Raw genomic sequence first — 144,179 nt, 5'->3', positions numbered from 1 at the left:
GCATAGCATACATAAGGCTTCCTACGGCAAAGGCGTAAGGAATTTTCCTCATGTCTTCAATCTCTTGTGCAGTCTTGGGAGATTGGTCCTTAGAGAGTGAAACTCCATGCCTAAAGGGTGTTTGACCCCTCTTGCAGTCTTGCATCGAGAAGCGATCCATCACCTTATCAATATAAGATGCTTGAGAGAGCGACAGGGTCCGGTTTTTCCTATCTCGAAAGATTTGGATCCCCAGAATGTACGCGGCTTCTCCTAGATCCTTCATATCGAATTGCTTTGCTAGCCAGACCTTAACCTCAGATAACTTACCCACGTCATTACCAATGAGTAGTATATCATCGACATATAGTACCAGAAACACAACTTTGCCTTCGTGTATTAACTTGTAAACACAAGGATCATCTATTGACTGTTCAAAGCCGAAGCTCTTTACAGTTTCATCGAATCTAATATTCCATTACCTAGATGCTTGCTTTAGTCCATAAATGGATTTAAGCAACTCACAAACCTTGGTCTCTTGACCTTTATCCACGAAACCGTCTGGTTGAGCCATGTAAATGCGCTCGTCAAGATTGCCATTCAGAAAGGCTGTCTTGACATCCATTTGCCAGATCTCATAGTCGAGAGCTGCAGCTATGGATAGGAGTATGCGGATGGATTTAAGCATTGCGACTGGCGAGAAGGTTTCTTCATAGTCAATCCCTTCTTGTTGGGTATAACCCTTTGCCACAAGTCGTGCTTTGAACGTCTCGACGTTCCCATCAGGACCCATTTTCTTCTTGTATATCCACTTACACCCTACGGGTTTAATCCCTTCAGGAAGGTCTACAAGTTTCCAGACTTTGTTGACATACATCGAGTGCATTTCAACTTTCATGGCGTCAAGCCAAAGGTTTGATTCAGAACAAGCCATCGCTTGGCTATAGGAAACAGGGTCATCCATGTCGGAGACGGCTACAAGAGAGTCTCCATAAGACATGTACCTGTCAGGCTTTTGAGTAGCCCTCCCACTACGTCGAAGTACTACTTGACGAGATTCTGATCAGTTAAGTTGTGTTTCAGTTGGGATAAGAACAGTTCTTACAGATGAGGTAGAAGCTTCCTCACCCAACTTTTCTTCAAGCACAATTTTGCTTCTAGGTTTCGCATCCTTCATAAAGTCCTCCTCAAGGAAACGAGCATTCGTGCTAACGAAAGTCTTATCGTCCTCGGGACTATAAAAAGTAAAACCTTTGGTTTCCTTCGGATATCCTACAAACAGGCACAATTTTGACCTACTAGCCAACTTGCTAGTCTTTTGCCTCAGCACGTGTGCAGGGCAACCCCAAATTCGGATGCGGCCAAGATTCACTTTACGGCCAGTCCATCGTTCATAAGGAGTACCAGGAACCGTCTTGGACGGAACTTGGTTCAGAATGTAGGCGGCTGTTTCGAGGGCATATCCCCAAAAGGAAAGCGGGAGTGATGAGTAACTCATCATTGATCTAACCATCTCCATAAGAGTTCGGTTTCTTCTCTCTGACACTCCGTTTTGTTGAGGTGTGCCAGGTGCGGTAAGCTGAGAAGCGATACCTTCTTCTTTAAGAAAGTCCTCGAACTCTCCAGACATATACTCACCACCTCGATCGGATCGAAGGGTTTTGATCACTTTGCCAGTTTGCTTTTCCACTAAAGCCCTAAAGACCTTAAATACGTTAAAGGTCTCGGATTTGTGTTTGAGCAAATAGACAAACCCATATCTTGAGTAATCATCAGTGAAGGTAACGAAGTATTCGTATCCTCAACGTGCCTGTTGGTTGAGCGGACCACATACATCAGAATGTATTAGTTCCAGCAACTCAGTGGCTCTTCGACCCTTATCGGAGAAAGGTCGCTTAGTCATTTTTCCTTCTATGCAGGATTCACAAGTAGGTAGTGAACCTATTGCAGAGGCTTGGAGTGGACCATCCCTCACAAGTCTCTTAATCCTATCTAGACTGATATGACCAAGTCTTAAGTGCCAGAGGTATGTTGATTTTGTTAGATCAGAGGATTCAGAAAGTTTGATCCTCTTTGGCTCCCTAATTAGATCGTTATCTATTTCGGTGTCTAAAAGAGAAGGTTGAGTGGGATAGATGTAGAAAAGAGAATTCTTCATACATGCATTAGTGCCAAAAGAATTATCAGGAAACGAAATACGAATTCCATTCTTTATGAACTTTAAACAATAATCTTGCTCACGAAGACGAGCAACAGATATTAAGTTCTTCCCAAAGGTAGGAACAAAATAAACATTATTCAAGTTTAAAGTGCGGTCTTCAAAAGACAGCGTCACAGATCCCACAGCCTTCGCGGACACCAGGCTCCCATCACCCCATTTGAAACAGAACTCGCCTTCCTCTAAGCTTTTGGTTTTCTTGAAACCATTCAAGGAACAGCAAATATGGTTAGTAGCAGCGGAGTCAAGAATCCACGTTGATACATTATCAGCTACTAAGCATGCTTCAGTAACTAGTACAATACTATGTTCCTTTGCTTTGAGATAGGCGGGACAGTTCTTTTTATCGGCCTTGTGAGGTCTCTTCACAGTTCCAGAGGCGGAGGCTTTTTGCTCAGTAGCATGTGCCTCTCCTTGATTCCTCTTTCTTTTATTGAGACCTACAGCAGTGTGAAGCTCCTTCATAAGCTCGGTAACAGTGTACTTTAGCTTTGTAATGGAGTAGTTCAGCATGAAGGTATCAAGAGACTCGGGGAGAGTTTCTAAGATCATATCTATGATATTCTTCCCATCAATCTCAGATCCTAGGATTTCCATTTCATTTAGGTAACTAATGATCAGCATCATATGGTCCCTAACAGGAGTCCTAGCCTTCATGCGACAGTTCATAAACTGTCGGACTGCTTGTAGCCTTGTTTGACGCCTTTGCCCTTCAAACATCTCAAGGAGATTGTAGAGCATGTCAGCGGCAGTCTCGATATCACGATGTTGCTCTTTCAGCATATTGTTCATAGATGCCATCATATAGCACCTCACAATCTCATCGGATCGAAGCCAGGCCGCTAAGGCGTCATTGTCCTCTTGAATTGAATCATCATTTGTCAGAGGAGGACACGGGGTGGTGAGTACCCATTTGTGCTTGTTAACGGTAGGTACAATGTCGAGGTTACGTTTCGAATCTACGTAGTTTTCGTTTTCGAGTTGGATCGAGGAAAGAAAGATTGAGAGATGGTTGAGAGACATATTGCCTATGTAAGTTGAAACAAGTTTATGATTAGTCTTTGGTTTAGGATTTAAGTTTTATTAAGACTTTTTATAAAATCCAAAGGTGTTATAAACTAAACGATAATTTACTCCCTCAAGAGAAGGCCGCAAAAAATCTCCATTTATAAGTAAATGACACATCATTAATGCTAAGCCAAGATGTCAGTACATCATTTTGACTAGCCACCTTGTAAATTGGTTTGATCACTCACATCCTTTCGCAGAGCCTTAAGGAAGGATACTAGGGATTGAGCCTAAGTGTGCAACTAACCACTTAGTCCAAAAGATCAGCTTTGAAAAACAATCCCCCAAGGGGAGGCCTTGCCATCATTGCATCACTCTCGGACGTAGCTCATTGAGCAATGATCGAAGCAATAACGCCTTGGAATACTCACATTTAAGTGAGGGTCGCAAGAGCGGCTCTTAGTCCCACGTTATTGCATCTTTCACTAGTGTTGGGGATCGCGGGTTACAAACAACGAATATAACCCTCCCACTTAGTTTTTGGAGTTGGTTCATCAACTCTTTTAAGTTCGGAAACAGATTTCCTAGTTAGAGAGCGACAGAGCGGACAACTAGAAGAGAATCCTAGATCGACATGTTCAGAGCAGTATTAGTGCATAAAGGCACAAGGGACATACTCGATCTTTTCCTATTTTCTATTTCGGGAAAGTGCGTGAGGGAAGCGTGAACTTCAACTCACTCGAACACTTGAAAGTTTGAGATTACACATCCTTTTATTTTTCGGCTTGTCTACAAGGAGACCTCCCACTCAAAATTTCAAGAGCATATAGATTTTGAACATATGTGATATAGATATAGTTTTGAAAACATTTTGAAAACTTTATTTGATTTGGATGACAAATATTTTCAAGTTTGAAAGTGAAAACGGTTTTTCAAAATTCAAACTAGTTTTGTAAAAATTCAATTTCAATTAATCTTTCAAAAATCAAAACTTTTAATCTTTACACATCATGTTTATAATCATATGAAAAACATTTTTGCTCAAGAAAATTTTCTCATTAGAGTTCTATAACTCATGGTAGTGGGGTTTGAAAATCCGGATTTCTAAAAAACTGGAGTTTCAGACAGCCGCGCACCTCGGAGTAAAATCGCCATATCTGGCGGCTCCGATGTCCTTTTTAGTCGAAACCGGTGGCATTGGACAGAGGACAGACAGAGCTTTAATTTGATTCAAGAATCATTAAATTTCGATTTCTGAGCAGAGAGTTATGCCGCTTTTAATGCGGGTTTGCATTCCAGCTCGAAGAAAAAGAAATAAATTAAAGCTTCGTCCTTTTAGGTGCGAAAAAGAATCGAGTGTAACGGAACGTTTTAAGATATTGTTTAAAGCTTTTATTTGTGTTTTATTAGCAGGGTAATAACATAGAATAAAAGAAATAACAACATGCATAAAACGATTCAAGTAAATAAACGAAACTAGCAAGAAAATAAAACTAGTCACAAAATTTACTCGAAAATTCTCAAACCTTTAAAACACGTTTTTCAATATAAAAAACTAAAAACTTTTAGAACTGATTCTAATGTGTTTTAACATCATCCCAAACTCATAGAAAATCAACATGGTTTTTAATTTAAAGGCATGAGCAATAAATTAAAAAAAAAATCTAAGATTACAATTCTAACTTGTCACAAAATTAGTAAACTTTCGAAAACGATTTTCAAGCTCATAATTTAAAAACATGCACATGCATTCCTTTGACCATAGCTCTGATACCATTTGTTGGAATCGATCTAGGGTTTAAGAAAAAGTTTAACGCTTCGTTAAGCGGCGGAATTTTAAAAATTTTCTTTTTAAGTAAAACTAGTTTTTACTAACCTAGACAAGAGCATGTGCATGTAAATAAAAACTAATATGAGCTATTAAAGTTACTAACCTTTCTTGAAGCTTGAACCTTGTAGAAGCTTTTGGAAAGTTGCAACGCTCGTCTCCCCTCGCAGCACGTCTCTCTTTCTTTCCTCGGCACCTCGAGCAACCACGAAAGTTTCTATCACTAAATCACTCGAAAAGAAGGAATCAGTGAGTGGGCACTTTTAAACACTACGACTTGAGAACGAGTCTCGAAGTCGCAGAGCTAAACACTAGGTCGAGTGAGGACCTAGGTGCCAAGACAAGAAATAATCGAAAATATAAACTAGAGAGAGAGAGAGGAAGGGGCGGCCAAGTCTAGAGAGAGAAGCTCTCAATCTCTAAAACTTTGCATGAATGAAAAGTGTGGAATGAGGCTCATATTTATAGGAGAGGTCTCACCTTCAATAAGGTAGTTTCCTCTTCTATAGAATATCACATATTCATGAGCCAATTTCCCTTTTCCTTTAAAGAGGTGCACGTCCAAGACAAAACAAGTAAGTCCTTGGATTTGTTTCCTCTTTTGTTTGCTTCTCTCTTGACCACATTTGGGCGCCCACCATGTTTCCTCTTAGGGGAAATTTGTTTCCTCTTTTTCTTTTGGCAAGTATCTTGATACATTTATGCACAAAATATTCTCTCTTCCTATTGGTATTATGGGCGCCTATCACCTTCTAGAAGGGGCTTCTAGAAGCTTTTCCATTTTGTTCATGACAACATGAAAAAGGCCCATTAAGAATTTTCAATAAAATTCTTATGAAATGAAATTAATCCACAAGGCCCAATTAATCATATTATGGCCGAGTGACATTAAGTCATCAAATGAACTTAACAAAAAATTTATTGACATTCATTTCATCCTTTGTCTCAAAAGACAAAAATACCCTTTTGACTATTTTCGTTCTTGTTTTGACTTAGCTTCCAGTTTAACTATTCCTATCGATGTGATTCGTGACAGTGACCTCATGGACCCAAATGAACAAAGCTTTAGCTAAACACTTGGACTCAAAAGTTCACAAACTTTTTCCAAGTTTAGTTTAATGCCAGCTGACTCCACTAAAGAGCTGACACTGAAAATCTCTCGGTTCAAATGAATTTGTTTTCTACTCAAGAATTCGACCTAATTAGAATGAGCGGATCCACTGAATATTATCTATGCTACCCTTCATGAATGTCATCAGCTAGTCGGGATTTACTAAATTACCATTTTACCCTTCTAGCTGTTATTTCCTCAACTCCTTTGTCGCTTGTGAATAAGTTAGAAACAATGTATTGACGAGGAGCTAACAAGTCACATTGTTTCATCCAAAAGAGTCAGGACTCAATTTGGACACTGGCCAGTTCATTTATTCACACTCCAAGGAACAAAGCATGAGGTGACATACATTGCATTTCAGCAATCTTGTACATGAATTCCATATCTATGAGAACTTCACAAAGTTACTCATGACATACTCACAACTTAGTATTTCACCAATAGGCCCTGTTCGGAATGACATAGTGAGTCCGAACTCTGACTTTCTCAAATGAGAATACTAAGGTGTGAAATGGCATGTCTCATTTCAGGATTAAGGTAAGCATGATGCAATTCATACATAGTGACTTCGAGACATAAGAGGTTAAATGGTTTGTTCTTATATTGTCTCTAGAAGTGCACTGGTCAATTCAGTACCTTCGGAAGATACCTAGAAGAACTATAGAGTCTCCAACTCTCAATGCCTCATAACCAGACATCATAGATTCTTCTAACAATCATACTGAGGTCAATAGTCCTTTGACCCTAAGATTGCGAATATATCGTTTTAAGCAAACTACGAAGAGTTTGTTCATGCAAATCTACATTTGTCTCTTCGTAAGTTGTTTAGTTTGTTTATGGACTAAAAGACTATGGTTTTATCATAAAGCTTCAGACAAGGAAGATTGAATGAACGTTTCAACTTTTTATTAATGAATAAGCAATTACAAGCAAGAGTCTTCGTAAGACTATATGACATCAAATGTACATAAATAGACACTACTACTCTTCTTGTGGGCACCATTGACAACACCCAAGGCCTCTCTTCACAACTATAAATACCCTTCCCCCTTGGGGAAGGAAATGGGATCCCCGGGTTTGGACACAACCTATATTCTGGTTAACGCCAACAATACATCTATTCTCTCGAGAATTCTCTCTCGCTCTCTTGTGATATTTCCAAGAGCGCGCACTCCTCCTCTCTCGGCTCAGAAACACAAGGACCCCCCTCCACGAGAGGGAGCGCGCTCCTCTTCTGTGACCCGAGCTTCTGTGGTACACACCGTTCTCCCGCTTCTTGGCCCTTGAGCTAGAACTCCGAGCTACGAGGCAAGCGACCCCTCTAAAGTCTTCACTAGAAGCTACGAATCCGGTCCCCCTCTAAAGCCTTGGATTCACAAAGCCTCCGAGCCCAAGATAGCCTCCCCAGATAAATTGAACTACGTTCTGACCTGATCCCGACTAAAGGGTACGTAGGCAGCCAACCTTTGGCACGGTCACACCCCCCAAAACACACCTCAGGGTTTGGAGGGTGCAGCTCGGTCTACGAGCTCCCATTTTTGGCCCGGGCGCGATCACTTGGTCCAGCCTTGGATCGAACCGCCCGAGGTATCTAATCGTTGTTCATTTTCGTGCGACAACATGGAACAACTTCCAAATACTTAAGGAATTTTCTTAGCCATACAGCCTCTTTGGATGCTTCACCAGCAGCCACATATTCTGTTTCCATTGTGGAGTCAGCAATGCAAGATTGCTTAATACTCCTCGACACAACAGCTCCACCATTAAGGATGAACACAGATCCCGAAGTGGATTTCTTGGAATCCTTATCCGCTTGAAAATCGGAGTCGGTATATCCCGTCGTAGTCAGGTCAGTTCCTGGATATGTATGCATCAAGTTCCTAGTTCTTCGAAGATACTTGAGAACATGCTTAACAGCAATCCAGTGCTCGGGTCCAGGGTTGGATTGGAAACAGCTAACTATGCCAACTGCGAAGCATATATCAGGTCTAGTGCAAAGCATAGCATACATGAGACTTCTTACGGCAGAGGCGTAAGGAATTTTTCTCATGTCCTCAATCTCTTGTGCATTCTTGGGAGACTGGTCCTTAGAGAGTGAAACTTCATGCCTAAAGGGAGTTTGGCCCTTCTTGGAGTCTTGCATCGAGAAGCGATCCATCACCTTATCAATATAGGATGCTTAAGAGAGCGACAGAGTCCGGTTCTTCCTATCTCGAAAGATTTGGATCCCCAGAATGTACACGGCTTCTCCTAGATCCTTCATATCGAATTGCTTTGCCAGCCAGACCTTAACCTCAGATAACTTACCCACATCATTACCTATGAGTCGCATATCATCGACATATAGTACCAAAAACACAACTTTGTCTTCGTGTATTAACTTGTAAACACAAGGCTCATCTACTGACTGTTCAAAGCCGAAGCTTTTCACAGTTTCATCGAATCTAATATTCCATGACCTAGATGATTGCTTTAGTTCATAAATGGACTTAAGTAACTCACAAAACTTGGTCTCTTGACCTTTATCCACGAAACCGTCTTGTTGAGCCATATAAATGCGCTCGTCAAGATTGCCATTCAGGAAGGCAGTCTTGACATCCATTTTCCAGATCTCATAGTCGAGAGCTGCAGCTATGGATAGAAGTATGCGGATGGATTTAAGCATCGCGATTTGTTAGAAGGTTTCTTCATAGTCAATCCATTCTTGTTGGGTATAACCCTTAGCCACAAGTCGTGCTTTGAACGTCTCATCGTTCCCATCCGGACCCCTTTTCTTCTTGTATATCCACTTACACCCTATGGGTTTAACCCCTTTAGGAAGGTCTATAAGTTTCTAGACTTTGTTGACATACATCGAGTGCATTTCAACTTTCATGGCGTCAAGCCAAAGGTTTGATTCAGAACAAGCCATTGCTTGGCTATAGGAAACAGGGTCATCCATGTCAGAGACGGCTACGAGAGAGTCTCCATAGGACATGTACCTGTCAGGCTTTTGAGTAGCCCTCCCAATACGTCGATGTATTACTTGATGAGTTAGGTTGTGTTTCAGTTGGGGTAAGAACAGTTCTTACAGATGAGGTAGAAGCTTCCTCACCCAACTTTTCTTCAAGCACAATTTTGCTTCTAGGTTTTGCATCCTTCATAAAGTCCTCCTCAAGGAAACGAGCATTCGTGCTAATGAAAGTCTTATCGTCCTCAGGACTATAGAATGTGAAACATTTGGTTTCCTTTGGATATCCAATGAACAGACATAATTCTGACCTACTAGCCAACTTGTTAGTCTTTTGCCTCAGCACGTGTGCAGGGCAACCCCAAATTTTGATGCGGCCAAGATTTACTTTACGGCCAGTCCATCTTTCATAAGGAGTACCAGGAACCGTTTTAGACGGAACTTGGTTCAGAATGTAAGCGACTGTTTCGAGGGCATATCCCCAAAAGGAAAGAGGGAGTGATGAGTACTCATCATTGATCTAACCATCTCCATGAGAGTTCAGTTTCTTCTCTTTGACACTCCGTTTTGTTGAGGTGTGCCAGGTGCGGCAAGCTGAGAAGCGATACCTTCTACTTTAAGAAAGTCATCGAACTCTCCAGACATATACTCACTACCTCGATCGGATCAAAAGGTTTTGATCACTTTGCCAGTTTGCTTTTCCACTAAAGCCCTAAAGACCATAAATACGTTAAAGGTCTCAAATTTATGTTTGAGCAAATAGACAAAACCGTATCTTGAGTAATCGTCAGTGAATGTAACGAAGTATTCATATCCACCATATGCCTGTTGACTGAGCGGACCACATACATCAGAATGTACTAGTTCCAGCAACTCAGTGGCTCTTCGACCCTTATCGGAGAAATGTCGCTTAGTAATTTTTCCTTCTATGCAAGATTCACATAGAGGTAGTGAACCTATTGCATGCAGAGGCTTGGAGTAGACCGTCCCTCACAAGTCTCTTAATCCTGTCTAGACTGATATGGCCAAGTCTTAAGTTCCAGAGATATGTTGATTTTATTAGATCGGAGGATTCAGATAGTTTGATCCTCTTTGGCTCCCTAACTAGATCATTATCTATTTCAGTGTCTAAAAGAGAAGGTTGAGTGGGATAAATGTAAAAAAGACCATTCTTCATACATGCATCAGTGACAAAAGAATTTGAAAAAGAAATACGAATTCCATTCTTTATAAACTTTAAATAATAATTTTGCTCGAAAAGTTGAGCAACAGATATTAGGTTTTTCCCAAAGGAAGGAACATAATAAACATTATTCAAATTTAAAGTGCGATCTTCAAAAGACAGCGTCACGGATCCCACAGCCTTCGCAGACACGACACTCCCATCACCCCACTTGAAGCAGAAATCACCATCCTCTAAGCTTTTGCTTTTCGTAAAACCAGTTAAGAAGCAGCAAATATGGTTAGTAGCAGCGGAGTCAATAATCCACGATGATACATTATCAGCTACTAAACAAGCTTCGGTTATAAGTACAATACCTTTGTCCTTAGTCTTGAGGTAGGCAGGACAATTCCTATGCCAGTAACCAGGCTCATTGCAGTGGTCGCACTTGTCTTTAGACTTGTCCACCTTCGGAGCCTTTGGCGTCTTTTTCTTCTTTTAAACCCTAGGTTGGTTCTTCTTCTCGGCCTTGCGAGGTTTCTTCTTAGATCCAGAGGTGGAGGCAGTAGCATGTACCTCTCCTTGAGCCCTCTTTTTCATAGTGAGTCCCTCAGTGGTTTGAAGCTCCTTCATATGCTCGGTAACAGTGTACTCTAGCTTGTTCATGGAGTAGTTCAGCTTGAAGGTATCAAAAGATTAGCTGAGAGTTTCCAAGATCATGTCTGTTTAGTCTCCCCATCAATCTCAGATCCAAGGATCTCCATTTTGTTTAGATTGCCAATGATTTGCATCATATGATCTCTAACGAAAGTTCCAGCCTTCATGCGACAGTTCATAAACTGTCGGACCGGTTGTTGCCTAGCTTGACGTCCTTGCCCTCCAAACATCTCATGGAGATTGTAGAGCATATCGGTGGCAGTCTCGATGTCACGATGTTGTTGTTGCAACACATTGTTCATAGATGCCAAAATATAGCACCTCGCAATCTCATCGGATTAAAGCCAGGCCGCCAAGGCGTCTTTCCCCTCTTGTGTTGAATCTTCATTCGTTTGAGGAGGACAGGGGGTGATGAGAACCCATTTGTGCTTGTCGACAGTAAGGACTATGTCGAGGTTACGTTTCCAGTCGACGTAATTGTAGCCTTCGAGTTTATTCGGGGAAAGAATGGTTGAGAGATGGTTGAGAGACATATTGCCTATAAGAGTTGAAACAAGTTTATGATTAGTCTTTGGTTTAGGATTTACGTTTGTTTAAGACTTGATAAAATCCAAAGGTGTTATAAACCAAACGATAATTTACTCCCTCAAGAGAAGGCCGCAAAAAATCTCCATTTATAAGTAAATGACACAACATTAATGCTTAGCCAAGATGTCAATACACCAATTTTGACTAGCCACCTTATAATTTGGTTTATTCACTCATATCCTTTCGCAGAGACTCAAGGGAGGATTACTAGGGATTGAGTCTAAGTGTGCAACCAACCGCATAGTCTAAAAGATCAACTTTGAAAAAAAAAACAATCCCCCAAGAGGAGGCCTTGTCTTCATCGTCTCACTCTCGGACGTTGCTCATTGAGCAATGATCGAAGCAAAAACGCCATAGAGTACTCCCATTGAAGAGAGGGTCACAAGAGTGACTCTTAGTCTCACGTTAATTACTTCTTTCATTAGTGTTGGGGATCGTGGGTTACAAACAACAAGTATAACCCTCCCACTTAGTTTTTGGAGTTGGTACATCGACTCTTATAAGTTCGGACAACTAGAAAAGAATCCTAGAGATTCATGTTCAGAGCAGTGTTAGTGCATAAAGGCACAAGGTACATACACGGATCTTTTCCTATTTTCTATTCGGGGAAAGTGCATGAGGGAAGTGTGAACTTCAACTCACTCGAACACTTGAAAGTTTGAGATTACACATCTTTTTATTTTCGGCTTGTCTACGAAGAGACCTCCCACTTAAATTTTCAAGATCATATAGATTTTGAACATATGTGATATAGATATAGTTTTTAAAACATTTTGAAAACTTATTTGATTTGGATGACAAAATATTTTCAAGTTTGAAAACGAAAACGGTTTTTCAAAATTCAAACTAGTTTTGTAAAAATTCAATTTCAATTAAACTTTCAAAAATAAAAAATTTTTAATCTTTCACATTATGTTTATAATCTTATAAAAAACATTTTTTCTCAAGAAAATTTTCTCATTTGAGTTCTATAACTCATGGTAGTGGGGCTGAAAATCCGGATTTCTAAAAAAACTGGACTTTCGGAACAGCCGCGCACCTAGGAGTAAAATCGCCATAACTGGCGGCTCCGATGTCCTTTTGACCCATAACCGGTGGGATTGGAAAGAGGACAGAAGGACCTTTAATTTGATTCAAGAATCATTAAATTTCGATTCCTGAGAAGAGAGTTATGCCACTTTTACTGCGGGTTTTACTCCAGCTCGAAGAAAACAGAAATAATTAAAGTTCGGTCTTTTAGTGTGTAAAAAGAATCGAGTGTAACGGAACGTTTTAGGAAGTTGTTAAGGCTTTTATTTGTGTTTCATTAACATGGTAATAATATGATATAAAAGAAATAACAACAAGCATAAAAAATTCAAGTAAATAAAAGAAACTAGCAAGACAATATAACTAGTCACAAAATTTACTCGAAATTTTCTCAAACTTAAAAACACGTTTTTTAATATAAAAAAATTAAAAACTTTTAGAATTGATTCTAATGTGTTTTAATAACATCCCAAATTCATATAAAAATAACATGATTTTTAATTTAAAGGCAAGAGCAATAAATTAAAAAAAATCTAAGATAACAATTCAAACTTGTCACAAAAATAGTAAACTTTCGAAAATGATTTTCAAGCTCATAATTTTAAATATATGTACATGCATATCTTTGACCATAGCTCTGATACCATTTGTTGGAATTGATCTAGGGTTTAAGAAAAAGTTTAACGTTTTGGGTAAGCGGCGGAATTTTAAAAATTTTCTTTTGACAAGTAAAACAATTTTACTAACCTAGACAAAGAGCAAGTACACGTACATAAAAACTATTATGAGCATTAAAGATTACTAACCTTTTTAGAAGCTTGAACATTGAGAAGCTTTTGGAAAGTTGCAACGTTCGTCTCCCCTCACAGCACGTCTCTCTTCTTTCCTCGGCAACACAAGCAACCACGACAGTTTCTATCACAAGAATCACTCGAGAGAAAAGGAATTAGTGAGTGGGCACTTTTAAACACTACGACTCAAGAACAAGTCTTAAAGTTGAAGAGCTAAAAACACTAGGTCAAATGAGGACCTAGGTGCCAAAACAAAAATGAAAAGAACTTAGAGAAAGAGAGAGGATGGGCGGCCAAGCTAGAGAGAGAAGCTCTCAATCTCTAAAACTTGGGATGAATGAAATGAGAAGAATAGGTCCCCTATTTATAGGGGAGGCTTTACCTTCAATAAGGTAGTTTCCTCTTCTATAGAATATCACATATTCATGAGCAAATATTGCCTTATTTTCTCTTTCATTTGGGGGGCCAAGGGGGCTTCTAGAAGGCTTGGATTTGTTTCCTCTTTTGCTCACTTGCCTTGCTTGGCCGAATTCCCTTATGACATGCATAGGAAATTTGTTTCCTCTTTTTCTTTTGGCAAGTATCTTGATACATTTATGCACAAAATATTCTCTCTTTCTTTTGGGTGATGGGCGCCCAAGGCTTTTCTAGAAGGAGCTTCTAGAAGCTTCTTCATTTGTTCATGAGAACATGAGAAAGGCCCATTAAGAATTTTCAATAAAATTCTTATGAAATGAAATTAATCCACAAGGCCCAATGAACTCTTCATGGCCGAGTGATATAGGTCATCATATGACCATGTTAAAAAATTTATTGACATTCATTACATCCTATGTCCAAAAAGACAAAAATACCCTTTTGACTATTTTCGTAAAACTTGTCTCGTTTTTGTTTTGACTTAGCTTCTAGTTTAACTATTCCTACTCGATGTGATTTGTGACAGTGACATTATGGATCCAAATGAACAAAGCTTGAGCTAAACACTTGGACTCAAAAGTTCACGAACCTTTTCCAAGTTTAGCTTAATGTCAACTGACTCCACTAAAGAGTTGACACTGAAAATCTCTCGGTTCAAATGAATTTATTTTCTACTCAAGAATTCAACCTAATTGTAATGAGCGGATCCACAGAATATTTTCAATGTTTACCCTTCATGAATATCATCAGCTAGTCGGGATTTACAAAATTACCATTTTACCCTTCTAGCTGTTAATTCCTCAACTCCTTTGTCGCTTGTGAATAAGTTAGAAACAATGTATTGACGAGTAGCTAACAAGTCACATAGTTTCATCCAAAAGAGTCAGGACTCAATTTGGACACTGGCCAGTTCATTTATTCATATTCCAAGGAACAAAGCATGAGGTGATATACATTGCATTTCAGCAATCTTGTACATGAATTCCATATCTATGAGAACTTCACAAAGTTACTCATGACATTCTCACAACTTAGTACTTCACCAATAGGCCCTGTTCAGAATCACATAGTGAGTCCGAACTCTGACTTTCTCAAATGAGAATACGTAAGTTGTGAAATGGCATGTCTCATTTCAGGATTAAGGTAAGCACGATGCAATTTATACGTAGTGACTTCGAGAGATAAGAGGTTAAATGGGTTGTTCTTATTTTGTCTCTAGAAGTGCACTGGTCAATTCAGTTCCTTCGGAAGATACCTAGAAGAACTATAGAGTCTCCAACTCTCAATGCCTCATAACCAGACATCATAGATTCGTCTAACAATCATACTGGGGTCAATAGTCCTTTGACCCTTAGATTGCGAATATATCGTTTTACGAAAACTACGAAGAGTTTGTTCATGCAAATCTACATTTGTCTCTTCGTAAGTTGTTTAGTTTGTTTATGGACTAAAGACTAATGTTTTATCATAAAGCTTCAAACAGACAAGGAAGAATGAATGAACGTTTCAAATTTTTATTAATGAATAAGCAATTACAAGCAAGAGTCTTCGTGAGACTTTATTACATCAAATGTACAAAATAAATACTACAACTCTTCTTGTGGGCACCATTGACAACAGAAAGAACTTTTCGAGCAAGCAGAGAGTTTTCACCAATTCTGACTGCATTAAATCTAGACGAGTGGGATCGACGACCTTCGAGCAAATTGAGTTAGAGAATACACATATCTTTGATATTGCGAATCTCACATCTTTTGGCACAATTCCTCGCAAAGCAAGAGGCAACATTTGTTGTAGCAGTACATGACAGTCGTGAGTCTTCATTCCAATAAGTCTCAAATCTTTCAAAGACACGAACCTCTTATAGTTTGATGAATGACCATCGGGGACTTTAATAGAAGCAAACCAGCTACACAACTTCTTCTTCTCCTTTCGATCTAGAGTGTACTTTGCCGGTGGTAATTTTGTTTTTTTTTTCCACCCCCTTCTTGGGGATGCAAAATGCTTCTTATATTCATCTCTTTGAGATCCATTCGAGATTTTAATTCGTCTTTCGATTTATTTGGATCATCAAGAAGCGTACCGATAAACGATTCACACACATTTTTCTCGATGTGCATAACATCCAGACAATGCCGAACGTAGTGTGTCTTCCAATAAGGAAGGTCGTAGAAAATCGATTTCTTCTTCCAAGGATTCTCTTTGAACGATTCTATAGTACTAGCACTCCGCTTTCTTTTCCCAAGAACTTCATTGACGTTTTTGGCCATGTGTGTGCCTTTGGCCGTGAGCATTCTTTTGTTTGGCCGTGAGACTTGTTTGGCTAGGTAATTTGCTTTGGTTGTTTTGTGATGTTGAGATATTCTAGTTTGTTAGGGATTTTGAGACGTGAGAATTGAATTTGAAATGTGGATTTAACGACAAGTCTAAGAATTTTGTGACTAATTAGTTGGATTCGTGTTTGGTCGTGTGACTTGTTTGGGTTCGGGTTTTTGAGTCGAGATGTCGGATTTGGAATTTTGGAAATTGATAAGAGTTTAGATTTAAGGAAGTAACTCGTTATCGAATTCCGAACCGACTCAAATCTAATCCCGACACTGGACCCTATATTTTTCAAGTAATTTTGAATCCAATAACTAACGGACTTTCAACCTCGGATGCTAGTTCTTTAGACGTTTCGACAAGCGTCAAGTATCTCAGAGAACGTGAAAAGCAAGACATCGCCAGAGGTCGTCGGGCTTCTATCACAGTATCCCAGGTAAGTGTGGAGACATAAGTCAACTACTTACCAAGGGAATAATCCTGTTTACGTGCATTTACGTGTTAATAATAAAAGAGTAGGAAAAGCCTTAAAACACACAAACACCAAAGATTAAGGCTTCGGCCACTCTTTTTGGAAAATTTAGCTGGGTTTATACCCATAGGTTCAAATGCTAACTTGAACCAGCCACGTTTCTACTTTGTTGTAGTTAGATCCCTCTGCTAACCATAGAGTTTAGCTAGATCTGAGGTGACAGGAGAGCATGTTGGACTCTCGGATTCGAGCCGAGGGTAGAAGTACCGGGAGTCATATTCCGAGTCTTCAACTTAAAACACTAACGAGCATAAAAGTGAAATGATAATTCTTTCGGGATTTAACCCCAGTCGCTCTCCTGTAAGTAGCATAGGTGTGTACTCTGAGTGCTACAGAGTACCCGAATCCTAAAGAATTGATGTGTCGATGGTACCAAAAGGAAATGAACCCTGACGGGCTATGAGGGCCTGGGGGATGGTGCTGAGTACTCATATCTCGGGGAGTCGACCAAGAGTCGTACCCGACTTTGTTGCCAGGCTATGAAGGCCTGAAGACCTTGACGGGCTATGAGGGCCTGGGGGTGGCGCCGACGTCGAATGAAGTGGTACCACTAGTGGATCCCAGACAGATGTTAAAAATCTTAGGCCGCCGGACGACTGCTGCTCGAAGTCTAAGGCTGGTCTCTTGTCGCTTTGAAGGTTATAGCGGGAATGTGTGTAACCCTAAAGACGACAAGTATTAGTTAGAGTATGCGCGCATCAGTCATGCTCTAGAACTTGTTAGATTTGCATCCTTGCATTCTTATGTGCCTGTTTGCACGTCACATGTTATCACATGTCATTAGTCACTTTTATTTTTCTAGGTTAGACTCCCACTTACTGAGTCAATCGACTCATAGTTTTATGACCCTTGGTAATGTAGAGAAGGGCAAGGTGCCGATGTGAATAAGGAAGTCGTAGATGAAGACCAGACGTGTATCTCTTGACCTTTGGGCTAATGGGAACTCACCCGGGTTCAAATCTTTCTATAATAATATCTATATTTTGTTGAACCCCTTTCGTAAACTATGATCCCCAAACTATCCCTTGTATATATACTTAAAATTAGGGAGCTTGTGTATAAATAAGAGTCGCTATAAGGCTCTAATTCCTAAAGTTAAACAGCGAAAAATTTACCCAGGTTTTCGTATAACCACTTATAGTACTTATATATGATCGTGTTATGTTTAATATAAGTATTATGGTTATTATGTTGATTTGATTCTGTTTCCGCTGATATGAGATATATTGTTATATATTGATGTTGAAATCTGAGGCGTAACCCCACCGTCTCGGCCCGTGAGCCGCCGACGAGAGGTCGCGGGTCGTGACAATTCAACCTAATTGTCACTGAATATTATCAATGTTTACCCTTCATGAATATCATCAGCTAGTCGGGATTTACAAAATTACCATTTTACCCTTCTAGCTGTTATTTCCTCAACTCTTTTGTTGCTTGTGAATAAGTTAGAAACAATGTATTGACGAGGAGCTAACAAGTCACATTGTTTCATCCAAAAGAGTCAAGACTCAATTTGGACACTAGCCAGTTCATTTATTCACATTCCAAGGAACAAAGCATGAGGTGATGTACATTGCATTTCAGCAATCTTGTACATGAATTCCATATCTATGTGAACTTCACAAAATTACTCATGACATCTTCACAACCTAGTACTTCACCAATAGGTCCTATTCATAATCACGTAGTGAGTCCGAACTCTGACTTTCTCAAATGAGAATACATAAGCTATGAAACGGCATGTCTCATTTCAGGATTAAGGTAAGCACGATGCAATTCATACGTAGTGACTTCAAGACATAAGATGTTAAATGGTATGTTCTTATTTTGTCTCTAGAAGTGCACTAGTAAATTTAGTACCTTCGGAAGATACCTAGAAGAACTATAGAGTCTCCAACTCTCAATGCCCCATAACCAGACATCATAGATTCTCCTAACAATTGTATTGAGGTCAATAGTCCTTTGACCCTTAGATTGCGAATATATCGTTTTAAGCAAACTACGAAGAGTTTGTTCATGCAAATCTACATTTGTCTCTTCGTAAGTTGTTTAGTTTGTTTATGGACTAAAGACTAATGTTTTATCATAAAGCTTCAAACAGACAAGGAAGAATGAATGAACGTTTCAACTTTTATTAATGAATAAGCAATTACAAGCAAGAGTCTTCGTGAGACTTTATTACATCAAATGTACAAAATAAATACTACAACTCTTCTTGTGGGCACCATTGACAACAGAAAGAACTTTTCGAGCAAGCAGAGAGTTTTCACCAATTCTGACTACATTAAATCTAGACGAGTGAGATCGATGACCTTCGAGCAAATTGAGTTAAAGAATACACATATCTTTGATATTGCGAATCTCACATCTTTTGGCACAATTCCTCGCAAAGCAAGAGGCAACATTTGTTGTAGCAATACATGACAGTCGTGAGTCTTCATTCCAATAAGTCTCAAATCTTTCAAAGACACGAACCTCTTATAGTTTGATGAATGACCATCGGGGACTTTAATAGAAGCAAACCAGCTACACAACTTCTTCTTCTCCTTTCGATCTAGAGTGTACTTTGCCGGTGGTAATTTTGTTTTTTTTCCACCCCCCTCTTGGGGATGCAAAATGTTTCTTATATTCATCTCTTTGAGATCCATTCGAGATTTTAATTCGTCTTTAGATTTATTTGGATCATCAAGAAGCGTACCGATAAACGATTCACACACATTTTTCTCGATGTGCATAACATCCAGACAATGCCGAACGTAGTGTGTCTTCCAATAAGGAAGGTCGTAGAAAATCGATTTCTTCTTCCAAGGATTCTCTTTGAACGATTCTTTAGTACTAGCACTCCGCTTTCTTTTCCCAAGAACTTCATTGACGTTTTTTACCATCTCATAGACATCTTCACCAGACAAAATTCTAGGAGGCGGTCGTTCTTCTGTATTTCCATCAAATGCCTGTTTCAACCTTCTATACGAGTGATCTCTTGGTAAAAATCTTCTATGACCAAGAAAAACGGTCTTCTTACCATGCTTCAACCTGATGGAAGATGTGTCTTTCATGCAAATCGGACAACCAATCGAGCATTTCACAGAGTATCCTGACAAGTTTCCATAGGCTGGAAAGTTGTTAATAGTCCACATTAACATTGCCTTTAAGTTGAACGAATCTCCACGGTAAGCGTCTTTGACTTCTATCCTTTCTCCCATAACATCTTCAAATCATCGACCAACGGTACCAAATAAACATCGATATCATTTCCTAGTTGATTCAGTCCTGAAATCAAAAGCGTTAACATCAAGAACTTTCTCTTCATACACAGCTTTGGAGGGAGATTGTAGTTCACGAGTATAACCGGCAAAACACTGTATTTACTGCTCATCATGCTGAACGGGTTCATACCACGAGACACTAGACCAAGGCGCAAATTTTGAGTATTAACACTAAAATCCTTATACTCTAAATGGAAGGATTTCCACTGTGAAGCATCAGCAGGATGTCTCAACATACCATCATCGATACGTTTTTCGGAGTGCCAAACCATGTTCTTCGCGTGTTTGACACTATTAAACATTCGACGGAAGCGCGGCATTGGAGGAATGTACCATAATGACTGAGATACATGTATTTCTTAATCAAGTAATCAAAATGTACGTACCTTGACTGGAACTCCTTTAACCCCATTACGAATATATCGTTTTAAGCAAACTACAAAGAGTTTGATCATGCAAATTTACATCTGTCTCTTCGAAAGTTGTTAAGTGTGTTTATGGACTAAAGACTAATATTTTATCATAAACCTTCAAACAGACAAGGAAGAATGAATGAACGTTTCAACTTTTTATTAATGAATAAGAAATTACAAGCAAGAGTCTTCGTGAGACTTTATTACATCAAATGTACAAAATAAAGACTACAACTCTTCTTGTGGGCACCATTGACAACACCTGCCACCATCGACTACATTGCTCATTGCTCTAGCTATCTTGTCGGCGGGTTTCAGCACACGCAACAGTACATGCACCAACAAGCGGAGTATGGCGCTTCTCACATCAATCAATTGAACGAACTCTACTCTCGGTGGCACATCAACCAAGAGAACCCGGTGTTATTTCCTCCATATCCTCAATACTCCGTACCTACCACCACAGTGGCCACCGCATATGGCACCTCCTCAATATCCGGCGCACCCACCACCACCAAATGACGAGTAAATTTCAAGAAACCGACAACACCAACTCTTCTATATCAATTTCAGACTCTTTTTAAATTTAAGTTAAGTTTAAGACTCGCTTGGTTTGTGTATGTTTATGACTAGATTATTGCGTTTTATTTAATGTGTGTTTGAGACTTGATTCTATGTTTGAGACTCATCTTAATTTCAAGATGTTAATGTTTACCGCTTGTGAAATCTGAATGTGTGTAGGTTTTTTATTTGAATGGTAATTTTTTTTGTTGAAAAACAGGTTTAATATGGGAAAAAAGTGAAATATGAATGATGTGGTCATTATACTCTGATCTCGCCGCGGCGATATACAGTTCTCGCCGCGGCATGGAATTGGTGCTGCGGCGCGATTTATACTTCGCCGCGGCGAGGGATTCTACAACGCTTACTCAAGCGTTGTAGAAAGGACTCGCCGCGGCGCAAAACCAACGTCGCCGCTGCGAGAAACTTACCGAGAGAATGCATTTTTTAAAAATGACCTCGCCGCGGCGAAACTATGTTCTCGCCACGGCATGTTGATCTCGCCGCGGCGGAATGACATAGTCGCCGCGGCGAGAAACTTACCGAGAGCTTGCATTTTTTTAACATGATCTTGCCGCGGAAAAAGTATTTTATCGCCGCGGCGGAATAACATAGTCGTCGCGGCGAAAAACTTACCGGCAGCTTGCATTTTTTTTAAAAATGATCTCGCCGCGGCGATATTATTATCTCGCCGCGGCGATATTATTATCTCGCCGCGGTAAGTTGATCTCGCCGCGGCGGAATAACATAGTCTCCGTGGCGAGAAACATATAAGCCGCGGCGAAGAATTATTTTCGCCGCGGCAAGATCCTAGAAAGGATATTTTAAATTTAAAGACATTGTAGAAAGAAATTTTAAACGAAGAATAATGTTGTCCACAAGAGAATAACATAAAATCCATAATGAAAATACATTGTCTAACTGTTCTAAATCAAACAAAAATAGAATCTATATCCTTACGAAGTAGATGAGAAATATCGTCATCATCAAAATCATCCATATCTTGATCAATAGGAGGTAATCCCAATGTGAACGGTGGAATGCTAGACATGTCTTCGTCTTCTTTCTCGTTACCATTTCTCGCTTTCATATGAACTACTAACGATAACTCTGGATTGGCTGGGTCCGAAACATAAAACACTTGACTTGCTTGCGAAGCCAAAATAAATGAATCATTCTCGTAGCCAATCCGTCTAAAGTTGACAACTGTAACTCCTTCATTATCAACTTTAACATGATTATTGTCTGCCCATTTACACTTGAATAATGCGACTCACAACCCGCAGTAATCAAGTTTCCAAATGTCTTCAATGTATCCATAATAGTTCATAAAAGCATGTTTTGGATTCTTATATTTGGCCGACGAAACATGTAATGCTTCGGCAAACAATGTAACACCACTATTTTGAACGGGATGCTTGTTGTCTCTCTCTCTTGTGTAAAATGTAAAACCATTAATAGACCAAGCAGTGTACCTTGTAACCATTAAGGAAGGCCCGCCAGATAGTTTACTCAATGTAGATGAATGTCCTGCCTCTTTAAATAAGCGTTTTCCAAGCCAGTTCTGAAACAAACGATTGTGCTCTTCTTGTAACCATTTTTCATTTCTGCCTTTCTTTGGATTATTCACTCTCAACTCATTCAAATGAATATCCACAAATGGCGTGACCTCAGAAACGTTGTGTAGCACATGGAGACCGGCTTGCTCCCATTCTTTTCGGTTGACACTCGAATAGGTACCTATAAATAAACACATACTTAAACAAGAACGCTCATAATTTAAATTAACAAATAAAGTGTCAAAAACATACCTGTAGATAGAGCTTTTGAATCAAAATTGGTGTTCTTGGGTACCCTAATTTCGTCTGCTTTAGCTAAATACTCAGAACAAAACTCAACCGACTCTTCTGCTATGTAATTTTCAACTATGCTTCCTTCGGGCCTATTGTAGTTCTTCACGTAGCTTTTCAACACTTTCATGTAACGTTCGATTGGATACATCCACCGTAAAAACACGGGCCCACATAATTTCACTTCACGTACCAAGTGGACGGTTAAATGAACCATGATGTCGAAAAACGAAGGTGGAAAGTGTTGGAATTGATCTAGTGTTTAAGAAAAAGTTTAACGCTTCGGGTAAGCGGCGGAATTTTAAAATTTTTCTTTTGACAAGTAAAACAATTTTACTAACCTAGACAAAGAGTAAGTACACGTAAATAAAAAACTATTATGAGCATAATAAATTTACTAACCTTTTTAGAAACTTGAACGTTGAGAAGCTTTTGGAAAGTTGCAACGTTCGTCTCCCCTCGCAGCACGTCTCTCTTCTTTCCTCGGCAACACGAGCAACCACGACAGTTTCTATCACAAGAATCACTCGAGAGAAAAGGAATTAGTGAGTGGGCACTTTTAAACACGTCGGCTCGAGAACAAGTCTCAAAGTCGAAGAGCTAAAAACGCTAGGTCAAATGAGGACCTACGTGCCAAAACAAAAACGAAAGAAAACTAGAGAGAGAGAGAGAGAGGAGTTCGGCCACCACAAGGTCTAGAGAGAGAAGCTATCAATCTCTAATTTATGTGGAATGAATGAAATGAGAGGAATGAGGTGGGGTATTTATAGGTAAAGCTGGCCATATGGAACCCGGGAAATGGGATCCCCTGGTCCCGTCCCATATTTTGCGGGAAATGGGACTCCCGGTACCGTAAAAAATGGTACCGGGAAATCCCGGAACCATTTTCCACGGTACCGGGAATTCCCGGTATCATATTTCGCGGTTCCGGGATTCCTATATTTCCCATATTTATTTTTTTCATTTTATTTTAATCATGAATACATTTAAAAATAAAGAAAAATTCATATATTTTCAATTAAAAAAATACAATTTTAAAAATATGGTACTAAATGGTGCTAAACGAGGATCCCGGTTCTGTCCCATTTCCCAGATGGTTCTGGGACAAAAGTCCCGGTATTATATTTCCTAATACGGTTTTTTCCCATTTCCCATATGGTACCAAAAATACGGGAAACGGGGTCCCGCGGGATCCCATATGGCCACCTTTATTTATAGGACGAGGTTTACCTTCAAAAGGTAGTTTCCTTTTCTCTATAGAATATCACATATTCATGAGAAAATCTTATTTCCTCTTTTCCTATTGCCTTGCACGTCCAACATGCCTCATGAAGGCTTAGGATTTGTTTTCTCATTTGATTTCCTCTTAGTTGGCAGAAATGGTCTATGCTTCTAAAAGCAATTGGTTTCCTCTTTTTCTTTTGGCAAGTATCTTCATACATTAATGCACAAAATAAATCTCTCTTTCACACTATGGGTTGGGCGAAAACTAGAACATGTTTCTAGATGTCTTATTTGTTCATGACAACATACGAAAAGCCCATTAAGAATTTTCACATAAAATTCCATGAAATGAAATTTAATCCTCAAGGCCCAATTCACTTATTATGGCCGAGTGTTTTTATATTTCATTTGTCATCATATGACAATGTCAAAAAATTATTGACATTCATTTCGTCCTATGTCCAAAAGGACAAAAATACCCTTTTGACAATTTTCGTAAAACTTGTCTCGTTCTTGTTTTGACTTAGCTTCTAGTTTAACTATTCCTACTCGATATGATTTGCGACAGTGACCTCATGGATCCAAATGAACAAAGCTTGAGCTAAATACTTGGACTCAAAAGTTCACAAACCTTTTCCAAGTTTAGCTTAATGTCAACTGACTCCACTAAGGAGTTGACACTGAAAATCTCTCGGTTCAAATAAATTTATTTTCTACTCAATAATTCATTACAAACTTTTGTAATGCTCGACTTGTGAATTTGAATAAAATAAACAAGTTTAATTTTGAATCAAATTCTTGTTGCACATGAGACGTCCTTAAATTTTAAATATCTTGGAGAAAAAAAAAATAATAATCATAAATATATTTAAGGTCGATGAAATTTCGGAATAAGGATATTCGAGTAAACTCGATATTTATTTCCGAATAAATTTATTCGGAACGTACTCGGAGACTTAAAATCTCAAGAGTGAAAATAAATTCCGAAATCCCTTAAATATATTTAAAATAACGGGAATTAATAAGAAATTCTCGGTTATTTTACATAATTATTTATTTTTTTTTATATAACTTAAGGACGAGTTTGAGAGGATTTATTTGGAAAGGATTAAAGTGCAACAAAGTGAGCGACGAGAGTGAAAGAAAAAGTTTCTTTTAGGGGTTGTTTTTGGAGACGTGTGGCAAGATGTGGGAGTGCCACGTGGCATTCTTATCCTCTTTTTCTCTCCACTCCCACGCGGCCACCTCACCCCCACTCTTTCTCTTCCTTATCTTCTTCACGTGCACTATATATATCTTCTCTTCTCCATCTTCTTCACTCGCGCAAGCCACCTGCAAAGAATAACAAAGAAAAAAAAAAGAAAAAAAAATTGACAACAACAACCACCGAGTCTCTCTCTCTCCGGCCGACCAACCACATCACCACCCCTTCATCCTCGTTCTTCTTCTTTCCCGCTCACCATCCTCGTGCGCCATCAACCCGATCCTCGAGCTCCGTGCGCGCGCGCCTCGCTGAGGAAAGAAGAAGCGCCGTGAGTCCCGGGAGCTCCGGTGAGTGTCTCCGACGAGGAAAAGAGAAAGTTGACGGGTTGGGTAGCTCATTTCTTCCAGCGAGGTAAGGATTCTTCCATGGCTGATTTGAAGATTTTGGAGATTAGGGTTTGAGGAATTGATTTGGGAGTTTTTGATCCGAGCTAAAATCAGTGGAATTGATGGGTTTTATTTGGTTTTTGGACTTGGTTAATGATGTTCCTAGCTCGGATTTGTGTAATTGAGTCGATTTTGAATGATTTGAGGATTTTGAGCTCGCTGTGAACAGCCTCTGTAAAGTGACGTGGGAAGTTCGGTACCGATTTAACTTGGATTTGTTGATATTTTTCTTGGATAATAGACGTCATGACGTTTCTAAAATGACCAAGAACGTGTAAATCTGTTGAGAATTGAGTGAGTTATGAATTTTTGAAAACAGGGTATTGAAGCTGAAATTATGAACGTGAGTTTGAAATATTTTTGGCCATGTGTGTGCCTTTGGCCGTGAGCATTCTTTTGTTTGGCCGTGAGACTTGTTTGGCTAGGTAATTTGCTTTGGTTGTTTTGTGATGTTGAGATATTCTAGTTTGTTAGGGATTTTGAGACGTGAGAATTGAATTTGAAATGTGGATTTAATGACAAGTCTAAGAATTTTGTGACTAGTTAGTTGGATTCGTGTTTGGTCGTGTGACTTGTTTGGGTTCGGGTTTTTGAGTCGAGATGTCGGATTTGGAATTTTGGAAATTGATAAGAGTTTAGATTTAAGGAAGTAACTCGTTATCGAATTCCGAACCGACTCAAATCTAATCCCGACACTGGACCCTATATTTTTCAAGTAATTTTGAATCCAATAACTAACGGATTTTCAACCTCGGATGCTAGTTCTTTAGACGTTTCGACAAGCGTCAAGTATCTCAGAGAACGTGAAAAGCAAGACATCGCCAGAGGTCGTCGGGCTTCTATCACAGTATCCCAGGTAAGTGTGGAGACATAAGTCAACTACTTACCAAGGGAATAATCATGTTTACGTGCATTTACGTGTTAATAATAAAAGAGTAGGAAAAGCCTTAAAACACACAAACACCAAAGATTAAGGCTTCGGCCACTCTTTTTGGAAAATTTAGTTGGGTTTATACCCATAGGTTCAAATGCTAACTTGAACCAGCCACGTTGCTACTTTGATGTAGTTAGATCCCTCTGCTAACCATAGAGTTTAGCTAGATCTGAGGTGACAGGAGAGCATGTTGGACTCTCGGATTCGAGCCGAGGGTAGAAGTACCGGGAGTCATATTCCGAGTCTTCAACTTAAAACACTAACGAGCATAAAAGTGAAATGATAATTCTTTCGGGATTTAACCCCAGTCGCTCTCCTGTAAGTAGCATAGGTGTGTACTCTGAGTGCTACAGAGTACCCGAACCCTAAAGAATTGATGTGTCGATGGTACCAAAAGGAAATGAACCCAGACGGGCTATGAGGGTCTGGGGGATGGTGCTGAGTACTCATATCTCGGGGAGTCGACCAAGAGTCGTACCCGACTTTGTTGCCAGGCTATGAAGGCCTGAAGACCTTGACGGGCTATGAGGGCCTGGGGGTGGCGCCGACGTCGAATGAAGTGGTACCATTAGTGGATCCCAGACAAATGTTAAAACTCTTAGGCCGCCGGACGACTGCTGCTCGAAGTCTAAGGCTGGTCTCTTGTCGCTCTGAAGGTTATAGCGGGGATGTGTGTAACCCTAAAGACGACAAGTATTAGTTAGAGTATGCGCGCATCAGTCATGCTCTAGAACTTGTTATATTTGCATTCTTGCATTCTTATGTGCCTGTTTGCACGTCCCATGTTATCACATGGCATTAGTCGCTTTTATTTTTCTAGGTTAGACTCCCACTTACTGAGTCAATCGACTCATAGTTTTATGACCCTTGGTAATGTAGAGAAGGGCAAGGCGCCGATGTGAATAAGGAAGTCGTAGATGAAGACCAGACGTGTATCTCTTGACCTTTGGGCTAATGGGAACTCACCCGGGTTCAAATCCTTCTATAATAATATCTATATTTTGTTGAACCCCTTTCGTAAACTATGATCCCCAAACTATCCCTTGTATATATACTTAAAATTAGGGAGCTTGTGTATAAATAAGAGTCGCTATAAGGCTCTAATTCCTAAAGTTAAACAGCGAAAAATTTACCCAGGTTTTCGTATAACCACTTATAGTACTTATATATGATCGTGTTATGTTTAATATAAGTATTATGGTTATTATGTTGATTTGATTCTGTTTCCGCTGATATGAGATATATTGTTATATATTGATGTTGAAATCTGAGACGTAACCCCACCGTCTCGGCCCGTGAGCCGCCGACGAGAGGTCGCGGGTCGTGACAGGTTTTGTGGTATCAGAGCCCAGGTTTAGCCTTTTCTGTAGACTTGAGATACACGTTTCGGTACGGATTGTGGGATAATACTGAGCTTAATGTTGCCTTGTTGTTGATAGGACGCAGATGGTTAGTAAGCAGTGTCAGGATTACCCTTTTTGAAACTCGTGTGGCTAAGCCTCGGAGAAGGCTAGTCTCTTTTTGGGAGTCTAGATTTGTATAGATAGCGTTAGTTGCCATGTGACGTGTAAAGAGTAAATGCATGAATGCATGTTGCATATATCTTTTGACTTGATGTAGATATGAGAAATGTTTGTGAAATGTCGTTTTGAGTTAGGATCGTGTGTTGATATGGTTTCTTTTCTCGCATTGTCGATGTTGTGACTTGGATTTAAACCGTGCCATCTTCCATGTATAGAATTGAGCAGGCATGGGCCCTAGACGAAACCCGTCTAATGCCGAGAATGTTACAGCGGCGGATCTCACGGAGATTAGACGCGCGCTGGAGAGACAAGCTGCCGACGCGACCCAGAGAGATGAGATGAATCAGAGGTTCGCGCAGCAGCTATAGGAACAGAACCGCACGATCGCAGAACTCTTAACGAGGCTGAATGCGCCGCCTCAACAGCACCCAATGCCTCCAGTTCCAGGAGAACGACTAGATAATCCACCGCCAGTGCCTGTGGATCCTCTTGAGGAGCTCAACTTCCATATTCCTAACGTCGTTCCTCCTGTGAGCGAGCCGGTATACGAGAGGTTTCGTAAGCAGAAGCCTCCGACGTTTGATGGCCATGTTGGTCCAGCTGCAGCTGAGAACTGGGTAAAGAAGATGCAGCAGATCTTCAATTACATGCAGCTGTCTGATAGCGAGAGAGTAGCTTGCGCTGTGAATCAACTGGAGGATGAGGCTAGGGGCTGGTGGGAAGTGGTGGCGTCGTCTAAGGATGTCCACTCAATGACGTGGGTCCATTTCCTCAATCTGTTCCATGGGAAGTACCTGAGTGAAGCTAACCTGTCGAACAAGGTGCGCGAGTTTATGAGCCTACAACAAGGTTCAATGTCAGTATCAGAATATACGACAAAGTTCGACACGTTAGCAAGGTTCGCTCCTTCCCTAGTAGCTACTGATCAGGCTAGGAAGATGAAGTACATGCATGGGCTCAACGTGGATATCGTGAGCCAAGTGGATAGCGGCGATGATGGACCTCGCTCTTATGCCAACGCCGTGCAAAGAGCTTTGCGGATTGCTGGTTGGCGCGAGCGTGATCGAACTCCTGCACCGAAACCAATTGTTGCAACACCTTATGAAGCTGTTGGCCCAAAGCAGAGTGAATCAAGGAAGAGATTCAGATCCCAGTCAGGATGGGAGAGTCGGCCGCAGCGAGGAGACAGAATGAGGTCCCAGCAAGGCTCGAGTTATCGACCTCAGGGAAGTGCTGGAAACCGATCACAGTCGGTGAACCGGTACAGAGGCCGTGAAGATAGCGGACGGTCAGGGCCGCCTAGTAAAAAGCCTAGGACCTCTGGAAGCAATCAGTCGCCCGTGTGCCGAAGGTGTGGCAGATCGCACGAGGGAGAGTGTTATGCTCGTGCGCTGGTATGTTTCAAATGCGGGAAAGAGGGTCATCTGTCTCGGGTATGTGAGAATCCAGAAGTAAAGACCCCTGCACCCAAAGAGCAGCCGAGAGCCAATGCCAGGGTCTTCTCCATCCGTGAAAATGATGTGCGAGCAGGGTCGTCCACCGCTGTCACAGGTCAGATTTTCGTGGATTCCTTCTCTGCATATACATTGATAGATTCAGGAGCCACGCATTCATTCATCGCATCTAGGAAGTCTGGTCAGTTAGCTGAGTATCAGAAGGAATTCTCGTACCCGTTCGTCACGGCTACGTCTTCTGGGGAAAAGTACCAGTCATTATACTGGTATAGAGATGTGTCAATCCGAGTTCATGATCGGATAATGAAAGCAGACTTGATAGAATTGGAAATGGTGGACTATGACGTAATCCTTGGAATGGATTGGTTAAGTACCCACCATGCAATCATAGATTGCGAAAAGAAGTCGGTTCTATTCCAGAACCCAGGACTTGGACCGCTGCAGTTCCAAGGTTCCTCTCAGAAACCGAGTTTTCCGATCGTATCGACGCTGAAGGCCATGAAGATGATGCATCAGGGATGCGCTGGTTACCTTGCAAGCGTGGTAGACGTCACGAAGACGGTCAAGCCGCAGCTACATGAGATTCCAGTTGCTAGAGATTTCCTTGATATTTTTCTAGAAGATCTTCCAGGGCCACCTCCTGATCGAGAAGTTGAGTTCAACATAGAACTCATTCCAGGCACAGCTGCGATATCGAAAGCTCCATATCGTATGGCTCCAGCGGAATTGAAAGAACTGAAGACGCAGCTACAAGAGTTGCTTGACAAAGGGTTCATACGACCAAGCCATTCGCCTTGGGGAACACCAGTCTTGTTCGTTAAGAAAGCAGATGGTTCTCTACGGCTCTGTATTGACTACCGTGGATTGAACCAAGTAACGATCAAGAACAAGTATCCGTTGCCGCGGATCGACGATCTTTTTGATCAACTGTCAGGGGCGACAGTGTTCTCGAAGATTGACTTGCGTTCGGGATACCATCAGCTGAAGGTTCGAGATGAAGACATCCCGAAAACTGCTTTTCGTACTCGATATGGTCATTACGAGTTCTTAGTTATGTCGTTTGGATTGACTAACGCGCCGGCAGCGTTCATGAACCTGATGAACCGAGTATTTGAGGACTTTCTGGATAAGTTCGTGATCGTGTTCATCGACGACATTCTAATCTACTCGAAAACTAACGAAGAGCATGAGCAGCATCTGGAGCTAGCGCTAAGAAGGCTGAGGGAAAAGCAACTATACGCCAAGTTCTCGAAGTGTGAATTTTGGCAGGAGCGTGTAGTATTCCTTGGTCATGTTGTCAGTAGCGCTGGTATAATGGTAGATCCTGCTAAAGTGGAAGCCGTGAGGCAGTGGAGTCAGCCAAAGACAGTCACTGAAATAAGGAGTTTCTTGGGTCTTGCTGGCTACTATAGGAAGTTTGTGGAAGGATTCTCTAAGTTGGCCATGCCCCTAACCCAACTAACCCGTAAAGGACAGAAGTTCCTTTGGACCGAGACCTGTGAGAAGAGCTTCCAAGAGCTCAAGAACAGGCTGACAACTGTTCCAGTGCTCACCATTCCACAAGGAGTCGATGGATTCGCTATTTACTGCGACGCGTCTAAGCAAGGTTTGGGCGCTGTTTTGATGCAACATGGAAAGGTCATCGCTTATGCCTCGCGACAACTGAAGGATTACGAGACCAGGTATCCTACCCATGATCTAGAGCTTGCTGCTGTAGTGTTTGCACTCAAGATATGGCGACACTACCTGTACGGAGTCCATTGTGACATCTATACAGACCACAAAACGTTAAAGTATCTCTTCACTCAGAAGGAGTTGAATATGCGCCAAGGACGTTGGATGGAACTCCTGAATGATTATGACTTTGATTTACATTATCATCCTGGTAAGGCAAATAAAGTCGCAGATGCGCTTAGCCGGAAATCTGTAGCGTCCTTAGCAAGTTTAGTTGAAACATCTCTTCAACTAAAGGACGATGTTCAGCAGCTAGAACTTCAGTTGATCACTGGGAGATTAGCTGCTCTCAGGGTACGTCCGATGTTGCTGGAACAGATCAAAGATGGTCAGTACGCAGACGAATATCTTCTTGGGAAGATGTTTGAGGCTCAAAATGGTAAAGAAGGTGACTTCAAGTTGGATGAGAACGAGGTTCTAAGGTGCAATGGAAGAGTTTGTGTACCATCCAACGAGGAAGTCAGAAAGCAATTGATGGTAGAAGCTCACGGGACACCCTATTCGGTACATCCAGGTGTGACAAAGATGTATCAAGACTTGAAAAAGGTATATTGGTGGCCAGGAATGAAGAGAGATGTAGCTGAGTTTGTTCAGAAGTGCCTAACTTGTCAACAAGTTAAGGCAGAGCATCAAAAACCAGCTGGACTACTGCAACCACTTGAGATTTCACAGTGGAAGTGGGAGCAGATAACGATGGATTTTGTGTCAGGTTTGCCAAAAACCACAGCTGGTCATGACTCAGTCTGGGTCATTGTCGACAGGTTGACCAAATCAGCTCATTTTCTGTCCATCAAGACTACTCACACCATGGATAAACTAGCTGAACTCTACATCAAAGAGATTGTCTGTCTACATGGAGTTCCTAGCTCAATCGTCTCTAACCGTGATGCTCGTTTTACGTCTAAATTTTGGAAGAGTGTACAACAACATTTGGGGACGCGATTGAAATTCAGCACTGCATTTCATCCCCAAACCGACGGCCAAAGTGAACGTACGATCCAAGTGTTAGAAGATATGCTCCGAGCGTGTGTTTTGGAATTCCACGGCTCGTGGAGTCGTTATCTTCCCTTGGTAGAGTTCTCGTACAATAATAGTTACCAAGAGACAATTGGGATGGCACCCTATGAAGCTCTTTATGGGCGAAAGTGTCGCTCTCCAGTTCATTGGGATGAAGCTGGTGAGAGCGAGTTTATCGGACCTGAATTGCTCGAGCAGACCACCGAAGCGATCAAGAAAATACAAGCCCGGATGAAGACAGCACAAAGTCGTCAGAAGAGCTACGCAGATAAGTGTAGAAGACCTCTAGAGTTTGAGGCAGGAGATAAAGTCTTTTTGAAAGTTTCCCCGATGCGTGGTGTCATGAGATTCGGGAAGAAAGGAAAGCTCAGCCCGAGATATGTTGGACCTTTTGAGATTCTAGAACGAGTAGGCAAGGCAGCGTATCGCCTAGCCCTACTGCCGTCTATGTCCAACCTTCATGATGTGTTTCACGTATCGATGTTGCGGAAATACATGTCTGATCCTTCACATGTACTGCAAGATCAAGAGGTGGAAATTTCTCCTGACATCAGATATGAAGAACCACCTGTTGCAATCCTAGATCGCAAGGAGAAAGTCTTAAGGAATAAGACAATACCTCTAGTCAAAGTACTAAGGAAGAAACACTCCGCAGAAGAAGCTACTTGGGAGCTTGAGAGCGAAATGCAAAAGAAATACCCTGTCTTGTTCTAAGTTTCGAGGACGAAACTCTTCTAAGGGGGTAGAGATTGTAATATACAAACTTTTGTAATGCTCGACTTGTGAATTTGAATAAAATAAACAAGTTTTATTTTGAATCAAATTCTTGTTGCACATGAGACGTCCTTAAATTTTAAATATCTTGGAGAAAAAAAAATAATAATCATAAATATATTTAAGGTCGATGAAATTTCGGAATAAGGATATTCGAGTAAACTCGATATTTATTTCCGAATAAATTTATTCGGAACGTACTCGGAGACTTAAAATCTCAAGAGTGAAAATAAATTCCGAAATCCCTTAAATATATTTAAAATAACGGGAATTAATAAGAAATTCTCGGTTATTTTACATGATTATTTTTTTTTTTTATAAATTAAGGACGAGTTTGAGAGGATTTATTTGGAAAGGATTAAAGTGCAACAAAGTGAGGGACGAGAGTGAAAGAAAAAGTTTCTTTTAGGGGTTGTTTTTGGAGACGTGTGGCAAGATGTGGGAGTGCCATGTGGCATTCTTATCCTCTTTTTCTCTCCACTCCCACGCGGCCACCTCACCCCCACTCTTTCTCTTCCTTATCTTCTTCACGTGCACTATATATATCTTCTCTTCTCCATCTTCTTCACTCGCGCAAGCCACCTGCAAAGAATAACAAAGAAAAAAAAAGAAAAAAAAATTGACAACAACAACCACCGAGTCTCTCTCTCTCCGGCCGACCAACCACATCACCACCCTTTCATCCTCGTTCTTCTTCTTCCCCGCTCACCATCCTCGTGCGCCATCAACCCGAGCCTCGAGCTCCGTGCGCGCGCCTCGCTGAGGAAAGAAGAAGCGCCGTGAGTCCCGGGAGCTCCGGTGCGTGTCTCCGACGAGGAAAAGAGAAAGTTGACGGGTTGGGTAGCTCATTTCTTCCAGCGAGGTAAGGATTCTTCCATGGCTGATTTGAAGATTTTGGAGATTAGGGTTTGAGGAATTGATTTGGGGGTTTTTGATCCGAGCTAAAATCAGTGGAATTGATGGGTTTTATTTGGTTGTTGGACTTGGTTAATGATGTTCCTAGCTCGGATTTGTGTAATTGAGTCGATTTTGAATGATTTGAGGATTTTGAGCTCGCTGTGAACAGCCTCTGTAAAGTGACGTGGGCAGTTCGGTACCGATTTAACTTGGATTTGTTGATATTTTTCTTGGATAATAGACGTCATGAGGTTTCTAAAATTACCAAGAACGTGTAAATCCGTTGAGAATTGAGTGAGTTATGAATTTTTGAAAACAGGGTATTGAAGCTGGAATTATGAACGTGAGTTTGAAATATTTTTGGCCATGTGTGTGCCTTTGGCCGTGAGCATTCTTTTGTTTGGCCGTGAGACTTGTTTGGCTAGGTAATTTGCTTTGGTTGTTTTGTGATGTTGAGATATTCTAGTTTGTTAGGGATTTTGAGACGTGAGAATTGAATTTGAAATGTGGATTTAACGACAAGTCTAAGAATTTTGTGACTAATTAGTTGGATTCGTGTTTGGTCGTGTGACTTGTTTGGGTTCGGGTTTTTGAGTCGAGATGTCGGATTTGGAATTTTGGAAATTGATAAGAGTTTAGATTTAAGGAAGTAACTCGTTATCGAATTCCGAACCGACTCAAATCTAATCCCGACACTGGACCCTATATTTTTCAAGTAATTTTGAATCCAATAACTAACGGACTTTCAACCTCGGATGCTAGTTCTTTAGACGTTTCGACAAGCGTCAAGTATCTCAGAGAACGTGAAAAGCAAGAATCGCCAGAGGTCGTCGGGCTTCTATCACAGTATCCCAGGTAAGTGTGGAGACATAAGTCAACTACTTACCAAGGGAATAATCCTGTTTACGTGCATTTACGTGTTAATAATAAAAGAGTAGGAAAAGCCTTAAAAGACACAAACACCAAAGATTAAGGCTTCGGCCACTCTTTTTGGAAAATTTAGCTGGGTTTATACCCATAGGTTCAAATGCTAACTTGAACCAGCCACGTTGCTACTTTGTTGTAGTTAGATCCCTCTGCTAACCATAGAGTTTAGCTAGATCTGAGGTGACATGAGAGCATGTTGGACTCTCGGATTCGAGCCGAGGGTAGAAGTACCGGGAGTCATATTCCGAGTCTTCAACTTAAAACACTAACGAGCATAAAAGTGAAATGATAATTCTTTCGGGATTTAACCCCAGTCGCTCTCCTGTAAGTAGCATAGGTGTGTACTCTGAGTGCTACAGAGTACCCGAACCCTAAAGAATTGATGTGTCGATCGTACCAAAAGGAAATGAACCCTGACGGGCAATGAGGGTCTGGGGGATGGTGCTGAGTACTCATATCTCGGGGAGTCGACCAAGAGTCGTACCCGACTTTGTTGCCAGGCTATGAAGGCCTGAAGACCTTGACGGGCTATGAGGGCCTGGGGGTGGCGCCGACGTCGAATGAAGTGGTACCATTAGTGGATCCCAGACAGATGTTAAAACTCTTAGGCCGCCGGACGACTGCTGCTCGAAGTCTAAGGCTGGTCTCTTGTCGCTTTGAAGGTTATAGCGGGGATGTGTGTAACCCTAAAGACGATAAGTATTAGTTAGAGTATGCGCGCATCAGTCATGCTCTAGAACTTGTTAGATTTGCATCCTTGCATTCTTATGTGCCTGTTTGCACGTCACATGTTATCACATGGCATTAGTCGCTTTTATTTTTCTAGGTTAGACTCCCACTTACTGAGTCAATCGACTCATTGTTTTATGACCCTTGGTAATGTAGAGAAGGGCAAGGCGCCGATGTGAATAAGGAAGTCGTAGATGAAGACCAGACGTGTATCTCTTGACCTTTGGGCTAATGGAAACTCACCCGGGTTCAAATCCTTCTATAATAATATCTATATTTTGTTGAACCCCTTTCGTAAACTATGATCCCCAAACTATCCCTTGTATATATACTTAAAATTAGGGAGCTTGTGTATAAATAAGAGTCGCTATAAGGCTCTAATTCCTAAAGTTAAACAGCGAAAAATTTACCCAGGTTTTTGTTGGAATCGATCTAGGGTTTGAGAAAAAGTTTAACGCTTCGTTAAGCGGCGGAATTTTAAAAATTTTCTTTTCAAGTAAAACTAGTTTTTACTAACCTAGACAAGAGCATGTACATGTAAATAAAAACTAATATGAGCTATTAAAGTTACTAACCTTTCTTGAAGCTTGAACCTTGTAGAAGCTTTTGGAAAGTTGCAATGCTCGTCTCCCCTCGCAGCACGTCTCTCTTTTCTTTTCTCGGGAACTCGAGCAACCACGATAGTTTCTATCACTAAATCACTCGAAAAGAAGGAATCAGTGAGTGGGCACTTTTAAACACTACGACTTAAGAACAAGTCTTGAAGTCGCAGAGCTAAACGCTAGGTCGAGTGAGGACCTAGGTGCCAAGACAAAAAAATCGAAAATAAACTAGAGAGAGAGAGAAGAGGACTTCGGCCAAGTTCTAGAGAGAGAGTCTCTCAAATCTCTTAAACTTGGATGAATGAATTGTGAGGAAATGAGGCTCCTATTTATAGGAGAGGTCTCACCTTCAATAAGGTAGTTTCCTCTTCTATAGAATATCACATATTCATGAGCAATTTCCTCTTTTTTCCCTTTGAGATACTCGGCCAAGCTAGGGCTTCTAGAAGCCTTGATTTGTTTCCTATTTTGTTCAAGGCTTGCCTTGTCTCTCTCTTGGCCGAATTCCATATAGCATCCTCATGCAAATTTGTTTCCTCTTTTTCTTTTGGCAAGTATCTTGATACATTTATGCACAAAATATTCTCTCTTGGTTGGGTATGTTGGGCGCCCAAAGCCTTCTAGAAAAGGCTTCTAGAAGCTTTTCCATTTGTTCATGACAACATGAAAAAGGCCCAATAAGAATTTTCAATAAAATTCTTATGAAATGAAATTAATTCACAAGGCCCAATGATCAAGTCATGGCCGAGTGAAACATGTCACAAAATGACCTTGTCAAAAAATTTATTGACATTCATTTCATCCTTTGTCTCAAAAGACAAAAATACCCTTTTAACTATTTTCGTTCTTGTTTTGGCTTAGCTTCCAGTTTAACTATTCCTATCGATGTGATTCGTGACAGTGACCTCATGGACCCAAATGAACAAAGCTTTAGCTAAACACTTGGACTCAAAAGTTCACAAACCTTTTCCAAGTTTAGCTTAATGCCAACTGACTCCACTAAAGAGCTGACACTGAAAATCTCTCGGTTCAAATGAATTTATTTTCTACTCAAGAATTCGACCTAATTATGATGAGCGGATCCACTGAATATTATCTATGTTTACCCTTCATGAATGTCATCAGCTAGTCGGGATTTACTAAATTACCATTTTACCCTTCTAGCTGTTATTTCCTCAACTCCTTTGTCGCTTGTGAATAAGTTAGAAACAATGTATTGACGAGGAGCTAACAAGTCACATTGTTTCATCCAAAAGAGTCAGGACTCAATTTGGACACTGGCCAGTTCATTTATTCACACTCCAAGGAACAAAGCATGAGGTGACATACATTGCATTTCAGCAATCTTGTACATGAATTCCATATCTATGAGAACTTCACAAAGTTACTCATGACAGACTCACAACTTAGTACTTCACCAATAGGCCTTGTTCGGAATCACATAGTGAGTCCGAACTTTGACTTTCTCAAATGAGAATACTAAGGTGTGAAATGGCATGTCTCATTTCAGGATTAAGGTAAGCATGATGCAATTCATACATAGTGACTTCGAGACATAAGAGGTTAAATGGTTTGTTCTTATCTTGTCTCTAGAAGTGCACTGGTCAATTCAGTACCTTCGGAAGATACCTAGAAGAACTATAGAGTTCCTAACTCTCAATGCCTCATAACCAGACATCATAGATTCTTCTAACAATCATACTGAGGTCAATAGTCCTTTGACCCTAAGATTGCGAATATATCGTTTTAAGCAAACTACGAAGAGTTTGTTCATGCAAATCTACATTTGTCTCTTCGTAAGTTGTTAAGTTTGTTTATGGACTAAAAGACTATGGTTTTATCATAAAGCTTCAGACAAGGAAGATTGAATGAACGTTTCAACTTTATTAATGAATAGATAGGCAATTACAAGCAAGAGTCTTCGTAAGACTATATCACATCAAATGTACATAAATAGACACTACTACTCTTCTTGTGGGCACCATTGACAACAAACTCCCACTTGACTCAAAGAAGATGTGAGTAGTCCTACATGCCTAATCCCTCTCGAAGTTGGTCGAAGACCAGGTTCGCTAGGGCCTTGGTGAATAGATCTTCCAGAGATCTACTTCACCTCCACGTCTCCGCGTTGCGCGATCTCTCGAATCAAATGGTATTTCCCCTCAATATGCTTAGAGCGCTTATGGCTTCTAGGTTCCTTTGAGTTAGCGACAGCCCCACTATTATCACAATAAAGGGTCATGGGCTCGTCGACGTTTGGAACAACTTCCAAATACTTAAGGAATTTTCTAAGCCATACAGCCTCTTTGGATGCTTCACAAGCAGCCACATATTCTGCTTCCATTGTGGAGTCAGCAATGCAAGATTGCTTAATACTTCTCCACACAACAGCTCCACCATTAAGGATGAACACAGATCCCGAAGTGGATTTCCTGGAATCCTTATCCGCTTGAAAATCGGAGTCGGTATATCCCGTCATAGTCAGGTCAGTACCTGAGTATGTAAGCATCAAGTTCCTAGTTCTTCGAAGATACTTAAGAACATGCTTAACAGCAATCCAGTGCTCGGGTCCAGGGTTGGATTGGAAACGACTAACTACGCCAACGGCGAAACATATATCAGGTCGGGTGCAAAGCATAGCATACATGAGGCTTCCTACGGCAGAGGCGTAAGGAATTTTCCTCATGTCTTCAATCTCTTGTGCAGTCTTGGGAGACTGGTCCTTAGAGAGTGAAACTCCATGCCTAAAGGGTGTTTGACCCCTCTTGCAGTCTTGCATCGAGAAGCGATCCATCACCTTATCAATATAAGATGCTTGAGAGAGCGACAGGGTCCGGTTTTTCCTATCTCGAAAGATTTGGATTCCCAGAATGTACGCGGCTTCTCCTAGATCCTTCATATCGAATTGCTTTGCTAGCCAGACCTTAACCTCAGATATCTTACCCACGTCATTACCAATGAGTAGTATATCATCGACATATAGTACCAGAAACACAACTTTGCCTTCGTGTATTAACTTGTAAACACAAGGCTCATCTATTGACTGTTCAAAGCCGAAGCTCTTTACAGTTTCATCGAATCTAATATTCCATGACCTAGATGCTTGCTTTAGTCCATAAATGGATTTAAGCAACTCACAAACCTTGGTCTCTTGACCTTTATCCACGAAACCGTCTGGTTGAGCCATGTAAATGCGCTCGTCAAGATTGCCATTCAGAAAAGCTGTCTTGACATCCATTTGCCAGATCTCATAGTCGAGAGCTGCAGCTATGGATAGGAGTATGCGGATGGATTTAAGCATCGCGACTGGCGAGAAGGTTTCTTCATAGTCAATCCCTTCTTGTTGGGTATAACCCTTCGCCACAAGTCGTGCTTTGAACGTCTCAACGTTCCCATCAGGACCCCTTTTCTTCTTGTATATCCACTTACACCCTACGGGTTTAATCCCTTCAGGAAGGTCTACAAGTTTCCAGACTTTGTTGACATACATCGAGTGCATCTCAACTTTCATGGCGTCAAGCCAAAGGTTTGATTCAGAACAAGCCATTGCTTGGCTATAGGAAACAGGATCATCCATGTCGGAGACGGCTACAAGAGAGTCTCCATAAGACATGTACCTGTCAGGCTTTTGAGTAGCCCTCCCACTACGTCTAAGTACTACTTGACGAGATTCTGACGAGTTAGGTTGTGTTTCAGTTGGGGTAAGAACAGTTCTTACAGATGAGGTAGAAGCTTCCTCACCCAACTTTTCTTCAAGCACAATTTTGCTTCTAGGTTTTGCATCCTTCATAAAGTCCTCCTCGAGGAAACGAGCATTCGTGCTAACGAAAGTCTTATCGTCCTCGGGACTATAGAAAGTAAAACCTTTGGTTTCCTTCGGATATCCTACAAACAGGCACAATTCTGACCTACTAGCCAACTTGCTAGTCTTTTGCCTCAGCACGTGTGCAGGGCAACCCCAAATTCGGATGCGGCCAAGATTCACTTTACGGCCAGTCCATCGTTCATAAGGAGTACCAGGAACCGTCTTGGACGGAACTTGGTTCAGAATGTAGGCGGCTGTTTCGAGGGCATATCCCCAAAAGGAAAGCGGGAGTGATGAGTAACTCATCATCGATCTAACCATCTCCATAAGAGTTCGGTTTCTTCTCTCTGACACTCCGTTTTGTTGAGGTGTGCCAGGTGCGGTAAGCTGAGAAGCGATACCTTCTTCTTTAAGAAAGTCATCGAACTCTCCAGACATATACTCACCACCTCGATCAGATCGAAGGGTTTTGATCACTTTGCCAGTTTGCTTTTCCACTAAAGCCCTAAAGACCTTAAATACGTTAAAGGTCTCGGATTTGTGTTTAAGCAAATAGACAAACCCATATCTTGAGTAATCATCAGTGAAGGTAACGAAGTATTCGTATCCTCCACGTGCCTGTTGGCTGAGCGGACCACATACATCAGAATGTATTAGTTCCAGCAACTCAGTGGCTCTTCGACCTTTATCAGAGAAAGGTCGCTTAGTCATTTTTCCTTCTATGCAGGATTCACAAGTAGGTAGTGAACCTATTGCAGAGGCTTGGAGTGGACCATCCCTCACAAGTCTCTTAATCCTTTCTAGACTGATATGACCAAGTCTTAAGTGCCATAGGTGTGTTGATTTTGTTAGATCGGAGGATTCAGAAAGTTTGATCCTCTTTGGCTCCCTAATTAGATCATTGTCTATTTCGGTGTCTAAAAGAGAAGGTTGAGTGGGATAGATGTAGAAAAGAGCATTCTTCATACATGCATCAGTGACAAAAGAATTATCAGGAAACGAAATACGAATTCCATTCTTAATGAACTTTAAACAATAATCTTGCTCACGAAGACGAGCAACGGATATTAAGTTCTTCCCAAAGGTAGGAACAAAATATACATTATTCAAGTTTAAAGTGCGGTCTTCAAAAGACAGCATCACGGATCCCACAGCCTTCGCAGACACCAGGCTCCCATCACCCCATTTGAAACAGAACTCGCCTTCCTCTAAGCTTTTGGTTTTCTTGAAACCATTCAAGGAACAACAAATATGGTTAGTAGCAGCGGAGTCAATAATCCACGATGATACATTATCAGCTACTAAGCATGCTTCGGTAACTAGTACAATACTATGTTCCTTTGCTTTGAGATAGGCGGGACAGTTCTTTTTATCGGCGTTGCGAGGTCTCTTCTTAGATCCAGAGGTGGAGGCAGTAGCATGTACTTCTCCTTGAGCCCTCTTTTTCTTAGTGAGTGCCTCAGCGGTTTGAAGTTCCTTCATGAGCTCGGTAACAGTGTACTCCAGCTTGTTCATGGAATAGTTCAACTTGAAGGTATCAAAGGTTTCGGGGAGAGTTTCCAAGATCATATCTATTTTGGTCTCCCCATCAATCTCAGATCCAAGAATCTCCATCTCTTTGAGATAGCTAATGATCAGCATCATATGATCTCTAACGGGAGTTCCAGCCTTCATACGACAGTTCATGAATTGTCGGACCGCTTGTTGCCTAGCTTGACGTCCTTGCCCTCCAAACATCTCATGGAGATTGTAGAGCATATCGGTGGCAGTTTCATAATCACGATGTTGTTGTTGCAACACATTGTTCATCGATGCCAAAATATAGCATCTCACAATCTCATCGGATCGAAGCCAGGCCGCCAGGACATCTTTCTCCTCTTGCGTCGAATCATCATTCGTTTGAGGACAGGGGGTGGTGAGAACCCATTTGTGCTTGTCGACAGTAAGGACTATGTCGAGGTTACGTTTCCAGTCGACGTAATTGTCGCCTTCGAGTTTATTCGAGGAAAGAATTGTTGAGAGAGGGTTGAGAGACATATTGCCTATAACAGTTGAAACAAGTTTATGATTAGTCTTTGGTTTAGGATTTAAGTTTCATTAAGACTTTTGTAAAACCCAAAGGTGTTATAAACCAAACGATAATTTACTCCCTCAAGAGAAGGCCGCAAAAAATCTCCATTTATAAGTAAATGACACATCATTAATGCTAAGCCAAGATGTCAATACATCTATTTTGACTAGCCACCTTGTAAATTGGTTTGATCACTCATATCCTTTCGCAGAGCCTTAAGGAAGGATACTAGGGATTGAGCCTAAGTGTGCAACCAACCACTTAGTCCAAAAGATCAGCTTTGAAAAACAATCCCCCAAGGGGAGGCCTTGCCATCATTGCATCACTCTCGGACGTAGCTCATTGAGCAATGATCGAAGCAATAACGCCTTGGAGTACTCACATTTAAGTGAGGGTCGCAAGAGCGGCTCTTAGTCCCACGTTATTGCATCTTTCACTAGTGTTGGGGATCGCGGGTTACAAACAACGAGTATAACCCTCCCACTTAGTTTTTGGAGTTGGTTCATCGACTCTTTTAAGTTCGGAAACAGATTTCCTAGTTAGAGAGCGACAGAGCGGACAACTAGAAGAGAATCCTAGATCGACATGTTCAGAGCAGTATTAGTGCATAAAGGCACAAGGTACATACTCGATCTTTTCCTATTTTCTATTTCGGGAAAGTGCGTGAGGGAAGTGTGAACTTCAACTCACTCGAACACTTGAAAGTTTGAGATTACACATCTTTTTATTTTTCGGCTTGTCTACAAGGAGACCTCCCACTTAAATTTTCAAGAGCATATAGATTTTGAACATATGTGATATAGATATAGTTTTGAAAACATTTTGAAAACTTATTTGATTTGGATGACAAAATATTTTCAAGTTTGAAAGTGAAAACGGTTTTTCAAAATTCAAACTAGTTTTGTAAAAATTCAATTTCAATTAATCTTTCAAAAAACAAAACTTTTAATCTTTACACATCATGTTTATAATCATATGAAAAACATTTTTGCTCAAGAAAATTTTCTCATTAGAGTTCTATAACTCATGGTAGTGGGGTTTGAAAATCCGGATTTCTAAAAAAACTGGAGTTTCAGACAGCCGCGCACCTCGGAGTAAAATCGCCATATCTGGCGGCTCCGATGTCCTTTTGAGCCGAAACCGGTGGCATTGGACAGAGGACAGACAGAGCTTTAATTTGATTCAAGAATCATTAAATTTCGATTTCTGAGCAGAGAGTTATGCCGCTTTTAATGCGGGTTTACATTCCAGCTCGAAGAAAAAGAAATAAATTAAAGCTTTGTCCTTTTAGGTGCGAAAAAGAATCGAGTGTAACGGAACGTTTTAAGATGTTGTTTAAAGCTCTTATTTGTGTTTTATTAGCAGGGTAATAACATAGAATAAAAGAAATAACAACATGCATAAAACGATTCAAGTAAATAAACGAAACTAGCAAGAAAATAAAACTAGTCACAAAATTTACTCGAAAATTCTCAAACCTTTAAAACACGTTTTTCAATATAAGAAATTAAAAACTTTTAGAACTGATTCTAATGTGTTTTAACATCATCCCAAACTCATAGAAAAACAACATGGTTTTTAATTTAAAGGCATGAGCAATAAATTAAAAAAAAATCTAAGATTACCAATTCTAACTTGTCACAAAATTAGTAAACTTTCGAAAACGATTTTCAAGCTCATAATTTAAAAACATGCACATGCATTCCTTTGACCATAGCTCTGATACCATTTGTTGGAATCGATCTAGGGTTTGAGAAAAAGTTTAACGCTTCGTTAAGCGGCGGAATTTTAAAAATTTTCTTTTCAAGTAAAACTAGTTTTTACTAACCTAGACAAGAGCATGTACATGTAAATAAAAACTAATATGAGCTATTAAAGTTACTAACCTTTCTTGAAGCTTGAACCTTGTAGAAGCTTTTGGAAAGTTGCAATGCTCGTCTCCCCTCGCAGCACGTCTCTCTTTTCTTTTCTCGGGAACTCGAGCAACCACGATAGTTTCTATCACTAAATCACTCGAAAAGAAGGAATCAGTGAGTGGGCACTTTTAAACACTACGACTTAAGAACAAGTCTTGAAGTCGCAGAGCTAAACGCTAGGTCGAGTGAGGACCTAGGTGCCAAGACAAAAAAATCGAAAATAAACTAGAGAGAGAGAGAAGAGGACTTCGGCCAAGTTCTAGAGAGAGAGTCTCTCAAATCTCTTAAACTTGGATGAATGAATTGTGAGGAAATGAGGCTCCTATTTATAGGAGAGGTCTCACCTTCAATAAGGTAGTTTCCTCTTCTATAGAATATCACATATTCATGAGCAATTTCCTCTTTTTTCCCTTTGAGATACTCGGCCAAGCTAGGGCTTCTAGAAGCCTTGATTTGTTTCCTATTTTGTTCAAGGCTTGCCTTGTCTCTCTCTTGGCCGAATTCCATATAGCATCCTCATGCAAATTTGTTTCCTCTTTTTCTTTTGGAAAGTATCTTGATACATTTATGCACAAAATATTCTCTCTTGGTTGGGTATGTTGGGCGCCCAAAGCCTTCTAGAAAAGGCTTCTAGAAGCTTTTCCATTTGTTCATGACAACATGAAAAAGGCCCAATAAGAATTTTCAATAAAATTCTTATGAAATGAAATTAATTCACAAGGCCCAATGATCAAGTCATGGCCGAGTGAAACATGTCACAAAATGACATTGTCAAAAAATTTATTGACATTCATTTCATCCTTTGTCTCAAAAGACAAAAATACCCTTTTAACTATTTTCGTTCTTGTTTTGGCTTAGCTTCCAGTTTAACTATTCCTATCGATGTGATTCGTGACAGTGACCTCATGGACCCAAATGAACAAAGCTTTAGCTAAACACTTGGACTCAAAAGTTCACAAACCTTTTCCAAGTTTAGCTTAATGCCAACTGACTCCACTAAAGAGCTGACACTGAAAATCTCTCGGTTCAAATGAATTTATTTTCTACTCAAGAATTCGACCTAATTATGATGAGCGGATCCACTGAATATTATCTATGTTTACCCTTCATGAATGTCATCAGCTAGTCGGGATTTACTAAATTACCATTTTACCCTTCTAGCTGTTATTTCCTCAACTCCTTTGTCGCTTGTGAATAAGTTAGAAACAATGTATTGACGAGGAGCTAACAAGTCACATTGTTTCATCCAAAAGAGTCAGGACTCAATTTGGACACTGGCCAGTTCATTTATTCACACTCCAAGGAACAAAGCATGAGGTGACATACATTGCATTTCAGCAATCTTGTACATGAATTCCATATCTATGAGAACTTCACAAAGTTACTCATGACAGACTCACAACTTAGTACTTCACCAATAGGCCTTGTTCGGAATCACATAGTGAGTCCGAACTTTGACTTTCTCAAATGAGAATACTAAGGTGTGAAATGGCATGTCTCATTTCAGGATTAAGGTAAGCATGATGCAATTCATACATAGTGACTTCGAGACATAAGAGGTTAAATGGTTTGTTCTTATCTTGTCTCTAGAAGTGCACTGGTCAATTCAGTACCTTCGGAAGATACCTAGAAGAACTATAGAGTTCCTAACTCTCAATGCCTCATAACCAGACATCATAGATTCTTCTAACAATCATACTGAGGTCAATAGTCCTTTGACCCTAAGATTGCGAATATATCGTTTTAAGCAAACTACGAAGAGTTTGTTCATGCAAATCTACATTTGTCTCTTCGTAAGTTGTTAAGTTTGTTTATGGACTAAAAGACTATGGTTTTATCATAAAGCTTCAGACAAGGAAGATTGAATGAACGTTTCAACTTTATTAATGAATAGATAGGCAATTACAAGCAAGAGTCTTCGTAAGACTATATCACATCAAATGTACATAAATAGACACTACTACTCTTCTTGTGGGCACCATTGACAACAAACTCCCACTTGACTCAAAGAAGATGTGAGTAGTCCTACATGCCTAATCCCTCTCGAAGTTGGTCGAAGACCAGGTTCGCTAGGGCCTTGGTGAATAGATCTTCCAGAGATCTACTTCACCTCCACGTCTCCGCGTTGCGCGATCTCTCGAATCAAATGGTATTTCCCCTCAATATGCTTAGAGCGCTTATGGCTTCTAGGTTCCTTTGAGTTAGCGACAGCCCCACTATTATCACAATAAAGGGTCATGGGCTCGTCGACGTTTGGAACAACTTCCAAATACTTAAGGAATTTTCTAAGCCATACAGCCTCTTTGGATGCTTCACAAGCAGCCACATATTCTGCTTCCATTGTGGAGTCAGCAATGCAAGATTGCTTAATACTTCTCCACACAACAGCTCCACCATTAAGGATGAACACAGATCCCGAAGTGGATTTCCTGGAATCCTTATCCGCTTGAAAATCGGAGTCGGTATATCCCGTCATAGTCAGGTCAGTACCTGAGTATGTAAGCATCAAGTTCCTAGTTCTTCGAAGATACTTAAGAACATGCTTAACAGCAATCCAGTGCTCGGGTCCAGGGTTGGATTGGAAACGACTAACTACGCCAACGGCGAAACATATATCAGGTCGGGTGCAAAGCATAGCATACATGAGGCTTCCTACGGCAGAGGCGTAAGGAATTTTCCTCATGTCTTCAATCTCTTGTGCAGTCTTGGGAGACTGGTCCTTAGAGAGTGAAACTCCATGCCTAAAGGGTGTTTGACCCCTCTTGCAGTCTTGCATCGAGAAGCGATCCATCACCTTATCAATATAAGATGCTTGAGAGAGCGACAGGGTCCGGTTTTTCCTATCTCGAAAGATTTGGATTCCCAGAATGTACGCGGCTTCTCCTAGATCCTTCATATCGAATTGCTTTGCTAGCCAGACCTTAACCTCAGATATCTTACCCACGTCATTACCAATGAGTAGTATATCATCGACATATAGTACCAGAAACACAACTTTGCCTTCGTGTATTAACTTGTAAACACAAGGCTCATCTATTGACTGTTCAAAGCCGAAGCTCTTTACAGTTTCATCGAATCTAATATTCCATGACCTAGATGCTTGCTTTAGTCCATAAATGGATTTAAGCAACTCACAAACCTTGGTCTCTTGACCTTTATCCACGAAACCGTCTGGTTGAGCCATGTAAATGCGCTCGTCAAGATTGCCATTCAGAAAAGCTGTCTTGACATCCATTTGCCAGATCTCATAGTCGAGAGCTGCAGCTATGGATAGGAGTATGCGGATGGATTTAAGCATCGCGACTGGCGAGAAGGTTTCTTCATAGTCAATCCCTTCTTGTTGGGTATAACCCTTCGCCACAAGTCGTGCTTTGAACGTCTCAACGTTCCCATCAGGACCCCTTTTCTTCTTGTATATCCACTTACACCCTACGGGTTTAATCCCTTCAGGAAGGTCTACAAGTTTCCAGACTTTGTTGACATACATCGAGTGCATCTCAACTTTCATGGCGTCAAGCCAAAGGTTTGATTCAGAACAAGCCATTGCTTGGCTATAGGAAACAGGATCATCCATGTCGGAGACGGCTACAAGAGAGTCTCCATAAGACATGTACCTGTCAGGCTTTTGAGTAGCCCTCCCACTACGTCTAAGTACTACTTGACGAGATTCTGACGAGTTAGGTTGTGTTTCAGTTGGGGTAAGAACAGTTCTTACAGATGAGGTAGAAGCTTCCTCACCCAACTTTTCTTCAAGCACAATTTTGCTTCTAGGTTTTGCATCCTTCATAAAGTCCTCCTCGAGGAAACGAGCATTCGTGCTAACGAAAGTCTTATCGTCCTCGGGACTATAGAAAGTAAAACCTTTGGTTTCCTTCGGATATCCTACAAACAGGCACAATTCTGACCTACTAGCCAACTTGCTAGTCTTTTGCCTCAGCACGTGTGCAGGGCAACCCCAAATTCGGATGCGGCCAAGATTCACTTTACGGCCAGTCCATCGTTCATAAGGAGTACCAGGAACCGTCTTGGACGGAACTTGGTTCAGAATGTAGGCGGCTGTTTCGAGGGCATATCCCCAAAAGGAAAGCGGGAGTGATGAGTAACTCATCATCGATCTAACCATCTCCATAAGAGTTCGGTTTCTTCTCTCTGACACTCCGTTTTGTTGAGGTGTGCCAGGTGCGGTAAGCTGAGAAGCGATACCTTCTTCTTTAAGAAAGTCATCGAACTCTCCAGACATATACTCACCACCTCGATCAGATCGAAGGGTTTTGATCACTTTGCCAGTTTGCTTTTCCACTAAAGCCCTAAAGACCTTAAATACGTTAAAGGTCTCGGATTTGTGTTTAAGCAAATAGACAAACCCATATCTTGAGTAATCATCAGTGAAGGTAACGAAGTATTCGTATCCTCCACGTGCCTGTTGGCTGAGCGGACCACATACATCAGAATGTATTAGTTCCAGCAACTCAGTGGCTCTTCGACCTTTATCAGAGAAAGGTCGCTTAGTCATTTTTCCTTCTATGCAGGATTCACAAGTAGGTAGTGAACCTATTGCAGAGGCTTGGAGTGGACCATCCCTCACAAGTCTCTTAATCCTTTCTAGACTGATATGACCAAGTCTTAAGTGCCATAGATGTGTTGATTTTGTTAGATCGGAGGATTCAGAAAGTTTGATCCTCTTTGGCTCCCTAATTAGATCATTATCTATTTCGGTGTCTAAAAGAGAAGGTTGAGTGGGATAGATGTAGAAAAGAGCATTCTTCATACATGCATCAGTGACAAAAGAATTATCAGGAAACGAAATACGAATTCCATTCTTAATGAACTTTAAACAATAATCTTGCTCACGAAGACGAGCAACGGATATTAAGTTCTTCCCAAAGGTAGGAACAAAATATACATTATTCAAGTTTAAAGTGCGGTCTTCAAAAGACAGCATCACGGATCCCACAGCCTTCGCAGACACCAGGCTCCCATCACCCCATTTGAAACAGAACTCGCCTTCCTCTAAGCTTTTGGTTTTCTTGAAACCATTCAAGGAACAACAAATATGGTTAGTAGCAGCGGAGTCAATAATCCACGATGATACATTATCAGCTACTAAGCATGCTTCGGTAACTAGTACAATACTATGTTCCTTTGCTTTGAGATAGGCGGGACAGTTCTTTTTATCGGCGTTGCGAGGTCTCTTCTTAGATCCAGAGGTGGAGGCAGTAGCATGTACTTCTCCTTGAGCCCTCTTTTTCTTAGTGAGTGCCTCAGCGGTTTGAAGTTCCTTCATGAGCTCGGTAACAGTGTACTCCAGCTTGTTCATGGAATAGTTCAACTTGAAGGTATCAAAGGTTTCGGGGAGAGTTTCCAAGATCATATCTATTTTGGTCTCCCCATCAATCTCAGATCCAAGAATCTCCATCTCTTTGAGATAGCTAATGATCAGCATCATATGATCTCTAACGGGAGTTCCAGCCTTCATACGACAGTTCATGAATTGTCGGACCGCTTGTTGCCTAGCTTGACGTCCTTGCCCTCCAAACATCTCATGGAGATTGTAGAGCATATCGGTGGCAGTTTCATAATCACGATGTTGTTGTTGCAACACATTGTTCATCGATGCCAAAATATAGCATCTCACAATCTCATCGGATCGAAGCCAGGCCGCCAGGACATCTTTCTCCTCTTGCGTCGAATCATCATTCGTTTGAGGACAGGGGGTGGTGAGAACCCATTTGTGCTTGTCGACAGTAAGGACTATGTCGAGGTTACGTTTCCAGTCGACGTAATTGTCGCCTTCGAGTTTATTCGAGGAAAGAATTGTTGAGAGAGGGTTGAGAGACATATTGCCTATAACAGTTGAAACAAGTTTATGATTAGTCTTTGGTTTAGGATTTAAGTTTCATTAAGACTTTTGTAAAACCCAAAGGTGTTATAAACCAAACGATAATTTACTCCCTCAAGAGAAGGCCGCAAAAAATCTCCATTTATAAGTAAATGACACATCATTAATGCTAAGCCAAGATGTCAATACATCTATTTTGACTAGCCACCTTGTAAATTGGTTTGATCACTCATATCCTTTCGTAGAGCCTTAAGGAAGGATACTAGGGATTGAGCCTAAGTGTGCAACCAACCACTTAGTCCAAAAGATCAGCTTTGAAAAACAATCCCCCAAGGGGAGGCCTTGCCATCATTGCATCACTCTCGGACGTAGCTCATTGAGCAATGATCGAAGCAATAACGCCTTGGAGTACTCACATTTAAGTGAGGGTCGCAAGAGCGGCTCTTAGTCCCACGTTATTGCATCTTTCACTAGTGTTGGGGATCGCGGGTTACAAACAACGAGTATAACCCTCCCACTTAGTTTTTGGAGTTGGTTCATCGACTCTTTTAAGTTCGGAAACAGATTTCCTAGTTAGAGAGCGACAGAGCGGACAACTAGAAGAGAATCCTAGATCGACATGTTCAGAGCAGTATTAGTGCATAAAGGCACAAGGTACATACTCGATCTTTTCCTATTTTCTATTTCGGGAAAGTGCGTGAGGGAAGTGTGAACTTCAACTCACTCGAACACTTGAAAGTTTGAGATTACACATCTTTTTATTTTTCGGCTTGTCTACAAGGAGACCTCCCACTTAAATTTTCAAGAGCATATAGATTTTGAACATATGTGATAAAGATATAGTTTTGAAAACATTTTGAAAACTTATTTGATTTGGATGACAAAATATTTTCAAGTTTGAAAGTGAAAACGGTTTTTCAAAATTCAAACTAGTTTTGTAAAAATTCAATTTCAATTAATCTTTCAAAAAACAAAACTTTTAATCTTTACACATCATGTTTATAATCATATGAAAAACATTTTTGCTCAAGAAAATTTTCTCATTAGAGTTCTATAACTCATGGTAGTGGGGTTTGAAAATCCGGATTTCTAAAAAAACTGGAGTTTCAGACAGCCGCGCACCTCGGAGTAAAATCGCCATATCTGGCGGCTCCGATGTCCTTTTGAGCCGAAACCGGTGGCATTGGACAGAGGACAGACAGAGCTTTAATTTGATTCAAGAATCATTAAATTTCGATTTCTGAGCAGAGAGTTATGCCGCTTTTAATGCGGGTTTACATTCCAGCTCGAAGAAAAAGAAATAAATTAAAGCTTTGTCCTTTTAGGTGCGAAAAAGAATCGAGTGTAACGGAACGTTTTAAGATGTTGTTTAAAGCTCTTATTTGTGTTTTATTAGCAGGGTAATAACATAGAATAAAAGAAATAACAACATGCATAAAACGATTCAAGTAAATAAACGAAACTAGCAAGAAAATAAAACTAGTCACAAAATTTACTCGAAAATTCTCAAACCTTTAAAACACGTTTTTCAATATAAGAAATTAAAAACTTTTAGAACTGATTCTAATGTGTTTTAACATCATCCCAAACTCATAGAAAAACAACATGGTTTTTAATTTAAAGGCATGAGCAATAAATTAAAAAAAAATCTAAGATTACCAATTCTAACTTGTCACAAAATTAGTAAACTTTCGAAAACGATTTTCAAGCTCATAATTTAAAAACATGCACATGCATTCCTTTGACCATAGCTCTGATACCATTTGTTGGAATCGATCTAGGGTTTGAGAAAAAGTTTAACGCTTCGTTAAGCGGCGGAATTTTAAAAATTTTCTTTTCAAGTAAAACTAGTTTTTACTAACCTAGACAAGAGCATGTACATGTAAATAAAAACTAATATGAGCTATTAAAGTTACTAACCTTTCTTGAAGCTTGAACCTTGTAGAAGCTTTTGGAAAGTTGCAATGCTCGTCTCCCCTCGCAGCACGTCTCTCTTTTCTTTTCTCGGGAACTCGAGCAACCACGATAGTTTCTATCACTAAATCACTCGAAAAGAAGGAATCAGTGAGTGGGCACTTTTAAACACTACGACTTAAGAACAAGTCTTGAAGTCGCAGAGCTAAACGCTAGGTCGAGTGAGGACCTAGGTGCCAAGACAAAAAAATCGAAAATAAACTAGAGAGAGAGAGAAGAGGACTTCGGCCAAGTTCTAGAGAGAGAGTCTCTCAAATCTCTTAAACTTGGATGAATGAATTGTGAGGAAATGAGGCTCCTATTTATAGGAGAGGTCTCACCTTCAATAAGGTAGTTTCCTCTTCTATAGAATATCACATATTCATGAGCAATTTCCTCTTTTTTCCCTTTGAGATACTCGGCCAAGCTAGGGCTTCTAGAAGCCTTGATTTGTTTCCTATTTTGTTCAAGGCTTGCCTTGTCTCTCTCTTGGCCGAATTCCATATAGCATCCTCATGCAAATTTGTTTCCTCTTTTTCTTTTGGCAAGTATCTTGATACATTTATGCACAAAATATTCTCTCTTGGTTGGGTATGTTGGGCGCCCAAAGCCTTCTAGAAAAGGCTTCTAGAAGCTTTTCCATTTGTTCATGACAACATGAAAAAGGCCCAATAAGAATTTTCAATAAAATTCTTATGAAATGAAATTAATTCACAAGGCCCAATGATCAAGTCATGGCCGAGTGAAACATGTCACAAAATGACCTTGTCAAAAAATTTATTGACATTCATTTCATCCTTTGTCTCAAAAGACAAAAATACCCTTTTAACTATTTTCGTTCTTGTTTTGGCTTAGCTTCCAGTTTAACTATTCCTATCGATGTGATTCGTGACAGTGACCTCATGGACCCAAATGAACAAAGCTTTAGCTAAACACTTGGACTCAAAAGTTCACAAACCTTTTCCAAGTTTAGCTTAATGCCAACTGACTCCACTAAAGAGCTGACATTGAAAATCTCTCGGTTCAAATGAATTTATTTTCTACTCAAGAATTCGACCTAATTATGATGAGCGGATCCACTGAATATTATCTATGTTTACCCTTCATGAATGTCATCAGCTAGTCGGGATTTACTAAATTACCATTTTACCCTTCTAGCTGTTATTTCCTCAACTCCTTTGTCGCTTGTGAATAAGTTAGAAACAATGTATTGACGAGGAGCTAACAAGTCACATTGTTTCATCCAAAAGAGTCAGGACTCAATTTGGACACTGGCCAGTTCATTTATTCACACTCCAAGGAACAAAGCATGAGGTGACATACATTGCATTTCAGCAATCTTGTACATGAATTCCATATCTATGAGAACTTCACAAAGTTACTCATGACAGACTCACAACTTAGTACTTCACCAATAGGCCTTGTTCGGAATCACATAGTGAGTCCGAACTTTGACTTTCTCAAATGAGAATACTAAGGTGTGAAATGGCATGTCTCATTTCAGGATTAAGGTAAGCATGATGCAATTCATACATAGTGACTTCGAGACATAAGAGGTTAAATGGTTTGTTCTTATCTTGTCTCTAGAAGTGCACTGGTCAATTCAGTACCTTCGGAAGATACCTAGAAGAACTATAGAGTTCCTAACTCTCAATGCCTCATAACCAGACATCATAGATTCTTCTAACAATCATACTGAGGTCAATAGTCCTTTGACCCTAAGATTGCGAATATATCGTTTTAAGCAAACTACGAAGAGTTTGTTCATGCAAATCTACATTTGTCTCTTCGTAAGTTGTTAAGTTTGTTTATGGACTAAAAGACTATGGTTTTATCATAAAGCTTCAGACAAGGAAGATTGAATGAACGTTTCAACTTTATTAATGAATAGATAGGCAATTACAAGCAAGAGTCTTCGTAAGACTATATCACATCAAATGTACATAAATAGACACTACTACTCTTCTTGTGGGCACCATTGACAACAGTTTTCGTATAACCACTTATAGTACTTATATATGATCGTGTTATGTTTAATATAAGTATTATGGTTATTATGTTGATTTGATTCTGTTTCCGCTGATATGAGATATATTGTTATATATTGATGTTGAAATCTGAGACGTAACCCCACCGTCTCGGCCCATGAGCCGCCGACGAGAGGTCGCGGGTCGTGAAAATTCAACCTAATTGTCACTGAATATTATCAATGTTTACCCTTCATGAATATCATCAGCTAGTCGGGATTTACAAAATTACCATTTTACCCTTCTAGCTGTTATTTCCTCAACTCTTTTGTTGCTTGTGAATAATTTAGAAACAATGTATTGACGAGGAGCTAACAAGTCACATTGTTTCATCCAAAAGAGTCAAGACTCAATTTGGACACTAGCCAGTTCATTTATTCACATTCCAAGGAACAAAGCATGAGGTGATGTACATTGCATTTCAGCAATCTTGTACATGAATTCCATATCTATGTGAACTTCACAAAGTTACTCATGACATCTTCACAACCTAGTACTTCACCAATAGGTCCTATTCATAATCACATAGTGAGTCCGAACTCTGACTTTCTCAAATGAGAATACGTAAGCTATGAAACGGCATGTCTCATTTCAGGATTAAGGTAAGCACGATGCAATTCATACGTAGTGACTTCGAGACATAAGATGTTAAATGGTATGTTCTTATTTTGTCTCTAGAAGTGCACTAGTAAATTTAGTACCTTCGGAAGATACCTAGAAGAACTATAGAGTCTCCAACTCTCAATGCCCCATAACCAGACATCATAGATTCTCCTAACAATTGTATTGAGGTCAATAGTCCTTTGACCCTTAGATTGCGAATATATCGTTTTAAGCAAACTACGAAGAGTTTGTTCATGCAAATCTACATTTGTCTCTTCGTAAGTTGTTTAGTTTGTTTATGGACTAAAGACTAATGTTTTATCATAAAGCTTCAAACAGACAAGGAAGAATGAATGAACGTTTCAACTTTTTATTAATGAATAAGCATTTACAAGCAAGAGTCTTCGTGAGACTTTATTACATCAAATGTACAAAATAAATACTACAACTCTTCTTGTGGGCACCATTGACAACAGAAAGAACTTTTCGAGCAAGCAGAGAGTTTTCACCAATTCTGACTACATTAAATCTAGACGAGTGAGATCGATGACCTTCGAGCAAATTGAGTTAAAGAATACACATACCTTTGATATTGCGAATCTCACATCTTTTGGCACAATTCCTCGCAAAGCAAGAGGCAACATTTGTTGTAGCAGTACATGACAGTCGTGAGTCTTCATTCCAATAAGTCTCAAATCTTTCAAAGACACGAACCTCTTATAGTTTGATGAATGACCATCGGGGACTTTAATAGAAGCAAACCAGCTACACAACTTCTTCTTCTCCTTTCGATCTAGAGTGTACTTTGCCGGTGGTAATTTTGTTTTTTTTTCCACCCCCCTCTTGGGGATGCAAAATGTTTCTTATATTCATCTCTTTGAGATCCATTCGAGATTTTAATTCGTCTTTCGATTTATTTGGATCATCAAGAAGCGTACCGATAAACGATTCACACACATTTTTCTCGATGTGCATAACATCCAGACAATGCCGAACGTAGTGTGTCTTCCAATAAGGAAGGTCGTAGAAAATCGATTTCTTCTTCCAAGGATTCTCTTTGAACGATTCTTTAGTACTAGCACTCCGCTTTCTTTTCCCAAGAACTTCATTGACGTTTTTTACCATCTCATAGACATCTTCACCAGACAAAATTCTAGGAGGCGGTCGTTCTTCTGTATTTCCATCAAATGCCTGTTTCAACCTTCTATACGAGTGATCTCTTGGTAAAAATCTTCTATGACCAAGAAAAACGGTCTTCTTACCATGCTTCAACCTGATGGAAGATGTGTCTTTCATGCAAATCGGACAACCAATCGAGCATTTCACAGAGTATCCTGACAAGTTTCCATAGGCTGGAAAGTTGTTAATAGTCCACATTAACATTGCCTTTAAGTTGAACGAATCTCCACGGTAAGCGTCTTTGACTTCTATCCTTTCTCCCATAACATCTTCAAATCATCGACCAACGGTACCAAATAAACATCGATATCATTTCCTAGTTGATTCAGTCCTGAAATCAAAAGCGTTAACATCAAGAACTTTCTCTTCATACACAGCTTTGGAGGGAGATTGTAGTTCACGAGTATAACCGGCAAAACACTGTATTTACTGCTCATCATGCTGAACGGGTTCATACCATGAGACACTAGACCAAGGCGCAAATTTTGAGTATTAACACTAAAATCCTTATACTCTAAATGGAAGGATTTCCACTGTGAAGCATCAGCAGGATGTCTCAACATACCATCATCGATACGTTTTTCGGAGTGCCAAACCATGTTCTTCGTGTGTTTGACACTATTAAACATTCGACGGAAGCGCGGCATTGGAGGAATGTACCATAATGACTGAGCTACATGTATTTCTTAATCAAGTAATTAAAAATGTACGTACCTTGACTAGAACTCCTTTAACCCCATTACATGGAATTTTACCCTTCTTCCACCTTGACTCTTTGAACGTCGGGCATTCATCTAGATCTTCATACTCATGTCTATATAAAACATAATCATTTGGGCACGCATGAAATTTCTCGTACTTCATGCCTAATGTACCCAAAGTCTTCTTCGCTTCATACATACTTAAAAATACTTTATTATCTTTCGGAAATGCTTCTTTCAGTGTTTCCAACAATAGAATCAAACTAGTGTTTGTCCAACCGCCCGACGCCTTTAAATGAAATAATGTAACTAGAAATGACAACTTCGAAAAGCTTGTACACCCTTCATGTAATGGTGTCTCCGCATCATTCATCATGGACTCAAACAATTCCGGCCGCTCAACAAAATCGTCCTCCAAATCGTTCATCATTCCGCACATATCATCAATATCATCTTCAACATCATTGTTATCCTCGTTTACCGTAGATCGAAAAACCTCACCATGGTAGAAGCATCTTTGATACGAGGTCATTATTCCATATACAAACAAATGCGTCCGAACGACATCAATCGAAAAATGTCTATGATTTCCACATTGAATACAAGGACAATGCATAGATTTCACATCTACCATGTTCTCTCTAGCAAAATCACAAAACTCATCTACATCTTAACGATATTAGGGAAGAATGGGTAACTTATGTACAAACATTTATTAATTGTGATGATTAGTTAGTTTTTTTTATTAAATTTTGGATTGGTTTTAGATGTAAATATTTTCTTTTGAATTTTTTGAAGATGTAGATATTATTTTTTGGATTGAAGGTTATTTTCAGGTGCCAGTTTTTTACAACGGGTTTCAGTACCGTGTTAAAACTGATTTTAGTTTCAAAAAAAGATGCCTCTCGCCGCGGCGACTTAGATTTCTCGCCGCGGCGTGCAACGTTTGCCGCGGCGAAAAATATGAGTCGCTGCAGCAAAAAAGATACCGAGAGCACATTATTTATAAATCTATAACTCGCCGCGGCGACGTTTGGGTTTCGCCGCGGCGAAATACACCACGCCGCGGCGAAACTAAAACGTCGCCGCGGCGAGTTTTTAAAAAAATATTCAGATGCCTCCTACAACGGATCTATATCCGTTGTAGAATCATGTCGCCACGGCGCAGAACATACGTCGCCGTGGCGAGTGTCTCGCCGCGGCGTTGTATAATTTTCGCCGCGGCGACATAATTCTACAACGGATATAGATATCCATTGTAGAATATCACACCGCAGCGAAAATTATACTTCGCCGCGGCGAGTTGTTTTAAAATATTTGAAAATTACACAATGGATTCATACCGTTGTAGAAGCTTCTACAACGCTTAAATATCCGTTGTAGAAGCTTGGTTTCTACAACGGATATTTAAGCGTTGTAGAAAGCTCTTGGATTCTACAATGGATATTTAAGCGTTGTAGAAGTTTCTACAACGCAGGATTCTACAACGCTTGATAAGCATTGTGTTGTCGGTTGTTTTCGGAAAACCCGAGACGCCAAGAAGGCACGTCGCTCAAAGGGCCGATGGTCAGGCCGGAGGTCCTGAAGAGCGGCAAATCTTCAAGCCCTCGCCCAAACTCCTGACTCCTCGAGTCGAGCTTCGCTCCTCGAGTCGAGCCTTGAGTCAATCTACTCGAGTCGAGCCTCGAATGGTTCCTCGAGTCGAGCCTTTAATCGTTCCTCGAGTCAAGCCTCGAATCATTTTCGAGTCGAGCTTCGAGTCATCCTCGAGTCACTCCTCGAATCAAGTCACTAGTCGCTCTCGCCGGGCCGAGCCTTGCTCCTCGAATCGAGTCACTCTCATCGAGTAGAAAACTTCATATTTCACGTGAGAAGAATGACATTCGAAGGCCCGAAAGAACCCGGCCAAGACGAGCCGTCCATCACGCACGCAACGCGCTGCGCCAGCCAGCCGAGCAGCAAGCAGCGCGCCGCGCCGGCCAGGCAGCGCGCCGCGCCAGTCAAGGCACCCTGCGCCGCGCGTCCTGCGCCGCGCGTCCCGCGCCGCGCCCGGTGACCCGCGCGCCGCGCCCCCTGCGCCGCGCGCCGCGCGCCGCGCGTTGTGCGCCGCCCTTTGTGCGCCGCGCGCGCCGTGCGCCTCCACTTGATGCCACACACATTCCTAGTCCCACATGGACGAAAAAGGGACCTTCTAAGGCTCCCAAACACCTATAAATACCCTCTCTCATTGAGGGGAAAGCCATCCCAAGATATCCAAGAATATCTAATAATTCTCTTCATCTCTTATCGACACGCTCGATTTCTCTGCTTCTCTGGATGCCATATTTGGCCTGAAGCAGGTTCTCTTCTCTCTCCCTCGTTCTCAAAGGTCCCGAAGCACTCACGGGAACTTCCCGGACGTCGCTCCCTTTGACCGAACGTTCTCCGGTGCTCAGGCACGCCCCTAGGGTTCTCAACTAGAGCTACCCTTGCGCGTCTAACACGCTAGACGCGTACGCGATCTCCGAAGTTCCGAGACGCTGCCGAGGACTCCTCGCGCCCCGTTTCCTTCGTCGAGCACGCCTCTCCGCCAAGGCTCCGCGCCTCATACTGCGTCACACACGCTTGAACTACGTTCTGACCTGATCCCACGCACGGGTACGTAGGCAGCCGACAACCAAGGCACGGTCACTCATCCTCCTCACCCCCTACCTCTCCCGAGAGACGGGTTGATCGGAGAAAACCCTAGCTCGAGACTATCGAGTTCACACTCTTGGCCCGGGTGCGATCACTTGGTCCGGCCTTGGATCGAACCGCCCGAGGTTTTAAATAGTTGTTCATTTTCGTGCGACAACATTTTGGCGCTAGAAGGAGGGGACTTCCCGACCTATTCAGCCCGAAATCCCTTCTATTCATCTTCTTCTTTTCTTCTGCGAACTCAACCTTCTCGAACTTGAGAAACGATGAGTAGCCAACCACCCGTACGTTCTGAGGGCGCAAACAACCCCGAAAACGTCGCTAAGACCAAGAAATACTTCTTGCGCTCCCGAGCGCATGGTGACGAAGAGTCGCTCCACGAAGAGAGCTCGACCCGCTCACCATCTCCATCTCCTGATAGCAGGGACAACCGCATCACGGAGTTGGATGAGAGTATCCGCCGACTGAAGGCGAGGAACGCAAGGTATCACCGCCAACTTGCTGCGAAGCAACCTATGCGTGACACGACGGTCCCCAACGGGGATCCTGAGAACCTCAACGAGGAAAGCCGCGACCCTGATTATGAGGATATTGGTGACTCGGAGGATGTCGAGACTTCTCTCACGAAGGACGGGGGACTCCCCGCCGTGATTGAAGCCGGTCCGTCGAATCCCTTACCCCGAACAGGCGATGCGCCGGTAGCTTCTCAAGAGGGGAATTCCCGACGTTCAGCCCTCGACCGACTAGGTCCGAGGGAGAATGTTGCGGAAAGTCAGGGCGCGCGGAGAGCGCAACGCCGCAAGCAGAGCCGGCGCCTCCATACGGCCAGCCCTGATCTTAGGGACCACCTCACTGCTCAACGCATTGGGCGTGGCAATGATCTGAGAGAGCGACTCAGCTCTAGACCCAATATCCCGCTGGCAGCCCCAACTAACGGGAACCGCCGCGCAGGACAGGGGTCTAACGAGAGGCTGCAGGTGACTCCTCCCGATCAAGGGGTTACTCCAACGACCGGTCTCGATGTGGTCACTATGATCCACAACCTTCGAAATGAGGTACGAGATCTCCGAGAATACGGAATAGGTGGAAGTGCCTACGGAGTCGTTGAGGAGAACTCATCGCCTTTCACTACTCAGATATTGGCTGAGGTTTGTACGGGGAATTTCAAGCTCCCGAACCTCGCTCCCTATGATGGGAAAGCAGATCCTGCTTACCACATCCAGCACTATGAAACCTGGATGACGATGCAGGGTGTTTCTCCTGGTGCCATGTGCCAAGCCTTTAGTTTGACCCTCGCCGGACCCGGCTTTAGTGGTTCAAAAACTTAAGACCAGGAAGCATCCACTCGTTCAAAGACCTGAAGGACATGTTCCTAGCACGATTCGCTACGTCTATGGTCCAAAAGAAGACCAAGATGTACCTGTGGTCAATCAGGCAAGAGGGTGGCGAGTCTCTTAGACGATACCTCGCCCGATTCACAGAAGAGTCAAACAAGGTCGACCGCTTTGACGACAGTGACGCGATTGCCGCTATCATAGAAGGCTTGCGCACGAGTGACTTCCTCAAGTCTGTCGTCGGCCGTGTCCCTTCCACCATGGCCGAGTTAATGACTCGAGCTAAGACCTTCATGGGAGTCGAAGACTACCTCGACGGCCGCAAGAGCACTAATCAAAGCTCTCGCCGTCGGGAAGAACCTATCCGCGAGCAGAACGAACCTCGTAAGAGGCGAAACAAGGGGAACCAGGTTTCTAGCAACCAACCCCCTGTACCTCAGAAACCGCGACTTGCGGAAAACTTCAAAGGGTACTCGTCGTTCACACCGCTGAACACGGCGCCGGAAAGGATCTTGGCTCTAGCACGTGACAAGTTCACGCCCCCGGCTCCAATGAAGAAGGATCCCGCAACTCGCGATCGGTCCAGGTATTGTGAGTTCCATCGGGAATATGGTCATTTGACCTCGGAATGCTACAACCTCAAAAGGCAAATCGAGGCTCTGATCCAACGGGGCGAGTTGAAGGAGTTCGTGTTGCGCATGATTGGCACTGCGGGCCCCACCGCAAACAGACAGCAGTCTGGTCAAGGAGGAGGAGCAGCCGCCTCTGCCAACCAAACCCCGGCTACTGCCAACACCAACCCACAACTGCACGTGGTAACCACCATACTGGGAGGTCCGCAAGATGGGGATTCAGCCCGTCAACGGAAGAAATTCCTTAGGGCCGTGTCTCAGGAAGACGCTGCTATGCACGTCAACCTCACATATGAAGAACCTCCGTCCGTGCCTCACGAGACGATGTATTTCACCAATGAAGAGGCCAAGCGAGTTGTGCATCCGCACAATGACGCGATCGTGCTCAAAGCCCAAGTGGCCAATAACTTGGTGAAAAGGGTTCTCATCGATAACGGCAGCGCTGCCGACATAATCTTCAAGTCCACCCTAGAGCGCATGAAGCTCGGGGGGCTGCGCCCGACTCCGACCCAAACGCCATTGTTTGGGTTCACTGGGGAAAAGGTTATGACCGAGGGCATCATCGACCTGCCGGTCACCTTTGGGACCCCTGGAGGAATCGAAGCCGTTCACATGGTCCCATTCCTAGTGGTCGACCAAGAGTCGCCCTACAACTTAATCATCGGGCGACCCACGTTGAACCGGCTAAGGGCAATCACTTCCACGTATCACCTACTGGTGAAGTTCCCCACCGAAGGGGGAATTGGCATCATGGCTGGAGACCAATCCCAAGCCAGAATATGCTACGTGCAAGGAGTTGATGGCAAGTCCGCGGGAAAAGCGGTCAACACAATCTTCCAACTGGAAGACGATTACCCATGCAACCTAAGGGATGCAAGGAAGTTCGGAGAACTTGACCCCCGTGATGAAATCGAAAGACTCAAAGTGGAAACCTCCGATGATCTTGTGCCAATCGTCCTGGACGAGTCGAAGCCTGATCAAGTTGTAAAAATCGGCACCCGACTTCCACTCGCCATCAAAACTCAGCTTACCGCCTTCCTTAGGGAGTTCAAGGATGTTTTTGCATGGACTCATGCGGACATGCCCGGAATCGATCCCGAGGTAATAGTGCACCGACTGAACGATGACCCAAAGGTCGCCGAAAAAGTGCAGGCTAGACGAACGTTCAACCCAGAACGATACCTGGCCATAAATGAAGAGGTCGAGAAACTCCTCACCGCAAACTTCATTCGAGAGGCTAAGTACCCCAAGTGGGTCGCCAACGTGGTAATGGTAAAAAAGCCCAACGGGAAGTGGCGAATTTGTATAGACTACAAAGATCTTAACAAAGCCTGCCCTAAGGATTGCTTTCCACTCCCGCGCATCGAACAACTGGTGGACGCCACGGCCGGCCATGAACTCCTAAGCTTCATGGACGCCTATTCAGGCTACAACCAAATTCGAATGCACGAGCCCGATCAAATTAAGACAACCTTTGTCACTGATCGAGGTCTCTACTGTTACAAGGTCATGCCTTTCGGTCTTAAGAACGCGGGAGCAACATACCAACGCTTGGTAAATCGGATCTTCGCCGATCAAATCGGCAAGACAATGGAAGTATACGTGGACGACATGCTCGTTAAAAGCCTGCTGGCAACTAATCACGTACGCGACCTTAGGGAGATGTTCACAATCCTCCGCCGATATAAAATGAAGCTCAACCCCAACAAATGCGTATTTGGGGTTGAATCCGGAAAGTTCCTTGGTTATATCGTCAGCCGACGAGGCATAGAAGCGAACCCGGAAAAAATCAAGGCACTCCTTGAAATGAAGTCGCCAAGACGAGTCAAAGAAGTGCAAAGCCTGACCGGTCGGATTGCCGCTCTGACACGCTTCGTGTCTAAAGCCACCGACAAGTGTCAACCGTTCTTCAAAGCTCTGAAGAAGACGGACGGCTTTGAGTGGACGGACGAATGCGAAAGTGCCTTCCAAGAAATGAAGGCTTACTTTGGGTCCCCACCATTCCTCTCTAAACCGAAAGAGGGCGAGACGCTGTACGTGTATCTCGCCGTCTCTGAAAGAGCTGTAAGCGCCGTCCTTGTCCGCGAAGAGAACAAGGTCCAATGGCCAATCTACTACGTAAGCAAGGCCTTACTCGACGCGGAAACACGCTATACCGAGATTGAGAAACTTTCTCTGGCTCTCGTAACGACAGCTAAGAAGCTACGACCGTACTTCCAAGCTCACCCAATTGCGGTGCGAACTGAGCATCCAATCGGTAAAGCTCTTCAAAAGGGAACGTCGACTCGCATGGCGATCTGGTCCCAAGAATTGAGCGAGTACGGGATTGAGTTCCACCCAAGAACGGCTATAAAGGGGCAGGCCTTAGCCGACTTCGTGGCAGAATTCTCCTACGCTCCCGATATGGGAAGAGCGGAAATTGACTTAAACGATAACGAGCTAACTCGGAAAAGGAAGGTAGACCCAACGGGTCCCGTCTGGGAGTTATACGTAGACGGAGCATCTAATGCTCGGGGGGCTGGCGCCGGAATAATCCTAATTAACCCCGATGGGGAAAAGCTGCGATATGCCCTCCACTACGGCTTCCAAGCCTCCAACAATGAAGCTGAATACGAAGCGCTCATTGTAGGGATAGAGCTAGCACTGAAGCTCGGCTCCCGTAACCTGCGAATATACTGCGACTCGCAGTTGATCGTAAACCAGGTTAGGGGAGATTACATCGCCAAGGAGCCCAACATGGTCGCATACCTGGCTAAGACGAACTCCAAACTCGAGGCCTTCTCTTGGTTCGAGATTCACCAAATCCCGAGAGAACAAAATTCGGAGGCTGATGCGCTTGCTCGCCTCGGATCTGGCATCGACGAAGACGGATTGGGAACTGTGCCCATTGAATCTCTCCCACGACCGTCCGTCTCCCGAGACGAAGTCGGGACCATAGAAGTGGCATCTCAGCCCACTTGGATGGACTCAATTGTCGAGTTTTTGCGAAGAGGGGAACTCCCCGAAGACCGCAAGGAAGCCGATAAACTGAGGGCCTTAGCATCCAAATACACGCTCCGTGAGGGCACGCTCTATAAGCGCGGTTACTCTACACCGCTGCTCCGATGCCTCGATAGCGTTGAGTCGACCAAGGTCCTCCGCGAAATCCATGAGGGCATCTGCGGAAACCACGCCGCTGGAACTTCCCTTGCGCTCAAAGCGCTCAAGCAAGGCTATTTCTGGCCTTCCATGAAGCGAGATGCTTGCGAATGGGCAAGGCGTTGCGATAAATGCCAGCGCTTCGCGGAAATTCCGCGACAGTCCCCGACTCCGTTAAGCAGCATCGTTGTCCCACGTCCCTTTGCTAAGTGGGGCGTGGACATCATTGGCAAGCTCCCTAGAGCGCCAAGGCAATACGAGTACGCCATTATCGCCATCGACTACTTCACTAAGTGGGTAGAGGCCGAGCCGCTTGCCAGAATAACTGAAGCAAACACGACGAACTTCATCTGGAAAAACATCATATGCAGGCACGGTATCCCCGCCTCGATTGTGACCGACAACGGGGCACAATTTGACAACGCGCGAGTAAGAGATATCTGCGATCAACTGAAGATCAGCAAGACCTTCTCCTCGCCGCGACATCCTCAGGCCAACGGCCAAGTCGAGGCAGTCAACAAGACTATCAAGAGCAACCTGAAAAAGAAGCTCGAAGACAAGAAAGGCGCCTGGGCCGATGAATTGCCATTCGTCCTATGGGCGTATAGGACAACCGCGCGAAACGCCACCGGCGAGACGCCATTCTCCCTTGCATATGGGGTCGAGGCCGTGGTTCCAGTTGAAACCGAGATACCCACGTTCCGAGTCGACACGTTCGACGAAACAAACAACAACGAGGCCATGCGCCTTGAGTTGGACCTGATCGACGAAAAGAGGGCGGAAGCATTCAGACGCCTCGCCGCACAGAAACGCAAGGTCGAAAGATACTACAACTCCAAAATCAAAAGGCGAACCTTTGCCGTCGGAAGCCTTGTCCTCAGACGAGTGTTCCAAAACACACAAGTCCAAGGCGCCGGCGTCCTAGGCCCAAACTGGGAAGGCCCTTACAGAGTCCGCAAAGTCATTCACGACGGGACATACTACATCGAGCACACGGACGGGACTCCGATTCGCCACCCGTGGAACGCGGAGCACTTGAGGCAGTACTATCAGTAGCTAGCGTCCCCCGCTTTTTTTATCGCTTTTTATTTCCATTTTCAATAAGGCCTACGAGCCAATGTTTTAGGATTTAAATTTTCTCGCAAGTTTTTTTTCGCAAAAGTAATAAAACTCAAGTTTTCCATTTCAATTTCGTTTTATGCAAGTTTTCTGGTTATCAACATTTAACTTATAACCCAAAAACTTGGGGGGGCTAGCTATGGTAAGGAAACTCTCAAAAGAACACGCTCCACCAAAAAACGTAAGACGCCTACATGGCGCAACCTAAGACGCCTACATGGCGCACGTAAGTCGCGTAAAGGCGCAACCCGTAAGACGCCTACATGGCGCAACCTAAGACGCCTACATGGCGCACGTAAGTCGCGTAAAGGCGCAACCCGTAAGACGCCTACATGGTGCAACCTAAGACGCCTACATGGCGCACGTAAGTCGCGTAAAGGCGCAATCCGTAAGACGCCTACATGGCGCAACCTAAGACGCCTACATGGCGCACGTAAGTCGCGTAAAGGCGCAGCCCGTAAGACGCCTACATGGCGCAACCTAAGACGCCTACATGGCGCACGTAAGTCGCGTAAAGGCGCAACCCGTAAGACGCCTACATGGCGCAACCTAAGACGCCTACATGGCGCACGTAAGTCGCGTAAAGGCGCAACCCGTAAGACGCCTACATGGCGCAACCTAAGACGCCTACATGGCGCACGTAAGTCGCGTAAAGGCGCAATCCGTAAGACGCCTACATGGCGCAACCTAAGACGCCTACATGGCGCACGTAAGTCGCGTAAAGGCGCAGCCCGTAAGACGCCTACATGGCGCAACCTAAGACGCCTATATGGCGCACGTAAGTCGCGTAAAGGCGCAGCCCGTAAGACGCCTACACGGCGCAACCTAAGACGCCTACATGGCGCACGTAAGTCGCGTAAAGGCGCAGCCCGTAAGACGCCTACATGGCGCAACCTAAGGCGCCTACATGGCGCACGTAAGTCGCGTAAAGGCGCAACCCGTAAGACGCCTACATGGCGCAACCTAAGACGCCTACATGGCGCACGTAAGTCGCGTAAAGGCGCAATCCGTAAGACGCCTACATGGCGCAACCTAAGACGCCTACATGGCGCATGTAAGTCGCGTAAAGGCGCAGCCCGTAAGACGCCTACATGGCGCAACCCGTAAGACGCCTACATGGCGCACGTAAGTCGCTTACATGGCGCAACCCAAGATGCCTACATGGCGCGATTTGAGACGCCCACGTGGCGCAATCCGGCGCACGTAACACACCTACATAGCATGGCTGACTCGCAGTTGAAAATACTTAAGAACGCAAACCATCCAAGTGACTGGCGTGTTTGAAAAAGTATCCTGCTGAGATAAAAGGATGAACACAAACAAGTGACCATCCATGCATACCATAGAAGATAAATGTGCGAAAACATTCATAAAAATAAATGAATAACTCCTCATAAAAGAAAGGGGCAACTGCCTCAAAACCTAGAAAGCATGCGCTAAGACAAGTGCGCTAAAGGGAAATATCCTAGTAAGCAAGCGCTAAGACAAGTGCGCTGAACGGAAAAACCTAAAAAGCACGCGCTAAAACATTTGCGCAGGAAAGATAAAGAAAGAAAACGGTCACTCGGCGGGATCGTCGCCCACAGGGTCGGCCCCGTCAAGTGGTGGGAAAAGCGAGTCGAAGAAGTCGAAGGTGACCCCCCGAGAAACATTCTCGGCAGCTGTGGCGTCCCGACACTCCACCGCCGCTGCGTGCCTTGCCTCCTCGACTCCGACATCAAAGTCGTCCTGAAGGTCGGACGCAAGCTGCTCCGCCGCGGCTTTCTCCTCGGTGACCCGAGCCACCTCCTCCGCCAAGGAGTCACGCTTACGCTCCGCACGAACACGGGCAGCCTCACTCGATGTAAGCTGGCCCTGAAGAATGCCAACTTCTTCCGTGCGCGATTCCAACTGACGTCGAAGGTCCCGCGCTTCGCTCCGGAAGACCTCCGTCGATCGAGTCGCCACTTCAAGGGCTTGACGTTCCGTCGTTAGCTCCTCAGCCATCTTCGCCACCGCCGCCTGAGCGCGGTCGCACTTGCCGCGGGTAACTCCCAGTTCCACGCGAGCCTCCTGAAGCTGCTCGCGGAGACTCGCAAACTCCGCCTTTGAGTGAGAACCTCGCTCGGCGTGAGCCAACTGAGACTTCGCTTGAGCAAGCTCCTCCTGAGCGCGACTCATCCGCCTGATGAGGTCGTGAAGGATCTTCTCGCCCCGGGTCGCTCGAGCAAGCACCTGAGAAGGCAAAGAGACAGTTTAGCGAAAGACAGATTCATCGCAAATGAGGCAAGGGAAACTCACTCTCTGTGCATCGGAAACGCCGTGACGAAAGAACTCTACATCACTGCTGGCCACAACGCTCTTCCACATCTTCATCGAAGATTGAGCAAGGCCCAGGGAGCATTCCCCCCTAACCTCCGCGGCCTCCACGTCGACCATCGAATTCACGCGCTTAGAGTCCGAAGACGTGTCTGGCAAAGCCGAGGAGGAAGGTCGCTTCAAGGAAGCGCGAGGACCGCTCTCCGCCCGATGATCGGTATCGAGTTTCTCCCGACCATCCCGCGCAGCAATCCGACGGCGAACCGCCGCCAACGACTTCGGGTCCCGGGAAGCCTTCGCTAGACGAGCCCGAGCCCTCGCCCTAGCCGAAGAGACTGCAAAAGCGACAAAGTCAAAACCTTGAGCTAAAAACAAAAGCAAAAATACGAAACGTCAACATACCTTGAGGATCGCCGCTCGAGAGAGATGATGCGGCACTTGGGGTACCCTCGGTCCGCTGAGGAAACGGCGGGAACCACCCAGTGGAAGCCATCAGCTCAGGAGAACGAAATCGTTCAACGGCTTTCCGAGCCTCCGACATTCCCCGGATCTCCTTCACAAAGTCGAGATCATCGGCCCCCTCGTTAGCAGGAAACTCGGACAAGGGGCCGAACCGGAGCGGGGCGTCACCAAAAGCCTCCGCCGAGACCCACACCCACGGTCGTCGATTGTACTTCTCTGAATCGATGATCAGCTTAGTATTCCGTCGATCGCGGGCCACAAAGAAGCTGGGTTGCCCGGGCGCAGGGAAGACCGCGATGAGATTGCGAAAATCACTCACGGTCATCACCCGCCCGGTTTGGCAATGCCACTCCATATGGCACATCGCCACTATGCGGTAGAATGCCGGGCTCATCTGACATGCGTGCACCCCCAGACGGGCGAGAAGCTGCTGAACGATGGGTTGAAACGGCAGCCGCAACCCGCAGTTAAGACTCGCAACTGAAACTGCGGCAAAACCACGACGAGGCCGGAAAGGACGGTCGTCCTTTAAAGGACGGAGAAGCGCCACGGATGACGGAATGGCAAAAGCCTCCCGGAGACCGACGAATGTTCGGTAGGTAAGCGTGCTCGAAGCATCGACCCCCGAACAATCGAAGTCCTCGGGAGCAGCAAGGCCCTCCTCGGGATACCACTCCGTCCTAGCAAGCGACCTCGCCGATACCAACGCCTCCGCGTCAGGGGTCTCGGGCTGAGAATCCCCTGGCTCCACGGAAGGGTCCCCGCCCTCCGACACGACCGCGGCAGCTGCCGACGGTACCTCGGGACACTCCGACGCGAGGCCTTCGGCCCCCGGACATGTCTCTGACTCACCTCCGGGATCTTCAGACTCGGGACCAAAGTCGTCCACGCAGTCTATCTCGTCGAGAACCGACTCTAGCGGAGTCACCGCATCCGCGTCCGTAACATCTCCCGGCGCGCCTTGAAAGCCCAAGTCGGACTGCGGCGCGTCGAGGCGAACTTTGTCACGGACCCCCCCGCCAACTAAGTTGATCACGAGGCGAGGGGCAGGCTCCCCGGACGCGGGACGATCAAACTCCCCGCCTGTACCGTGCCCAGTTGGCGCACACTCTTCGAGAGGCTGAGCAGCGGGCACGGTCGCACCCAGCTCGCCTTCCTCCAACCACTGCTCTACTCCGCTTGGATTTTCTTCCACGTGCAGAGGAACTTCCCTTAATCCCGCGAAGAGATCATCCTCTGCGTGTTCAGAACCCTGAAACAAGAGAGAGAAATCAATCTCGGGACTCTCAGCTGAGAAAAGGGGAGGGACACCCATAATGCAAACGTAAAAGAAGAAAACAAGCGTAAGAAAAGAGAAAAAATAAAGTGAGGAGTAAAGGGAAGGGGGGAGGTCTATTTATAGACTTCCAGGGGGGTAGGAGTCGAAATCCTACTCCCACAAGGAGCAAAATCGGAGTAGAAACTCCAAAAAGTCGGAGTTCTCCCGCGCGAAGCGACCCAGCCCCGCGCACGGGGGGCGCCGCGCGCCAAGCCCGCGCGCCGCGCGGGTCGTGCAGCGCAGACCGCGCGCCGCGCCGTCCAGGGCGCGCGCCGCGCGGCCACCCATCAAAAAAAAAAAAAAAAAAAAAAAAAAAAAAAGAAAGAAAAAAGAGAAGAGGAAAAAACTTTCCTCGGGGCCACAAGGTACGGGAAACATTTTCCTCAAACACCCAACTAGAAGAACAAAAAGTTCATCGCTGGGACGCCTCCCGAACGACGAACTTGGGGGGCTAATGTTGTCGGTCGTTTTCGGAAAACCCGAGACGCCAAGAAGGCACGTCGCTCAAAGGGCCGATGGTCAGGCCGGAGGTCCTGAAGAGCGGCAAATCTTCAAGCCCTCGCCCAAACTCCTGACTCCTCGAGTCGAGCTTCGCTCCTCGAGTCGAGCCTTGAGTCAATCTACTCGAGTCGAGCTTCGCTCCTCGAGTCGAGCCTCGAATGGTTCCTCGAGTCGAGCCTTTAATCGTTCCTCGAGTCGAGCCTCGAATCATTTTCGAGTCGAGCTTCGAGTCATCCTCGAGTCACTCCTCGAATCAAGTCACTAGTCGCTCTCGCCGGGCCGAGCCTTGCTCCTCGAATCGAGTCACTCTCATCGAGTAGAAAACTTCATATTTCACGTGAGAAGAATGACATTCGAAGGCCCGAAAGAACCCGGCCAAGACGAGCCGTCCATCACGCACGCAACGCGCTGCGCCAGCCAGCCGAGCAGCAAGCAGCGCGCCGCGCCGGCCAAGCAGCGCGCCGCGCCAGTCAAGGCACCCTGCGCCGCGCGTCCTGCGCCGCGCGTCCCGCGCCGCGCCCGGTGACCCGCGCGCCGCGCCCCCTGCGCCGCGCGCCGCGCGTTGTGCGCCGCCCTTTGTGCGCCGCGCGCGCCGTGCGCCTCCACTTGATGCCACACGCATTCCTAGTCCCACATGGACGAAAAAGGGACCTTCTAAGGCTCCCAAACACCTATAAATACCCTCTCTCATTGAGGGGAAAGCCATCCCAAGATATCCAAGAATATCTAATAATTCTCTTCATCTCTTATCGACACGCTCGATTTCTCTGCTTCTCTGGATGCCATATTTGGCCTGAAGCAGGTTCTCTTCTCTCTCCCTCGTTCTCAAAGGTCCCGAAGCACTCACGGGAACTTCCCGGACGTCGCTCCCTTTGACCGAACGTTCTCCGGTGCTCAGGCACGCCCCTAGGGTTCTCAACTAGAGCTACCCTTGCGCGTCTAACACGCTAGACGCGTACGCGATCTCCGAAGTTCCGAGACGCTGCCGAGGACTCCTCGCGCCCCATTTCCTTCGTCGAGCACGCCTCTCCGCCAAGGCTCCGCGCCTCATACTACGTCACACACGCTTGAACTACGTTCTGACCTGATCCCACGCACGGGTACGTAGGCAGCCGACAACCAAGGCACGGTCACTCATCCTCCTCACCCCCTACCTCTCCCGAGAGGCGGGTTGATCGGAGAAAACCCTAGCTCGAGACTATCGAGTTCACACTCCTGGCCCGGGTGCGATCACTTGGTCCGGCCTTGGATCGAACCGCCCGAGGTTTTAAATAGTTGTTCATTTTCGTGCGACAACACATTGTAGAATCATTCTACAACTGTTTTTAAGTGTTGTAGAATCCTAGTTTTGTAGTAGTGATTGGAAATAATTAAAGGTTGAACTTTGAGTGCGAAAAAAGAATCGAGTGTAACTGAACGTTTTAGGAAGTTGTTAAGGCTTTTATTTGTGTTCTATTAACATGGTAATAACATGGTATAAAAGAAATAACAATAGACATAAAACGATTCAAGTAAATAAAAGAAACTAGTAAGACAAGAAAACTAGTCACAAAATTTACTCGAAATTTTCTCAAACTTAAAAACACGTTTTTCAATATAAAAAATTAAAAACTTTTAGAATTGATTCTAATGTGTTTTAATAACATCCCAAACTCATAGAAAAACAACATGATTTTTAATTTAAAGGCAAGAGCAATAAATAAAAAAAAATCTAAGAAAACAATTTTAGCTTGTCACAAAATTAGTAAACTTTCGAAAATGACTTTCAAGCTCATAAAAGCTTCGCATGACCATACCTCAAGTGCGTTGGAATGGAGGAGTCTAAGCAAATCCTAGAAGACGTACACGAAGGGGAATGCGGAAATCATGCAGGCGGACGGGCACTCGCCATCAAAATAAAGAGGCAAGGCTACTTTTGGCCGACCATGTTAGCAGATTGCGAGGTGCATTCACGCCGCTGCAACCAGTGTCAACGCCACGCATCTAACATAAAAAGACCTCAGAAGAGTTGTCCTCCATCTCGGCACCATACCCATCCATGAAATGGTCTATGGACATCATGGGACCAATGTCGGCCGCCCCTGGCGGACTAATATTTTTATTAATCTTAACAGATTATTTTTCGAAATGGGTCGAAGCTGGGGCCTTCGTCTTGATAAAAGATGTTGACGTCACAGCATTCATCTGGAAAAATATAATATGTCGGCATGGAACTCCCCATGAGATCATAACGGACAACGGATCACAGTTCATATCTAAAAAATTCAGGAACTTTTGCTTCCACAATAACATTGAGATGAGGATGTCAACACCACGATACCCTCAAGGAAATGGACACGCGGAGGGAGCAAATAAGACCATAGTAGATTCCATAAGAAAAATGCTCGACGCTAAGAAATGACGGTGGGCAAAAGAGCTACCTGGTGTGCTCTGGGCCTACCGAACTAGTCTACAAAGGCCGACAGGGGAAACTCCATTTTCCTTGGTCCATGGAGTCGAATCAATCATCCCAGTCGAACACCAAGTACAAACCCTTAGGGTGATGCATGCGCCTGAGGATGAGCCAAAAAATGATAAATCGTTGTGCGATGCCTTGGATCTCGTAGAGGAAAAGCAGGACTCAGCCCTGGTACGGCTATCCCACTATAGGCAATCCATTGCCAGACTCTACAATAAAAGCGTTAACGCAAGAAGATTTGATGAAGGAGATTTGGTCCTCCAAAAAGTCTTCCAAAACACCGCTGAGGCTAATGCCGGGAAACTAGGCGCTAATTGGGAAGGCCCTTACAGGGTCACCAAGGTTGTGCGTCCCGGAGTCTATGAACTCGAACCTAAAGAAATACTATTGCTGAAAGCAATAAGAATCGAACTACGACCGACTTAATCCCTGTACAAGGGTACGTAGGCAACTTTTTTTTACAAAAAAAAAAAAGCACAGTCCCCACACAACGAAAACATGCACTTCGCCTCAGATTCCGGACCCCGGACCGAGCTCACAGTGTACCCCATCTTGACTTAGGCGAGGTCCAAAACCTCCCCTCGTCATTCCACGTAATGCCCGAACAAGAGGTCGTCCCCTCGATAAGGCCGATCTCGCCCAAGTCGTTCTAAGTGAAACATCTATAGATCTCGGCCATCTAAGAGACTTGACTACGAAAGGGTAAAGTTCGGATGATTACTCGAGCCTAAGTGAAACATTTTAGACGTCTGTCGACCTAAAAGACTTAGCAAATATCACAATGTCTCGGCCTAAAGGAAACGTTTTAGATTTTGACGATCTAAAAGACTTAGCGAATTTTAAAGATAAACATGATCAAGTGACTTCGGCCTAAATTTATAAGGGAAACATTTTAGACACAGACAATCTAAAAGACTTAACCAAATTTAAAAGGATCCTAAGTCATTTTGGACCGCGATCGAATGTCATTTCGGAGTATCCTAAAGTATAGTTAGGTGACCTGAATGACTTAGCAATTTTTACGAACATTCATGCATTCACGAGTTTTGGACGAGGTAATATACTTGACAAAAATATCGAAGAATAAAAGCACGGAATTAAGTTCAAAGATAAATAAAATAAAGCATAATAATAATAGGGGTACCGAAGCCCCCTATAATTGTTCAAAAACAAACGGGCCCGATAATAAGCAGAAAAAATAGCAAAAAATTATAACTTCTTGAGGATGGCAAGCTCGGACTTAGGTCTGGCCGGGGGCATCTTGCTCAGTATGCTCCGAGTTTGGGGCTTCTCGTCCAGTGCGCTCCGGGGTCGGGGTGAAGGGCTGATCCTCTTGGGCCTCTGGGATGGTGGCAATGACCTCTTCGGTCGAATCCAACATCGAGCTGTGCTCGTCAAAGATAGGGGGTTCGGGGCGGACCTCAGGGTCGGTCGGAGCATAAACGGGCGAGCTGTCGTTATACGGAGTAAAAGGAATATCCTCGACCTTCGGAATAACGACGGTGGTGTACTTCTTCTCGTAGTCGGCGATATCCGCTGCGGTATCCGCCAGCTCGCTCGATCAGTCGGGGGCTGAGTTGTTGATGACTTCGGTGATCAGCTCCTTGTTACCCCGACACTGCTCCAACTTCTTCAAGATCACGATTGCCTCTTCGGTTTTTTCCCACTGAGCGCAATAGTTTAGTATCTGCTCCTGGTACTTCATTAACATCACCTTCATCGCCGCCAGGACCGCCCTTTCCTTCTCGGCCTTGGCCGTTCTCTTTAGTTTGGCGATCTCCTCCCTGGCACTAGCGAGATCCATGTCCCTGTTTTTAACCTGAGCCTTGGCCCCAGCGAGCTCCATCGAGAGCGCGGTTGAATGGACGCCCCATTTGTCGATGGCCTTTTTGCCCTTCTCGACTTGGGCCTCGAGCTCCTTGATCCTCGCCTCCGAGGCGGCCTGCACCGTCTTCGACCTCGCCAAAAGAGCATCCTTAGCCAGAACGTCCTCTTGGAGCTCAGTCACCTTCTCCCCCATCCCTTTTAGTTCGGCGTAGAGGGAGTCCGTCTTTTTCCTCGCCTCTTTGGAGTTGGCCGCTGCGGCTCAAGCTCTCTTGATATGTTCCTCATAACGGAACACCGCGGTTAAGCTGGTGAGAGAGCTTAGAATTTATTTCTGAATTATTGTTATCGTATTATTGCTTTCAGTGTCTGCTAGACTTCGTCACTCCGCCCTCTTGTAATTCAATTTCGCGATCAATAAAGTATATTCTCAACTTCTTCTTATTATAGCTTTTCATTTCTATATTGTTTCTTATACGACGTCTTCTGAGACCTTTATCAAATAAAAATCAAATATAAACATATTATTATTTGTGATTGTTGAATGATCTAGAAATCGACATCAACACTAACCTTTACGTAGCTTGATCGTTGAGAAGCTTGTGGAGGTTGAATCACTCGTCTCCCCACGCAGCTCGCCTTTCTTCGTTCTTCGGGAATTCAAGTAACCATGAAAGTTTCTATCACATGAATCACTCGAGGTAAGAAGGATTTAGTTTGTGGGCACTTTTAAACATGACGACTCAAGAACAAGTCTTAGAGTCGAAGAGCTAAAACAAAATGCTAGGTCAAATGTGGACCTAGGTGCCAAAACAAAAACAAAAGGAGTTAGAGAGAGAGAGAGAGAGAGAAAAGGGGGGGGGGGGGGGGCAATTCTAGAGAGAGAAACTCTCAATCTCTAAAAGTTTTGGGATGAGAAACAATGCAAATGAGGTGGGGTATTTATAGGAGGAGGATTACCTTCAAAAGGTAGTTTACTCTTTTCTATAGAATATCACATATTCATGAGCAAATATTTGCTCTCCCTTCCACTCATTTCACACGTCCAACTCCTTCTAGAAGGACTTGGATTTTTTTTCCTCTTTTGATTTTGTCAAGTATCTTCGTACATCAATGCACAAAATTAATCTCTCTTTCCTTGGGTTGGACGTGCAAGACCTTCTAGAAGGACCTTCTAGATGTTTCTTCATTTGTTCATGACAACATAAGAAAAGCCCATTAAGAATTTTCAAGTAAAATTCCATGAAATGAAATTAATCCTCAATGCCCAAATAACTTATTGTGGCCGAATGACACATTTCATTTGTCATCATATGACAATGTAAAAAAAAGCTTATTTATTTACATTCACCCCGTCCTATGTCCAAAAGGACAAAAATACCATTTAGACAATTTTCGTAAAACTTGTCTAGTTCTTGTTTTGACTTAGCTTCTAGTTTAACTAATCCTACTCGAAATGACTTGTGACAATGACCTCATGGATCCAAATGAAAAAATCTTGAACTAACATACTTGGACTCAAAAGTTCACAAACCTTTTCCAAGTTCAGCTTAATGTCAACTGACTCCACTAAAGAGTTGACACTGAGAATCTCTCGGTTCAAATGAATTTATTTTCTACTCAAGAATTCAACTTAATTGTGTTGAGTGGATCCACTGAATATTATCTATGTTTACCCTTCATGAATATCATCAGCTAGATGAGATTTACAAAATTATCATTTTACCCTTCTAGTTGTTATTTGCTTAACTCCTTTGTCGCTTGTGAATAAGTTAGAAACAATGTATTGATGAGGAGCTGACAAGTCACATTGATTCATCCAAAAGAGTCATGACTCAATTTGGACACTGGCCAGTTCATTTATTCACATTCCAAGGAACAAAGCATGAGGTGATATACATTGCATTTCAGCAATCTTGTATATGAATTCCATATCTATGAGATCTTCGCAAAGTTACTCATGACATCTTCATTACTTAGTACTTCACCAATAGGTCATGTTCAGAATCACATAGTGAGTCCGAACTCTGACTTTCTCAAATGAGAATACGTAAGCTATGAAATGACATGTCTCATTTCAGGATTGAGGTAAGCATGATGCAATTCATACGTAGTGACTTCGCGAAGTCGCAATTTGTAAGTTATTTGTTTTATTTACTATATTTAATTACTTAAATTATTCTTATCTGATAAGTTTTTGTGGTTTTTTTGTGAAGGATCAAGTCACCGTCATGACGATAGATATTTTGCGACAAGCGGAGGAGCAAAACACCGTGATCTCCCAAGAAGATGCAGAGGAGTACGCGATGCGCGAAGTTTTAGGGGTACGCAGAGATTGGAAAGTCGGGATAGGGCCTTCGATCCCAAGGTCATCGCTGGGTGTGACCCAAGCGCTATAGATAGAGGCTCGTCAAGTTCGTCATCTCAGACCGATCCATTGGTTAGCGAGATGCGAGTTCAGATGGATGCCCAACAAGCCGAGCTGCAGGATATGCGGCAACAGATCGCCTTCCTCACCCAGATGCACAACCAGCCTCCCACGACTCCCTAACCTCCGCATGCACCGCAACCAGGTGGCACAGCTCAGCAGACGCCAGGTTCAATGCCGGGTTCTACGCCTGGTTCTATGGATTTCTTGCGAGACCATCCTTACGGAAGTGGTGAAACGAGCGGCAGCGCGTCAGACATCGGCGGACGAGGACGAGGAAGCGGTTCCCGAAGTTCTGCCAACTTATTCGGTAGAGGGAATTCTACTATCGATAAGTTGTATAGGAAAAAAAATTAAGAATTAATTTTTTCGTTTTTATTAGACTGGATTTGTATTTTTATTTCAGAATTTGTGAATTAATTTTTATTTAATTATAGATTAATTTTGATTTAATTTTCTAATATATAAATTTGTAAAATTTTTTTAATTAAAATAACATATTCGGTGCGACATGTCGCACCAAATATAATGGTGGGAAGATTATTTGGTGCGACAATGTCGTACCCATTATAAAATCACCCGCCAATTTCAATAATTTTGGCAGCAAAATAGGTGCGAAATTAGGTGCGACATGTCGCACCAAGTGTCACACCGAATATTGATACTTTTTGGTGCGACATGTCGCACCTAATACCTTTAGCGACAGACTTTTAGGTGCGACATTGTCGCACCTAAAGTCGCATCTAATAAACTATTAGGTGCGACTTTTGGGGCATTAGGTACGACAATCGTCGTACCGGATGCCTCTATTTGTTCTAGTGTGAGCACAATTCCCTCTGATCGAGAGCTTAATCTAGCACACACGTTGCGCTTAGGGTTTTCTACTGAAAATCCCCTATGCATCCAACGCACAAGCTGCGTCCGAGATTTTCCACTTAAAATCCACAAGCTGCATCCGAGATTTTCCACTGAAAATCCCTTACGCATCCAACGCACAAAGGCGCGTCCGAAATTCTCCACTGAGAATCTCATACGTCTCCAAAGAGAGAAAACACATATCCACTCTCAGGTCACTCGATCTTAGAGTCCTGAGACGTCGTCGACGACTCCTTCGCTCCAAGCTTCGCGCCTCACACAGCGTATACACATGCCTTGAACTACGTTCTGTCTTGGTAGATTACTTCTGCCAACTTATTCGGTAGAGGGAATTCTACTATCGATAAGTTGTATAGGTCGTTTTTATTAGACTGGATTTGTATTTTTATTTCAGAATTTGTGAATTAATTTTTATTTAATTATAGATTAATTTTGATTTAATTTTCTAATATATAAATTTGTAATTTTTTTTTAATTAAAATAACATATTCGGTGCGACATGTCGCACCAAATATAATGGCGGGAAGATTATTTGGTGCGACAATGTCGTACCCATTATAAAATCACCCGCCAATTTCAATAATTTTGGCAGCAAAATAGGTGCGAAATTAGGTGCGACATGTCGCACCAAGTGTCGCACCGAATATTGATACTTTTTGGTGCGACATGTCGCACCTAATACCTTTAGCGACAGACTTTTAGGTGCGACATTGTCGCACCTAAAGTCGCATCTAATAAACTATTAGGTGCGACTTTTGGGGCATTAGGTATGACAATCGTCGTACCGGATGCCTCTATTTGTTCTAGTGTGAGCACAATTCAACGCACAAAGGCGCGTCCGAAATTCTCCACTGAAAATCTCCTACGCATCCAACGCACAAGCTGCGTCCGAGATTTTCCACTTAAAATCCACAAGCTGCGTCCGAGATTTTCCACTGAAAATCCCTTACGCATCCAACGCACAAAGGCGCGTCCGAAATTCTCCACTTAGAATCTCATACGTCTCCAAAGAGAGAAAACACATATTCACTCTCAGGTCACTCGATCCTAGAGTTCTGAGACGTCGTCGACGACTCCTAAGCTCCAAGCTTCGCACCTCACACAGCGTATACACATGCCTTGAACTACGTTATGTCTTGATCCTGCAACGCAGGTACGTAGGCAGCTCACAAGAAGCACAGTCACACCCGTCATTCATCCATTTCTCTCCTCAAGGAACGTCTCCGACTGGAGGAACCTAAACTCGAGACTTTCGAGTTCACACCCTTGGCTCGGGTGCGGCCACTTGGTCTGACCTTGGGTCGAACCGCCTGAAGGTTTAAATCGTTGTTCATTTTTGTGCGACAACACCACTCTTTGTGTTATTTACTTTTATGCAATGTTACTTTAATATCCATCACTTGCATTAGAACCAGTTGTCGAACACATTAATTCTACGTTGTGTGCGACACCATGCCTCTGTCTAAACGGAATTTAAAAAAGTATATAGAATTTATAAAAGATATATATATATAATATATATATATATATATATATATATATGGGGGGGGGGGGGGGGGGGGGGGGGGGGGTTAAAAACAACATACATATTTTTGTTTTGAGAAAACCACATAGACATTTTTGCCGCCAGGAATTTATTCGCATTTTTGGGTGAACTAAAAAAAGATTACGTCATATATATATATATATATATATATATATATATATATATATATATATCAAGAATTTTTTTCAACTAGATATCGTCCAATCTCTTTTTTAAGTTCATTAAAAAAAAATAGGGACAATTAGGTCAGTAACCCAATAGTCCACTCTCATTTAAAAAAATAGCAAAAAATTCATTGTATTAAGGAAATAACCCATCAGGCCGAAGTTAATTAAATTAACTGTTCAGTTAATTACTATTTCTCTAATAAAATGAAATTTGGGCTAGGTCATTAAAGGAAGGTAAATGATTGACTACTTGCAATAAATAGTTGAAAAAATAGCCCACCGCAATAAATTAATCAACTAAAGGGTCAGAAGTAAATTAATTTACTCTTTAATTAATTAACTTACTACGGGTTTAGTGGGATATTTTTTAGAATTAATGACATTTTTGTCTCCTCAACTATGTCACCGTTAACAAGTCGCACCCTGAACAAAAAAACTGCATTATCATTCCTTCATGAAAGACATCGTTTGATCTTTAGTCCTTCCGTGACTTTTGTCGTCAAAATAGATGACATTTTAACATATGCCATCACATGTTGACTGAATAAGGGTATTAAAGTAAATTTGTATCAAAATGTTAAAAAAATTTAAAATACAAAAAAAAATCCTCTCTCTCTCTAAACATATATACACACACAAATCAATATACATAATATAATGCATATACGCAGACACACAAAAACACAAATCAACATATATAAAGTACAGACACACATACACAATATAATAATTTTAAAAAAAAAAGTAAATAAAAATGACAACAAAAGAAAAAACAAAAAATAACATCCATTACATCCTTTTTCGTTAATATCTGATAGAGTTTGTGTTCCATTAAAGATACAATGGATGGTGTGTGAAATCTAGGTATTTACAAACTGAATTAAAGCGGAGACGCCGTAACTGGAGTCGTCCGTGGAATAATTTCCAGAGGTCGGGTAATCAGAATAACTGGAGGCAGTGGTGAGGCAATAATTTCTGGGGGAGGAGCGAGAGTCACCGACGGAGGCGTTGCGAAACTCAAATCGGGCAGCAGATGAATGAGTTTGTCAAATCATGCTTTTACCTCCGGTGACCAACACGAGTCCCAAAGAATTTCTTCTCCAGACTCGCACTCGTCCGCTTCAATTTGGTGCAGCACCTCCCTGTCGCCGTCAAGCGAACGACAAGCCGCAGAAGCTGCGGCGGTGCGAACAACGGCTTCGTAAGCCGCAGAAGCCGAAAAAGCAACAAATTTTATTTTTTTTCTTTTTCTTCTTAGATCAGGTCGTAATATTCAATTCGAAATAAAAACAGAGAGGAACGATTTTCCTTTGCACGTGTCAAACAAAAATAGATTTATACTTCTCAGTCGTCTCCAGATCTCGTCGGTGCAATGGAGATATGCGACATTCGAGGCCGATATTTCTGTCTTCACGCCGTAGCAGAAATTCGCTACCGTCTCAATCTCAGAGCCACCGGGATAATAAAAAAGAACTATGTGACTTGAACCTCTTCGATTTCGTCTACGCCTCCGTGTTCTTCATCTTCTCCGGCGGCAACGGTAAGGTTTTGGTCTTGCTGAAATGGGATTCTAGGTTTTGGATTGGGATGGAGAAGGGACGGCCATTGAGATTTGTTCTCAAAAGTCACGGAGGGACTAAAGATCAAACGATGTCTTTTCATGGAGTGATATTGCAGTTTTTTTTGTTCAGGGTGCAACTTGTTAACAGTGACATAGTTGAGGGGGAAAAAATGTCATTATTCTATTTTTTTAATAAAATGAAAATTGGACTAGAACTTTAAAAAGAGCTAGTGGAGTTATTAGTTGCCACAAATTCTTGTTCATTTAATGTATTGGGAAAAGTAAGAAAAAAATATGGTGTTTGAAATACGTCTGTATATAAATTAGAATATTATAGAGTTTATACATAACAATGCAATTTTATTTAAAAATGAATTGTGCATGCATTTTATAATTCATTAATTATTTAGAATTTGTTTGTAATACACTAATATCTTATTCATATATATTAACGATAAATATAGTAGTTAAAAACTACATGCTACATTACATAAAAATAATAAATAAATAAGTAGTAATAAACAACTAGAGAATGAATCTAGGGCAGTGCAGTATTATTTTACCTTAAAAGATTGTAGTTGTAGTATACATTAGGGCGGCGCAAAAACACTGGTAAAACCGTAAACCGGACCAAATCGTTGGTTTTTAGACTGTTGATCCGGTTTTAAACGGTTTAAAATTTCACCGGTCCGGTTTAAACTTTTAAACGGTCCAGTGCGGTCTAAAAAGTCTAAAACACGGTTTAGACCGGACCGGACCGGTTAGTATATAAATAAAAAAAATTAATAAAAAATATGTCTAAAACAGTCCGGTCTAAAACGGTCCTAAACGGTCTAAAAGAAAACCGGACCGATTATTATTTAAGAAAAATGTAAATAAAAATAGGCTAAAATAAAATATCCGGTTTAATACAGTCTAAAATGGTCTAACGATCCAAAACGGTCCGGTCTAAAACGGTTTAAACGGTCTAAAACGGTTTAAACCGGACCGGACCGTTTTAACCGGTTCGGTCCGGTCCGGTTTAATTTTTTTTTAAACCGTTTAAACCGGTGTGGTTTGATTTTTTGACCGGTTTTAGATCGGACCGGACCGCGCACACCCCTAGTATACATGACCAGCTTAACACTTTTTTTTAGCCTAAAACGAAAGTATAAAATGAGACTTTTTAATTTAAATAATATATATTTTGTTCTTAATTTTATCCTACCTCGATGGATATTTCTTACTAGTCATAATATTCAATCTAAGAAAAAAAGATTGATAATGCACAATAATTACAAAAAGAAACCTCACAGAAAATCAATATAAATCTAGAGAGTATGCAACACATAATAATAAAGAGAAAAAAAAATGAAGTTGAGCATCAGAGTTATTTTTTAATTTTTGGTTTCTGCATATAAACAAACGTCGTTGATTTGTGCATTGGTCATGAAATATTTGTCTTATGTAGAAAAAGTTAAAAAAAAAAAAAAAAAAATCAAATAGAACTCATTAATGTGTAAAAAATAATTGCTTTATGGTTTTAAGTAAGTTATTAAAGTTAGAAGCAGATAGGCTTGTAATTATTGGCCTTTGTGGGCTTCTAGACATAGCAATTGAGCTTTTAAATTACAAAATTTGATGTGTGATTATATTATTAATTATTTTAATTTATTTATATCTAATTATAGATCATATTTGTTCGAGTCTTCCTCACAAATGAGCTTAAAGTAAACGCTTTAGGAACCTAGAGAGTGAGCTGGTCCTGATAATATAATGACACAAGTACGTCGGTCATCGGAGACAAAAACCAAACTAACCCGAAACACTTGCGGGTTGGGTTGATTTCAAACCAAATTTCTTCGGATTATAATGGGGCGGGTTAGAAAAGAGTGCGGTTTGGTTTGGATGATCGGGTTGTTTTGGACGAATTACGATATATTTAACTTTATAATTTAATACGGTTAAATTTCACAAATAAGTCATTTGTAGATAAATTTTTTTAAAATACCTCTAGGTCTTAAATAATTAATCTTTATTACTTTTACGTGATTTTCTGTTGGTTTAAATGCAACTATAAATAATTAAATAAAATTGTTTAGTAAAATTATTAACGATAATAAAAAAAAATGCAAATAAAATTATAAATGACAAAAAAAACTCTAAAATCGAGATGCTATTCTCAAAATTTAAAATTAGATATTTCCGCTAATTTTCACTTTTAATAATAAGAGTATATTAAGGTCTTTATAGGTAGGGATAATTGCTTATATATACCTTATTCTATTTAATAATAGAGTGCTAAAGTTTACGTTATAAAAATAGCGCATTTTAAGTTCTAAACTTTTCTTATTTTTTTCTTGATGTTTACAGCTTTTTAACTTTAGTTACTGTTTAAAACTTATTTTTAAAAAAGAAAATAACTGTTGAAAAAATTAATACTTTTGAAAGGGATTTAAAATAGTCATTATTTTATAAATATAACACCTAAAAAAACGTTATTTTTGTACTTTCTCCGTTAAAATTATCCCGTCGTTAATTGAAGCCCATTACAAAGTTTAGTAAGAGAGATCCAACAACTCTCTCTCTCTCTCGAACACACACAAGCACAGCAAACACACACCACTTTTATATCGTAATTCGTCTCATAGATTTGCCTTGTTCATAAAGTTATTTTCTCAGAAAATCAACAGAAGAAACTACGAAGAAAGGGCGATAATAAAAAAAGAAATGGAGACTTCGAACACCATAGCTCACGAGATCGGTGGAGTTCAGAAGGATGCTCTTCGATTCGGTCTCAATGGCGTCAAGAGCGACATCGTTGGATCTCACCCCCTCGAATCTGCTTACCAATCTGTAATTGCTCTCTCGTTCTCTGTTTGGTTTCAGATAAAATTTATTGTAGAATCGAGTAGAAATTCGTATGTTCAAGCTTGAGTTCTAAACTTCCATGTATCACAATACTGTTGTTCTAGGTCTTGTTTGGTTTTGTGTTTTTTAGGGTTTCATTTTGTTTTGTATTATGTAGATAACTTTTGGGCGAGAAAATATTTGGTTCGGTTTCATGATAATAGATTTGATCATTCGAATTTGACTACATTTTTTTTTTCTTCTATTCGGGCTTTAGACTTTGAAGACCCAGGCGGAAATGAAGAGGCAAGTCCTGGCCAACACTTATGGAAGTGCGTTCCCTGTGAAGATGGACCTCGAGAGGCAAATTCTTTCACGGTACACTTGATTACAAAACGGAGCTTTAGTTTTTTTTTTTTTTTTTTTTTTGGATTTTTTAGGATTCCCTGTTTCTCAATATATTAATTGCTTGCCCATTATTATAATGTCAATTATTGCTGCACAACTAGTAAAATTTGGTCCTTTGATAGGATAGTTTGGGAAGCTGAGTGAAGCCTGTTGAGATTTTTGGTGTGTAACGGAAATCCAAGGATGCTGTTCGAGAGTTGCTCTGTTTATTTCGCTGTCATATAAGCTGTGGCTTGTGAAATCAAGGAAATATAGAAGCATATAATCATTTATCATATTCTTGCGTGTATATATACATATGATAATAGCTGCTTGTATTCTCACCCTTAAAAATTTGACATTCCTGATAATGTTAGACAATACTGTTTACAATTGAATTCTCAAGTAAAGGTTCGCCCGGGTGGAGATATGTGGCGATGCCTTTCTTTTTCACTTTAATGAAATTCAGAAGCCATCTTGAACACGAGATTTTGTTTGGCATTGCCTTTACTGACTTGAATTGTCGAAATGTTGAGACTTGATAAGTTCATTTTGAAAGAAGAATTCTCTTGATTTGTAATTGGCCAACCAACCTATGCTTCAAGTCAGTGAAAGGTTTAGTGTGCTTAATAGAGTATCGCCTGCTTTGTGAGCCAGATTTCACCTCCATGACCGTTTAAAAAAAGGACTAGTGCTTGGTCAATGTCACTGAATGTCTAGAGTACCGCTTTATTTAAAATCAATTCCTTTGTGATTGTTTCTCGAGTCATTTGTGTTTGTAATTTGATTTAAGTTTGTCGCGTTTCAGATTTCAGAGGCCTCCCGGGGCAATCAGCTCGTCTATGCTGGGTTTCGAAGCACTGACTGGAAGGCTGGATGACTTTGGTTTCGAGGATTATTTGAACGGTAATAAATACTTATCCTTCTCAACTCAAAAATGTATATGTCCCTTCCCTTAACCTCGCGAAAAAAGTGCAACTGAAGTTTGATTTTCTGGGGAGTCGATGAATACTTTGTTTTGAGAAATGCCAGTTTTCCCAGAGTGAAAGATACCCATCTGAAAGTTTCGATCTCTATGCTTTGCAGACCCGCGTGATTCGGAAACAGCCCGGCCACTTGACATGCACCACGGGATGGAAGTTCGCCTCGGCATTTCAAAGGGTCCCATTCACCCAAGTTTCATCTGATTAAAAAGAAAAACAAAAACTGTTGGATTGTGTGCTACCAAGAAGATTGCAATCGGTTCTTGATTGTTTTTCATGCTTCTACAACTCATTTGCATTACGAATTTCTTCGGGTGTCACTTCTGTTCTTAACATATGAAAAACCTGAAGGCTTTAGATATAAGCGTTTTATGTGATCTTGGATATTATCTCCTTTCCTTTTGTTTTTTGTTTTTTGTTTTTGTTTTTTTGTTTTTTTTTTTTACAGATGGGTAATCAGTCTGGTATTAGCTTTCAAACTTCCAACTACGGGTAAATCAATCTGGTATTAGTTTGTCTTTAGTTTTTTTTTCAAGATAAACCCTTTTGAGTTGAAATAGTTGATATGACATGGGAGCGGGTTCGGAATCTTATTTTTAAAAAAATGGGTCTTTTAGCTATATAACCGTTAGCCTTATAACGTTTTGTATAATAGTCAACTTTTTGTTAATGTCATGTAAATAGTCACATCAACTTATTTACGGCACTCAAAAAGATAAAAAAAATTAAAATAGACGGTACTGTTTTTGGGCATTTTTGTTTTTTTAGTGTCGTAAGTAAGTTGAGGTGGTTATTTACAAAAGATTGTTATTTAGTAATTTTTAGACTATCATTGATTTATTTGGCTAATTTTTTTGTAAAATAATTGTATTTATTGGAATGCATAGTCAACGAATGGGGTGTGGGGTTAATGATAGTCGGTAACAAGTCTTAGCGTGGCTTTAATCACTTCATAGCTTAGAGAAAAGACCCGCACTCGAAAACACATGTTTCAACATTGCATAATCCAACGCTTCATTATTACCAATTGAGCACAAATCTCGCTTTCCAACTTTATTTTCTTCTTAGCCCATAACCATGAAACTATGTTTATTAATTTATTTGCACCTTTAACACTTCCTATCCCTTTTTTGGCTAATATTTGCATCGGGGACGACCAAGGATTCAAATGCCGTGTAAGGAAAGTTCCCGAATTTTGCTTTTAAATTCGCATCTTTTTGCCTTTCATACTTTCATCCACAACCCAATTTTTTCTCCTCTTTTTAGTTGTCGCAAATTGATCATTGACAATTAAAGCTTGATATTCAATCCAAAATAATGGAAATAAATCTTAGAAAATTAATTACATAATTTTCTCATCCATTAGTCTTTGAACAAAATCTAGTTCCATTTTCGATTAATTCTAGTCCATTCGAGAACCTTAATTTGCAACATTTTTCCTAAAATTTCGAGTCGTTAAAAAAAAAAAAAAGCTTAGAAGGAAAAGGAAAGGTGGACTTGGGACTAACAAATGAATTATGAGCTTAATTTAGAAAAAAAAAATAAAAAAATAAGTGTCTTAGCTTAAGTAATAACCATTATAAATGGAACACTTTGGTCTTAAACTATTTTTTTAGAATAAGATGATCATTAATAATGAATTTTGCAAATATATATGTTTTAAATTTGGACCATATACAAATATATATGTATTCGTTTATTTTGCAACATTATTTTCGTTCGGTTTTTCCATCGAAAACGGCATTTCATTTGCCATTTTCCACATTTTTTTATGTTCGATTTTCCGTAAATCAGAAAACTCAAAACGACAAAAAATGGCATTTAAATCCCAAGACAACTAACTAACATCATGTGTTCACGTTTGATACTACACTCTTATTCTTTCCTTTACACATCAACAATCTTCTTCTTTCCATTACACCTTTGTCTCTTTCCTTCCGAAGATTATATCTTGGAAGATTGTGGTATCGATCAATCGACGAGCAACAAAGGAATTCGAGAGCTTGGAGATTTGAAGATCCAAAGAGCAAGGAGTCACCTAGGAGTCCGAGTTGTTGGAGATCTGAAGATCAAAAGAGCAAGGAACCGCCGAGGAATCCGAGAAGCGAGGAGATCCAAAAGATAAGAGCGTGGAGGATCTGAAGCTGAGTCGAAATGTATGTATTACTAAATCCTCATATGGTTTGTTTTGATTGTGTTTGTCTTCAATATTATATATGTTATTGAATAATTTTGAGTATCGTGATAATTATTGTTGACGATAAAGATTAGCGATTGTTTGTTTATTCTTCAATTCCGCACTAGTAAAGATATTGTAAGGGTTAAGAGATTGGTAACCTAATAAGAAGTATTAATTCAGTAGTCGTTGATAAGTCACTCGGAGACATGTGTTGACGATTTCTTCCTTCATTGCCTTTTCTTCTGTCACATCGCGATTACATTTGAGTGGGCTCGGTAGAAATCGTCACTCTCCGGGTTTCAAGGCGAGATCGCATCTTCTGTGTTGAATTCGACTTTGTCATGATCTTTGGTGGTTACGTTCTGAGCTCGTAAATGGACTTAGACTGATCGATCTCTTGGATTTGTACGACAATAATTTACAAGACTCAATTTACAAATTTTGTTTATTTATTATTTAAGTCATTTTGTAAAAATGGGCTTGGGTGATTATTGGGCTTTGGCGGCCCAATGTCAAATTACTTTATGGGACCGAACTCTACCCCCACAATGATGATTGCAGAAAAATACCTAGATGTGTAACCCTACCAAAGAGGGGAAACATTCCTTATACATGATACAATCTAGCTTAGTTTCATTGGTTAGGGTTTCCCAATGTACTCGGTGAACGCTCATTGGACGATCAGAAAATGAAGCATATCAGAAAAAAAAAAGCTTGTACGCAGATTTCCATGTCACAGTACTGGAGTGTAAACAAGACATCTTATATTGTAGGTTGATGTTTTCAATATCATAGAGAACAACAATTTTACGATAACAAAAAAACCAACACAAAGTAATAACACTACCCGTGAATTTCAATTTAGGCTCTTCGTGAATCTGAGATCCCATCACTTCCAATCTCAAACACTTTATCAAGTGTTTGGTGTTCTTTGATGTCAACGCTGATGAACTCTTCAATCACGAAATCACATAGCCCACACAATCATCTAACACTCAATAGATATGGAATAGTGTTTAGAGAATTACACCACACACATCACACACTTAGTTTTTCAGGCCACCGACCGTGCACGTCTAAAAACACTAAAAGTGTGAATGCGTCAAGACTACTAAGGATAGAACCTCTTACTTTTATAGTAGTCAACACCTCTAGATGTCGATATAGGGTTTCCTTACCCATTCACACGGAGAAGATAAATGAAAAAAGTCTTCCACAAATCATTATGATGAAACAAGAAACTTTCCAGAAATATAGTTCTTCTGTACACAGTGCCCAAGATATCTCAACATATCTTGGAGCATGTTGCAACACATTTTGCCAATCAGGCTTGCACAAAAAAAAAAGCCAAAACAATACACGAAATAACATTTTGTACAACCAATCCATTTGACGATTCATTGATAAATCTTGTTCATGTAAATCGGATCGGATCAGACAAGTGAAATCTAAACTGTTTAAAATTGACAATTATTCTAAAAATCAATGGTCCGATCCGATCTACGATTCCACCAGTTCTTTTTCCGCCCTAATAATTACTCTAGGATATATGAATTGGGTCTCATACTGGGTCCCATGATTGGCCAAGCCAAATGGATTATAGGTCACATGGACTTTCATCCTCAAAACTTAAATTGGAATTCTAATTGGTTTTTAATTTCTAACAAGGTAAATGGACATGGATACGACTAAAATCAAGATAAAATGTGGCTATTTATTTATTTTCAAAATGACTTATTTATAAGTGTGTTGCTATACCTCACCCCACAACTGCAAGTGCATGTGTCATCGCGTAATATTAAAATTATAAAATCGAGTGTCAAACTTACAAAGATTAAATTTATCATGTAATATAAAATTTATAAAATCGAGTGGTAAACTTACGAAGACTAAATTCATCGTTCACGAACTACTTAAGAAAGGTTTTGAATTGAATAAAAAAATAATGAGATTTTTATTATTTGCTAAAATAAAATAACAAACGGAAATATAAACAAGTTGTATCCCCAACTTGAGCTCCCAAAATTCCTACGAGTTTGGCATGAATGTCATTGATGGAAGCCTATGTAGTTGTATCCATATATCATCATCCTTATGGATTAATGTTCCTTCATGAGTACAATATCATAGGATTTTGTGAGATACAACAACCGCATATCGAATAACCATGGTTCATTTTTCAACACCCTTTTTTCTTCTTCTATTCCAAAGCTAAACTAGTATGTCAACGACATCACTAATTAAATTATAGTGGCCAGTTAAATCGTTATTAGCTCGTGATTCTTTATAGTCTTTCTGATTAAAAACAAGGAAAATGCTAAACTTTGCTGATAAACATCGAGTCAGATAGTATATACTTCAACAAAAAAACTAAAATTGTTTCAAGGAAGAATAATAATAATAAGAAAGCAAACATTTATAGACTGAAACAAATGTCAAACTGAAAGATGATCCCATTTTAACAGTAGTTCTACCAGTCAAATTCTAGGTGAGGTTCTTGTACATACACGCAACCACCATATAAATCACAAACCTCATCAAGCTGATCCAACAAACCATCGGAATAATTTCACGGCGTTTCGTATGAAAACATTGCCCTGATGAGGCAGAGGAATCTCAGTCCCAACACCACTGTCTGTTTGCTCACCGTTGTTATAATCCAAAATCTCCTTATTTTCCTTGACATCCCTTTCCACCTTGTTCTCTTTCGGGGGCAAATGAAAAAACAAAACCTCATTGGAAACCGATTTCTCGTGCTCAATCTCTTTACAGAACAAACCGCTATCACCATCTATTTCCACGTCTTCCTCCTTGGAAACTTTAGGCACGTCGTTTCTCCATTTCTCTTCTACAATTTCCATCTCCGGCTTCTCAGCAATTATCATCATCTTTTCGGGTGATTCTTTAGGCACGTCGTAGTCTTTGTTGACGTTTTTCATTTCCTCCTCTAAACCTTCCATCTTCTGCTTCTTCGCTAAAATTTTCTCGGATTCTTCTTTAGGCTTGTGAAAAGAACCTTTCTTTCTGTGGACCCTCAGGGACACTCGGATATCCTGTGATTCACTTAAATTCAATGGCAAACCCAAAAAAAAAAAAAAAGTCTAATTGAAGAGTGAAGATGGAGTACAAGAACAACCATACATTGTTTAAAGGTATTGGCTTTTTCCTCTTCAGTCCATTGGTCGTTGCAAAGACCGATCCAACCCCGGCCGATTTCGCCGAGCAAACAATATGAGAAACAATTTCTTTTTCCCCTCGCTTCTTTCTATAAAAAAAATAATAAAAATATTCTAACAAACGTAGTAATTGAACTTGAAATCAAACAATTTGTTTTCTTCCATTTTTTATACCTGCATGTTGAACAAAGGCAAACGCCTCTGCACCTGGGACATGTCCACTCACTCAACAAAGCTATTTCGTTTGCTTTCTCTCCATAACTGACCATATATATATATATATATATATATATAATATTTCAGCATGATATTCAACACATCGTAATATAGTCCTAAAATCCATCCAAATCACCGAAACTGAATGTGACCTTTTCAAGAGACATTTTCCACAGAATTTAAGAGAGCAAGGCTTGATTCCGTTTCGATTATTACACGTCACCATTAAATCCATGCCTTTCATTCTTCTACGGCACTGCACATATATTCACGATCCGAGAAAAAACGAAACTGAGTGCAAATATTTTTTCAAAAAAATTTTACCCTGATAAAATATATAAATACCTGGTGGCATGATGGCTCTAAGCCACTAACTTGTGGGCGGTGATTATAGGGGTTAGCGGAGACAAGGGTATTATTGTCATTTGATTGACGAGACCTGTATTTCTTGCTCTTGGTCTCTTTGCTCTTAGAAGAACCTCCGATAACCATGTCGGCGTAGATTTGTTTGTCGTCTGCGAAACCTGGGAAATGGCAGATTTTTGATAACCGCTTCGGGGTTTTTTTTTTTTTTTTTTTGGCGGGAGAGCGTAAAATGCGCGATATATGTTCTGACAAAACTTGGGCGGGATTTTGTTTATTTATATTTGGGACAATTTAGCGGTGTTGGTCCTTAGACTTTCACGTATTTTTGCAGTTTGGTATCTTTGAATTTTAGATAAACCTATAATTAATTGGAAATTCAGTTTATTAATCCGACCACACAAGGCAAGGCAAGGCAGCGTGGAAAAGCCAATAATCTTTGCCCGAGAAAATATCTCAGATAATTCCAAGATCACACGTGGCAATATTTTAGTGGGTCTCAACAGATAACATTCAGCACGGACTTTTAATCGTTGATTCGCCCTCTATTGTTGCTGTCGTGTCTGTTTCTCAATCGCTTCCAACATATTTATTTTCTGGAAGATTGTCATAATTATTAATCAAAAATACATGTACACAAGTACATCTATGACCGTGGCAACATACAGATCTTGCAGGTACTTGAGATTGATTAAGGCATATATATTATATTGAAATGTTCTATGTAATAATAATAATAATTTTTATTTATTGCAGGACAAACAAAGAACAAGATGTCTGTTGTTCCGATATGTTGCAAAATACCGTACAAAGATCAAACCACGCAGCTTCAAAAACCAGCGAGACATGATAGCAAAGATATGATCGGAACGAGAACAACGGTGGTTTTGAGCACCAATAGTAACGAGAAGCAACTGAAATCGCTGACGTGTTACTTGGAGAAGCTTCAACTAGACAACAAGAACACAATGAAACACTCGTCACACTCTTCCATGGAAAAGCTTGATGATACGAAGGGTTCCCAGGTTTTAGAGAATCATCTAGAAAAACTTGATCACAAAAAAGGTGCTAATAAATATAGAATTTTTTCGATTTTTAAATTGTTGGACCACGAACCGAATTTTATTATATCGATTCAGTTGTTAAATCAGTTTTTATTTTTTTTTTTTATTTTTTTTTTTTTTTTATTTATAACAAAAAGTTAATATGTTTTTCAAAATTTGGTTGTAACGTATTCGGTTGAAATTCAAAACTCGGTGATAAAAAATTATTTGATTATCTACTGCAAGTGTAAGCGGAATTTCACATTTTTAAAAATTTGACAACAAAATTGGCAATGCAAATTGATCCGGCTAATCAAACCAAATTCTCAAATTGCTGGTTAACTTTTGTTGTAAATTGATTCAATTATCAGTTTAATCAGTGTTTAGTTAGTTTTTGTAGGCTCCACGTGTAAGACTAGTGAACGTCACGTATTGGCCTAACTAGTTTTATGTGATACTTGTATATTCTAAATTAAAATGTGGTTATTTAAATTATATTTGATTTTCTGTTCTTTAGTAATTACTTCAATTTTTGAAATTCTTAAGTTTATTTATCATTCTATTTTGCAATGACCGAAAAGAACACCCCCTAAATGAAGAGTTAAAAGAGTGCCATAATCTAAAATACGCTACATTGAAAAAAATTGGCAAAATATGTTACAAGCACTAGTCTAATGTACACCTAAGAGCTAGCTTATAAATAGGTGAGTGACAAACACTTATATATAGAGCATATTGCATTATCTCCTCAGGCGATGTTGGACGGTAAGATAATTTATACTCTTTTTATATTTTCTATTAGTTTTAATAGTAAAATTGCTAGACATAACAATTCAAAAGTGGATGGCTTTTCTTATCCAGATATAAATTACTCAAAAGAAGAGGCAAAGAGACCGTTATTTGGTGGCGAATATCTTGAGCTACAAGACGAAATGAAATCAAGGAAAGTCTACGCGCGACACGGCATTTTGAGGAGCTCTCGTAGACTAGAACAAGAGGAATATGATACGTCGAATCTCTACTTAATGTAACAAAAAAACTCATTTATGTGATTGTTTTCATTATAGATAATGAATCGCGACACACGAACATAACGTAACGTAATAAGCTCTTCAAAATTTCCGAATGTCCCTTTTCAGAGGAGTATTGGCATCGATAAACATTGCAGTAATACTATTCCAAATAGCTAGCCCTGTGAAGAGCTCGGAACTAGAGCTCTCGGCCATTCCAATTGTGTATGGAGCGAAAGTCAACCATTTGATTGTCATCGGACAGTGGTGGCGGCTTGTGACTCCCATGTTTCTGGTACAACATTCGCAATTGGGTTCGTGTTTTGAATTATTATTTTTTTTTTCAGCAAACCATCGATTTCTTCGATTTTGGAATATTTTAGTTTTTTTTTTTTTTTTTTTTTTTCTCGAATGTTGACTTTGTTGCTATATACTTGCCAGCACTCTGGAGCTTTTGACATTGGGCTGAGTTGTTGGTCACTTTGGACATTTGGGCCTAAAGTGTGTAGAGGATATGGATGGTTCACATTTTTATTGATATACTTTCTCGGAGGAATCTCTTCCAATTTAATCAGCTTTCTTCATACACCTCAACTGACAGTTGGTGGGACTGTAAGTACTTAATATTAACTTAAAGACCCTTTTTTCCTTTTTTTTTTAAGTTAGCCAATTATTGCGTGGTCTCACTCTCTCAGGGCCCTTCGTATGCCATAATCGGAGCTTGGTTGACTTATCAGCTTCAAAACAAAGATGCAATTCCTAAGGATGTTTCAGAGACAATGTTCGAAAAGGCAGTCATTGCCACAGGCCTTGGCTTGATTTTAACTCATTTTTGTCCAATTGACGAGTGGTAATTAAGTTAAACACCATATAAATTATTACTATAATTTTTGTTTAGCTTGTGACACATTACTTTTTGAGCATATAGGGCCCACTTCGGCGCGGTTTTCACCGGCGTGGCATATGGATTTCTATCACGTCCAACGTTTCAAGAAGACGAATCTGCTTCAACAACCCAACCATATGATCCTTTAAAATCTTTGTTTGTGTTCGGTTTCTCTGTTCTTGTTCTAACTTTGCTATATATCCTCGTCGAACCCCCTTTGAATGATCAAGTAGTAAAAAGCTTCTTGTAATAAATAATATAGGGGGGATTAAAGAAAAAAAGGTATGTAGAAGGTACTTAAGATTCAATGGCTGTACTTTTGCTTGAGATCTTGAAAAAAATTTGTGTCGGAAATTGTCACGACCCGCAGGACACCTGTCGTCCTCGGAACGCGACCTTTCCCATAACATCATCATAAATCATTTATATTTTCAAATGAAATGAACATAAAACATTTTCAAACGTCATTTACAAAACGTTTATTAAACAAACAGCGGAAATAAAAATTAATTTACAGAGCTAGTCCGCTAAAAACTGGTAAAAATTTTCGCTTTTAGAAGAGTTACAACAATGCGGACTACTCTAGCTTGCTATTCGTAAGCACGGGCCCAAAATCGTGCTTACCGAGTTCAAAACATAAAAATAGTTTTAGGCCAATTATCTAGACGTTATTATATTATAAAAGTTCTTTCAAAAACCATATAAAAACTTTCACGAGCGCATAAGCTCGGTTTTAAAAACCTGATACCCATTTCCCAAAAAGACATTTCCTATGCCACAGATCGTCATGAGATCTACCTTGACTAGCACTCCTGTTTCGCCTGAGCTTTTCCTTTATCTACAAGGAGAGGGATTTATGGGGTGAGTCACACCGACTCAGTAAGCAGGATATCTAACCTAGCACTACATGAGATGCATGGTTGCAGACAATAAAATGCAGATGACAGCAGATGATAGATTCAGAAGAATAAAGAAGTTCCATTATTCAATCAGCATAACAAAATTTCATTCCATCAACAGAGACATAATCAGTTTTAGAACCCCGTTCTAAAACAATCAAACACATAATCATATAGGAATCCGGCTAACAACCGTCTTCCTAGAAACTCATCCATCTCACTCATACCGACGCCTTACATCAGTGGACTGGCCAATCAACACTTCAGTCCGCAGCCGTTCATGAGAGATGAGTAAACCATTCTGAGAACTTGAGCCTAGCCCTCAGAAGGCCGAAGTTTTAATGTCTGGGATCCACTAGCACATGTAGGAGGGCCTTGACGCGCGTATGGTAGAGGGGAGCAAACCCTCACCAATCCCTGGTTGGTCCAGGGTTTCATATTTCCCTCAGGACAGGTAAGCCACTCATCGACTTACCTGAAGCCACCCATCGACTTCCCATTAAAGGGCCTTCAGGAATGCCACTCGCTACATTGCCGACAAGAGTTCGTTATGTTTTACAGGAGCTGTCTACAGCCTACCTGCCTATCCTATTACAGGATGAGATCTTATCGGGATAAAGCCCATCATTAACATTATTAGTTTCATTGTATGGCTCTTTACGTATTTTAGAAGGAGTTGTCGACAGCTGTGAGGCTAGACCTTCTCCTAGAGCAGTTTCTCTCGGGATTGAATCCGGAGAACACCGTCTTTCCTCCTCCTGTTGTCCTCCTCATCAGGACAAAGGGTTAAAAGCCTATTACAGAAGCTTAACCTAGTTTTAAAGGCTTCAAGGTTCTTAACTTGCCAATCGTTTAACCCTACCATTTTATTATCTTATTAGTTAGTGGCCGAAGCCTTATTCGGCCATCTTGTCTAACTGAGGGTTTCTCTTTGTTTTAGGATTAAACGAATAAATATAAACAATTATTCTACTAGGCACCATTCCCCTTTTGGCGCCTCAAACTTAAATCCCACTTACCCGGAATAGTTCGTCGAAGAACTCGATGAATTCCGGAGTTTTCTTGCTTTACACGCTTTCCGAGACTCTACACGTCCTGAAGCGCTAACACGTTCCGAAGCGTCGAGAAACTAAAACCCGAAATTGAAATCTCATTAGTCAATGATTCGGGAGGTGATGTCAAGCTTAAGGTTTGTTATCAGGATTCACTGCGAGTCGATTCAAGGGTTCGAGAATTTAATTCACTTATTTCCCGGCTTTTCGGAATTTAAACTTATTCAAGACTCGTACGAATTCGTACCAGAGAACGAGTACGAAATAAAATCCAAATCATTGATTAACGAGTCTTAAATGAATTAAACGAATAATCCGAAAAATCATACAAACCGAGAATTCCAAAGCGAATTAAATTGACTTCTTAAACGTTAAATAAATAATCATAAATTATTTATTTAAATACAGGAAATATATCACATAACCAAATCCAAGAGTATTTAAACGCTATAAGCGATTTAAAAAACTCACGAGTTTATCGAGCTTTAACTACGATAACTCTTTCTCAGAATTTCAAAATCCGGCTTCATTGCCTTTGTCTCGTCCGGTTCCCGCTCGTCCGTGTGAATCTGCAATCAAGTCACCGAATCCGATAACGAGTCAATTCCACAATTTCAAACTCGTATCAATTCCAAAATCCAAACCCTGACATCTCAAACCCGAACCCGAACCAATTCAAGTAAACGTAACCCGAGGCTCAGAAATCATGACAACATAGTCAGACCGAAGCACACAGCCAAAACAAGTCATATTGCTATAACAGCCACACGGCCAAGATTTCCAAATCAACCAAACAATTTCAACAGCTCAGAAATCATCGTCATGGCCTCAAATAATATCAATTGAAAATCCATTCCAAATCTGAAAATACTCAAACGGCCATAACAGAAATCAAACACACGGTAGGTTAACAACTTCAATGAAAATTCGTCCAAAAATTTAATCAACACCTAAACAGCCATTTTTAACCAAAACCCAAACACTAAACACGTTTACAAACGTCTCTAGATCATCAATAACCTTCAGAAACGAAAAGCCCCAAAAAAACAAATCCTTAAACCCTCGTTCATCAAGATTCTCAGCCAAATCCATACCAACCAAAGAAAACCAAGATCAATCCTCTAATTCAAGTCATAAACACGATCAATTAAGCACAATGAACACTTAAAACCGATCAATTTCTCAAAAATCCATCACGAGAATCAAAACCCCAAAATCAACTTCAAACCCTAACATTACGAAATTAATTCCGGGTTTTGATTTCTTACCCAATTTTTTCGTGGATTTGGATTCTCCGGGGTGTATTTTCTCTCTCCCGGCGCTCGCTTCCCGGTCGGCCGGCCACAGCGTGCTCGCGGCGGCGCTCGCTACTTCTCAGCCCGCGCGCGCGTCCAGTGACTTCGGGTCTCGGTCTCGGTGGCTGTCGGCCGAGCTCTTCCTCCGTGAGTTCACTCCCTCGCTCTCTTCCTCTCTCTCTCTCGCTCGACCGCTCTCTCTCTCTCTCTGTCGATCTCTCTTCTCTCGGCTCTCTCTCTCTCTCGTGTTTTCTTCTTCTCTTCTTTTTTTTTTCCCCATGGGTTTGTTTTCCTTTTGGTTGATGCACTTACTTTTACTCGGCCATGAAGACTTAATGGCAAAGTAATTGACTAATATAAGTGTTGGGTTGGCAAGGATAACCCATGACACATGTGTGATGACGAGGCAAGCTCAAAATTACCCTCTTATTCACAAACCCACCTCTTCTCCTTGTTTTCTTTCAAATGGGTCCCTTAAAAAACATTACAACCAAGTCCTCTTCATATAATTATTTAATTAAATCCATAACCGAACGGATTATAATTATATGATTCGGACCGAGAATTTTCTCGTTCGTTCTCGATTAATTAAAATATATTTAAGGTTTCTCGGAATTAATTCTCGTCCTTGAGAATTTATTTTCTTAAATTAAATTTCGGAATATCTCATCGGAAAATAATTTATTATTCGAGACGAACCCGATAAATCCTTTATTTATTCCGAGATTTTACATTACCTTAAAATATTTAAAATTAACTCGATAAACTTCAACGTCCAGAATTCATTCAAATCAAGAGAGATATGATCTCATTTATTTATTTCCGAGAGAGAGAATCATAGAGAGATGACATTCAGGCAGCTGGGTTGTGCGGTTCTCACAGAAATATACAATAGGTTAATAGTTTGCTTTCTATTTTTAATATCACAAAATAGTTTGCATTAGAATATGTTTTTATTACGTCAAAATGATTTATAGTTGTTACTATGTGTTCAATTAATTGCGTGTACATGTAATTTTTTAACATAACTTGAGACTTTTTATTAAATAACTAGTAGACTTTTTACTCACGCCACGTGTAAACTTCCAAGCGACTGAAGAAAATGATACACACTTCATTTAGAGCAACTCTTTTAAAAATCTCTTGAAAGTTAATGAATAAATCCAATTACTTGAAAACCCCCAATCTTGAGGATGGACGTTATGTCCATCTATTATTGATGCAATGGTAAACATTAGGGCACGATAAGCTCAATATTTGTGTACACTTTGTTGGAAATTAAGTAAATAAAGAGTATTTATTGACATATGTATGACTGATTTGTGGCAACAATTTGAGTGGAGTCCACTCATCGGAATTGAATAATTCCAAGTGATACGGATTCCTCGTAACGAGAGGTATAAAATTGAATATTTATTTGCCAAAATCGGACCTAGGATGAATGAGAAATTGATGCTCAAAGTAGACTAAAGAAACACATTTCATTACTACATATATAGTTTTCCGGTGCGGATGACTTTTGGGTGCGACTTTTCGCACCTAAAAGTCACAACCAAAAAGACTTTCGGATGCGAATAGTCGGACCCAAAACTCAAATAAGCGCTGGAAAATTTTCGCGAATTTTTGTGAAGTTGGGTGCGACTTGTCGCACCCAATACTCTCTCCAGAGTATTAGGTGCGACTAAGTCGCACTTAAATGACCTAAATTTTTCTGCGGCCAACTTTCCCCCCTTTTTCTTACAAATATCATTGGGTGCGACGAAAAAGCACTGACACAAGTCATTGGGTGCGACAAAGTCGCACCCAAAAGTGTCATTGGGTGCGACAAAGTCGCACCCAAATTCAAAGTTTTATATAAATTAAGAAGCTGCTCGGTTTTCATTCTATCCGAGCCAAAGACCTAAAACCCTTATTCTCTCTCTCCGATTTCTCTCCTGCAATTTCTCCGACCACCACTACACTCCGAACTCTGTCACCGCCACCACTCCGACCAGCCCCTTCTCTCTAACACGTTCTCTAACACACTCTCTCTCTCAGCCTCCGACCAGCCCTTCGACGACCAGCCCCTCCGCGACCAGCCCCTCCGCGCGCTACTGCCCCTCCGACGACCAGCCCCTCCGCGACCAGCACCGAGCCTCCGCTGCGCGCAGGCCCTCCGACCAGCCCCTCCGGTGCTACCTCTCCGACCAGCCGCTCCGACCAGCCGCCCCTCCACGACCAGCACCGAGCCGGTGCCTCCGCTGCAGCCCCTCCGCGACCAGCACCGAGCCTCCGCTGTAGCCCCTCCGACCAATCCCGAGCCTACCAGCCCCTCCGCTTCATTCGGTATTTTTCATAATTTGATTAGTATTTTGATTAGAAGTTTAGTTTATAATTAGTTAGTTAGTTTGCAATTGATTTGTAATGAATTAGTTAGTTAGTTTTTAATTAATTTATTAATTGAAATTTGTTCTAATTAGTTTTAGGTTGTTTAGTTTAATACTTACATGTTTAGGTTGTTTAGTTTTGATTAGTTTAGGTTAATTGAAATTGTCAAATTGAAATTGTAATTAGTTTAATAATATGTTTAAGTTGTTTAGTTTTTATTAGTTTAGGTTAATTGAAATTGTCAAATTGAAATTGTAATTAGTTTAATAATATGTTTAGGTTGTTTAGTTTTGATTAGTTTAGGTTAATTGAAATTGTCAAATTGAAATTGTAATTAGTTTAATAATATGTGTTAAATTGTTAATCATGAAATTAAAATTAGTTAAGTTATTGTATAATTTAGTTTTATTTCACATATTTTTTTATAAATGAGTTGAGATTATTGTATTTTTGTTGTAAACGAGCCACAGAGGTTCTGTTTAGGGTTTAGTTGATTATTAGGATAGTTTTGGATGATTTGTATATGCTTTTAAATGAGTTTGCAGGTTTTTGGTTTGTTAGTATTATAGGGGAAACTCTGCCGAAATTTAGATTGAGTTTCCAGCCTATTATTCTCAAAACCCTAATTTTTTCAATTCGACTTCAAATAACATAAAATTTATAATCTCATCTTCATTCATTCTTCATCCCGTAGCAATAAGTAATCGACTTTATTCGTCTTCGTCACTTAGCAACAACTCTTAATAATTGTTCATTTTCTCTTTCGTTTAGCGAAATCAATGTCCAATCCAAGTAGAGATTGGATCACCGAGAACAATCGGTTGTCCTTGCAGTATAAAATCGGAGTTAATGAATTTATCCGCGCTGCAAGAATATTTCCGAACGATAATGGCGAATATCGATGTCCTTGCAAGCCTTGCAACAACGTGAGATGGCACGATATTGGGGTTGTAAGGCATCATCTGCTAAACAAAGGGTTTACCCCGGGCTACACAGAATGGTATCATCATGGCGAGGTCGTGCGTTCCTTCTGTCATCTTGAAGAAGTCCCCATCGGAGAAACAGCCCAGAGAGGAGTAGGAGGAATACATGCTGCTGTGGAGGATATAAGAGATCACGAGGATTTCGATGGTGTTACGGAGCCGGCTCCGAGCGACGTGCGTGCGGAGGAGCAAGTGGAAGACTTGTTCGCCGAGTTGGAAGCGGAATTGTACCCTGGATGCAAGGAGTTTTCGTCGTTGTCATTCTTGGTTTAGTTGATGCACCTTAAAGTCACGAACCATTGGACGAACAAGTCGTTCACAGAACTGCTGCAGCTCTTGAGGAAGTCTCATCCAGCCGGTAATCGAATACCGGAGAAGCACTACGAGGCAAAAGCAAAGCTGAAGCGTTTCGGCATGGGATACGAGATGATCGACGCGTGCATTAATGACAGTGTCCTATTCCGAAAACATCTCGCGAACGTCGACGTGTGCCCGATATGTAACGAGAGTAGATGAAAGCCAACTGGTAAGAAGATACCGCAAAAGATATTGCCATATTTTCCCTTGAAAGATCGATTGAAGCGACTGTACGCATCTCGACACACAGCGCTTCATATGCAGTGACACGAAAGAGATCGCGTCAGGGAAGCTGGCGTTCTACGACATCCTGCGGATGGTACAGCGTGGAAGAATTTGGACGAGAGATACTCAGGCTTTGCTGCAGAGCCTCGGAACGTGCGGCTTGGGCTAGCTGCGGATGGATTCAACCCGTTTGGGGATATGAACCTATCGTACAGCATGTGGCCTGTAGTATTTACGGCGTACAACTTGCCGCCTTGGTTGTGCATGAAGAAAGAGTACCTGATGCTCACGCTTCTGATCCCGGGGCCTCATTCACCAGGAAAAGATATGGACGTTTTTTTGCAGCCTGTTGTTGAAGAGCTGAAAGAACTGTGGGAGAATGGAGTCTGCGTTCGTGATGGAGCCAAAGATGAAGTGTTTCGGTTGCGTGCCGCGTTACTTTGGACGATAAACGATTTTCCGGCTAGATCGTATTTATCAGGATGGAGCGGCCAGGGGTATCTCGCTTGCCCTACGTGCAACTTTGACACGCCGTCCCTAAAAGTCAGAAACAGGATCGTCTACTACGACCATCGTCGATTCTTGAAAATGCGTCATGGATTGAGGAAAAGCAAAGACCACTACAAAGATAAGCACGAGAAACAAAATAAACCCGAGAAGTTGACTTTGCAAGACATACTCGCTCAGTTGGCTGGTGTTTCTTGCACGACTACTGGCAAACACGCTGCCTCTGTAGGCAAAAAACGAAAGTGAGCTGAGTGCGAACTGAATTGGACCAAGAAAAGCATCTTTTACGAGTTGCCGTACTGGTCTGAGTCGCAGTTGAAACACAACATGGACGTGATGCACGTAGAGAAGAACGTGTGTGAGAATCTTCTCGGGACGATGCTCAGCTTGGAAAAGAAGAACTGTGACACTGAGAAGGCGAGGCTTGATTTGATGGACTTGGGCATCAAGACCGCTTTGCACTCGGAACCAAATGGGGGTGGGTATTACAAACCGCGAGCGTCGTATGTTTTGACCCTTGAGCAGAGACATCGATTTACAGAGTTCTTAAAATCTGTCAAATTTCCCGATGGTCTCGCTGGGAATTTAAAAAATATGTCACAACTGATGGGAAGCTCACAGGTTTGAAGTCGCATGACACCGGCGATGATCTGCCTGCGGATTGCTTTCAAAATACGATTGATCAGGCTATAATTCGGAATGCCAAGATCAGGCGACGCAACCAGAAGTCCAAGCTATCAGAGAAGTTCAGGTTGGAGTTTTGCGGGAGCAAAGAAAACGCTAAGGCGGAAACACCACCGGGATATAAGAAAGAGAATTGGGAGGCGGTGGTAGACGAGTTCGCAACTGACGATTGGAAGGTACGTAATGTATGATTGTAATAAATCACAATATCTTTATCAGATTGAATAATGACAAAATTAATTATTTGCAGAAAAAGTGTAATCGCAACAAGGATAATTCGAAGAAGAAGAAGACGAGGTCGACTCAAGGATCTCTTTCTTTCTTGGCTCATCGTCATTTGAACGTAAGTTATTCTAATTTTGAAATACTTAATTTGAAATAAATTCAATACTTATATTTTCATAACAATTGTAGAGTAAGGATGATAGGACTTTGGGCTCCGCGTTAACGACGTGGGAGCAAAAGCACCATAATAGAAAATGTGAATGGACAACAGATTGGGCGAGATGAGCACATGTAAGTCATATGTGATAATTACGATTACGTTACTTACATAATAATTAATTTTTAATAATTTTTTTATGTGTAAAGGCGCGGATAGTTACTCTACTGGCGGATCTTCGGCGACAAGCAGAAGAACAAGGCGTAGTATTTAACCAGGACGACGCAGAGAAGCACGCGATGCTATAAATTCTCGGGAACCGTCAAGATTGGTATGTTGGAATAGTTCCAGCGGTCCCGAGATCATCTTGGGCTATTGCTCAGGCTCAAGACGAAAGCTCATCGTCAGGCTCAGGCTCGTCGCGGTGCGTTCCAGTGGTTGGCGAGCTCCAGGCTCAGTTGACGGCACAACAAGTTGCTATGGACGAGATGAGGCGAGCCTCGCAACAGCAGATGGAGGAGATGCAGCGACAACTGTTCGCATTCACGCAGCAGTTTTCGCCCTTGCCTCAGATGTCGCCCGGCACGATGCCACAGATGCCTCAGATGTCGCTCGGCATGTTGCCACGGATGCCTCAGACGACGCCGTCACCTCAAATGCACCCGTCGCCTCAGATGCACCCTATGCATCAGACAACGCCGCCATCAGTTTCAATGGCAGATGCTCAGACGACGCCGCCAGCTTCAGCAGATTTCCAGCGAGAGCGTACGAGCGGCAGTGCACGAGGAAGTAGCAGCAGTTCCGGAGGAAGATTTGGCGGAAGAGGGAGTAAAACATTCAAGGAATGGTTTACAAACCGATGAAAAGGAAAGGGAAAAGAATGAATTTTTTTTTTAATTATTTGTCGTACATTATAATTATTATTGTAATCGAAGAACATATGGTTAGTTTTTATTATTATTATGAATATTAATTAATGAAATTTCTAATTAATAAACTATTTAGTACATATTATTTGATTACAATCATAGAATTTATAAGCATAATAAACCCAAAAAATGGAGCGGGTAGACCTTTGGGTGCGAATAGTCGCACCCAAAGGTCAACATTCCCCGCCAAATTATGGCGGGAAGGCTATTGGGTGCGACTTGTCGCACCCAATAGTTTGGCGGGAATGCCATTGGGTGCGACAAGTCGCACCCAAAAGTTTGGTGGGTAGGCCAGTGGGTGCGACTAGGTTTGGCGGGTAGGCCTTTGGGTGCGACAAGTCGCACCTAATAGCGTTCCCGCGGACTTTTTCGCATAACATTTCTGACTTATGGGTGCGACTTTGGGTGCGAAAAACCGCACCTAAAAGTCGCACCTAAAAGTCATGATCATCGGGTGCGACTTTTCGCACCCACGACCTTTAGGTGCGGACTTTCGGGTGCGGAAATGTCGCACCTAAAGTCGCACCTAAAGGTATCATTGGGTGCGGCTTTTGACTTTTAGGTGCGAAAAAAGTCGCACCTAATGCTCTTTTTTGTACCAGTGTTTATGTTGTGTTGTGGAAGTTGAATACCAAGAGTCCCACATTGGTTGGGGACGTGTGTTGTGGTTTTAAATACTATCCTCTTTAATTAGTGGATTGTTGTCAATGGTGCCCACAAGAAGAGTAGTAGTGTCTATTTATGTACATTTGATGTCATATAGTCTTACGAAGACTCTTGCTTGTAATTGCCTATTCATTCATTAATAAAGTTGAAACGTTCATTCATTCTTTCTTTGTTTGAAGCTTTATGATAAAACCTTAGTCTTTTAGTCCATAAACAAACTTAACAACTTACGAAGAGACAAATGTAGATTTGCATGAACAAACTCTTCGTAGTTTGCTTAAAACGATATATTTGCAATCTTAGGGTCAAAGGACTATTGACCTCAGTATGATTGTTAGAAGAATCTATGATGTCTGGTTATGAGGCATTGAGAGTTGGGGACTCTATAGTTCTTCTAGGTATCTTCCGAAGGTACTGAATTGACCAGTGCACTTCTAGAGACAAGATAAGAACAAACCATTTAACCTCTTATGTCTCGAAGTCACTATGTATGAATTGCATCATGCTTACCTTAATCCTGAAATGAGACATGTCATTTCACACCTTAGTATTCTCATTTGAGAAAGTCAAAGTTCGGACTCACTATGTGATTCCGAACAAGGCCTATTGGTGAAGTACTAAGTTGTGAGTCTGTCATGAGTAACTTTGTGAAGTTCTCATAGATATGGAATTCATGTACAAGATTGCTGAAATGCAATGTATGTCACCTCATGCTTTGTTCCTTGGAGTGTGAATAAATGAACTGGCCAGTGTCCAAATTGAGTCCTGACTCTTTTGGATGAAACAATGTGACTTGTTAGCTCCTCGTCAATACATTGTTTCTAACTTATTCACAAGCGACAAAGGAGTTGAGGAAATAACAGCTAGAAGGGTAAAATGGTAATTTAGTAAATCCCGACTAGCTGATGACATTCATGAAGGGTAAACATAGATAATATTCAGTGTATCCGCTCATCGTAATTAAGTCGAATTCTTGAGTAGAAAATAAATTCATTTGAACCGAGAGATTTTCAGTGTCAGCTCTTTAGTGGAGTCAGTTGGCATTAAGCTAAACTTGGAAAAGGTTTGTGAACTTTTGAGTCCAAGTGTTTAGCTCAAGCTTTGTTCATTTGGGTCCATGAGGTCACTGTCACGAATCACATCGATAGGAATAGTTAAACTGGAAGCTAAGTCAAAACAAGAACGAAAATAGTTAAAAGGGTATTTTTGTCTTTTGAGACAAAGGATGAAATGAATGTCAATAAATTTTTTGACAAGTTCATTTGATGACTTAATGTCACTCGGCCATAACTTGTTTATTGGGCCTTGTGAATTAATTTCATTTCATAAGAATTTTATTGAAAATTCTTAATGGGCCTTTTTCATGTTGTCATGAACAAGTGGAAAAGCTTCTAGAAGGCCTTTCTAGCATCACTATAGGCGCCCAAATACCCAAGAGACAAGAGAGAATATTTTGTGCATAAATGTATGAATATACTTGCCAAAAGAAAAAGAGGAAACAAATTTCCTCTAAGGGAAATAAGAGGTAGGCGCCCAACACAAGAAACAAGCAAGGAATGGAACAAAAAAAGGAAACAAATCCAAGGGCTTCTAGAAGCCTATTTGGCCGAGTGACTCTAAGGGAAGGAGAGCAATATTTGTTCATGAATATGTGATATTCAATGAAAGAGGAAACTACCTTATTAAGGTAAAACCTCCCCTATAAATAGAGGCATCATTCCCTTCATTCCATTCATTCAACATAAGTTAGAGATTGAGAGACTCTCTCTCTAGACATTGTTGGCCGAAAATCCTCTCTCTCTCTCTCTAGTTTATTTTCGATTTTTTCTTGTCTTGGCACCTAGGTCCTCAATCGACCTAGTGTTTAGCTCTGCGACTTCGAGACTCGTTCTTAAGTCGTAGCGTTTAAAAGTGCCCACTCACCGATTCCTTATTTTCGAGTGATTTAGTGATAGAAACTTTCGTGGTTGCTCGAGGTGCCGAGGAAAGAAAGAGAGACGTGCTGCGAGGGGAGACGAGCGTTGCAAACTTTCCAAAAGCTTCTTCAAAGTTCAAGCTTCAAGAAAGGTTAGTAAACTCTTAGCTCATATTGGTTTTTAATTACATGTACTTGCACTTGTCTAGGTTAGTAAAAACTGTTTTACTTGTAAAAGAAAATTTTTAAAATTCCGCCGCTTACCGAAGCGTTAATTATTTTCTCAAATCCTAGATCGATTCCAACAAATGGTATCAGAGCTATGGTCAAAGGAATGCATGTGCATGTTTTTAAATTATGAGCTTGAAAATCGTTTTCGAAAGTTTACTAATTTTGTGACAAGTTAGAATTGTAATCTTAGATTTTTTTTTAATTTATTGCTCATGCCTTTAAATTAAAAACCATGTTGATTTTCTATGAGTTTGGGATGATGTTAAAACACATTAGAATCAGTTCTAAAATTTTTAAATTTTTTATATTGAAAAACGTGTTTTAAAGGTTTGAGAATTTTTTCGAGTAAAATTTTGTGACTAGTTTTGTTACCTTGCTAGTTTCTTATTTTTACTTGAATCGTTTTATGCTTGTTGTTATTTCTTTTATGCCTTGTTATTACCTTGCTAATAAAACACAAATAAAAGCTTTAAACAACATCTTAAAACGTTCCGTTACACTTGATTCTTTTTCGCACCTAAAAAGGACCAAGCTTTAATTTATTTCTTTTTCTTCGAGCTGGAGTAAACCCGCATTAAAAGTGGCATAACTCTCTGCTCAGAAATCGAAATTTAATGATTCTTGAATCAAATTAAAGCTCTGTCTATCCTCTGTCCAATGCCACCGGTTTCGGCTCAAAAGGACATCGGAGCCGCCAGATATGGCGATTTTACTCCGAGGTGCGCGGCTGTCTGAAACTCCAGTTTTTTAGAAATCCGGATTTTTCAAACCCCACTACCATGAGTTATAGAACTCTAATGAGAAAAATTTCTTGAGCAAAAAATGTTTTTCATATGATTATAAACATGATTTGTAAGATTAAAATGTTTTGATTTTTGAAAGTTTAATTGAAATTGAATTTTTACAAAACTAGTTTGAATTTTGAAAAACCGTTTTCACTTTCAAACTTGAAAATTTTTGTCATCCAAATCAAATAAGTTTTCAAAATGTTTTCAAAACTATATCTATATCACATATGTTCAAAATCTATACGCTCTTGAAATTTTGAGTGGGAGGTCTCCTTGTAGACAAGCCGAAAAATAAAAAGATGTGTAATCTCAAACTTTCAAGTGTTCGAGTGAGTTGAAGTTCACACTTCCCTCACGCACTTTCCCGAAATAGAAAATAGGAAAAGATCGAGTATGTACCTTGTGCCTTTATGCACTAATACTGCTCTGAACATGTCGATCTAGGATTCTCTTCTAGTTGTCCACTCTGTCGCTCTCTAACTAGGAAATTTGTTTCCGAACTTATAAGAGTCGATGAACCAACTCCAAAAACTAAGTGGGAGGGTTATATTCGTTGTTTGTAACCCGCGATCCCCAACACTAGTGAAAGATGCAATAACGTGGGACTAAGAGCCGCTCTTGCGACCCTCACTTAAATGTGAGTACTCCAAGGCGTTATTGCTTTGATCATTGCTCAATGAGCTACGTCCGAGAGTGATGCAATGATGGCAAGGCCTCCCCTTGGGGGATTGTTTTTCAAAGCTGATCTTTTGGACTAAGTGGTTGGTTGCACGCTTAGGCTCAATCCCTAGTATCCTCCCTTGAGGCTCTGCGAAAGGATGTGAGTGATCAAACCAATTTACAAGGTGGCTAGTCAAAATAGATGTATTGACATCTTGGCTTAGCATTAATGATGTGTCATTTACTTATAAATGGAGATTTTTTGCGGCCTTCTCTTGAGGGAGTAAATTATCGTTTGGTTTATAACATCTTTGGATTTTACAAAAGTCTTAATAAAACTTAAATCCTAAACCAAAGACTAATCATAAACTTGTTTCAACTTTTATAGGCAATATGTCTCTCAACCATCTCTCTATCTTTCTTTCCTCGATCAAACTCGAAAACGAAAACTACGTAGATTCGAAACGTAACCTCGACATAATACCTACCGTTAACAAGCACAAATGGGTACTCACCACCCCGTGTCCTCCTCTGACGAATGATGATTCAACTCAAGAGGACAATGACGCCTTAGCGGCCTGGCTTCGATCCGATGAGATTGTGAGGTGCTATATCTTGGCATCTGTGAACAATATGCTGAAAGAGCAACATCGTGACATCGAGACTGCCGCTGACATGCTCTACAATCTCCTTGAGATGTTTGGAGGGCAAAGGCGTCAAACAAGGCTACAAGCAGTCCGACAGTTTATGAACTGTCACATGAAGGCTAGGACTCCTGTTAGGGACCATATGATGCTGATCATTAGTTACCTAAATGAAATGGAAATCCTAGGATCTGAGGTTGATGGGAAGAATATCATAGATATGATCTTAGAAACTCTCCCCGCATCTCTTGATACCTCCAAGCTGAACTACTCCATTACAAAGCTAAAGTACACTGTTACCGAGCTTATGAAGGAGCTTCACACTGCTATAGGTCTCAATAAGAGAAAGAGGAATCAAGGAGAGGCACATGCTACTGAGCAAAAAGCCTCCGCCTCTGGAACTAAGAAGAGACCTCACAAGGCCGATAAAACGAACTGTCCTGCCTATCTCAAAGCAAGGGAACATAGTATTGTACTAGTTACCGAAGCATGCTTAGTAGCTGATAATGTATCATCGTGGATTATTGACTCCGCTGCTACTAACCATATTTGTTGTTCCTTGAATGGTTTCAAGAAAACCAAAAGATTAGAGGAAGGCGAGTTCTGTTTCAAATGGGGTGATGGGAGCCTGGTGTCCGCGAAGGCTGTGGGATCCGTGACGCTGTCTTTTGAAGACCGCACTTTAAACTTGAATAATGCTTATTTTGTTCCTACCTTTGGGAAGAACTTAATATCCGTTGCTCGTCTTCGTGAGCAAGATTATTGTTTAAAGTTCATTAAGAATGGAATTCGTATTTCGTTTCCTGATAATTCTTTTGTCACTGATGCATGTATGAAGAATGCTATTTTCTACATCTATCCCACTCAACCTTCTCTTTTAGACACCGAAATAGATAACGATCTAATTAGGGAGCCAAAGAGGATCAAACTTTCTGAATCCTCCGATCTAACAAAATCAACATACCTCTGGCACTTAAGACTTGGTCATATCAGTCTAGATAGGATTAAGAGACTTGTGAGGGATGGTCCACTCCAAGCCTCTGCAATAGGTTCACTACCTACTTGTGAATCCTGCATAGAAGGAAAAATGACTAAGCGACCTTTCTCCGATAAGGGTCGAAGAGCCACTAAGTTGCTGGAACTAATACATTCTGATGTATGTGGTCCGCTCAACCAACAGGCACGTGGAGGATACGAATACTTCGTTACCTTCACTGATGATTACTCAAGATATGGGTTTGTCTATTTGCTCAAACACAAATCCGAGACCTTTAACGTATTTAAGGTCTTCAGGGCTTTAGTGGAAAAGCAAACTGGCAAAGTGATCAAAACCCTTCGATCCGATCGAGGTGGTGAGTATATGTCTGGAGAGTTCGATGACTTTCTTAAAGAAGAAGGTATCGCTTCTCAGCTTACCGCACCTGGCACACCTCAACAAAACGGAGTGTCAGAGAGAAGAAACCGAACTCTTATGGAGATGGTTAGATCAATGATGAGTTACTCATCACTCCCGCTTTCATTTTGGGGATATGCCTTCGAAACAGCCGCTTACATTCTGAACCAAGTTCCGTCCAAAACTGTTCTTGGTACTCCTTATGAACGATGGACTGGCCGTAAAGTGAATCTTGGCCGCATCCGAATTTGGGGTTGCCCTGCACACGTGCTGAGGCAAAAGACTAGCAAGTTGGCTAGTAGGTCAGAATTGTGCCTGTTTGTAGGATATCCGAAGGAAACCAAAGGTTTTACTTTCTATAGTCCCGAGGACGATAAGACTTTCGTTAGCACGAATGCTCGTTTCCTTGAGGAGGACTTTATGAAGGATGCGAAACCTAGAAGCAAAATTGTGCTTGAAGAAAAGTTGGGTGAGGAAGCTTCTACCTCATCTGTAAGAACTATTCTTACCCCAACTGAAACACAACCTAACTCATCAGAATCTCGTCAAGTAGTACTTCGACGTAGTGGGAGGGCTGTTCAACAGCCTGACAGGTACATGTCTTATGGAGACTCTCTCGTAGCCGTCTCCGACATGGATGACCCTGTTTCCTATAGCCAAGCGATGGCTTGTTCTGAATCAAACCTTTGGCTTGACGCCATGAAAGTTGAAATGCACTCGATGTATGTCAACAAAGTCTGGAAACTTGTAGACCTTCCTGAAGGGATTAAACCCGTAGGGTGTAAGTGGATATACAAGAAGAAAATGGGTCCTGATGGGAACGTTGAGACGTTCAAAGCATGACTTGTGGCGAAGGGTTATACCCAACAAGAAGGGATTGACTATGAAGAAACCTTCTCGCCAGTCGCGATGCTTAAATCCATCCGCATACTCCTATCCATAGCTGCAGCTCTCGACTATGAGATCCGGCAAATGGATGTCAAGACAGCCTTTCTGAATGGCAATCTTGACGAGCGCACTTACATGGCTCAACCAGACGGTTTCGTGGATAAAGGTCAAGAGACCAAGGTTTGTGAGTTGCTTAAATCCATTTATGGACTAAAGCAAGCATCTGTTGTCAATGGTGCCCACAAGAAGAGTAGTAGTATCTATTTATGTACATTTGATGTAATAAAGTCTCACGAAGACTCTTGCTTGTAATTGCTTATTCATTAATAAAAAGTTGAAACGTTCATTCATTCTTCCTTGTCTGTTTGAAGCTTTATGATAAAACATTAGCCTTTAGTCCACAAATAAACTTAACAACTTACGAAGAGACAAATGTAGATTTGCATGAACAAACTCTTCGTAGTTTGCTTAAAACGATATATTCGCAATCTTAGGGTCAAAGGACTATTGACCTCAGTATGATTGTTAGAAGAATCTATGATGTCTGGTTATGAGGCATTGAGAGTTGGGGACTCTATAGTTCTTCTAGGTATCTTCCGAAGGTACTGAATTGACCAGTGCACTTCTAGAGACAATATAAGAACAAACCATTTAACCTCTTATGTCTCGAAGTCACTATGTATGAATTGCATCATGCTTACCTTAATCCTGAAATGAGACATGCCATTTCACACCTTAGTATTCTCATTTGAGAAAGTCAAAGTTCGGACTCACTATGTGATTCCGAACAAGGCCTATTGGTGAAGTACTAAGTTGTGAGTCTGTCATGAGTAACTTTGTGAAGTTCTCATAGATATGGAATTCATGTACAAGATTGCTGAAATGCAATGTATGTCACCTCATGCTTTGTTCCTTGGAGTGTGAATAAATGAACTGGCCAGTGTCCAAATTGAGTCCTGACTCTTTTGGATGAAACAATGTGACTTGTTAGCTCCTCGTCAATACATTGTTTCTAACTTATTCACAAGCGACAAAGGAGTTGAGGAAATAACAGCTAGAAGGGTAAAATGGTAATTTAGTAAATCCCGACTAGCTGATGACATTCATGAAGGGTAAACATAGATAATATTCAGTGGATCCGCTCATCATAATTAGGTTGAATTCTTGAGTAGAAAATAAATTCATTTGAACCGAGAGATTTTCAGTGTCAACTCTTTAGTGGAGTCAGTTGGCATTAAGCTAAACTTGGAAAAGGTTTGTGAACTTTTGAGTCCAAGTGTTTAGCTCAAGCTTTGTTCATTTGGGTCCATGAGGTCACTGTCACGAATCACATCGAGTAGGAATAGTTAAACTGAAAGCTAAGTCAAAACAAGAACGAGACAGTTTTACGAAAATTGTCAAAAGGGTATTTTTGTCCTTTTGGACATAGGACGAAATGAATGTCAATAAATTTTTTTTGACAAGGTCATTTGATGACAAATGAAACTTAAAACACTCAGCCATTAATAGTTTATTGGGCCTTGAGGATTAATTTCATTTCATAGAATTTTACTTGAAAATTCTTAATGGGCTTTTCTTATGTTGTCATGAACAAATGAAGAAACATCTAGAAGCTCCTTCTAGAAGCTCAAATTTCGTCCAACCCAAGGAAAATAAGGCTGAATTTCGTTCATGCCATAGTGGGAAAGAGAGTTTATTTTGTGCATTGATGTATGAAGATACTTGCCAAAAGAAAAAGAGGAAACAAATTTCCTTAAGAAGGAAAGTGCATTTTCGGCCAACTAAGAGGAAATCAAATGAGGAAACAAATCCGAAGCCTTCATGAGGCATGTTGGACGTGCAAGGCAATAGGAAAAGAGGAAACTACCTTTTGAAGGTAATCCTCCTCCTATAAATAGGAGCCTCATTCCTCACATTTCATTCATCCAAGTTTAAGAGATTAGAGAGACTCTCTCTCTAGAACTTTGGCCGAACTCCTCTCTCTCTCTCTAGTTTATTTTCGATTTTGTTTTGGCACCTAGGTCCTCATTTGACCTAGAGTTTAGCTCTGCGACTTCAAGACTCGTTCTTAAGTCGTAGTGTTTAAAAGTGCCCACTCACTGATTCCTTTTATTTCGAGTGATTTAGTGATAGAAACTATCGTGGTTGCTCGAGGTGCCGAGGAAAGAAAGAGAGACGTGCTGCGAGGAGACGAGCGTTGCAAACTTTCCAAAAGCTTCTACAAAGTTCAAGCTTCAAGAAAGGTTAGTAAATTTCTATACTCATAATAGGTTTTAATTACATGTACTTGCTCTTTGTCTAGGTTAGTAAAAACTGTTTTTACTTGAAAAGAAATTTTTTAAAATTCCGCCGCTTCCCGAAGCGTTTAATCTTTTTCTTAAACCCTAGATCAATTCCAACAGCATCTAGGTCATGGAATAATAGATTCGATAAAACTGTAAAGAGCTTTGGCTTTGAACAGTCAATAGATGAGCCTTGTGTTTACAAGTTAATACACGAAGGTAAAGTTGTGTTTCTGGTACTATATGTCGATGATATACTTCTCATTGGTAATAACGTGGGTAAGTTATCTGAGGTTAAGGTCTGGCTAGCAAAGCAATTCGATATGAAGGATCTAGGAGAAGCCGCGTACATTCTGGGGATCCAAATCTTTCGAGATAGGAAAAACCGGACCCTGTCGCTCTCTCAAGCATCTTATATTGATAAGGTGATGGATCGCTTCTCGATGCAAGACTGCAAGAGGGGTCAAACACCCTTTAGGCATGGAGTTTCACTCTCTAAGGACCAGTCTCCCAAGACTGCACAAGAGATTGAAGACATGAGGAAGATTCCTTACGCCTCTGCCGTAGGAAGCCTCATATATGCTATTCTTTGCACTAGACCTGACATCTGTTTCGCCGTTGGCGTAGTTAGTCGTTTCCAATCCAACCCTGGACCCGAGCACTGGATTGCTGTTAAGCATGTTCTTAAGTATCTTCGAAGAACTAGGAACTTGATGCTTACATACTCAGGTACTGACCTGACTGTGACGGGATATACCGACTCCGATTTTCAAGCGGATAAGGATTCCAGGAAATCCACTTCAGGATCTGTGTTCTTCCTTAATGGTGGAGCTGTTGTGTGGAGAAGTATTAAGCAATCTTGCATTGCTGACTCCACAATGGAAGCAGAATATGTGGCTGCTTATGAAGCATCCAAAGAGGCTGTATGGCTTAGAAAATTCCTTAAGTATTTGGAAGTTGTTCCAAACGTCGACGAGCCCATGACCCTTTATTGTGATAATAGTGGGGCTGTCGCTAACTCAAAGGAACCTAGAAGCCATAAGCGCTCTAAGCATATTGAGAGGAAATACCATTTGATTCGAGAGATCGCGCAACGCGGAGACGTGGAGGTGAAGTAGATCTCTGGAAGATCTATTCACCAAGGCCCTAGCGAACATGGTCTTCGACCAACTTCGAGAGGGATTAGGCATGTAGGACTACTCACATCTTCTTTGAGTCAAGTGGGAGTTTGTTGTCAATGGTGCCCACAAGAAGAGTAGTAGTGTCTATTTATGTACATTTGATGTCATATAATCTTACGAAGACTCTTGCTTGTAATTGCCTATTCATTCATTAATAAAGTTGAAACGTTCATTCATTCTTTCTTTGTTTGAAGCTTTATGATAAAACCTTAGTCTTTTAGTCCATAAACAAACTTAACAACTTACGAAGAGACAAATGTAGATTTGCATGAACAAACTCTTCGTAGTTTGCTTAAAACGATATATTCGCAATCTTAGGGTCAAAGGACTATTGACCTCAGTATGATTGTTAGAAGAATCTATGATGTCTGGTTATGAGGCATTGATAGTTGGGGACTCTATAGTTCTTCTAGGTATCTTCCGAAGGTACTGAATTGACCAGTGCACTTCTAGAGACAAGATAAGAACAAACCATTTAACCTCTTATGTCTCGAAGTCACTATGTATGAATTGCATCATGCTTACCTTAATCCTGAAATGAGACATGTCATTTCACACCTTAGTATTCTCATTTGAGAAAGTCAAAGTTCGGACTCACTATGTGATTCCGAACAAGGCCTATTGGTGAAGTACTAAGTTGTGAGTCTGTCATGAGTAACTTTGTGAAGTTCTCATAGATATGGAATTCATGTACAAGATTGCTGAAATGCAATGTATGTCACCTCATGCTTTGTTCCTTGGAGTGTGAATAAATGAACTGGCCAGTGTCCAAATTGAGTCCTGACTCTTTTGGATGAAACAATGTGACTTGTTAGCTCCTCGTCAATACATTGTTTCTAACTTATTCACAAGCGACAAAGGAGTTGAGGAAATAACAGCTAGAAGGGTAAAATGGTAATTTAGTAAATCCCGACTAGCTGATGACATTCATGAAGGGTAAACATAGATAATATTCAGTGTATCCGCTCATCGTAATTAAGTCGAATTCTTGAGTAGAAAATAAATTCATTTGAACCGAGAGATTTTCAGTGTCAGCTCTTTAGTGGAGTCAGTTGGCATTAAGCTAAACTTGGAAAAGGTTTGTGAACTTTTGAGTCCAAGTGTTTAGCTCAAGCTTTGTTCATTTGGGTCCATGAGGTCACTGTCACGAATCACATCGATAGGAATAGTTAAACTGGAAGCTAAGTCAAAACAAGAACGAAAATAGTTAAAAGGGTATTTTTGTCTTTTGAGACAAAGGATGAAATGAATGTCAATAAATTTTTTGACAAGTTCATTTGATGACTTAATGTCACTCGGCCATAACTTGTTTATTGGGCCTTGTGAATTAATTTCATTTCATAAGAATTTTATTGAAAATTCTTAATGGGCCTTTTTCATGTTGTCATGAACAAGTTGAAAAGCTTCTAGAAGGCCTTTCTAGCATCACTATAGGCGCCCAAATACCCAAGAGACAAGAGAGAATATTTTGTGCATAAATGTATGAATATACTTGCCAAAAGAAAAAGAGGAAACAAATTTCCTCTAAGGGAAATAAGAGGTAGGCGCCCAACACAAGAAACAAGCAAGGAATGGAACAAAAAAAGGAAACAAATCCAAGGGCTTCTAGAAGCCTATTTGGCCGAGTGACTCTAAGGGAAGGAGAGCAATATTTGTTCATGAATATGTGATATTCAATGAAAGAGGAAACTACCTTATTAAGGTAAAACCTCCCCTATAAATAGAGGCATCATTCCCTTCATTCCATTCATTCAACATAAGTTAGAGATTGAGAGACTCTCTCTCTAGACATTGTTGGCCGAAAATCCTCTCTCTCTCTCTCTAGTTTATTTTCGATTTTTTCTTGTCTTGGCACCTAGGTCCTCAATCGACCTAGTGTTTAGCTCTGCGACTTCGAGACTCGTTCTTAAGTCGTAGCGTTTAAAAGTGCCCACTCACTGATTCCTTATTTTCGAGTGATTTAGTGATAGAAACTTTCGTGGTTGCTCGAGGTGCCGAGGAAAGAAAGAGAGACGTGCTGCGAGGGGAGACGAGCGTTGCAAACTTTCCAAAAGCTTCTTCAAAGTTCAAGCTTCAAGAAAGGTTAGTAAACTCTTAGCTCATATTGGTTTTTAATTACATGTACTTGCACTTGTCTAGGTTAGTAAAAACTGTTTTACTTGTAAAAGAAAATTTTTAAAATTCCGCCGCTTACCGAAGCGTTAATTATTTTCTCAAATCCTAGATCGATTGCAACATGGATATCCAAGTGCAAGAGAGGAGAGTGTGTGTGGGTTAACCCTTAACCCCTCGCGCGCACGCACACACACACCCACGCGCGCCGCCGCCGAGCCGGGCCGGGTTTCGGGAATCGTCTCGGTCTTGGGCTTTCTTTTTATTGCAATGTTCACTTCCAAAAATGTTTTAATTCTATAAATAACTCTTTTGTTATGTTAGGAATTAAACCTTTACTCGTGGGGGTTAATGCCACCTTTACTCGTGGGGGTTAGTGCCATAAAGGCTGAAAACGTTGAACGGTTTTGAGCAGTGCGTTAATGGCCGGTGGTAACAACCTCATCATGAGCGTTAAATGCCTTTAAGGCTGGGCGGTTTTTGATGTTTCTAAACCGGACCATTTGATGAGCATTGGCCTATATAAGGAGGCTTCATCTCTCATTCAGAAAACACACAACAAACCATCTCTCCCACTGTTCCAAACTCTCCTCTCATAAAATTATTCTTTCTTTTGTCTTGGTGAAGTTTCGCACAGGTCCTAGTTCGCCGAGGGTCAAGTCTATTGGTGCTAAGCTTGCCTCTATAGTCGTTGTATCTTGGGAGGCTTTTGCTCACGTATTCCAGCATCCGTGGGAGGGCGATAAAAAGCTTCAAGGAAACCGTCCAACAGGCCTCGACTGTTTCTTTTTATATTCTCCGATTTGTTTTTTCCGGTTCTAAGGTTTAGCCGGTTTTTATTTGTAATTTGTTATTTCCGTTTAATTTTCTTTTCATGCAAATTGTCTTGTATTTTCGTCAATATAATATAATATTGCTAACAATCTTGAAGCTTTTTTACCTGTTAAGACAGTTTGCGAGGAAGAAAAGATTTTTCATTTTTATTTCTTTTCGGATTTGGTATTATAATCATTACTAATTTTTGTGGATTTCTTTTGTAGAAATATGACCAACGTGAACGACTCGATGAACATGAATGTTGAGGGGAACGTCAACAAAGAATCCCTCCATGGTGAACACCCCGACGAACTTGATCAACATTGGCCAAATCACCGTGGCTTTGGGACAAGGCTCGATGGCGGCTACGGCCGGGAACGGACCCACGGGTCTCGTTCAACCGTTGGGGGATTTGGGCCTAGATGCTCCAAACATGGGTGTGGCTCGAGGGCCTCCCACGGTGATGCCGGCAGAGAGGCCGGAGAAGTTTGACGGGCTCAACTTCAAACGTTGGCAACACAAGATGGTCATCTTCTTGACGACCATAGGACTTGCTCGGTTTTTGACCGAAGATCCTCCGGCCACTCCTCGAGAGGGTGAAGCCGACCCACAAGTGCTTCGGGCCTATGTGGGGTGGAACGAATCTGACTACCTATGTCGAAACCACGTGTTAAATTGTTTCGCCGACTCTTTATACAACATGTATAGCTCAAAAGCCTCTTCTAAAGAGCTTTGGGATTCGTTGGATTCGTTATATTCCGCCGTTTGCTAGAAGCGATAATCTTTTCTTAATCCTAGATCTATTCCAAGAAATGATATCTGAGCTATGGTCAAAGTTTAAGCATGTGCATGTAATTTAAATTATGAGTTTTAAATTAGTTTTCTAAATTTTACTCGGGTAATGAATTTGCTAGAATTGTATTTTTGATTTTTTTAATTTATTTCTCGTGCCTTTAAATTAAAAAGCATGTTTATTTTCTAGACCTTTGGTATGATATTAAAATACATTAGAATCAGTTCTAATTTATTTTTTATTTTTTCATAATCAAAATCACGTTTTGATAAGTTTGAGAAATTTCGGGTAATTTCATGAACAAGTAATATAGTCTTGTTTGCTTCGTTTATTTACTCGCTTGTTATATTTTAGTTGTTATTTTCTCTTGTGCTATATTATTACCTTGTTAATAAGATACATTTAAAAGACTTAACAACTCAATAATACATTCCTTACACTTAAATCTTTTGCACTTAAGTCCCCGGTCGAATTTCTGTCCAGAATTCCTTGAGCTTAAGAATACCTACTGTAAAAGGGATGTATCTCTCTCCTCAGAATTTGGATTTGAATGGTTCTTGAACAAATTAAAGGCTTATGAGTCAACTTTCCAAAAAAGTTGACTTAGCTCAATTGGACATTGGAGTCGCCTTCTACGGTATTTTTATTCCGAGGTATCGCTGCCGGGGATTCCAGGATTTCTTAAAAATTTTGAATTCCAAATCTCGGATCCCACTCCAAGAGTTCTAGAACTCAAATAGAAAAATTTCCTTGAGCAAAAATGTTTATTCTAACTATTATAAACATAATGTGTAAGATTGAAAAGTTTTGATTTTTTGAATATTTACTTGAAATTGAAATTTTACAAAAACTAGTTTGAATTTTTGAAAAATTGTTTTCACTTTCAAACTTGAAAATATTTTGTCATCCAAACCAAATATGTTTTCAAAACTATATCTATATCACTTATGTTCAAAATATATTTGCTCTTGAAAATTAAGTGTGAGGTCTCCTCGTAGACTAGTCGAAAAAGGATGCAAGAAGATGTGTAATCTCTAACTTCAAGTGTTCAAATGAGCTAGAAGTTCACACTTCCCTCATACACATGTCCTAGTAGAAAATAGGAAAAATGTCTGAGTATATACCTTGTGCATTTATGCACTAACACTGCTATTCCTAGAAACATGACGATATAAGATTCAATTTCTAGAATTCCACTCTATCTCTCTATACGCTAGGAAATGTGTTTCAGAACTTATAAGAGACGATGTGCCAACTCTAAAAACTAAGTGGGAGGGTTATACTTGTTGTTTGCAACCCACGATCCCCAACACTAATGAAAAGTGCAATTGTCGCCAGACTAAGAGTCACCCCCGTGACGCTCTCTTAAATGAGAGTACTCAACAGTGCTTTGCTCTGATCATTGCTCAAAGAGCTACGTCCGAGAGTGAAACGATGATACAAGGCCTCCCCTCGGTGGATTGTTTTTCCAAAGTCGATCTCTTGGACTAAGTGGTTGATTACACACTTAGACTTAATCCCTAGTAACCCTCCCTCGAGGCCCTGCGAAAGGATGTGAGTGATCAAACTTTTTTACAAGGTGGCTAGTCAAATTTGATGTATTGACATCTTGGCTATGCATTAATGATGAGTCATTTACTTATGAAATGAGACTCTTTGCGACCTTCCCTCAAAGGAGTAAAGTGTCATTTTGTTCATAACACCTTTGGATTTTTCTTGTCTTGCTCTGTTGGAATAGATCTAGGATTAAGAAAAGATTTATCGCTTCTAGCAAGCGATGGAATATAAAAATTTCTTTAAAAACCCATTAAACGGTTTTACAACCTAGACAAAGTGCATGAACATATAATTCAAAATTTTAAAACTACTTTTATTTTTTACTCGGTACCAACCTTGAATAGAGCTTGAACATTGAGAAGCCTTAGGAAGGTTGAAACGCTTGTCTCCCCACTCAGCTCGCCTCTCCCACTTGTCTCCTTGAACTTGTGAGTAACCACGAAAGTTTCTACCACTAGAATCTTTAGAGAATGGTTAGGATTTAGTGTGTTGGCACTTTTAAACACCATGACTCAAGAACAAGTCTTTGAGCCAAAGAGCTAAAACAAAACGCTAGGCCTAATGAGGACCTAGGAGTAAAAAAAAAGAACAAGAAGAGATTCTAGAGAGAGAGATGGGGCAGCTACAAGGTTAGAGAGAGAAGCTCTCAATCTCTAAAATTGTGTGTTGTGAGTTGTGAATGAGGTGGGGTATGTATAGGAGGAGGATTACCTTCAAAAGGTAGTTTCCTCTTTTCCATTGAATATCACATATTCATGAGCAAATCTCATTTCCTCTTCCTTGCCCCTCTTGCACGTCCAACATGCCTTGATGGTACTTGGATTTGTTTCCTCATTTGCTTTCTCCTAGTCTTGACCGCCCAGTAGCTTTCCTTCTAGAGGAAATTTTTTTCCTTTTTTTCTTTTATACATCAATGCACAAAATAAACTATATTTCCCTCTCTTTTATGGACGGTTTGGAGCTTCTAGAAGGAGCTTCTAGATGTTTCTTTATTTGTTCATGACAACATAAGAAAAACCCATTAATAATTTTCAAATAAAATTCCATGAAATGAAATTCAATCATCAAGGCCCAATTCTCTCATTATGGCCGAGTGGACTAATTTATTGTGATCATATGACAATGTCAAATAACTTATTTATTGACATTCATACCATCCCATGTCCAAAAGGACAAAATTACCCTTTAGACAATTTTCGTAAAACTTGTCTAGTTCTTGTTTTGACTTAGCTTCTAGTTTAACTAATCCTACGCTAATGAGTTGTGGTAGTGACCTCATGGATCCATAGAACAAAGCTTAAGCTAGCATACTTGGACTCAAAAGCTCACAAACCTTTTCCAAGTGCTAGCTTAATGTCAACTAACTCCACTAAAGAGTTGACACTGAAATCTCTCGGTTCAAATGAATATATTTTCAACTCAAGAATTCTACTTAATTGTAATGAGTGGATCCATTGAATATTATCTATGTTTACCCTTCATGAATATCATCAACATGATGGGATTTACAAAATTACCATTTTACCCTTTTAGTTGTTATTTCCTCAACTTCTTTGTCGCTTGTGAATAAGTTAGAAACAATGTATTGACGAGCTAACAACACATTGATTCATCCAAAAGAGTCATGACTCAATTTGGACACTAGCCAGTTCATTTATTCACATTCCAAGGAACAAAGCATGAGGTGACATACATTGCATTTCAGCAATCTTGTACATGAATTCCATATCTATGAGATCTTCAAAAAGTTGTTCATGACATCTTCATAACTTAGTACTTCACCAATAGGTCTTGTTTATATCACAAAGTGAATCTAGAACTCTGACTTTCTCAAATGAGAGTACGTAAGCTATGAAATGACATGTCTCATTTCAGGATTGAGGTAAGCATGATGCAATTCATATATAGTGACTCTGAGACATAAGAGGTTAAATGGTTTGTTCTTATTCTGTCTCTAGAAGTGCACTTGTCAATTCAGTACCTTCAGAAGATACCTAGGAAGAACTATAGAGTCTTCAACTCTCAATGCTTCATAGCCAGACATGATAGATTCTCCTAACAATCATACTGAGATCAATAGCCCTTTGATCCTTAGATTGTGAATATACTGTTTTAAGTAGACCGTGAAGAGTTTGTTCATGCAAATCTATATTTGACTCTTCATTTGTTGTTAGGTTTGTTTAAGGACTACAGACTATAGTTTATCGTAAAGCTTCAAACAGACAAGGAAGAATGAATGAACGTTTCAACTTTTATTAATAATTCAGCAGTTACAAGCAAGAGTCTTCGTGATACTTCGTTACATCAAATGTACATAAGTAATGACTACTACTCTTCTTGTGGGCACCATTGACAACATGCTCATCCTAAAAACTTAAAAAAACCTAAATCCTAAACCAAAACACTAATCATAAACTTGTTTCAACTTAACTTTAACAAGGTGTCTCTCAACCGTCTTTTTCTCAAACAAACTCCAAGGAGAAAACTACATTGATTGGAAACGTAAGCTCAGTATCGTCCTTACCGTTAACAAGCATAACTGGGTACTCACCACTCGTGTCCTCCTCAGACGAATGATGATTCGACTCAAGAGGACAAGGACGCCTTAGCGGGCTTGTTCAGTTCCGATGAGATTGAGAGGTGCTATATTTTAGTATCTATGAACAATGTGCTCCAGCAGCAACATTGTTACATTGAGACAGTCGCCGATATGCTCTATAATCTCCATGAGATGTTTGGAGGGCAAGGGCGTCAAGCCAGACAGCAAGCAGTCCGACAGTTTATGAACTGTCGCATGAAGGCTGGGACTCCTGTCAGGGAACATATGATGCTGATCATTAGTTACCTGAATGAAATGGAAATCCTAGGATACGAGATTGATGGTGAGACTAAAATAGATATGATCTTGGAAATCTCCCTGAATATTTTGATACCTTCAAGCTGAACTACTCCATGAACAAGCTAGAGTACACTATTACCAAGATAATGAAGGAGCTTCCTACTGCTGAAGGTCTCACTAAGAAAAAGTGGAATCAAGGAGAGGCACATGCTACTGAGCACAAAGCCTCTATCTCTGGATCTAAGAAGAGACCTCACCGAGAAGAAGAGTTGTCCTGCCTACTTCAAAGCAAAAGAAAATAGTAATGTACTTATTACCGAAGCATGCATAGTAGCTGATAATGTATCAACGTGGATTCTTGACTCCGCTGCTACTAACCATATTTGTTGTTCCTAGACTGGTTTCAGGAAAAGAAAAAGCTTAGAGGAAGGTGACTTCTCCTTCAGATGGGGTGATGGAAGCTCGGTGTTAGCAAAAACCGTGGGATTAGTGACGCTATCTTTTGAAGATTGAACTTTAAATTTGAATAATGTTTATCTTGTCCCTTCCTTCGAGAAAAACTTGATATCTGTTACTCAACTTTGTGAGCAAGATTATTGTTTAAAGTTTATTAAGAATGGAATTCGAATTTCTCTTTCCAATAATTCTTTCGTGAGTGATGCATGTATGAAGAATGCTCTCTTTTATATTTATCCTACCCAACTTCACTTTTAGACACTGAAATAGATAACGATCTAGTTAGGAAGCCAAAGAGGATCAAACTTCCCGAGTCCTCCGATCTAATAAAAGCAACATATCTCTGGCACTTAAAACTTGTTCATATCAATCTAGACAGGATTAAGATACTTTTAAAGGACGGTCCACTCCAAGCCTCTGCAATAGGTTCATTACCTACTTGTGAATCTTGTATAGAAGGAAAAATGACTAAGCGACCTTTCTCTGCTAAGGGGCGAAGAGCCACTGAGTTGTTGGAACTCGTACATTCTGATGTATGTGGTCCACTCAGTACATAGGCACGGGGAGGATACGAATACTTCATTACCTTCACCAATGATTGCTCAAGATACGGTTTTGTCTGGAGAATTAGATGACTTTCTTAAAGAAGAAGGTATCGCTTCTCAGCTTATAGCACCTGGCACACCTCAACAAAATAGAGTGTCAGAGAGAAGGAACCGAACTCTAATGGAGATGGTTAGATCAATGATGAGTTACTCATCACTCCCTCTTTCCTTTTGGGGATATGCCTTCGAAACAGCAACTTACATTCTGAACCACGTCCCGTCTAAATCGGTTCCTGGTACTCCTTAAGAATGATGGATTGGATGTAAAGTAAATCTAGGTCACATAAGAATTTGGGGTTGCCCTGCACATGTGCTAAGGCAAAAGACTAGCAAGTTGGCTAGCAGGTCATAATTATGTCCATTTGTTGGATATCCAAAGGAAACCAATGGTTTCACATTCTATAGTCCCGAGGATGACAAAAATTCATTAGAACGAACGCTCGTTTCCTTGAAGATGACTTTATGAAAGCTGTAAAACCTAGAAGCAAAATTGTTCTTGAAGAAAAGTTGGGTGAGAATGCTTCTACCTCATCTGTAAGAACTGTTCTTACCCCAACTGAAACACAACATAACTCATCAGAATCTTGTCAAGTAGTACTTCGACGTAGTGGGAGGGTTTCTCAAAAGCCTGACAGGTACATGTCTTACGGGGGTACTCTCGTAGCCGTCTCTGACATGGATGATCTTGTTTCCTATAGCCACGCAATGGCTGGTTCTGAATCAAACCTCTGGCTTGATGCCATGAAAGTTGAAATGCACTCGATGTATGTCAACAAAGTCTGGAAACTTATAGACCTTCCCGAAGGGATTAAACTCGTAGGGGTGTAAGTGGATATACAAGAAGAAAATGTGTCCGGATTGGAACGTCGAGACGTTCAAAGCACGATTAGTGGCTAAGGGTTATACCCAAAGGAAATGTATTGACTATGAGGATACCTTCTCGCCAGTCCCGATGCTTAAATCCATCCGCATACTTCTATCCATTACTGCAACTCTTGACTATGAGATCTGGCAAATGGATGTTAAGACTGCCTTTCTGAACGGTAATCTTGACGAGCGCATTTATATGGCTCAACCAGACGGTTTCGTAGAAGAAGGTCAAGCGACCAAGGTTTGTGAGTTTCTTAAGTCCATTTATGGATTAAAGCAAGCATTTAGGTCATGGAATATTAGATTCGATGAAACTGTGAAGAGCTTCGATTTTGAGCAGTCAATAGATGAACCTTGTGTTTACAAGTTAATACACGAGGGCAAATTTGTGTTTCTGGTATTATATGTCGATGATATATTACTCATAGACAACGATGTGGGTAAATTATCTGAGGTTAAAATCTGGCTAGCAAATCAATTGGATATGAAGGATCTAGGAGAAGCCGCGTACATTATGGGGATTCAAATCTTTCGAGATCGGAAGAACCGAACTCTATCGCTCTCTCAAGCATCTTATTGATAAGGTGATAGATCGCTTCTCGGTGCAAGACTCCAAGAAGGGCCAAACACCCTTTAGGCATAGAGTCTCACTCTCTAAGGACCAGTCTCCCAAGACTGCACAAGAGATTGAGGACATGAGAAAAATTCCTTACGCCTCAGCCGTGGGAAGTCTCATATATGCTATGCTTTGTACTAGACCAGATATCTGCTTTGCAGTTGGCGTAATAAGCCGCTTTCAGTCCAACCCTGGACCGGAGCACTGGATTGCTGTTAAACATGTTCTTAAGTATCTTCGGAGAACTAGGAACTTGATGCTTACATATTCGGGTACAGACCTGACTATGACGGGATATACTGACTCCGACTTTCAGGCGGATAAGGATTCAAGGAAATCCACTTCAAGATCTGTGTTCATCCTAAATAGTGGATCTGTTGTTTGGAGGAGTATCAAGCAATCTTGCATTGCTGATTTCACAATGGAAGTTGTGAAGCATCCAAAGATGCTGTATGGTTTAGAAAATTCTTTAAGTATTTGGAAGTCGTTCCAAAAGTCGACGAGCCCATGACACTTTATTGTGACAACAATGGGGCTTTCGCTAACTCAAAGGAACCTTGAAGCCATAAGCACTCCAAGCATATTGAGAGGAAATACCATTTGATTCGAGAGATCGTGCAGAGCAGAGACGTGGTGGTTACGAAGATCTCGACGGTGGACAACCTAGCAGATCCATTCACCAAGGCTTTAGCCAACAATGTCTTCGACCAGCATCGGGAGGATTAGGCATGAAGGATTACTCACATCTTCTTTGAGTCAAGTGGGAGTTTGTTGGCATTGGTGCCCACAAGAAGAGTAGTAGTCATAACTTATATACATTTGATGTAATAAAGTCTCATGAAGACTCTTGCTTGTAAATGCTAAATAATTAATAAAATTTGAAACTTTCATTCATTCTTCTTTGTCTTTTTTGAAGCTTTATGATAAACCATAGTCTTTAGTCCTTAAACAAATCTAACAACAAATGAAGAGTTAAATATAGATTTGCATGAACAAACTCTTCATGGTTTGCTTAAAACAATATATTCATAATCTAAGGATCAAAGGGCTATTGATCTCAGTATGATTGTTAGGAGAACCTATGATGTCTGATTATGAGACATAGAGAGTTAGAGACTCTATAGATCTTCCTAGGTGTCTTATGAAGATACTTAATTGACCACACTTCTAGAGATATTGTAAGAACAAACTATTTAACTTCTTCTGTCTAAGAGTCACTATGTATGAATTGCATCATGCTTACCTCAATCCTTAAATGAGACATGTCATTTCATAGCTTACGTATTCTCATTTGAGAAAGTCGGAGTTCTAGATTCACTATGTGATATAGACAAGACCTATTGGTGAAATACTAAGTTATGAAGATGTCATGAACACCTTTGTGAAGATCTCATAGATATGGAATTCATGTACAAGATTGCTGAAATGCAATGTATATCACCTCATGCTTTGTTTCTTGTAATGTGAATAAATGAACTGTCCAGTGTCCAAATTGAGTCATGACTCTTTTAGATGAAACAATGTGACTTGTTAGCTCTTCGTCATTACATTGTTTCTAACTGATTCACAAGCGACAAATGAGTTGAGGAAATAACAACTAGAAGGGTAAAATGGTAATTTTATAAATCTCATCTAGTTGATGATATTCATGAAGAGTAAACATAGGTGATATTCAATGGATGCACTAATTACAATTAAGAAGAATTCTTGAGTATAAAATATATTCATTTGAACCGCGAGATTTCAGTGTCAACTCTTTAGTGGAGTCAGTTGACATTAAATTAGAACTTGAAAAAGGTTTGTGAACTTTTGAGTCCAAGTATGCTAGCTCAAACTTTGTTCATTAGGATCCATGAGGTCACTACCTCAAGTCATTAGAGTAGGATTAGTTAAACAAGAAAGCTAAGTCAAAACAAGTTCAAATGTTAAACTAGACTAGTTTTATGAAAATTGTCTAAAGGGTAATTTTGTCCATTAGGACATAAGATGGTATGAATGTCAATAAATAAGTTTTTTGACGTTGTCATATGATGACAATAAATTTAAACCTCACTGCCACACTTGTATATTGGGCCTTGAGGATTGAATTTCATTTCATGGAATTTTATGTGAAAATTCTAAATGGGCTTTTCTTATATTGTCATGAACAAATAAAGAAACATCTAGAAGCTTGTTCTAGAAGGCCAAACCGTCCATACCATAGAGAGAAAGAGAGTTTATTTTGTGCATTGATGTATGAAGATACTTGCCAAAAGAAAAAGAGGAAACAAATTTCCTCTATGAGGAAAGATGTTGGGCGGCAAGAGAGAGGCAAAGCAAATGAGGAAACAAATCCAAGGGATAGATGGGCTAGTGTTGCACGTCCAAGGGTAGAAAGAGGAAACTAGGATTTGCTCATGAATATGTGATATTAAATAGAGTAGATGAAACAACTTTTTCAAGGTAATCCCTCCTCCTATAAATACCATACCTCATTCACAATTCAGAACACACAATTTTAGAGATTGAGAGCCTCTCTCTCTAGAAAAGTGGCCGCCCCTCTCTCTCTCTCTCTCTCTATCTCTCTTCTTATTCTTTTATTTTGGCACCTAGGTCCTCATTAGACCTAGCGTTTTGTTTTAGCTCTTTGGCTCAAAGACTAGTTCTTGAGTCATAGTGTTTATAAGTGCCCACACACTAAATCCAAGCTAAACTCGAAAGACTCTCTAGTGGTTACTCACAGGTTCAAGAAGACTTCAGGGAGGCGAGCTAAGTGGGGAGACGAACGATTCAACCTTCCTAAGGCTTCTCAACGCTCAAGCTCCTATCAAGGTTGGTACCTAGTGAAAACTCAAAGTTGTTTTGAATTTTAAATTATACGCTCATGCGCTTTGTCTAGATAGTAAAAACGTTTTACGAGTTTTAAAGTAATTTTTATATTCCGTCGCTTGCTAGAAGCGATAATCTTTTCTTAATCCTAGATCTATTCCAACATAGATGGCCAAGTTTTTGGTGCCACAATCTAGCTTCATCACTGGATTAAATAAGAAATGATTCAAAGGAGAAAGATCTACGTGAAGACCACATGTAGCAATTGTCTTTAGATCTGAGACCTTTCATGAGCACATCTTGTCTTTTGTCAAACACAGAGCACTCATACGAGTAAAGTTGACAGATAGATTTAGATCTGTTGGTGAATCGAGCGCGCATCAGACACGAACAATCGCTCTGATGCGCCTCGTTTGAGATGATTCTACCATATAACCATATTAATGCGGAATAATTAATTACGCTGATCATAAACTAATTAAATTATGGTTATAATTAACAAGATCTAGTTATGTTTAATTAATTTAATTCACGAGCGCATATTTATCAAACAACCGATTTGAGCGAAAAATGAATACTTACATTGATTTTCGGTTCAGCTACAGAACGCTCCTAAACCAATCGCGTACTCCTTGCGTCGTCTTTATGAAGGACTCGAGGATGACACCTTAGTCTTCCGAAATATAATCTCCGAGACGAATAAGAAAGATGAGTGGGCACAGTCTTTATCTCACTAGATCACGAAACTAGGTGTTTCGAGATCTCTCTCTTATTTTACTAAGAATGGAAACGAATTTCCGAGGGGAGGGAGAGGCAGATGCACGGCCAAGGAGAGGCTATAATGCACGAAATTTTCACAAAATAATTGCTTGTTTTTGCCTTCTCATGAACCCCTATTTATAGTAGTAAAAGGAGATATTCATGGAATCTTCCAGAATATTTTATTTCCTTTTATTGTGTTCACACTAGTGGATTAAATCTAGGCCTTTGGATCTCAACAAGTGAATCCTACTTTTTCTCTCATCCATCAGATCAATATCTATGGGATATTATTCTCTATTTAAATAGAAAATATTTTATTTAGTGAGAGAATAAAGGGGAATATATTATTTCCCTTTAAATATATTCTCATATATTCTCCTAAATACTTTCTTTTAAATAATGAGAAAATATAGGACAATATCTTATATTATTCTCTCTCCTTTATTTAAACAACTAAAGAGAAAATATTGGTAAATACCAATTATGAAAATTTCGAACTTGATGGCACACGGCCAAGGGGATTTGCGCAAATTCCTAGTGCCAAAAACCCTAATTCGATTTTCATATTTTGTGCAAGGTCCAATTGCTTAAAACTCAATTAATTATTTATTTACTTGGTCCAACAATAAACAAATAATTAATAATTGTTTATTTACATGATCAAACAATAAATAAACAATTCTACCATAAATATTTATTTAACTATGCGAATACCCGTTTTCCAGAATTAATGCTGTCAATCACAATTACAGCAAGTGAGATTAATAATGATAAACATTATTATACGAAAGTTCTTATCCGCCTTTATTAGAGCCGAATCGGGGACTATGGACCTAGTAATAGAAGCTTAACAAATCCGATGAAAAAGACGAAATAGTCCTTTCTCTTTTTCCATCGATTCGTCTAATCTTGGTCAAATACTCCACTTTGTAAGCCAAGACTGAACTCTCCTTTATACTAGAATTATATTTACTCATCGTGACGAGTGTCCACTGATATAGTCAGTTCGTGATCAAGATCCTCCAGGTTCAACCCGTGTCAAGATAAGTCAATTTTTCCGTTATACTTCTCTTGATACATATCAGCCCTAAGCATTGTTGTTTCCCCAGCGAAAGATTCTTTCGAACGTTACATACTTCGAAAGTGCTAGCAATCTATCGGTTCTGGAATCAACCCTTAGGTGAGAGAACATTAACCTTCTTTCAGGAAGGGTGGATTCCGTATCTGTAAATCATTTCCCACTCGAATTATGCTCCGAGAAAACTCCCAAGACATAAGCTGTGATTAGCATGAATAGCCTTTTAGCGAATGAGTCAAAGAGCTCAGTAACATAACCCAGTGTCCATGATCACTTCAGGATTTAGATCAAGTCTCACTGTGACCATCATAGTGGCCTCAGTTAGTGTGTCGTAACGGTCCTTAAACGACACATCTACACCAAGACCTGTCCAAGTCGTACACTTACCACAAGTGTAAAATGCTCCCACATAGTGATCAGCCTTCACCTATGTGTTCCACATATATGACTTTAGATATAGCTTTCCAGGCGTATATCAGTCATCGACCTCGTTTTAGCTCACCGCCCGAACTCAGGTGCCCAGCACGTGACTCAGTTTAATACGGAGGCTATGGAAGATAGTTGTTATTGATTCTAATTATTTAGAACTCAACCCACTAATCATATAATGCTAATAAAGTAATCTTATTATCGAATTTAGTAATCATTTATTCATTATCTTCAAGTGGGCAATATTCCCAACAATCTCCCACTTTGACCAGAGAAGATAAGTTTCCTTTAGCCAATTTAATTCTTTGCCATCATTATAAACGGTTTAGACTTTGACCCAGGATTGAGATTCCCATCATATGGATTCCCACTTTTATCTATACTTATCATTTATGTCGATCTGACATATGTCCCATTTTCATATTATTCTAGTTCATGCATTTTTGCAAGTGATCTTTGACTTACCATTTAAGGTCAAGTCAAAGTGTTCATAGAAAATAAATTTACTTTAGAACAAATTAACACTTCGCATACCTTTAGATTATACACAAGACTTTATATCTAAAGATAACAATCTCTCTATCAAGGTGTATATCCCTTTGGTGCCAAAACAGGTTGCACCATTGCATGGTTTGATCACCACTTATTATAGTGTGATTTATTGAACGTGTTTAAATAAGAACTTTATTGACCTATTTCCATTACTTGGTTATTTATAGTTCATCCTTGTTTGTCGTGTTCATATTCAATATATACACAGGACTTTAAGGATCTACTATATTTAAATAACTAAGTATCTCACTATTTCCAGAAATTACAGTGTTTATAACACATGTAGTTATTCTCGGAAATACGACATTGTCTAAGGTCTAATTATTAGTCCTTTTAAAGACAATGTCAATAGCTTCAACTTTGAGCTCATACCTTATATCAATAAGTATGTTTGAGACATAATGGAACGAGCATGTCGTTTCTGAATTTAATTTTAGAAACAGTTAGCTCAGTCAATTTACTTGTGTCATAATGGGGTCTAGAACTATAATAGTAATGACTTTATTCATGACACTTGTTTAGGAGCTACACTTATTAATCATTCTCAAAATATCGATTATAACAAACATCCATGTACAATCATGACTAGTTTGTTAAGTACTTAGGATCTACCTTTCATATTTCAAAAGGTTTAGTAGTGTAACTACTTCGATCCATGTCTTTATGTTATTGGAACTTCATCCTCAAAGGACAGTTCATCTTCAATTTTGAAGATCCCAAATGAAGTGGTTCGTGGTATAAGAAAGAAGAGTATCATTGATGATAATGTCTCTCCTTAAGGGCTCAATCCCTTACCTTATAGCTTATTAAAGCTTAAACCATTTCCTTAATCCTTTTATAGATCTCTCTATTCCTTTAAACTAATAGCTTAACAGGTAGATCTATTAAACATGGGATAATAACTTTCAGACAAGATAGTATGATCGAGAGTGATATCTCAATATCATGTCTTTCCATTTAAGGAGAGTTTATTGTTGATGAGAGTGACAAGGATCCATTCTAGGATGCTCCCACTAGGTTATTGATTTTAACGACAAGATAATTCAAAATTATCTTTCCTTTTAATTCATTGATTTATGTGGCAAGGTAATCATTGATTACTCTTCCACTTTAATTATTGAATAATAGCATATACATTCCGGTTAAGGATGCCATCTTCAATGATGGGTTTAATCCTATGAAGGATGTTGCTATTTATTGAACAAGAAGTGGCTAGATTTCATTAAAGAAAGCTCCCACTCTTTTATTGAACAATAGTGACTAGAATCCAATTAAGGATGCTCCCACTCAATAATATTGGTTATTTAGTGGCTAGGTTTCATTTATGGATGCTCCCACCAAGTCAATGAATAAGAGTAGCTAGGTTCCTGCTAAGGATGTTCCTACTCGATTATTGAATTTTAGAGTGGCTAGTCTCCAATTAAGGATGCTCCCACTCAATCAATAAATCTAGAGTGGCTAGGTTCCATTCAAGGATGCTCCCACTCAATCAATACGAATATTAGTGACTAGGTTCCAATTAAGGAAGCTCCCACTAATTTAATTCATCATCAACACGAACTGTTAGTTGTGTCTCCTTTATTACTTATTATTCGCACAAGTCATTGTCAAATAATAGTAATAATTATTTAGACGCTTTCAAAGCTCTAAATAGTTTTTAAACAATAAAACATATTCAATATAAGAATTTAATGAAGCAATAAAAGCTAATTAAATTCTAACAGAGATAATAACTTAGAAAATATTTATATTTATTTATTGTGCTTCTATATAGCATATGAACGGAAAAAACGTGACCTTCATATTCTATATCTTTTTCATAAGGACATAAGCATTCATGCATATTCAAATATCATAAAAGCAATCAAGGCATTCAATTATAGAAGGAAATATTTAAAGACACAACCATGTGTTCATAAATAATGTAATAAAAACATAAAGAAAGAAAGAAAGATTCATCCTTTCTGGAATAACCATAAAGGCTACAGTCCAGAAAACCTCGGATTATTAAATGACACATCCCATGTTCAAAAATAAATCCAAAAATAAAAGTAATAAAACTAGCGGGAAATTAGATCTTCAAACGAAGCATGAGCTTCTCTACAATTCGGGCTTGAATCCGACATTGTTCAGCAAGTTCGTCTACACACGTGTGCTCCATCAGATCTGCTCTGCAACAAGAAAAGAAGTATGCTCATGAATAATTATCCTCAAAACATTTTTAGGATATCTTTAATCATGAATTTTAAGGTACCATACCAGCATTCTTCTTGTTTTTCTCAAGCTCAGCCAAGTACAAAGGACAATACCTCTTCCAATGGCCATCAGTGTTGCAGTGGTGGAATTTACCAATGCTTTCACGCTTCTTCTCTTTTCCTTTTCCACTTCTCTTGAAGTTCTTCCTTTCCTTCTTAGCGGGACCTTTCCCCTTTGAAGTATTCGGGCGTGCCTTAGATGACTCAGCACCAGAAGTCAACTTCTTCTTGGTTTTAGGCGAAGAACTATTGTCAGCATAGAGAGCCGACCCCTTGTTCTTCCCATGTCGAGTGATAGACTCGAAAGTCTGTAGTTCATTCAACAGCTGAGACAGTCCATACGTCAACTTATTCATGATGTAGTTGGACATAAACTGTATGAAGTCACTCGAAAGGGAATTCAAGATTATTCCCACCTGAGTAACCTCATCCATCTGTGCCCCATGGAGTTCAGCTTTGGTGAAGTAGTTAGTCATCTTCATGACATGATCCCTCACCGGAGTTCCCGCAATCATCCTAGTGCTAGTGCACTTACGGGTGAGCTCAATGCGGGCTTGCTCGCTTTGCATCCCAAACATTTGTTGCAACGAGCCAAGGATCTCCACAGCGGTCTCCTTCCCTTCCATCTTAGTTCGCAACGCATCAGATATGCTTGCGAGCATGTAGGCCACCGCCTTGTTATTGGCAGTAGTCCACTTGTCATAGTCCTCCCTCAAGTTCTTGGAGGCCCCATGAGCAGGAAGAGGAGGTCTGTCTTCAGTGAGGATAAAGCGAATGCTTTCACTCACAAGCACAATGTTGAGATTCGACTTCCACTTAGGGAAGTTATCTCCAGTCAGGACGTCTTTCGATAACAGGGCCATAATAGGGTTCGACATGATTACTAAAAACATAAAAGTACATTTATTAACAATATGAAAAGAAACAACCATCAATATAATTTAGGAAATAAAAACTATAATACAAACATGCACGGGATAAAATACTAATAAAAAAACCCAGTTTTTATATTCCAAGGTAATTCGACTAATACCACAGTCCGTTTCACTCTGGTGACGTAACGGAGTGCACCTAGTGAAAATGAGAACCATCTCAGATTAGTGAGCAATCATAGTACATGCACCTTCATAACTATGCTCACTAACTACCAATTTTATAGGAATCTTTGGCCACATGAGCAACCACCGGTCTGTTCATGCATGAGTCAACCCAACATTTAAGTGAAAGAAATCTAGCTCATACGCACTAGCGTAACTAGTACACGCAGAGATCAACCCTCCCACCTATCGTCAGAGACACAACCTTGGTATTGGAATCAGAAAAGCCCTTCCGAATGGAACTGACCATATTTAAATTAATTACAAGAACGAATCGATTTATTAATCATAACATCTAGCTCTGATACCACTTGTTGGTGAATCGAGCGCGCATCAGACACGAACAATCGCTCTGATGCGCCTCGTTTGAGATGATTCTAACATATAACCATATTAATGCGGAATAATTAATTACGCTGATCATAAACTAATTAAATTATGGTTATAATTAACAAGATCTAGTTATGTTTAATTAATTTAATTCACGAGAGCATATTTATCAAACAACTGATTTGAGCGAAAAACGAATACTTACATTGATTTTCGGTTCAGCTACAGAACGCTCCTAAACCAATCGCGTACTCCTTGCGTCGTCTTGATGAAGGACTCGAGGATGACACCTTAGTCTTCCGAAACGTAATCTCCGAGACGAATAAGAAAGATGAGTGGGCACAGTCTTTATCTCACTAGATCACGAAACTAGGTGTTTCGAGATCTCTCTCTTATTTTACTAAGAACGGAAACGAATTTCCGAGGGGAGGGAGAGGCAGATGCACGGCCAAGGAGAGGCTAGAATGCACGAAATTTTCACAAAATAATTGCTTGTTTTTACCTTCTCATGAACCCCTATTTATAGTAGTAAAAGGAGATATTCATGGAATCTTCCAGAATATTTTATTTCCTTTTATTGTGTTCACACTGGTGGATTAAATCTAGGCCCTTGGATCTCAACAAGTGAATCCTACTTTTTCTCTCATCCATCAGATCAATATCTATGAGATATTATTCTCTATTTAAATCGAGAATATTTTATTTAGTGAGAGAATAAAGGGGAATATATTATTTCCCTTTAAATATATTCTCATATATTCTCCTAAATACTTTCTTTTAAATAAGGAGAAAATATAGGACAATATCTTATATTATTCTCTCTCCTTTATTTAAACAACTAAAGAGAAAATATTGGTAAATACCAATTATGAAAATTTCGAACTTGATGGCACACGGCCAAGGGGATTTGCGCAAATTCCTAGTGCCAAAAACCCTAATTCGATTTTCATATTTTGTGCAAGGCCCAATTGCTTAAAACCCAATTAATTATTTATTTACTTGGTCCAACAATAAACAAATAATTAATAATTGTTTATTTACTTGATCAAACAATAAATAAACAATTCTACCATAAATATTTATTTAATTCTGCGAATACCCGTTTTCCAGAATTAATGCTGTCAATCACAATTACAGCAAGTGAGATTAATAATGATAAACATTATTATACGAAAGTTCTTATCCGCCTTTATCAGAGCCGAATCGGGGACTATGGACCTAGTAATAGAAGCTTAACAAATCCGATGAAAAAGACGAAATAGTCCTTTCTCTTTTTCCATCGATTCGTCTAATCTTGGTCAAATACTCCACTTTGTAAGCAAAGACTGAACTCTCCTTTATACTAGAATTATATTTACTCATCGTGACGAGTGTCCACTGATATAGTCAGTTCGTGATCAAGATCCTCCAGGTTCAACCCGTGTCAAGAGAAGTCAATTTTTCCGTTATACTTCTCTTGATACATATCAGCCCTAAGCATTGTTGTTTCCCCAGCGAAAGATTCTTTCGAACGTTACGTACTTCGAAAGTGCTAGCAATCTATCGGTTATGGAATCAACCCTTAGGTGAGAGAACATTAACCTTCTTTCAGGAAGGGTGGATTTCGTATCTGTAAATCATTTCCCACTCGAATTATGCTCCGAGAAAACTCCCAAGACATAAGCTGTGATTAGCATGAATAGCCTTTTAGCGAATGAGTCAAAGAGCTCAGTAACATAACCCAGTGTCCATGATCACTTCAGGATTTAGATCAAGTCTCACTGTGACCATCATAGTGGCCTCGGTTAGTTTGTCGTAACGGTCCTTAAACGACACATCTACACCAAGACCTGTCCAAGTCGTACACTTACCACAAGTGTAGAATGCTCCCACATAGTGATCAGCCTTCACCTATGTGTTCCACATATATGACTTTAGATATAGCTTTCCAGGCGTATATCAGTCATCGACCTCGTTTTAGCTCACTGCCCAAACTCAGGTGCCCAGCACGTGACTCAGTTTAATACGGAGGCTATGGAAGATAGTTGTTATTGATTCTAATTGTTTAGAACTCAACCCACTAATCATATAATGCTAATAAAGTAATCTTATTATCGAATTTAGTAATCATTTATTCATTATCTTCAAGTGGGCAATATTCCCAACAAGATCACATTGTTGACTGGTGCTGATGAGGTTGGCTGTCAGACCTTCAACAAGAAGAGCTTCTCTCAGGCAAGGCAAGCCTGGATAGTTCAACTCTCATTTGTCAATAATTTTGGCTTTGACACCATCTCCAAACGTGACATAACAATTGGAATAGGGTTTGAAATTAGACAGATAACTCTTGACTCTAGTCATGTGTCTGGAACACTTATTGTCAAAGTACCAATCCTCATGAGCTAAGGCACGAAGAGAGGTGTAAGCAATATTAGCTCTGTAGTCTCCCTTTATTCTCCAGACCTTCTGAAACTTAGGAAGATGATTCCCTTGATCTCTATGGAAGGATTGATGTTGATGAAGATTCCTTCCATAGAGACGATAACAAAATGTGCGGATGTGACTACGTCATCCACAGTAATGACAGATCCAACGAGGTCTGTTGACATGAGACCTCGCAGGTTTATTATGCTGAGAGTGATAGCGCTGAGGAGAGATGTGCTAACCGAATGTCTGATACATGATGGAGGTCATCTTAGACTGAGAAGGATTTTTCGGAGGCACGAAAGTGGTCTTAGAGGTGGAGGCACCATGAGTGAATCCAAGCCCTTTCATATTCTTGGCTGGTTTACCAGGTGAGAATTTTGTCAAGATCATCAGTATTAGAGTTCAGCATTCTCACAGACTTCGTCATCTTCTCAAGTTCGCTGTTCAGACGAGCAACTTCATGTTTTAACTCCATAATAGTCTCTACCAACCTGGTTTTGTCATTGGTTAGAGAGATAATCATATCATTCTACTTATCAAAAACCTGAGATTCCTCAACCCATTTAATGTGAAGAACATAATAAGCATCATTTGTTGGAATTGATATAGGATTAAGAAAATATTTAACGCTTCGAGCAAGCGGCGGAATTTAAAAAATTTTCTTTAAAACAAGTAAAACGATTTTACTAACCTAGACAAAGAGCAAGTAAATATAAATTAAAACATTAATGAGCATTATATGTTTACTAACCTTTGAGAAGCTTGAACGTTGAGAAGCCTTAGGAAGGTTGAAATGTTCGTCTCCCCTCGTAGCACGTCTCTCTTCTTTCCTCGGGAACTCGAGCAACCACGAAAGTTTCTATCACAAGAATCACTCGAGAAAGAAAGGAATTAGTGTGTGGGCACTTTTAAACACGATGACTCAAAGAACAAGTCTAAGAGTCGAAGAGCTAAAACACTAGATCAAATGTGGACCTAGGTGCCAAAATAAAAACGAAATAAAACTTAGAGAGGGAGAGAGAGGAAGAGGGGCGACCACAAGGTCTAGAGTGGAATGAAAGAAAACTTAGCTCTCAATCTCTAACTTCGTGGAATGAATGAAATGAGAAGAATGAGTGCTCTATTTATAGGAGATGGTTTACCTTCAATAAGGTAGTTTCCTCTTCTATAGAATATCACATATTCATGAGAAATATTCCCTTTATTTCCTTAGAGGCACACGCCAAGAGAGTCTTCATGACTCCTTGGGTTTGTTTCCTCTTTTGTTTGCTTCTCCCTTGCCTTGTAATAGCCGCCCACCTCACTTTCTTTCTAGAGGAAATTTGTTTCCTCCTTTTCTTTTGGCATATATCTTCATACATTAATGCACAAAATAATCTCTCTTTTTTTTTCTTTGGGTGTTGGGCGTGTAAGACCTTCTAGAAGGGCCTTCTAGATTTTTCTTCACTTGTTCAAGACAACATAAGAAAAGCCCATTAAGAATTTTCAAGTAAAATTCTATGAAATGAAATTAATCCACAAGGCCCAATAAACTTGTTATGGCCGAGTGATTTAAGTCATCATATGACCATGTCAAAAAATTTATCGACATTCATTTCATTCTATGTCCAAAAAGACAAAATTACCCTATAGACAATTTTCGTAAAACTTGTCTCGTTCTTGTTTTGACTTAGCTTCTAGTTTAACTATTCATACTCGATATGATTTGTGATAGTGACCTCATGGATCCAAATGAACAAAGCTTGAGCTAGCATACTTGGACTCAAAAGCTCACAAACCTTTTCCAAGTGCTAGCTTAATGTCAACTAACTCCACTAAAGAGTTGACACTGAAATCTCTCGGTTCAAATGAATTTATTTTCTACTCAAGAATTCAACTAAATTGTGATGAGTGGATCCACTGAATATTATCTATGTTTACCCTTCATGAATATCATCAGCTAGTCGGGATTTACAAAATTATCATTTTACCATTCTAGCTGTTATTTCCTCAACTCATTTGTCGCTTGTGAATAAGTTAGAAACAATGTATTGACGAGGAGTTAACAAGTCACATTGTTTCATCCAAAAGAGTCATGACTCAATTTGGACACTGGCCAGTTCATTTATTCACATTCCAAGGAACAAAGCATGAGGTGATATACATTGCATTTCAGCAATCTTGTACATGAATTCCACATCTATGAGATCTTCATAAAGTTACTCATGACATCTTCATAACTTAGTACTTCACCAATAGGTCCTGTTAAGAATCACATAGTGAATCCGAACTCTGACTTTCTCAAATGAGAGTACGTAAGCTATGAAATGACATGTCTCATTTCAGGACTGAGGTAAGCATGATGCAATTCATACGTAGTGACTTCGAGACATAAAAGGTTAAATAGTTTGTTCTTATCTTGTCTCCAGAAGTGCACTGGTCAATTCAGTACCTTCGGAAGATACCTAGAAGAACTATAGAGTCTCCAACTCTCAATGTCCCATAACCAGACATCATAGATTCTCCTAACAATCGTACTGAGATCAATAATCATTTGATCCTTAGATTGCGAATATATTGTTTTAAGCAAACCATGAAGAGTTTGTTCATGCAAATCTACATTTGTCTCTTCATGTGTTGGTAGGTTTGTTTATGGACTAAAGACTAAGGTTTTATCATAAAGCTTCAACAATGGAAGAATGAATGAATGTCTCAACTTTTATTAATAAATAAACAATTACAAGCAAGAGTTTTTGTGAGACTTTATTACATCAAATATACAAAAGTAAAGACTACAACTCTTCTTGTGGGCACCATTGACAACATCATTAAGAGTGCCATCTGAGAGATCATCTTCATCAGTTATCACTAGGACAAAAAAGACTTTTGGGTGCGACATTTTTCGCACCTAAAAGTCAATTTTCGCACCCAAAGATATATTTAGGTGCGATTTTGGGTGCGACTTTTCCGCACCCGAAAGTCTGCACCTAAAGGTCTTGGGTACGAAAAGTCGCACCCGAAAATCATGACTTTTGGGTGCGACTTTTCGCACCCAAAATCGCACCCAAAAACACCCTATTGGCTGGTATTATTGACCTTTGGGTGCGAAAAGTCGCACCCAAAGTTCTACCCGCCAAATTTTGGGTGCGACTTTTCGCACCCCATAGTTATTGTTGAGTAAAAAAAATAGTACTTTTGATGGCGCTTGTTTATAAAGTGACATTAAAAAATAGTAAAACATAATTATTAACAGTATGTTGGATGTCAGCTAATTTAAAAGTGACTTCAATTCCTATTTCGTATCTCAAAACATACAAACACAAACAGAAATACACCCACACAGAACATACACACAAATACACCCACACACAAAAAAGAAGTAAAATACCACTCGGAGAAGCGGCGACTTCTCGTGCCTGGGGTCGCACTTTGCCATCATGCTGGAGGGCTCGAACACGCCGCTCGTGATCTCGGGGACCGACAGCTGCTCGTGGTAGGCCTTGGCGGCCGAGATCACCGGAGCGTACGATGAGAGCATGAAGTGGATTCGCGGGTACGGGACCAGGTTCATCTGGAACTCTGTGATGTCCACGTTGATCGCTCCGTCGAACCTCAACGAGGTCGTGAGGGATGAGATTATCTGCGATATCAGCCGGTTCAGATTCGTGTACGTCGGCCTCTCGATGTCCAGAGACTTCCTGCATATGTCGTATATAATTATACTTCTCTGCATATGTCGTAATTATACATTAATGCCCACTACTAACTATATCTATATCTATATATATATATATATATATATATATATATATATATATATATATATTTAGATCAAATCGGTAATAATATTTTCTTATATGTTTTCTTGATTTTTTTCCCTTCTTATTAGCATTCTGAATTGAAATCCTAACCTAAATCAAATAACTAACACTACTAAGTAAATAAAATGACTAATTGCACCTTAAGAATCTAACACAATAATAATCACCTGAGGAGAAGGATAGATGGAGAAACCAAGTTTCAACTTTTTCCCGTAATCAACGGACAAGCGCTCCAAGAGCAGCGAGCCGAGTCCCGATCCGGTGCCTCCGACAACGGCATTGAACACGAGGAAGCCTTGGAGACTAGTGCAGTTGTCGGACAACCAGCCCCGTTTTGTTGTCGCTTGCGCAACACCTTCGCCAATCTTTGGATAGCCTCCTCGCCGTCCCTTGCCGCTGCCCCGAGCCTTGTTCAGCCTACCTAAACCAAGACGAGACTCTCGACAACCAACTCACAACAAGACCAAACTTAACGACCATTTACGAATCCGAACAATAACATCAAATATGAAACCAATTTTATTTACAAACTAAATAAACTACATCAATCTCAGCTTCCTATCAAACTCAAGCATGTGTACATACACGCACACACACACACACACACACACACACACACACACACACACACACACACACACACACACGGCCAGAAACAACCAAGGAAGCTCAACCACGTAACAAATCTCCAAATCAAAACCCAGACTCAAATATCAAGCAAATAAATAATCTCGGCCAAAACATCAAAAAGAACGTCTAATGTTCAACTTAAAATCTTCAACTAAACTCTTCTAAACACACGACCAGATAAAAAAATCCAAAACAAATACTTCAAGATTCAAAACCGAAACCAATTCCTCAACATAAACAAGCACCAAAACACTCCAATACATATGAAAATCATCAATCTCGTTTCAAACCGAAAACCCCAAAATTCAAGTTCCAAAACCCTAGAATCGAATCTCAAAATCGGGGAAGAAACATCTCACCTTGTTTGTGAGATCACATCTTCTCGGCGTTCTCTCCCTCCTTCCTCGGTGCCTCTCCCCTCGGTCCGGCATCCTCAGCGGAGCGCGGTGGCTCCTCTCTTCTCGGTCAATGGGTCTCGGTGGCTTGCTGTCGGTCGACCTTTTCCAACGTGAGCTCGAATCCGTCTCACTCTCTCGCTCTCTTCCTCTCTCTCGCTCTCTCGCTCTCTCTTCCTCTCTCTCATTCTCTCGGCTCTCTCTCTCCTTATCTTGGTCTCTCTCTTTCCTTTTTCTCTCTTATTTCTTTTCTTTCCTTTCTTTCTTTCTTTTCTTTTCTTTTCTTTTCTAATTTTTTAGAAGTGAAATAAGAGGGAACAAAATCCCGCTAATTTTTAGACGAAATGTTTTGGACTTTTGGGTGCGACTTTGTCGCACCCAAAGGTATGATGAACTTTTGGGTGCGACTTTTCGCACCTAAATTTAAAAAAAATCAGCGAAATTTTTTTGTTACTTCAGTGACTTTTGGGTGCGAAAAGTCGCACCCGAAAGTAATTTTTGGTGCGACTTTTAGGTGCGAAAAGTCGCACCAAAAAGTCATCCGCACCGAGAAACTGTATTTGTAGTAGTGTATGATAGTATCATCAGTAGCTGGGGAATCTGTGTCTGTGAGCACGGGCAAAGGATTAGTAATAGAGGAAGTGAAGGCAACAAAGTTGCTAACATGTTCAGATTGACTATCATCCTCATCATCAGAAAGAGTGGCAACGTATCCCTTCTTTTGCTTCCTAAGAAAATTTGGGCACTCCTTTTGAACATGTTCGAAGCCTTCACACTCATGACATTGAATCCCATTTCCTCTGTTCCCACTGTAGTAGTTACTCATGTCCTTGTTACGCCCTGCTCTTTGAGTATTGCCTCCTTTCTGAGAAGTATGTTGCAGATGATTGTCTCTGACATCTTTAGAGGCATTTCTCCCAAGCAGTTTGCTAAATTTCTTCATGATCCTGTCATAGTTCTTTGACAAGAGAGCAATAGAGTCATTTAAATCTTCATCGAATTCAGAGTGTACTTGCTCATTAGACTCAGAGAGAGAGAGAGCTCTTCGAAGCAAGAACCTTGTGTCTCTTATCAATTCTGGGAAGAGATAGTTCATAAGTCATGAGAGACCCAATAAGTTCATCGACTTTCATGGTAGACAAGTCATGAACCTCCTCAATCGTTGTTACCTTCATCTGAAACCTGGGAGGAAGAGACCTCATAATTGCGTACTAGCGTCTCATCAGTCATATGAATACCGAGAGAGTAAGATTCATTGGCAATGTCGAAATTAAAATTAGCAATAGTCTCTTCTTCTGCCATATTCAAAGCCTCAAGCTGTGTGGTGAAAAGTTGAAGCTTTGAGTTTCGCACTTTGGCAGTTTCCTCAAGAGCAACAGCAAGGATCTCCCAAGCATCTTTGGCACTTATGCACGTGTTGATAATCCTGAAAATGTTTTTAACACCATTAAAGTTAGCATTTAGAGCATGAGAATCACCAAGAGCATCCTCATCTTCAGCAGCACTCCAATCTTTCTCAGCCTTAGTGCCAGTAACAATACCCTTGTCATCAACAGCCACATGAGGAGTCCATCCATTGAAAATGGCCTTCCAAGATTTGATATCCATGGATTTCAAGAAAGCAACCATGCGAGCCTTCCAATACCCATAATTTGTTCCGTCAAGTACCGGAGACCGATTGACAGAGCCTCCTTCATTGGAACTATCCATCTCAAACAGAATTTATTAAACACGCAGGAAACCATCCTAGAGATTGAGTGCCCGCTCTGATACCAATTGAAATTCTGTATAATGAGAGAAGCACGATGTCGCAGACAATGTAGTGACAATGTGTTCAACAACTTGCTATGATCCAGAAACTGGATAATGAAATAAAAGGTGCGTAAAGTAAATGACACACAATATGGTAACCCAGTTCGGTGCAATGTCACCTACGTCTGGGGGCTCACAGTCAGTGGAAATGAATTCACCATAAAGTAGTCAATAGTACAAACATTGACTTATATGAATAAAGCAAATAAACAATGCCCTAAGTCTATTACTACAAGTGATTACCAAGTCAGGGACCCCCCCTGAATTTGAGATCCCTCTCAATTCCACTCTTGAAGCACTCTCCTATGCTTGGAAACCTTCAATGACAACTTGTGTGAACACTTCAATCACGAACCACAAGAACCCACAATCTCACAAATACTCAGATACAAATGTGTGTTTTTGAGAAATACACCGCTAAAGATCAAAATACTCAGTTTCCCAGTCCGCCAATTGAGCATGTCTAAGAACACTAAATATTTTATCAAAAGCGTCAAGAGGCTGCTAGGGTGGAAGCTCGGCTTTTATAGCAGTCCAATCCAAAAGAAAGACAACTTAGGGTTTCCTTACCCATACAAACGGCAAGATGAACAAGGAAAGTCTTCGTGAAGAATATGTCATAAATCGGAAACTTGCCATAAATACACGGCGAAAGATGTCACTAACAATCCTGAAGCATAATGACTGACATCTTTTGCGAATGCTTGCTATGTAAAAATAAGCCAACAAACCAGTAAAAACACTTTACAAATCTCATTTGCACTTCTTTTTTTCCTTTGAAGAAAAATAATAAGGTGAGTGAAGAAAATAAAAGAAGCAGACGAAGTTCAGATATTTAAAAAAATAATCCAATGGAAAAACGGCTGTGAAACAAGGTATATACTGTTTATGTTTAATTTTTCTATTTCAATAGAGACGACGATGGATTATGTGATAGCAGTTACGACATATCGCCAATAACTTCCGACGAAAACATCTCTCTTGCTAGCGCCACCACCACTTCCGATAGACAATCCGACGTCATTTCGCATAATCAGACAACGTCGCTTTCGCCGCTCCACCGCATTCCAACAACGTCGACGGCTTCTTCCTCCGGTCTCAGGCTCTCCATAAGTGGGAACCAAACCTCCAAGGTTAGGTTTTTTCATTTATTTTTGGATTGGGATTCTTATTCAGTGT

At 40.7% G+C, this 144,179-nt stretch overlaps 4 protein-coding genes across 7 annotated transcripts; 3 read left to right on the top strand and 1 right to left on the bottom strand.

Annotated features, from left to right (window-relative positions):
- Positions 1–25,231: 25,231 nt before the first annotated feature.
- LOC149408195 (uncharacterized) lies at positions 25,232–76,879 on the top strand. Of its 3 annotated transcripts, none has more exons than XR_016299348.1 (3): positions 25,232–25,524; positions 26,322–26,415; positions 27,373–27,726. XR_016299348.1 is itself a non-coding variant. In XM_089616275.1 (3 exons), the coding sequence occupies exons 1-3, from the start codon at positions 25,926–25,928 to the stop codon at positions 76,401–76,403; spliced, it is 336 nt and encodes a 111-aa protein (XP_089472401.1). In that variant the 5' UTR covers positions 25,879–25,925; the 3' UTR covers positions 76,404–76,879. The 3 variants fall into 3 exon arrangements, 1 of the variants encoding a protein (XP_089472401.1); XM_089616275.1 differs by lacking the exons at positions 25,232–25,524; positions 27,373–27,726 and adding exons at positions 25,879–25,984; positions 76,221–76,879; XR_016299354.1 differs by lacking the exon at positions 26,322–26,415.
- A 6,261-nt stretch (positions 76,880–83,140) lies between these two features.
- Positions 83,141–85,170, top strand: LOC149408194 (cyclin-B1-2-like). The gene is made up of 4 exons (XM_089616274.1): positions 83,141–83,417; positions 83,689–83,789; positions 84,607–84,704; positions 84,885–85,170. Exons 1-4 carry the CDS (start codon positions 83,292–83,294, stop codon positions 84,983–84,985), a joined length of 426 nt encoding a protein of 141 aa, XP_089472400.1. The 5' UTR covers positions 83,141–83,291; the 3' UTR covers positions 84,986–85,170.
- A 4,119-nt stretch (positions 85,171–89,289) lies between these two features.
- Positions 89,290–90,940, bottom strand: LOC149408193 (uncharacterized). Its single transcript, XM_089628533.1, has 5 exons — positions 90,698–90,940; positions 90,505–90,608; positions 90,311–90,397; positions 90,102–90,225; positions 89,290–90,013 (listed from the first exon to the last, which is right to left on the bottom strand). The coding sequence occupies exons 1-5, from the start codon at positions 90,842–90,844 to the stop codon at positions 89,498–89,500; spliced, it is 978 nt and encodes a 325-aa protein (XP_089484659.1). The 5' UTR covers positions 90,845–90,940; the 3' UTR covers positions 89,290–89,497.
- Positions 90,941–91,274: 334 nt separating this feature from the next.
- LOC149408192 (Rhomboid-related intramembrane serine protease family protein) lies at positions 91,275–93,991 on the top strand. 2 transcript variants are annotated; one of them, XM_089616272.1, is made up of 7 exons: positions 91,275–91,392; positions 91,472–91,780; positions 92,620–92,785; positions 92,898–93,063; positions 93,210–93,380; positions 93,464–93,618; positions 93,697–93,990. In XM_089616272.1, the coding sequence occupies exons 2-7, from the start codon at positions 91,489–91,491 to the stop codon at positions 93,902–93,904; spliced, it is 1,158 nt and encodes a 385-aa protein (XP_089472398.1). In that variant the 5' UTR covers positions 91,275–91,392; positions 91,472–91,488; the 3' UTR covers positions 93,905–93,990. The 2 variants fall into 2 exon arrangements, with proteins under 2 accessions (XP_089472398.1, XP_089472399.1); XM_089616273.1 differs by lacking the exon at positions 91,275–91,392 and having other exon boundaries at positions 91,402–91,780; positions 93,697–93,991.
- The last annotated feature ends 50,188 nt before the right edge of the window (positions 93,992–144,179 follow it).

This window comes from Urtica dioica, chromosome 1, assembly GCF_054948205.1.
Source record: "Urtica dioica subsp. dioica isolate 48M chromosome 1, U.dioica_male_clone48M_v1_H2, whole genome shotgun sequence".
In the NCBI taxonomy this organism is placed as follows: Eukaryota; Viridiplantae; Streptophyta; class Magnoliopsida; order Rosales; family Urticaceae; genus Urtica; species Urtica dioica.
Note: the sequence above shows the minus strand (reverse complement) of the source record. Positions and strands in the feature narration are given on the sequence as shown.

Excerpts from the sequence above, each read along its gene's own strand:
- LOC149408194 (XM_089616274.1), top strand. The coding sequence starts at position 83,292 with ATGGAGACTTCGAACACCATAGCTCACGAGATCGGTGGAGTTCAGAAG. Across the intron at positions 83,418-83,688 it reads TCGAATCTGCTTACCAATCT|ACTTTGAAGACCCAGGCGGA; the intron begins GTAATTGCTCTC and ends TTCGGGCTTTAG. Across the intron at positions 83,790-84,606 it reads GAGAGGCAAATTCTTTCACG|ATTTCAGAGGCCTCCCGGGG; the intron begins GTACACTTGATT and ends GTCGCGTTTCAG.
- LOC149408193 (XM_089628533.1), bottom strand. The coding sequence starts at position 90,844 with ATGGTTATCGGAGGTTCTTCTAAGAGCAAAGAGACCAAGAGCAAGAAA. Across the intron at positions 90,398-90,504 it reads GGAAAATGTCTCTTGAAAAG|TTATGGAGAGAAAGCAAACG; the intron begins GTCACATTCAGT and ends ATATATGGTCAG. Across the intron at positions 90,014-90,101 it reads AGCCAATACCTTTAAACAAT|GATATCCGAGTGTCCCTGAG; the intron begins GTATGGTTGTTC and ends AGTGAATCACAG.
- LOC149408195 (XM_089616275.1), top strand. The coding sequence starts at position 25,926 with ATGTGTGTGCCTTTGGCCGTGAGCATTCTTTTGTTTGGCCGTGAGACT. Across the intron at positions 25,985-26,321 it reads CGTGAGACTTGTTTGGCTAG|TTCTTTAGACGTTTCGACAA; the intron begins GTAATTTGCTTT and ends CTCGGATGCTAG. Across the intron at positions 26,416-76,220 it reads CTTCTATCACAGTATCCCAG|GATCAAGTCACCGTCATGAC; the intron begins GTAAGTGTGGAG and ends TTTTTTGTGAAG.
- LOC149408192 (XM_089616273.1), top strand. The coding sequence starts at position 91,489 with ATGTCTGTTGTTCCGATATGTTGCAAAATACCGTACAAAGATCAAACC. Across the intron at positions 92,786-92,897 it reads ACGTCGAATCTCTACTTAAT|AGGAGTATTGGCATCGATAA; the intron begins GTAACAAAAAAA and ends GTCCCTTTTCAG. Across the intron at positions 93,064-93,209 it reads TTGTGACTCCCATGTTTCTG|CACTCTGGAGCTTTTGACAT; the intron begins GTACAACATTCG and ends TATACTTGCCAG.